Raw genomic sequence first — 144,179 nt, 5'->3', positions numbered from 1 at the left:
TTTCAAGGTAGCTGCCTACACGTGAGGCCCTCATCTCACATCTAGTTCCTTCTGAAACAAGGCAATTTGGGCTTCCCCCTGAATGTAAATAAATAGTGAGTGAAGCTGGTGTCATCTCTCTTGCTAGTATGAGGAGTAGGGATTCCACCAGCGTGTTGCCTGGGATCCTCTGGATCCCTCCTGAATGGACTCCTTGGTTAGCAACATTTTCCACCGATTGCATCGAGTCTACTTGTCAACTTTTTCTTGGCTATTCTTGATCATTTTTGTTCAAACAGCAACCCCTTAATTAGTTCTAGCATTTCTCCATCCCCCAAAACACTTCCCTCAGCACTCCGGGGCTTTCGTTCTTAGCCTATAATATCTACTTCCATTATCCATCTAAGGGACAGTATAGTACCCGACAAATGGACCGTCCATTAGTGATAGTTCTTTTCATTCCCACAAGAAGAGCTCTTATGTCTGAGGAGTAAATGCATATCTTCCCCACCAGCAAGGCTCCTTCTTTTCCTCCCACCTACTGACTATTGCTCTAATACTACCCACTGATCTCTGTGCCAATCCTCCATTCCCATCCAATGGAACAATGATCGGTGTAGGATTAATTCATGGCTGACATTGTTATCATAGTCTTTCCAAGATAGTATCTGTGTGTAATATAAAGGGCATATTAGAATCCAAAAAAGTCTAAAATCTTCATTGACTAGTTGGTCCACTGGCATCATACATGCTTGTTTGCAGTCTGCCCACAACCTGAAATCTTTACGCCTCTGCAATCAGTTGTACACAGACCCCAGTGTAACGTGGCAGAAACTGATAGTTGATCCCCAATATATACTCTTCACTTCTTTAAATAATAGAAACCTCAAGTTTTAGCTAGGTACATGGCTTCCCAGCTGAAAACTACATTTCCCAACTTCCCTTGCAGCTAAGTTGAGGTAATGTGACTGGAGTAAAAGCAGAGGTGATACTGTAAGCTTCTGAGAAATACCTTTAAGGGGAAGGAACATATGGATATGACGGTAAGAGCTGGAGAAGCCATCTTAGATTATGAGACAGAAGCTGGGTATTAGAACATTTTACCTCCATTTCCCACTCCTCTGACTTTGTTATTGTCATCATGTACTTAAATTATTTCTACATATTATTTTGAATTCTATAAGATATTATTTTTATTGTTTGATAAGTTGCTGTTTATTTAGATTTATCCTTTCCACTGCTATTCATTCCTTCCTGCATTCTTGTGGTTTCATTTGCGATCATTTTGCTTCTACCAAAGAATGGCTTTTATTTCTTTTAGTGTGGCTCTGCTTGCAACAAGTTCTCTCAGGTTTTGTTTGTTTGGAAAAGTCTTCATTTTGCCTTCATTTTCGAATATATTTTTACTATGTATAGAAGTCAAGATTGGCAGTTATTTTCTTTCAGTACTACAGCCAGCACTTTGTCTTCTGGCTTTCATTATTTCTGTTGAGAAGTCAGCTAATAACTTATTGCTCCTTTGAACATAATGTCTTTTTTTCCCCCCTCTGGCTAGTTTTAAGATTTTCTCTTTAGTTTAGTTTTCAGGAATTTGAATATGATGTATCTAAGTGTGGCCTTCTATGTATACTTGGTGTTTGTAGTGCTCTTGAGTCTGTGGTTTTATATCTTTAAACAGTTTTGGAAAATTCTCAATCATTATCTCTTCAAATATTGCTTTTGCATCAGTTCCTCTCCCCCCACCCCTTCCTGGGACTTCATCTACACATGTGTTACACTTGTTCACCATGTTCTATATTTTTCAATCCTTTTTTTCCTGCTTTCCAAATTTCAACCTGAGTATTTTAACTGATCTGATCCTCAAATTCATTCATCTCCTCTGTGTCCAATCTGCTATTAACCCATCAATTGATTCCTTGTTTTTATATATTGTATTTTTTAGTTCTAGAATAGCCATGTGATTCTTCTTTGTGGATCCTACTTCTCTGGTAATGCTCTCCACATTATCACCTGTCTTCTTAGACATAGTAATCACACCTATTTCAAAGTCCGTGTCAGACAACTCCCATGTCTGGGTCACTGAGTCTGTTTCTATTGTCTCTTTTCTCCTTTTGGTCCTGTTTCTCAGTATACCTGCTGATTTCTTATTCAAATCCTGGAAATTGTATATGAAAAGTTGTATACATAATTATGCTATCTTTCTCTAGAGAGGGTCACCCTCTCCTCTAATAGTCACTGTGGGAGGACAGAACTCATGTTAACTCAATCAGGGACTAAGCTGACTTGAGGCTGCGTCTCAGTGTTTGCAAGGCTCAGTCTTCCCCTGGTTCCCTCTCATTTGTATGGTGTAGCCCTTTAGTAACATAGAGCTTGAAGTGTCTACTATGGCTCTCCCTCCTTGGCAAGTACTGAACTTAAATGGTTTCCACTTCAGTATCATGGAACTTCTGAAAAGTCCAGTCTACATTTCAGTGGCTTTCTACTTAATTCCTTAGCTTCTTGGCCTCTGCAGCTCAGAAATTTGGCAAATATATTGAGTCAAAAAAGCACTGAGTGACAGGCTAAGATGTGCTTCACCTCAGTCTGGGATATTGGTCCCTTGGCAGCTCCAAATCAATCTTTATCTCCTCAGCTCCATGAGGTTTCTGAAATCTCCGCTGCTTTTTCTGCTTTTTGACAGAGAACAAGGTCCAGATTCTAAATTTCCTTCCCACACTGAGTCAACAAACTCCCTAAGAGTTAAAGCAGTGGCTTACCTCCCTGTGGTCTCCTCCTCTCCAAGATCTCAGATTCTCAAGTTCTGCCTTTCTGGCAGCTCTTTATGTCTTCAAATAGATGGCTTTTCCAAGTTCTACTCATGTGTTGTTCTGCAACAAAATGTCCCATTATAGCTAGAGGCTGAGATCCTTAATTAATACATACAGATATAAAGCATTAATAAAAAGTTATCTAATATGTTTCTGATGTATGATGGTCATCGTCCTAGAATGTTCCCTAAAATATCAAATGATCTGGGATGTTGTCCAGGGCTACTCTATTTTCACACATCACATATCTCACTTATGACAAACTAAATTTTCCTCTTTGTGCTTTGCTTCCCTTTCAACCTCTTTTCAGTCCTTAGCACAATAGAAGAATCTCCACATTTATAATTATCTCAACTTTGTTCCTGGGCTCCTTTCTCCACGTAGCCTTCGATGAGATTTGTCAAAGACTTTCCCCTGGTATGTCCTGCTTTCTATGTGATGGTTGCCTTAGCACCCTTGGCAGGAGTGAAGAGACTAGAAGATACTGCCCCTGGTCAGTTGCTAAACCATACCTAGTCCATACCTGAAAGAGATGAGAGTTGGTTCCAATGAACTCGTGTATTAAAATCAGACCTGCTGGGTCTGAACACATCAGTACCCACCACTTCACTGATGCCCCACCTCCCTGTGTCCCATACTCGCCATCTTTGCCTTCTCCCCTGATCTTCAGGAACTCCGGGCTCCACACAATTTATACTAGGTATGGGAAACTCTGCACTCAGACTACAAGACCTAACCCTGTCTGGTCTTCTAAGTGACCATGAGCCAGATACTATTCATAAAATAACCAAAATATAATAGCTATTTGAGACTCACTCTATAATAGTTCACCTTGGCATAAACTTTCCACCATTTCACTGCATCAGTAGTTCTCAACCCTGGCTGCACATTATTATCATCCATAGAGCTTTTAAAATATGTCGGTGCCAGGCCCCTTCTCGAAGATTCTGATTTAATTGGTCTGGAGGAAGCATCTTCACCTATAGTCCCACTAGCCTTATGGAGAAAGACTGAAGTTGCAAGGTGAGAAATCTGGTGAGAAGAAGTTGGACTGCACCTGAAGAATTGAGCCGATTATTTCTTGGAACCCAGCTAGCTCCAGCCTGAGAGCCCCAAGCCTACTTATTCCCAGACCACTCTAAACATTCATTAATATTTTTCCAGCTTTAGGGAAGCATTCCCTCTCCTGCTACATGCAATTTACTAGCATATATTTCTCCTTACTTCTTTGCCCGGGGGGGTGGGCAGTGCACAGGGGAGATGGCAAAATGATGTGCTTCCAGGCATTACCTCCTGGCTTTCCAAATCCCACGAAGATTTTTCTGAATCTAATTCTTTTTCTAATTTTTTATTTTATATTGGAGCATAGTTGATTCACACTGTTATGTTAGTTTCAGGTGTAGAGCGAAGTGATTTCGTTATATTCATATACTGTATCTATTCTTTTTCAGATTCTTTTCCCATATAGGTTATTACAGAGTGTTGAGTAGAGTTCCCTGTGCTATACTGTAGGTCCTTGTTAATTATCTATTTTACACATAGTAATGTGTATATGTTAATCCCAAACTCCTATTTATCCCTCCCCCACCCCACCTTTCCCCCTTGTCAACCACAAGCCCACCGTCTAAGTCTGTGAGTCTGCTTCTGTTCTGTAAACAAGTTCACCTGCATCATTTTTTTAGTGAATCTATTTCTTTGCCATGCAGCTGCTAACACCTTAAAGTGCCACTCTACCATTAGTCCTGCATGGCCTACTAGGAACGGGTGCAGCACTCAAAGTTCTTGCGATCCTACCTTTTTATTCTCTCAAAATTTTCGGCATTCCCCCTTTCCACACTCCACATCCCTCTCTACCTTCCCAATCTGATGACAAAAACAGAAAAATGGAGGGAAGCATGTACTCCAAGACCTCTTCATGAACCCCAGGTTGGCTGGCAGACCCTGACTGTACTCTGTTCCCTGGTACTTTTTTGATCCCCGCCTGCTCACATGATTCCATCCCACAGTCCCCCTCTCCATATCTCCACAGAAAAATGGTAACAGTTCTCTAACCTTTTCACATGTTTCTCCTCTCTCTGTAAGAGGGTCAAGAGCTTACCATGCCTTTCTCAGCATTTTCCACCCTGAGCAGCCAGAGGCTGTCTTTTACTCTCCATAATTCAATCCTCTTCCCCGGAAACTTTTTAAACCCCCATACAAATCCTGAGCTTTCCTTCTCTGGCATCATCTACCATAAACCCCATTGTTTGTCCCAACAAGTCAGCCCAAGGACCCAGCAGTGTGAGAAGAGCTAGATCCAGTGATAACGTCAGTTTGGCTCAGGAGAGCCAATTGTGCACATCTCCTCCCAACTCCGTGTTCAGTGACGTCAATTTGGTAACTTGAAATCAACCACGGCAGGAGTATTTACATCATAAAACCTGGAAAATGCAACAAACCAGTGCTTTTCTTCCCCTAAAGAGTCAGTTGTTAGACTTTTACTAACAACCAACAGAGCTTGGCCCTGATGCCCCCATCACTGCTTCTATTCAATACTGTACTGGAGGACTAAGTCTGTGAACTGAAACAAGAAAAACAAATTAACAGTGTATGGAATTAACAGTGTATGAAAATTAACAGTGTATATTCCTCCTTTCTAAAAAGGAAGAAACTAAGACATCATTATTTGTAGATTAATATAATCATCTTCTTACAAGTCTACAAGTGATTATAAATGATAAGAGACTTAGCAAAGTGACCTACTATAAGATCGATATTCAAAAATCATCAGCATCTCTATATTAGCAACAAAGGGTTAGACATTTTTCTAATAAAAAACACCATTTACAATAGCAATGAAAACTATAAGGCACTTGGAATTAAGTTTAACAAAGGATTGTAAGACCTAATCAAGAATATTATACAACTTTATAAAAAGACATGAAAGGTCTAAATAAAGATATGTACCATGTTCATAACTAGTCACACTCAATAATCATGAAGATAACAATTCCTCACAAATTTCATTGAATCTCTAGATTCAATGAAATTCCAAACAGAATTCCAACAGAATTTTTCACTGAATTTGGCAACTGATTCTCAAATTTGTATAACAAAGTACCAAAAATAGCCAAGAGAACTTCTAGAGAAGCAGAATAAGGTGGGGAGATTTGCTTGGACAAATATTGAGACTTACTGAAAAGCTATAGTAATTAAGACAATATGCTACTGTTCCAATTGACCAATGGAACTAAATGGGGGTTCAAAAATAGACCCACATGTAAATGGAACTGTGATATATGAGAGAGGTGGCGCTACAAATTATTGAGGAAGAAATGAATGAAATATTTACACTAAATAATACAGATGGATTTTAGTAGCATTATGTTCAGGACAAAAGAAATTCCAAGAAAAAGACTATATACAGGGGGATGTGATTTATATACCTAAAACAATTCTTTAGGCATGCATAAATATGTAATAAAACTATTCTCTAAAGCAAGAGTAAGGAAAACATAGAATTCAGGATACTGGTTATCTCTGAGTCTAGGGAAAGAGTGGGATGGTATATATAGATATTAATTATTAATAATGTTCAATTTTTAGTTGGGTGGTGAATTAATGGGTATTTATTATATTGTTATAAATTTTAATACACATATATGTATATTTTATTACACAAGTAGTATACTTAAAGAGATAGAGGGAAATTAAGTGTGAGGAATAATTTGTATTTCAGTATGTACATACTTGGTTATGATCTCACAAAGGAAATATTGAAGTACTCAGTTGTTTACACCTTTATGTTGAAGCAATGACCACGACACCAGACTGATAAAGATTTGTGGTATTGTCAACTCCAATATCATGACTGATCAGTGTGTGGTTTTCCAAAATGGTAAATAATTCTTCACAAAGTTCCAAAGAAAACAAAGCACAGTTTTCTCTCAATTTGTGTAGTAGTAACAGTCTTGGAAAATTCAATGAATATTGAAAGCTTTTAAAAGCTCCTTTGTGTTTGTATTTAACATAATGTTAGATTCTGGACTCGATCATTATGATCAGGTTTTGCACCCACTTGATTCTCCAGCAGAACGTTTGAAAGTCTTATGGGACAATGCCCCTGTTGTGTGGGAATGTGCTGAGCATTACTAAAGTTAAGTGACCTCAGCCCTCATCCATTTAATGATAATAATGTCCCACAACCATTGTGAGAACCAAAAACGCCCCTACAGATCTCTCAATTGCCCCCTAGGAGGAGCAGTATCACCAGAACCACTGCCCTCGTGGAAGGGGCTGAGGGTAGGAAACCACCAGCTTTTCCATGACTTGGGCTCTTACTTGAATAAGCCAATTAGCTCATCAGAGAAGCTTCCACACCTGGCTATCAAGAAGTGATGTGAATAACCTTTTTTTTTTTTTAGATTCTATATATATGTGTTAGCATATGGTATTTGTTTTTCTCTTTCTGACTTCCTTCACTCTGTATGACAGACTCTAGGTCCATCCCCCTAGGGGCAGGACAGGAATAAAGACACAGATGTAGAGAATGGACTTGAGGACACGGGGAGGGGCAAGGGTAAGATGGGACGAAGTGAGAGAGTGGCATGGACATATATACACTCCCAAATGTAAAGCAGAGAGCTAGAGGGAAGCAGCCGCATAGCACAGACAGGGAGATCAGCTCGGTACTTTGTGACCACCTGGAGGGGTGGGATAGGGAGGGTGGGAGGGAGACGCAAGAAGAAAGAGATATGGGGATATACGTGTATGTATAGCTGATTCACTTTGTTATAAAGCAGAAACTAACACACCATTGTAAAGTAATTGTACTCCAATAAAGATGTTAAATTAAATTAAATTAAATTAAAATGTGATGTGAAGTGAGAGAGAGTGTTTAGGTTGAAAGATAAAGTGGGCAGGGGCCGGAACAGAAGAAGGCAGAGAAAGAAGACTGAATGCCAATTCCCGAAACTGGGAAAGTTAGTAAAGAGAGTTGCCGCAAATCTTCAATCTAACACTGTAAAGTGCATGTCCTATCTACCAGGACCACTTTAAGACCTAAGGGGACCTTAGGGGCACCTAATGGGATGGAGCGGAAGAATCTGTACCTGTGTGGGAGTTGGGAGGTGCAGAATTTGATCCAGCTGCATCAGGGGAAAATGGACCTCACCGTTACAAAACTTTATTAAACGTGTGGGGATGTTGTGCCCTGAGCAAAGGAGGCAATGAATCCAACATGTGTCTTTCCTGGCAATGCCCACGGATGACACCAGGAAGGACTCCACCAGCTTTACTCCCCCTTCACTCATATTTGCACAGGAGCCCCAGCTGTCCACTGACCTCAGCTTCGGGAAAGGGGGCAGGGTGAAGAAGGAAACAGGCTTAACAGATATGCAATTGAGCTGAAGCATAAGGTGGCCCAGAATAACCTAGCAAGACAAATAAAGCACTTGATATACAGGTGCGGTGCCAGGAGTCAAGGACCGGAGATTGGGTCCAGCTGCGGAAACTGGGCATCCTGAGTCTGTCTAAGATAGCTGAGCATTGGAAGGGCACACAGTATGTGGTAGGGAAAAACAAGGATGACTGCCAACATATAAAGTCCAGCCTGGGGGCAGCCAGGAATGGGGGGAAGCAGCTGTCAAGGTGATATATTGTAATAATCATCTGACCATTAGGCAGCTGGAAGGGAGAGGTCAGGTGAATACACTATGAGGCCATGGTTACTGGATCACAAGAAATAAGTTATGTTACGTTAAAAGGAGAAATATGAATCTCTCTTGCAAACAAGATTAGGGGATGGGTTGTCAAGAAGGAAGTTCATCCTTGTAGAATCCACAGTCTAGAGTGGAAGGCTTCCTCCCCACACATTAGAGTTCATTCAACCCCATCACTCACACAATCAAAAGACAATGAGTTGACATATTGTTTGGAGGGGCAAGTTGCAGGGCAATGTATAGGGTAAAATCTCATTTAAATATTTCACCTACCATGGGGAAAACAAACACATGCACACATACACATTTGTAAGAATGTAGAGAAAGGTATGAAAGGACATACACCAAACTCTTAACACTGGCTACTTTAGGGGGTGTGATTGGTGATGGGAATGTATAAAGAGGTCTATATTTTTCTTTACACACCTCTATATCACTTGACTTGTTCAACTATCATGTGAAGAAAAAAATTTTTTTCATTAAATCTGGTAGATTTGAGCTTACCTCTCCCCTTTGCAAATTCAGCAGAAATTGGGCAAGGGAGGAAAGTTGTTGACATGCAACAAACACCGGAGGCAGCAGAGACATGGGACATGATCACTTCTGTAGGGAGGGGTGGGGCATGTTCCCGGAAAAGGGGAGGTAGGGACATGGGGGAAGAAAAGGGTAAAAGGGAGAGAACTTAAGGAGGGGATGAAGATAAGGGCAAATCAGTGAAGGAAGGCCATCCTCTGGAGGCCTGGGGAGCTTCTGCATGTGATGCCCCCAAGGACCAAGGCAGTGAGGCCTTGTACCTTTGTAAAGGAATGAGGTAGCTAGGCTAAGGGCATAATTTCTGCCCTCATCCTCAACTTGGTATGGCTTTGGATCAATCACCTGAGCTCTGAGAACTGCTTAAACCTCCTTCAGGGTTCAAGGTAGATGGTATACTTTAGAGAAAGGCAAATGTGGCAGCAGAAGAGGGAGCCAAAGAGGGAAATAGCTGCTTACTCCCCTCCATGGATATTGACAGCACCCTCACTGTGGACTGTGGGGTAGCAAGGAGTACCTACCTGCAAACGACTGTGGGCGACAGGGTTTCAAGGATTATCCACCCGTGGATGGCGATCCAGCTGGAGAGACAGTAAGGTCCATTTCCCCTACTTCCCCCACCGGTGGTAGCTAGAGACTCAGCTTGAGGGCCAGAAAACAGAAGGAACCACCACCCCCATGCAGCTGCATCCTGAAGCAGACCAGATTCTTAAGGGCCTTCTGCATCATCAATGAAAGAATGATCTCTTTGGGTATGGTTCCAATGTTGTTTTTTTTTTTTTTTTTTTGAAATTCTTAATGCCATGTATCAGCTCAATAATTCTCCCCAAGTGAAGGGTGTTCAGATTATCTGAGAGCATGGGGGAGTGCTTTTTAAAACCAGATACACTGGTTCCCAGCCCTAGGTGAGAATCCCTGCTTTTGTGAGCCATTGCTATGTCATAACACTCAGATGTGTCAGGACAGAAATGAACAAACGAAAAGGTGAGAATCGTTCTTCTAGCCCTATAGTTCTCAAAGTGTGATTCCCAGGCCCACAGCATTGCCATCACCTGGGAACTAGGTAGAAATGCACATTATTGGGCCCCACTGCAGACCATACTGAATCAGAAACCCTGGGATGGGACCCAGCAATCTGTTTAACGAAACCTCCAGGTGATTCTGCTGCATGCTCAAGTTTGAGAATCACTGCTCTAGCCAAATTCAAAGGACTTAAATATTATCACTCTCCTTGGCTGACCATTGATCTCCATACCCCCTGTAATAATTGAAACCATCAACCACCTCCTTTTGCTTAAATATCTCATCCTTCAGTTTTTCTGATTGCTCCTGTCTTTTATTTCTCCTTAAATGTCCCTTTTTCCACTTCTCTTTCACAAAATGTGAATCTATGTCCAATGCTCAGCCATCTGCTGTTACATCCCTTCCTTCTCCATTCTTCTCCCTTCATCCACAGTTATGATTTCAATGATCGTTTCTATGTTGATGCAGCTTGACATCTAAGCCCTCTATGACCAAATACCTGCAGTTTAATACTAAACAGTATTTTCCACCAAGTGAATTATCTAGTCACTGTTTCAAATTCAACATGCCTACCCTTCCCCACTCTCCATGGTAGCCTCTCCAAACTAAAAAATCTCATGTTTACCTTTGATGGCTCCTTCTTCTATCTTCTCACCCAAACCATCCAAACATCCTATTTAATGGTTCTTCACAATGTCTCCTGGATATGTCACTCTCTATTCCTTTTCCCTACCCAAGTCTAAATTCTCAGCATCTCTCATACTACCTCCGTGTTCAAAAATCTATTGATAGCTTCCTATTATTCACTGCTGCAAATCTAAATTTCTTTGTACGGTTTTAAGACCCAGCACAGGGACTTCCCTGGTGGTCCAGTGGTTAAGACTCCATGCTTCCAACACAAGGGGCACGGGTTAGATCCTTGGTCAGGGAACTAAGATCCCACATGCCGAGTGGTGTGGTGTGGCCAAAAAAAAAAAACAGCCGCACGGTAAGACCCAGCACAATCTGGCTTTTTTTCCCCACCCACCATTCCCTCATCTAGTGAGCATGTCCATGTTGTAGGTGCCATATTGTAGCAGGCACCTAAACGTTAGCCATGACTATGACAAGCAATCTCTCTGGACTATTCCTGTTTTTTCTTAATCAGCAGCCTCTTATCTCCCTGCATCTCCAGTCCCTGACCCTTTCTCAGTGTCTTCTTTCAGCTCCTTGGTTTTGATGAATTGATCCAAATCTCCTCTCTGCCTTACTAGACTCAGCTCCCTACTTGACCCTTGGTTCTGTATACTGCTGTAGCTTCAACATCACTCTACAACAACTTGGGGAAAGTTTGTCCCACCAGCATTGGTCCTAAGGAATCCTTCCATCCATATGACTCATCTTCCATATCCCACTCCTTTCCCATTAGAGGACCTTCTTGGACATTGCCTCTATATTAAACCTTCTATTCCAGTAAATCTGGCTACTCACTGAGCAGCCCCCCCCACACACACACACACACTTGCACACACCACTCTCATCCTAAGGTGAGCCCTTTGATCTTTCTGTTCTTCTCATATCCTATCCATCTTTAAAGACCCATCATGTCCAACCTGACTGAATTCCTCACACTCATAAGGTAGACTGGCTTGGGTACTAGCTGGCAGACCAGAGTCTGAGGTTGGGTTCTCAGGAGTCACAAAGGCAGGTATACTCTTCCAGGTTGCCCATATCAGGAGGAGAGAGAGAGAGAGAGAGAGAGTAGAAGGTCCAATCCAAGCCCAAGTCTTTGAAAGGGAGAAAAACATGTTAAGAACTAGTGAGACAAGACACAAACATCCAGTTCCAAGGACTAGAGCAGGGTCATAAATAAGACATTGATTTTCTTAACTGGATTGTTACATGTTGTAAATAAGCATCAGGTCAGAAAAAAATGAAAGAATATCTTGGAGCAAAGGGAGTGGCAGAATATTTGCCAGGAAAATTGTTTGACATTCATGGCTCATTCTATAGGATGGCAGAAGCATGAGAATGACATGTTGGCTTAAAGGTTCAAGGTTGAGACAGATACCAGTTCCACATCCTTCTTGCCTTCCAGTTTATGGCATAGAACTTTTTTCCTGCCCACTGGAAGTTCTTTTGTACTTGCAGTCTGCATTTAATAGTCAGCATCTTTATTTTTTCATTCTGTCCCTCTCTCTAAATATCACTTCATTATTTTCTTCATAGTCTTAATAACTTTATTGGATTTTATCATAAAGCTAATGATAAATACAATTTATATGTACTAGATTTAAATAGAGGACATTTTAAAAAGTAACTGAAGATTAAAATTAAATTATTGTCAACTTTAAACTTCAGTAGAGACATGATCTCTGCTGAAAACAAAATTAGTTTTCCAGAGGATGAACTGGAGAAATAACCCACAATATTAGAGCAAAAGCACAGGAAAATTGAAATTATGACTGAAAATATAAGAGATAGAGATAGAGACGTATCCAGAAAACCTGTTATATAAAAAATGAACAGTACAAAAATGATAATCAAGAAAATGATAGAAGAAAACATCCCCACACTTACAAATTCCACAGATAAAAAGAAAAATCTTACAAGCTTTCAGACAAAGAGGTTTCTTTTCATTTGATTTTGTATTTACCAAGGAAAGAAGCAGTCTAGAATCAGAGTTCTCAACTTCCTCAGTGAAAGCAAAAAAAAAAAAAAGATGGAATAATATCTATAGACAACTGAGAGAAGAGGACTATCATTCAGTAATTTTATACTCATTCAAAATATTATTCATCTGTGTGGGCAAAAGACATTCTCAGACACTCAAAGACAAAAAATTACTGAAGAAATTCCTCTAATAAAATTAGAGTGAAATCAAAACAAAGATTTCAAGATAAGTAAGGATTTAAGGATTTAATGTATAAGAAGCAGTGGTTATAATGTTTACAGCTAAGTATAAAAGATGATGATAATATGACAGTGTAGTATATGTTAAGTAAGAGTACTTGAAATGAAAAATACCACACACACACACACACACACACACACACACACTCCAAGGAAAAATTTCTTATCTGAATTATAGCAATTACTGCCTAATTGGTATCCTCACTTCCTGTTGAATTCTCTCTAATCAATTCACCTTGCAGTAGCCATTGATCTTTGTAAAATGTGTGGCAGAGTGAGGAGAACATGTTTATTATTAAATGTTGATATATCTAAAGGGAAAATAGCTTAAATATGATTGTTAAAATAGTAATGTAACCACTAGCAAAATAGAGCTATATTTAGAGAATTTCTGAATTCCTTGGGGAAAGGGAAAGGGTAAAGAAAGATTTTTTTTTTTTTTTGCGTTACGCAGGCCTCTCACTGTTGTGGCCTCTCTCATTGTGGAGCACAGGCTCCGGACATGTAGGCTCAGCAGCCATGGCTCACGGGCCCAGCCACTCCACGGTATGTGGGATCTTCCCAGACCAGGGCACGAACCCATGTCCCCTGCATCAGCAGGCGGACTCTCAACCACTGCACCACCAGGGAAGCCCCAGATTTTTTTTAAACTTGATAAATCTAGCAAAAGTAAGGAAAGAGGAAAAGGAGAAACAACAAGTAAAAAAACAAACCATGAGAGAAGAAATAGATCAAATATATTTGTTATCGCAATAAGTGAGGATGGCTTAAATTATTCTTTCCTCAAAAAAATAAAAAGGACTCTCAGTTTTTGTTTAAAAAAAAGCAATGATATGGTATTTATAATGAATACTCCTGAAAAAAAATAACAAAGAAATACTAAATATAAAGCAAGAGGAAGACTGTATGAGATGAGTGCAAGCAAAAATAAAGCAATATTAAAATCAGATAAAGTGAAATGCAAAGCCAAAAGAATTAAACAGAACAAGAATATGTTCATTTAATGATAAAAGACACACAGAGAATTTATAAGTCATAAACTTCATTCACTAAACAATGTAGCAGTGAATACATAAGGAGAAAAACTGGAAACACAGGACAACTTAATAGAAAGCCATAGTTATAGTGAGAAAATCTATATACTTCTTTAAATATTTAACAAATAAATGAGACAAAAAATAAGCAAGGATATATAGAATCTGAGTAAGACAATCAACAGTTCAATTTAATATAAAATCAAACCTTACAAAGAATACACATTTTTAACATATATCCATAGAACATTTCTAAAAATCAGTCATGTGCTTGGCTACAAAGAAAGTCTAATACATTTCAAAAGGGAGAAATGTATCTGCTGCATTCTCTGACTAAAATAAAATAAAACAAGAAATTCACAAAAAAGATAACTCCAAAATTTAATATTTGGAGATGAAGAGATCCTCTTCTGAACAGTCACTGGATCAAACTGGAAATCAAAACTGAAGTTACAAGTTATCTAGAAATTATTTAAAGAACACTTCATAAAAGGAAATCTGTAAGATGTGGCTAGAGTTAAACTTTGAGGAAAATTTATAGCCTCAAGTATTTTTATTATTAAAAAATAAGCATGAAAATAAATGAACTAAGAATTTAACTTACACATTAAAGAAAAAATAATAACATTAACTGAAAGAATGTAGAAAGAGAGAATTAATCGAAGCAGAAGCTAAAATTAAAGAAGTAGAAACTACTACCACTACACAGCCCCACCCATCCCCCACAGACACAAAGGAGAATGGATAAAGTCAAATCAACAGACCTATAAAACAAACCACTTCCTTTAGCCACCTAATTTAAAAAGAAAAAGAGCAAAGATTAAAATGTACTATTAGGAATGAAAAATGAGATATAACCACTTAAATAAAACATTGACATAATTGTAAGACAAAATTATAAGCAATTTTGTCAACAATGAAAATCTAAAGCAAATGAACAAATTTCTAGCAAGACATAGAATATCATAATTAACTCAAGAAGTGGTAGGAGATCTGAACAGACCAGTAATCACAGGGAAAAAAATAGGAAATTTCTGAGTTCTATCTAACCTTCAAAAAACACTTCTGTTACTCAAACTGACCCAGATTTATAAAGAGCACCCCAATGTATTCTACACATAACCTTTTTAAAATGTGATGAAAGGATTCAACAAAAACTATAGACCACTTTTACTTATGAACATAGATGCAAAATGTTTTAATAAAATATTAGCAAATAGATTCCAGAGTAGTAGTAAAAACCTAATTCACTCTGATGAAGCAGGGTTTATACGAGGAATGCAAATATGGTTAAATTAAGCAATCTATCAATATAATTCATTACATACACAAATTAAAGGAGATGAGTGTTATATAATTGTATCAAAAGGTAATGAAGAAGTATTTGATATAACTCAGCAGGCATGGATAATAATAAAACCTTTAAAAAACAAACTTAGAAAGAAACCACCTCAATCTGATAGACCGTTTAGCAAACTCCATTGAATACTATAAGAAATACTTAGAGTAGAAAAGGTAACATCAAGCCTAGGCTGTTCCAGGCCTGTGTGAGAATGACCTCAACCACAGAGTTGAAACAGAAGAGTTTAGATAAATGGGAAATGTTGTGTTTGTTGTGGTAGCTGTATGGAACTGCCCCCAGGTTTGGCCATTTGTGACTTGCCTTAGGCCTACATGGCTAGAACTGAATATAAGAGTAGCAGACACTGTTTTTCACTAAGAAAGAATGTCCTTTGGCTAGATAGCTGGGATGAAGTTGTTAGACTGTTACCTTGTGCCACTCATAAAATAAATTCCAAATGAATTAAATATTTAAATTTTCAAATGAAAACCTTAGAAGAAAATTTTAAAAAATATTTTTAGAACCGCAGGGTGGGAGAGGTCTTCTTGTGCAAGACAGGAAATTTAGAAGCCATAAAGATTGACAAGTTTGACAACATAATTTAAAACTTGTTCTGGGGCAAAAGACAGTAAAATGCCCACTGAGAGAAAATATCTGCAATTAAATAAAAGAAAACATACTCATAACCCTATAATATAAAAGGAACAGATTTATAACCCTACAATATAAACATAAACCCTATAATATAACCCTAAAATTTTCTATTGAAAAAGCCAACAACCTAAAAATTGTGGCAAAGGTTGTGAAGAGGCAAAATCACAGAAGTAGAAATACAGATACCAAGCATGAGAAGTTTCCAACCTTATAGGTTGTCACGAATATAAAATATTATAAATGATGGGATAGCACTTTTTTAACCCTTCTGACTGACACCATTTTAAAATATTGATGATATTCAGTACTGGCAAGAAGATGGGCAAATAGCAACTCTCTTACACCTGTCTTTAGTAGAAGAAGGTGTTGCTACAACCATTTTTGAAGGTAATCAGATAGCAACTATCAAAAATTGTAAATGTGCAAACCTTTGATCTGGTAATACCTCATACAGAAATGTAACTTAATATGTTATTTTTACAAGTGAGCAGAGACCTATGCCCAAGAATGTTCACTACAGTTGGCAGTGGCAAAATAAAGGAAAACAATCTGAAGGTCCAACAAAAGGGTAATGATTGAGTAAGTTATAGGAATATTGAAAAGCTGAAATCACACATGAGTGCTAGCTCTGTATCTGTCGGCCAGGAGAGCTGTTCATGATACATTGTTACTGGTTTTCTTCAAGCTGCAGAGTATGGAGCATAGTAAGATGCAATTTCTATTTTATAATAGGTGGGGGAAGGGGCCATATATCCCTGGACATTGAGCTGAATTCCTCTGAATTCGACTCAGTGCAGTTCAAGCTACAACTGAACATTTGTATGGGAAACATGCCCTCGTCTATCAAACCAAAATGCTTCATTTCTGCCACAAGATTGTGATATTGTGAGTATCCTGCTATATTTATTAAAGGAATATGTAATAAGCCAGAAGTTTTCAAATAACGGAGAATATCTGAAATTTTGGTAAAGCCTTCGAGTCTAAAGAAAGTCTGTGTCAAAACTTTAACTAAGGTGTGTGTGTGTGTGGAGAAAAGTGTTAAAGGACACACAACAAACTGTTAACACTGGTTGTACTCCAGAGATTGTATAGGAAGGGGAAGCTTTTTTCCCAATACATCTTCGAATTGTTTGAGAGCAAGCACGAAATCTATAAAACACTCGGCAAAAGGAAATTCTGGAAGGCGAGAAAAACAGAAAGCAAGACAGAGGCCAGCATGAAAGATGAAAGGAGAGAGAGAGAAAAAAGGAAAGAAAGAAAGAAAAATAAAGAAAGAAAGAAAGAGGGAGGGAGGGAGGAAGGAAGGAAGAGGAAGGTAGAAAGAAAGAAAGAAAGAAAGAAAGAAAGAAAGAAAGAAAGAAAGAAAGAAAGAAAGAAAGAAAGAAAGAAAGAAAGAAAGAAAGAAAGAAAGAAAGAAAGAAAGGGAGGGAGGAAAGAAGGAAGGAAGGAAGAGGAAGGTAGAAAGAAAGAAAGGAAGGAAGGAAGGAAGGAAGGAAGGAAGGAAGGAAGGAAGGAAGGAAGGAAGGAAGGAAGGAAAGAAGGAAAAGAAAGAAGTGGATGGAAGAAAGAAAAGAAAAGTGAAAGAAAGGAGGGAGGGAGGAAAGAAGGAAAGACGAGCGGGCAAGGGCCTGCGCAGAGGCAGGCGTCCGGAAGGACGGGTGAGCGGAGCTGAGCGGCGCTGGAGGTCAGCCGCAGCCTGGGAGCTGCTAATCCCCGCGCGTCTGGGGCAAGCTGCCTGCAGCGGCCTGGACTGGCAAGCGTTCCAGTAATGTGGGAAGAAGCGGGACCTCATATAGTCATTTTCTGAAGGGAAGGAGAGCAAGCCTCTGAATGTGGGCAGATGGGAGCGGCTGCTGCCGAAAGCAGAGCAAAAAAGACAGGCAGGTGGGGTCCGGCCGCCAGTGCGCAGGAGCCGGGTCGCCGGAGACGCCCCCGTGGAAGCTCGGAGTGCAGCACATCCTGCCACCCACCCCTTGAGCCATTAAGCAGAGATACGGGAAGCACCTCTTGTCACAGGAGGGTGAGAATCTGGAGGAGGAGTTGAGGAAGCGCAGAGGGTCACAGAGGACGGGAGCGGGACAGAGGCAGGCCAGCTATTCCCGCTCCGCTTCCCACTGAGCCCTGCGCTTTGGAAGGTAGTCGTGGAAGGCTCCTGTCCCTGCGCCCCGGCAGCGGACAGGCCCTGGGGCCTGAGTATGGGAGGACTACTACTGCGAGATGACGACAGGGAGGCCTGACTCTGAGAAGGAAGGCCGTGGAGGTGGAGACATCATTTAGGAACTGAGCCCCCGCATCCTGCCAGCCCTGACCATCCACGCTGAGGCCTTTCACACAAGGCAAGCGGTTGAGCGCGCAGGCGCTGGATTCAAAGCCCAGCTCTGCCACTTGCTAACTGTGACCTGGGGCAAGTTAGGGAACACCTCTGGGATTCAGTGTCTTATTTGTAAAACGAAGGCAATAATATTATTACCCATCTTCTAGGGTATTGAGGAAGGCGAGAAAGAGAGAGAGATTAAACATGATAACGCTTATGAAGTCTAGCTCCTGGGAAAATTTAAGTGCTCAGTAAATCTTAGTTATTCTTAGAACATTAATTAATGTGTCATTTGTGGGCAGAGCCCTAGACCAGGTGCTGAGCTTTAATAGCCGCAGAGGCTCCTAGATTCCATCTCCTTCCACCATTTCCAACCCCTCCCCATCTCTTCTTCCTGCCCGCACCAGTGCCGGATCTAAAATTCTCTCTTGCCTTGGAGCATCTCCAGCTGTTTACTCATTTTCCACCAGCTCGCTGTGGGCCCCCCGCACACATTCCCTTGGGGCACACCTTCACTTGGAGGGTGAAACACACACACACACACACACACACACACCCCAAGCCTCCTCTCTTCCAAATCCCTGTGGAACCGTGGGGGAGCTGGACGGATTGGGCGGGGCAGCCTTAAGCTGCCAACAGACACCCAGAGAAGATTGAGAAAGGATACCGAGCCCCTCTTGTGAAGCCTTCGGGGTGCTCAAGGCGGCCAGCAAAGAGCAAACGCATAAGGTTGGTTTTTTTCATCAAGCATCTGCAGTTGCTGGATGTAACCCTAGCCTCCTTCCTCTGTGAAATGTGTGAAGGCGCTCTCCTCAAGCATTCCGCGTATCGATTCTCTCACATTTCACTGACTTGACCCTCTTGCCCCCATTAACCCCGCGTCATCTCAACCCCGCTGATGACCAAGTGCTATCGTGGTTAACCAGCCATCCCACGCTCCCCATCTCAGCTCAGAATATGCCATCCTATAGACGAAAACGTGGGGTGTACGAAGGAAGCCAAGGATTATTCCTTTGGACCTTTGCCTATTTTGCCAAAGTATAAACATGATGCTGCAGAATATGTCCAAATGTTCCCAAAATAGACCCAGTGCTGAGGCTGTGTTCATGCCTGGACATTCTCAGAACTGGTCTCGCTCTCCAGCTTCAAGTCGCTATCTGCGCAGAAGGTGGTGCGGAATTCGCACTTGATGTGGTGCTGAATAGTCAATCCTTCGAGATTAGAAAAGCTTCTTGATTTAGGAGACATGTGTCATGGAAAGATCTCAGTCCCCTTTGGGGAATCTTCTTCCCTCAAGCCCCCATCCCCAGCCACTTCTCAGGCAGGTTATAGGCAAGGCAAGGATGTCCCCGCATTTGGTCAGCCTGGACCACTCTGGGCAACCGTAACTGTCCACATATTCCTTTCTTTTCTCCAAGTTGCACAAAGTAGACGTGCTTCTTTTTAGTTACTTACCGTCCACTGCCTCGCCCTCATCATCACCACCCGCCATCATGCCTTTAGAATATACATCTTTATTAAGTCGGATTATGAAAGTTAAACATGATTATTATAATCATGGAAAAATTACCACACCACAATCTAACCATAAGAAACACATCAGACGAGCCTAAATTGAGGGACATGCTATTAAATTGTTGAACCCTGCTCCTCAAAACTATCAAGGTCATCAAAAACCAGGAAAGCCTGTGAAACTGTCAGAGCCCAGAGGAGTCAAGAAAAGAGAGATAGCGGACTTTCCTTGTGGCTCAGTGGTTGGGAATCCGCCTGCTAATGCAGGGGACCCGGGTTCGATCCCTGGTCCGGGAAGATCCCACATGCCATGGAGCAACTAAGCCCGTGCGCTACAACTACCGAGCCCGTGTGCCACAACTACTGAAGCACGGGTGTGTAGAGCCCGTGCTCTGCAATAGGAGAGGCCACTGCAGTGAGAGGCCCGTGCACCGTGGTGAGGAGTGGCCCCCGCTCACCACAGCTGGAGAGGGCCCATGCACAGCAGCAAGGACCCAGCACAGCCAAAAATAAATATATAAATAAATTTATTTATTTTTTTAAAAAAGAGAGATAAGATAGCTAAATATAACATGGTATCCTGGATGGCATACTGGAACAGAAAAAGGGCATTAGGGGAAAACTAGTAAAATATGAATAAAGTGTGGGCTTTGGTTAATAATAATGTATCAGTATCAGTTCATTAGTTATCACAAATATACCATAGTGATGTAAGATGTCAACAATAGGGGAAACTGGGTGTGGAGGTATATGAAAATTCTGTCCTACCTTTGCAATTTTTCTGTACATTTGTGAATATTCTAAAGTTAATAGTTTATGTAAATATTTTCAATGCTACCAAAGGGGGTGGGTTGGAGATTGGGATGGGCATGAGGAAACTTCCTGGGGTGATGATAGCATTCTCTGTCTTGACAGACATTTGGGTTACACAGGCATATTCATTTGTCACACCTGTGGAATCATTTACTTAGATTTGTGCAATTCATTGCATATAAATTTTATCACAAAAGGAAAAACTGTAAATAAATATAAATCCAGTAAATAATATTCATGCTGAATTATTTGGGGGAAAATGTGCTGATGTCAGCAACTTACTTTAAATGTAAACTGAATTTAGAATATATGATGGATTGAAGGGATGGAGACAGGGATGGGTTGTTGGAGAGATGCATGTGACAAGGCAAGTAAAGTAAAATGTATGGCAGAAACTAGGCGTGAGAGAACAGGTGTTCACTGCACAAGTCTTTCTAATTTTCTGTACATTTAAAATTTTTTCATGGTGCAATGCTGGGAAAAATTGCAGACAGACATTAAGTACTCCCTCCCAGGAGTAACCACTGTTAAGTTTGTTGTGTATTCCTCCACATATTTTCCTACTATATACATATATTTTTAAAGGGGATACAGCTATACATATACTGTTCTGCACTATTTTCATTTAATCATTTATCTTGGGTTATTTCCAAGGCGTTGTTTTTAATATGGCTGCATAATACTCCATCATATGTTACATAATCAATTTTCTTTTGAAGGAAATTTTAGTTCTGTACAAGGGTTTTCGTCTGTTGGCTTGTTTTTTAATGTTACAAACTTCGAAGCAGTGGATATAATTGCACATATATCTTTGTGTATTTGTGTGAGTCTATCTGTAGAATAAATTGGTAGAAATGGAATTCCTGGCTGAGAGATATTGGGCCAGTCTGCACTCCCACCAACACTAACTATTAATGATTTGTTTTAATTTTTGTAAATCTGATAGGTAAAAGTACAAGAAATTGTTGTTTGTTTAAATCTTAATTTTTTATTAGTGAGGCTGAACATCGTTTCTATGTTTATCACACTTTGTAGTTCTTCTTCCATTAATTGCCTACTCATTCTTTTTGCCCATTTTTCTACTTTCTTTTTGATTTGTAAGAGCCCTTTGTGTAGTAAACCCATTGTAGTATGTGTCGCAAATGTTTTCTTTTTTAAAAATTTTCCCACAATTTATCTTTCAAGGTGTTATTATGGAGCTGTTTTTCATTTTCTTTGGTTTTACCAGTGTCCTTTCTTTCACATAACAACCCTTTGAGGTAGATAAGATAAAAGATAGAAAAAGGTCACGTTAGCTGTCGCACGGTCACACAGATGATGATGAAATGCTGCACTAGGACCCAGGTCTCTTTAGTCCTAGTCCAGGACCTTTTCCATGACCAAGAAAGAGCAGAAATAGTTACTTCCACATGAGAGAAGGGCAAACTTCCTTCTCCATGCTTGTTGCTAAGCGCTGCTGGAGAAATACACAACTGGGCAGCCTTTTACATACCATGCAGTCATGACTACCAGTCTCAGCTGGGTCCTTCCTGCTGCCACACAATCTTTTTGGTTCCCTAATTAACTTGTTCAAACCTCCTGCACAAGGTTGCCGTCTGCAAGACAGCACTTGCTCTCTGTATCTCTGTGAGGTGGGCACTGATGTTGGTTGACAGGCCCAGGAGATGAACTTCACAAGTGCCACTGTATGCCTTGAGCATTGGCAGAATTTTCCCTGGGGAAAGAGTGTCTCTGATAAACTCCTGTTGATCCTGAACTTGGAGATCTCAAATAACCATAAGTCTGTCTTTGGGTCATTATGCACTGAAGTTTGAGGAGAAGATAACAGGAGAGACTTTTTAAATAAAAGCAAATTTCAAAGAGTGACTTGAGGTTGATGCAGATTCTGGAAAATTTTCTGCAACTCATCGAACCTCTGAGCATCATCCCTCGCCTCCGCCTTCTCTCGTTTCATAGAGAGAATAGAAACTATCGGGTGGGAATGCTCAACTTCCTACCCCACCACTGCTAAATTGTCCAACTAGGTAGGTCTTCATTTAGTGCTCCCTCCCTCTTGTCACAAAGGGGAGAGGGGGTCCCACCCTTTGCCTTCCACTCCAGGTCCCGGCTCCAGCTATAACCCCCTTCATTCTTGTGTCTTCACCTTCTCCCTGTCTATTGACCCTCCTCAGAACATTGAAACATGCTCAGGCCTCTCCCTTCTTAATAGAAGCAAACCTGAAATCCATTTTCAACCCTAGGTCCTCCTCCAACTTGTTCCTTATAACCATACAGCTGTAAAAGCCAAGACAGACCCAGCCTCAGAGTGGAGGTGTCTGAGATGTGGTGTGTGTGTGTGTGTGTGTGTGTGTGTGTGTGTGTGTTGCTACAAACCTGCTTTGAAGGTGAAGGACAAAATAATTGCTTCTGGTAGCAGAGGCAAGGCTGCTTTGGTGAGTAAAAAATGGGTTTTTAGCTGGGCAGAGAGGAGGCTGACTTGGGAGAGTGGTCGGGATTCTGATCCCCTTCTGGTCCACTGAGCTGGCTTTAAGCCCCTCTGGTGAGAGGAGTGGCCAGAAACCAGCGGAGTCTTTGTAAGTGACTGTGTGAGGCCTGGAGCTCAGAGGCTGGGAGAACAATTCACTAGGGAATTGTTTATGAGACTCTAGGCATAAGCAGGCCTACCTTGGGGCACCACTAACCTAGGGTGGAAGAGAATTGGAGAAGGATGGTTTGTCCAACCCATAACTCTGCTCTCCAGTGGCTCACAGAGGAGCATGTAATACCAGGCAGTTCCCTAGGTATGGACACACATATGCCCCTGATGGCTACCCTCAGCCACAATAGCCAATGTGGACCATGGGTTCTGGAGCAGAAGAAAAAAAGCAGGGTAGTGATTACAGGTGACAGAAATGAGTATAGACACAACCTACTACCTGGAACAGCTGAGGGGTGGGGAAATATAAAAACTTGAGCATAACTCTAAATGTGACCCAGAGTCACAGGCTGGAGGTGCTGGGAAGCCTCTGAGTCATAGGACTACGCTCTGTCACCCAGAGAATCTCCAAATGCAGAATTGACATTACATCCAGGATCTAGGGCTTTACCTCTCCAAGACATCCTTTCTTCTTTCCCAAAAGGTGACCAGCACACGTTGAAGAGAGGGCCCAGCAGCCTGTAGATGGACGTTTCTGCTCCCCAAAGGAGAGGTAGACTGCACATCGTATTTGGATTGGGCCTGGGCTTGGAGGAGAAATGCTGCTTTTCTCTAGCTAGATGAGAGCAGCCTTGTTTCACCAAAGCCTGGGACTCCCTTCTGATCAGCTGACAGGGCTCAGTGGCGGGGTTCCCTGAATCTGCTATAGAAAACTCTTACCTCTACATCCCCCCCTTCCAGGCATCTTGCTTGAATTCCAGTTCTCTGCCAAAACAGAGTCCCACTTTAGGAAAGCTCTAGTCAGTGTCACCAGATATGCACAAGTAGCAACTTCAGCCATGGGAAAGAGGTGTTTCCAACTGGAAACATCTCTGAGACTGACCTAGGTGAGAGGGCAGGAAGGGTTGTAATTGTGGGTGGTCACTCCAAAGACTCAAGGGAAAGGAGCCAAAGAACAATGACAAGGGAGGTAAAGAAACTGGGGTGGGGTTGAGAGGGAAAATGCCCAGAAGAAGCCTAACATCCCTTTTCATGTTAGTTGCTTCTAGATGGAAGCTTCTAGATGCCAGGGCCTACATGTCGCTCAAAGATCACTGGGTCAGCACTTGCTCTCTGTATCTCTGTGAGGTGGGCACTGATGTTGGTTGACAGGCCCAGGAGATGAACTTCACAAGTGCCACTGTATGCCTTGAGCACTGGCAGAATTTTCCCTGGGGAAAGCATGTCTCTGATAAACTCCTGTTGATCCTGAACTTGGAGATCTCAAATAACCACAAGTCTGTCTTTGGGTCATTATGCACTCAAGTTTGAGGAGAAGATAGCAGGAAAGATTTTTTTTAATAAAAGCAAGTTTCAAAGAATGACTTTAGGTTGATGCAGATTCTGGACATTTTTCTACAGCATATAGAGATACAGACCTGAACAATAGATGCTTCTGACCTCTGAGATCTTGCAAGATCCTTAAATGCATTCGGAATCCTGAAAGAAAAACTCAATAATGTTTAGGAGAGTTTTGGCGTTACATGTATCCCATTGTATTGTCATGTTTTTTAAAACATTTGCATGGAGTTCATGGAGATTTTCAAAGGAAAAAAAGAGAGATGGTGGGGAGAATTTCCCATGTTGCAAGTGGGCAAATCTCCTTAAATACCTAATGCCAAGAAGCTTTAGGTTTTATTTGCTTTCTCAGATGCTTAGAGAAACCAGGCCAGGAAACGGTCTGTGGTAAGTCACTTCCCCTTCAAAGCTCTAGTTCTCTACCTAGTCACTGTACAGAGAGGTAACAAGTTGAAGGGCCATCTGTCTTTAGCTGCTGTGGTTTGAGTTTAGCCTCTGTGACTTGACTTCAGTCTGAGGTGACCCCAAGAAGATGTTCCTATCGACAGCAATTGCTGACTCTAGTCTGGTCATCACTAATCTCAAAAACCTCGAGGAAGCTGGAGTCAGAAGTTTCCTGAATTCTCAAGATCACTGAACTGGATTCATTGACATTTATTGAGCGACAAATAACAATAGTTAATCATGTACTCACTCTTTCTTTTTTTTTTTAACATCTTTATTTTGAGTATAACTGTTTTACAATCGTGTGTTAGTTTCTCCTTTACAACAAAGTGAATCAGTTATACATATACATATGTTCCCATATCTCACTCTTCAATATGCATTTTACATGCATTGTCTCACTTTCTAACCCTATTATAACAGATTGCTGTTATTATTATTATATTTATTTATATACATAATTATCATTACCGTTATTATTATGAGGAAACTGAGGTTCCAAGAAGTTAAATCACTTACCCAAGCTCACCCAGCAAGTAAGTGGCAGAACAAGAAGTTTGATCTGTCTGCATGATCCTAGATGCTGTGCTCATTTCTTCCAAAACTTTATCAATCAGTTATCATTCCCTTTCACTTCATTTCCAACATTCCCAAAAGAATAGTCCATACCAGCTGCCTTCTGTTCCTACCACCATCTCACTCCTTAACCCTGTCCCTCTGGCTTTCCCTGTCCCCTACTAACTAGCCTAGCCATCTGGAAGGTGACCAGTGACAATCACCAGCAGATCAAATAGCCTCTTCTCAGCCCTTCAGTTGCAACACATCTGCAGGATCAGACACTCCTCCCTCCTTGAAACTTTCCTCTCCTTTGGCCTCTACAATTTCCCCATTTTCCCGTTACCTTCCTATGTCTTCTCTGACTTCTTCAACGGATTCCTCTTATGCTTTTCTCTCCTCAGGTGTAGATATTCCTTAAGGCTCTGCCCTCAGTCTTGCCTCTACCATCCTGGATTCAAGTATTATCCCTCTGCAGACGAAATGACCCCTGCTAAAGTCAGCACAGTATAATGGCTGTGAGCTCTGACCCTAAAATCAGTCTGCTTGAGCTCCAATCCCTTCTACCCCTGTCACATGCTAGTAACTTTGGCAAATTACTCTGTACCTTGGTTTGCTCATCTGTAACATGAGGATTAACTGAGATCATGTATATAGAGTACTTGGACCAGTGTCTGACAAGTAGTGAGCCTCATGTGTTTGCTGTTGTAGAGTCTGGACCCCCAGGCCCTAACTTTCACCTGTACTCCAGATTCACTCCAACTGGCTGCTTCATATCTGCCCCTGCAGGTCTCTAAGAAATTCAGCATGTTCATAATTGCCTTCATGTTTTCTTCATTTCTACCTATGCAAGGTCTCATTATTTACTCACCTCTACTAGAGATCACCATTATCCTGATCAGCATGCCATCCAAACCTAATGAACTTGACCCATGCCTCTCACTCACCATCAATATTCCATCCATTACACAGCCCTGCCAGTTCTACCTTTCCAAATTCTCCGATCTGGGTGATGAAAATGTTTTGAAAGTGATAGTGTTGGCGGTTGCACACCACCAACACTAAATGTACTAAATACCACTGAACTGTACACATTAAAATGGTTCGAAGGGTGAATTTATGCTAAGTGTATTTTACCACAATTAAAAAAAAATCTGTCTACAGCTCTCCACTTCCATAGCCACCACCATAGTCCGGGCCGCTGCCATCTCCTCTGGAATACTGCCATAGCCTCCTAACTGGTCTTTCAGGCTTCCACTTTAGCCTACCCTCAGAGGTACTGATCTGGTAGGTCTGAGGGTAGAGCCTGGAATTCTGCCCTATTAACAAGCACCCCACAGACGGCTGACTAAAGTTTGGGAATCACTTCCTACAGGATGAAGTTCAAACTCCTTAGTCTGGCAAGATCCTTCATGACACTAATGTGTCTCTCTTCCCCTTTATTTTACTTTTTCCTATAGTTACTTTATATTTTGGCCAAAGATGATAATTGGCCATGAACTGAGGACTAGGTTTAGGAGGACCCTCTGAACGTCAAGAGAGGGAGAGCAAGAGGAAGAGAGAGAGGGAGAGGAAAGAGGGAAAGAGAAGGCTCTGGATTTAGATCTTAGCTTCAATCTTAGCTTCACCATTTACTAGCTCTATGACCCAAAGTAAGTCACTTAACCTTTCTGATACCCAGGCTTCTTATTTGTTTTTTTAAAAATGGTACTATGCTGCAAGCTGGCTGTGAAGATTAAGTTAGATAACACATGCCAAGTGCAATGCTTTTGGAAAATATAATGCGTTTTTAAGCTTACAGGAAACAAAAGAGAAACGAGACATGTTAAAAACACAGTTTTTCAACGAAAATCAGAGTTGCTTTATCAGTACTTATCTAGTGTATGGTCCATATCCAGAGCTAAATCGTTGTTTGTTTGTTTGTTTGTTTTTAAAGCTGGGGTTTGGATCAAGCACACCGGCAGAGAGCTTAACCTTGGCAAGGTGAGGGAGCACGTCTTCCCGAGAGCCGGAAGCGTCTGAGATGGCTATGTGGAGATGGCTCCAATGGAAGCCCAAGAAGCTCCTGTCAGTTGGCCTCAATCTTCTCAGTAATGAAGGAGGTGAAGTCATCTCCTGAGAATGAGGGGGAGGGCTGGGGCTGGGGGCTTGAGGAGAGGGCAGGAAGTTTGGAGCAGCTGCTGCAGGGAATGTGATAGGGAGCCAGCAAGCGAGGAATGAACGGATTGTTGAACAGCCAGAGGGGCCAGCTTAGGGTAGAGAGCATGCGCTGGCAGTGAACCCAATGAGCAGGGTTTCTCCAACAAGCCAAGAGTGGAAACACTCACCTTCCACTCAAGGGGTCACCCAGGGCTGCAGATTGGAAGGGCAAGAGGAGGATAAGAGTTATGGTGGTGAAGAATTCTACAGTGGGCACAGGAACAGTGGAAACATCCACAGACCTGAGTTAAAAAGGAAGGCTCACTCATTTGTTCAACAGATATTTAACCACCACATGCTGTATAAATATTATACAGGTGCCTGGGCATGGGAGATGTTGCAAAGAACCAGACACATAAAATCCCTGCCTTCAACATATATCTACATAAAGACTTGTAGACAAATGTTAATATAAGCTTTGTCCAGCATTGGGAAAAAAATGGAAAAAACCCAGATATCCTTCAACAGGTGAATGGATAAACAAACTGTGGTACGTTTCTATAATTACTCAGTAATAAAGAGAAACAAACTCTCGATACGTGCAACAACATGGGTGAATCTCAAAATCAGTATGCTGAGTAAAAGAAGTGCATACTGCAGGATTACATTTATATAGAATTCTAGAAAATACAAATTAATCAATAGCGACAAAAAGCAGATCATTGATGGTCTGGACCAGTTGGAAGAAGGCACAAAGAAAGGATCACATGGAAACTTTTGGTGGTAATGGGTATGTTCATTAATGTGATTTTGATGATGATTTCATAGGTGTATACATATGTCAAAATCAACCATGTTTTAATCAACCATGTTTTAGTGTTTTAAATGTGTGCGCTTTTTAATATTAATTATACCTCAAAAAGTTACAAAAATAAATTTTAAATGTTTTAATTGACCTAAAAAAGCCCTGCTTTCATGGAACTTACAGCCTACATGGGAAAGATGGACAATAAACTATGATATTTTTAGACAGTGCTTTGTGCTGTGAAGTTAAAATAAATAGGGTAATGGAATAGAGAATAGCGTGGGGTAGAGAAAAAGGAACAACTGCGTATAGGATGGTCAAGAAAGGCCTCTGGGGAAGTGATGTTTGAGCTGAGACTGAATGACAAGGAGGAAACAGCCTTGAGAAGGTGTGGAGGAAGAATATTCCAGGCAGAGGAAACAGAACATGCAAAGGCTCTGAGGCAGGAATGAGCTTGATGTATTCAAGGAACAACAAGAAGACTAGTGTAACTTGAGTTTACTGAGCAAGATGGAAGAGTATCAGAAGATGAGGTTTAGAGAGGTAAGCAAGGGTCAGATTGCATGAAGTCTTGTAGACCAGGGGTCTCCAACCCCCAGGCCATGGACCGGTAGCCCCCCATGTCCGTGGAAAAATTGTCTTCCACGAAACCGGTCCCTGGTGCCAAAAAGGTTGAAGATCATTCTTATAGACCATGATAAGGAGTTGAGATTGTATTCTAATTGGATGGGTCATCCAATGGAGGGCCTTAAGGAGAGATGGAACGTGATCTGCTTTATGCTTTAATATTGCTCTTGCTGTTGTGTAAAGAACTGACTGCAGGAGGACCAGTTAGAAAGTGTTATATTAGTCCAGGTAAGAAGTGATGGGGATGTAGACTAGGGTGGTAGAAGAGAAGATCACGAGAAGTGGTCATATTTAGAATCCTTTTTGGAAGTAGAGTTGAAAGGACTTGGCTCCTAAATTGAATGTGGAATAGTGAGGGAAAGAGAAGACTCAATATGACTCCTGTTTGGGCCTAACCATGTATAAAAATGGGGGGAGACATTAATGCATTAATGCCTTCCAGCTAACAACCACCAGGAACAAACCTGCAGTTGAACAAGTTAGCTTTATTACTCATGGCAGGAATGAAGAATTCACAGCATGGTGAACCATGGGTATCTAAGTAAGAAGTGTAAGAAATATCAGAAAAGACTTATCATTGGGTTGGAGGTTATGTTAAGTGTTTTTAGGGTGGGTCCAAGGAAGCAGGTGTTCACACTAGGTTGGATGCGATTAGGCAATGAGGCTAATTCTGTGATTGGATATCTTAATAAATCTTATCCAAAATGAAGGAAAGCTAGAACAAGACTAAAGCTGTGATGGGTAGAGAAGTAGTGGTCACTCAAATTGGCTGGGAGAAGAGGATGTTTGGTACTTTGTGAGTTTCACAGTAACCTTGTTTTTGTCTGTACTTAGATAACATTATTAAACATTCTTGTTTTGTCTCATTCCATCACAGTCACAGAAACATGTCTTGTCTTGTCTGATGTGGGTGTTCTGTAAGATGATTACTGTCTGACAGGAGAATAACATGGCTTACGTGCGAACAGCTTCTAACCAACAGTGAGGCCTAGTTGCAAATGTCAGACCAGTTCCCAGATGGCAGGAAACTTTCTTTCTCAGGTGGAGGAGTAAATTTTGAGGGAAGGGACTCAAAAGCTCTGATTTGGGCATGTAAACTTTGAGACAGGTATAGATATCTGGTAGAGATGTTAAGTAGGCGGTCAGATATGAAAGCCAGGAGCTCAGAGTAGTGGGTTTTAGGGATAAAAAATATATATATCATTGTAAAGATGGTATTCGTATATGAAGATGATATTTTGCATGTTGGGACTAGCCGACATCACCAAGGGAGAGAGAATAGATGAAAAAGAAAAGAAGTCCCAGAATAGAGCCCTGGGCAACTCAATATTGAGAGGTTGAGGAGATGAGGAGAAACCAGCAAAGGAAAGACTAAAAAGAAAAGGGGCTGGTGAAGAAGGAGGCAAACCAGGAGACTAAGGTGTTTTGGAAGTCAAGAGAAAAGTTTCAAGGAAGGAGTGATCGATTGCATTAAATGCTGCCACATGTCATAGAAAATGAGGGCTGAGAATTGAGCATTTGATTCAGCAGCATGCAGGTCATTGGTGACCGTGACAAAGCAGTTTCATTGGTGTGGTGTAGGTGACAACCCTGCCTGGGTTGGGGCAAGATTGGAAGCTGCCATTACTGAACTTTTACCCTGAACCAGGCACTATGTTAAGTATTCAATCTTCACAACTCTGGGAGGTAGGTATTATTTCTTCCATCCATTTTACAGATGGAGAAAGGAAGCTTAGAGAAAGTCAAGTAATGTTCCTGACATTACATAGCTGATGAAAGGCAGACGATAGATGTGTACCTAAGCAGTCTGGCTCTAGAGCCCATACCCTATGCACTACACTATCTTACTTTACCGGATGAAGGAGAAAGTCAAAAGATGGGGGCTTTTGAACTGACCAGCCCCCTGGACTTGCCAGAAGGAAAGTCCAATACTCTGAAGGTGAGTGTCAGTTACTTGGGGCTGGGATGGGGACTAACCCAGCTGTTTCCAAAGCAGCCTCCTCCAAGCAGGGCTTGTCATTTGGCTGCCGCCTTGGCTTGGTACAGATGTATAAGGAGATGGCAGAAAAATAATAGGAATTCCATCTTGACAGTTTTCAAGGGATCCATCCTAATATTTCTTTTCTCACTCACCTCAGCCATTCCTCTCTGGTGTCCTGTTTGTCAAGTTAGCCTCCCAGTGTAGAGAGACCTAACTGGGGAGCAGGCCAAGGGTTTCTCACCCTTATGCCTGTCCTAGTTACCCCTATCCTCACCCCATCCCACCCTCCACCCCAGGAGGCTCACCTGGAAATGCAGGTGCCCTCCTAGATGGCTAAAGTTTACATTCTTCTGAACACCCCCAGAAGGAGTGGGGATAAAGAAAGAGCCAATATTCTGATCTTGAGCTTACCACAATGATGTGACTGTCAGAGACGCCTTACCCAAATCAGATTTGAGAGTCCTAGGACAAGTCCCCATTGACATCTCTCTCTTTCATCCAGTGTCTGAAAGCCACTATTAAAGATACACTCCTTGGATCATTGCTGGGATGAATAGCAGATTAGATTAAATGAATGAGATCATTAGACCCTGGCAAGAAGGGAAGATACAGTTTTGGAGGACTGAGAATGTCAAGGGGAAGCTTGGAACAGGAAGGGGGAAAATGAGACAAATACCAATTCCATAGTTTTGCCAAGGGCTGGTCCTGACCACAGTGGCCCCCAGAGGAGTGGCCCCACAAGAAGAGGAGCAAAATTAATGTGCCCGCTTGTCTCCATTCTTTCTCTTCCAGGCTCGCGGGAGCTGCAACCCCTGCTAGATCATATCTAGATCCTAAAAAGAGCCAAGGGAAGGCGTCTTGTCCTTACAGAGACCTGAAGTTTTCATGAATGGACATCTTGTGAGTCAGGTATGTGGGAATTCAGCGAATTCGTACTGAAATCCAGTCATCCATGGCCACCCTGGTCCTCCCCCAGGGTTCTAAGAGCATCTGGCAGTAGGCGTAGGATGTGACTTGAGAAGTTGTGGGTAGTTCAGTACACCTCTCCCCCAAGGACCTTCTCCAGTGTGCATAGACATCTCCAGATATCTCTCCTTCCAGATTCCACTGAAATTCACAACTCAAGAGTCTTTCCTTGGGTTTCACCTTTACATCGCCCTGAGTGGTCTATTATAAAGTGTGAATACCCTAGAGGGGGAGTCATCTGAGCAATGATTAAGCCCTGCTGCTTCTATATAATTTAGCTGCTTGCATTTTTCTCTGACTTCAAGGGCACTGTGACAGAAACAATATGAATGTACTTAATGCTACTGAACTATATACTTTAAAAATGGCTAAGATGGTGAATTTTATGTGATATGTAGTTTATCACAATTTTTTAAATAAATAAATAAATTTATTTTTAAAAATGATTGGCTAGGTGGGACATCATTAACATTTTTTAAACAACTTTATTGGAGTATAATTGCTTTACAATGGTGTGTTAGTTTCTGCTTTATAGCAAAGTGAATCAGCTATACATATACATATATCCCCATATCCCTTCCCTCTTGCGTCTCCCTCCCACCCTCCCTATCCCACCCCTTTAGGTGGTCACAAAACACGGGCTGATCTCCCTGTGCTATGTGGCTGCTTCCCACTAGCTAGCTATTTTACATTTGGTAGTATATATAAGTACATGCCACTCTCTCACTTCGTCCAAGCTTACCCTTCCCCCTCCCCGTGTCCTCAAGTCCATTCTCTACATCTGTGTCTTTATGTCTTTATTCTTATCCTGCCCCTAGGTTCTTCATAACCATTTTTTTTAAGATTCCATATATATGTGTTAGCATACGGTATTTGTTTTTCTCTTTCCGACTTATTTCACTCTGTATGACAGACTCTAGGTCCATCCACCTCACTACAAATAACTCAATTTCGTTTCGTTTTATGGCTGAGTAACATTCCATTGCATATATGTGCCACATCTTCTTTATCCATTCATCTGTCGATGGACACTTAGGTTGCTTCCACGTCCTGGCTACTGTAAATAGAGCTGCACAGTGAACATTGTGGTACATGACTCTTTTTGAATTATGGTTTTCTCAGGGTATATGCCCAGAAGTGGGACTGCTGGGTCGTATGGTAGTGCTATTTTTAGTTTTGTAAGGAACCTCCATACTGTTCTCCATAGTGGCTGTATCAGTTTACATTCCCACCAACAGGGCAAGAGGGTTCCCTTTTCTTTACATCCTCACCAACTCTTGTTATTTCATGTCTTTTTGATAATAGCCATTCTACCAGGTGTGACGTGATATCTCATTGTTATTTTGATTTGCATTTCTCTGATGAGACTGGCAGATATAGAGAACAAACTAGTGATTACCAGTGGGGAGAGGGAAGGGGGAGGGGCAGTATAGGGGAGGGGGAAAAAAGGGGCTTATTGTGGGATTATATGAAATCATGTGTGTGAAACTTTTGAAAATTGTAAAGCGCTATAGAATTGAAAGAATCTTTCATTCAATTAAAAAAAACCACACATCTGATGAGGGACTGGTGGGGTCACCTGGTCCCATGCTCTGAGATCTAGCAGAGAAAAAGTATTGCCTTAGTCACATTGTTTGTCTTCCTGGATAGGCTGTAGCGTAGGTTGAATAACAAAAGGGGCTGCGAAGTGACTTTCCAACCAACTTCTTCTCTCAAAGCCATTCTGATGGGTGGTTCAAGTTCACCTAGGCTTGGCTATTGATCGATCGAATCTATTCACCCTTGGGGTTCCTCGTTCATGCTCCTTCACAGAACATTCTAGACCGCCCTTCCTCCTACCTCTCTCATGAAGCCCACAGCCTGTGATTCTTTCCCTTCATTCTCTTCTCTCATGCCCTGTCTCAATCCCTGACCCGTGTCTTCAGTGTCTAGACATCAGCTCTGGTGGAGCCCTGAAAGTGCAGTATGTATTGTCTTTTTTTATAAAAGGGCACTTGTAAGCCTACAGGTAAAGGGGAGTAGAGTAAGATGGTGAGACAGTTATGCACAGATTCCTAGTCATGCAAGATTCCAAGAATGGGGGGGGCAAGGCTCAGAAATCTGGGAGCTAGTGGCCAAGTCACTGCAATCCTCTTCTTTATAAAATAAGAGTAGACCATGCAGTAGAGAATTTTCTCTTCCCCACTTTCTCCGCACTGCCCAAGGGCACTCCCCCAAGGAAGGAAAAGGAAAATATAAACGTAACGCCTTATACTTCTATAGCTGTTGTACTTCTCCTTTCCCATATGTTATCTCACTTGATCCTCAGATTTCCACAGCTGTGGAGACAGGCCCAGAGAGGTTAAGCAGCTCACCCTGAGAAACAAAGCTTGTTAAGTGGCAAAGCCAAGGCTGGACCCCAGTTCTCCTGATTCTCGTCCTATGCTCTCTCCACGACACCACAGTGCACTTGCTTTAGCCATCAGGCAAGACTGTTTGGAAAGCAGCCTGTTCCCTTTTCTCTTTGTTAATACAAATCATGTGCAGATATTTGGTTTCTAAAGGATATGGCAAATTAAAAAGGAGATGGTAGCTGCAAACAAAGGAAAGACCCCATTTATATCCCTCTAGAAAAGTGACTCAACAGCACAGAAGTATGTCTGTAGTGGGAGAAAAGCTTCTGTTTATTTTTGCACCGTTGATGAGCACTTCCAGACATTGGAACTCAAAACATCTCCTAGCCCCACTTGGTTGAAAGCCTCAAGTTACAAGTAAGGAAGTGTGGGTCTTCTTCTTCGTTATTATTATGGAGCAAAGATCTGAACCTGAACTGAAACGGGACCTGCTTACACAGAAGAAGTAGACTGCTGGGGGAGGGAGTTGAAAAAAAAATCACTCTGATTAGAATCACATTAAGGAGAAGGCTAAAAATTTCCCAGTTTGTACTGTCAGTTCACGCTACTCAGGAACACATTATTAAAACTGCAGGCTGGGCTTCCCTGGTGGCGCAGTGGTTGAGAGTCTGCCTTCCGATGCACGGGACGCGGGTTCGTGCCCCGGTCCGGGAAGATCCCACGTGCCGCGGAGTGGCTGGGCCCGTGAGCCATGGCCGCTGGGCCTGCGCGTCCAGAGCCTGTGCTCCGCCATGGGAGAGGCCTCAGCAGTGAGAGGCCCGCGTACCGCAAAAAACAAAAACAAACCTGCAGGCTGGCCAGGCCTCTAGTTTTCCTTTCTTCTATCTCTTGCTGACCACAGTGTGATCACTTCAATGCTGTTGACACCCTCACTGGTTCATGGAGAGTTGCGTGTCCAAACTTCTGGGAAACTTCATTATCTGGGACACAGTTGCAACTCTGAAAGTGTTTGGGGAAAGTGGGCAGTCAAGCAAATCGCTCTCCCCAGACCAGCTCACTTTTCTCACCAGGAAAACTCTGTGGCTACTCTCACTACATGTGCTTAATGAGGAACGTCATCATCATAAAAAGGTTAAAATGTGTTTAAAAGCAGGAATATTTTGGCAGTGGGGTTTGTTTCCCACAGCTGGCACATTCATGCTTATTATGGGCATTATCCCAACTGCTCCCAGCTGCCTTTTTTTGGCAATATACATTTTTTCATGTCTATGAAAAACAGTACAGATGTTTACAAAATTTCAACACCTAAAGCAGTGAGGATGCTTCATTATCAAACAACCTCATGTCCCCAATTATGCGCGATCAATGAGGGACGTTGTACCTGAAATACAAGGCTGAGGCCTGCCCTCCCCCATATGCCCCTGGCATGGCTGGGTATCTGTGCCCTCCCTCCGTATCCCACTCAGGCCTCCCTGCCTGGCCCTGAGATGGCTCTCACAGCATCACCTCTCTTCGTCTCGTTATCTTGGACCACTGCCCAATCCCTGGCCCCCACCTACAAGGAAAGGGATTGACCTTAGGGCTGGAACTAGGACTGGAGAGGAGTCAATGGAGTAAGGCCGGTATATCTTCAAGGGGTCGATCCTGGGAATGAAAGTAAGTTCATTTAACTTATTAATAGCTCCAGTAAAATACCGTATGGGCTACAAGGTCAAAACCAATGCCTTGAATGAGGCTTGTGTATTATCAGTGCATTTAAGTAACCCATAATATCTTTGTCCTGCTATTACTGAGAAACCAGTTGTCTTGCAGCAAGTTGGCTTGACGCTAAGAGGTGATTTTATGTGTGTTTGCTTGAGGCCCAAACAGCCACCACCAGGTATAAGCATTTAAGCCCTAAGCAGGCAAGTTTCTGATGACCTTCAAAGAAGGAGAATAAATCAATAAGCATACACCTCTAAATTCACCCATCATTGGTTAAGACAGCTTAGTTCAAGCATCTCCTCTCTGACTTAAGATTTACACTCTTTGGTGGCTTTTTCTCTTTTAATAAGCTGCTTCTTTGAGAGACTTATGAAGGTGGCTTCTAAAAATGAACTTTGATAATAGCTAATAGTGATGGGTATGAGAGGTTGTTTTAATTTAAAGTATATCCTGAAAAACTGCAAGAGGTAAGTGGGAAATCCTTATTTAGCATCGTGATATTTGAAAGTGCTTCAGAATTAAGGGAAAAGGAGCAGAGAAGTAAGAAAGTAGTTATAACTTGGAAACACTTGAAAAAACAACCCATTTAGCCATACATCAACCTTCTCTTCACGCACAGTGATATGTTACATTGGAACTGGTTATATAGATATAGGTATCAAAACAACCCAACTCCCCAATCTAAACATTATTTCCAAAAGCAAAAAGGGTTCCTTCTCTATATAGTAGTGGGTCTCAAGGCTGGGATCTTTGAGAAAAGAGTCTCGGGTTATTGTTTAAACGACCTTTATTACCTGCCTCTGACATTCCCCAGGTTACAGAGCAGGAGACGACTGAGCCTCATGTTCCATGGATGAAGCAGACAGCTGCCATGACAACTGAATCAATATAGGAGAAGCATTGGGAAGTATTAGGGTGATATGCCCAGCAATGGTTACCCATGGCAAAAGATGGCAGAGCTACTCAAAATTAGGCAAGTTACCTTCAGGACGACAACTGGATGCAAGAAAACCATACAGTGGGGGTAATAGGTCTTCCCCACCCTCTGAGCCCCCCTCCACCTCCAGTCCCATTAAGTCCATTCTATGCCACAGACTGGTCCTAGTGTCCTGCTAGCTCCCTGCTGAAGGAGGAGGGAGGGAAAAGATGTCTGAGTTCTCTTCATTTTCTTTGTCTCTGTCCCTAAGGCAACAGGAAGCTGGAGCTGCCCCAGCCGGCCTGGCAGTGATGGCAAGCCCGTTGGCTCTGCAGAGTGAGCAGTCCCTGGCAGCCCCCGGAACAGCTGCCAGTTAGACGGCCCAGAGTTCGGATAGACTTCATTGCTTCAATTCAATGCCAAGTGTTGGACGTGTTGGATTCAGTTCCCAGAGGGCTGGAGCGTGCTGTCAGGGCCGTCTGAAGACAAGAGAGCAGAGGCAGTTTAGTGCACTGGGTTGTGCGGGGTTGGGGGAGGGGGGAGTGGAGAGGAGGGGGAGGCTGGCCCGGAGGGGGTAAGGTGGTGCTTCTTCCAGGGCCTTCCAGACAAGGTCTCCTGGCCTCTCAACGTTGTATGGGCCTCAGGTGAGGAGAGCCCTGGAAGGGGAGGAGAGGAAAAGGCGGCAAGGCAGGCGGGGCCGCGCCCAGGGCTGAGCGAGCTGAGGAGGGCGCGGGCGAGCCAGCGAGCTGGGGCGGCGGCTCTAGACCCCCTCGGCGGCCCGGGCGAGGGCCGGGGCGGGCAGCCCGGCGGGGCCGAGCTGGCGGCGGTCCTCGGCGGGCGATCCGGCGGCTGTCTCAGCGTCGGCAGCGGCCGGGGCACCTCCCGGGAGCCACTCGTGCTGGGCGCAAGCCTGGGACGGCTCGTCCTTGGCCTCGACGAGCTTGCGGGAGCGGGTGTAGGCCAGGATGAGGCCTCCGGCCAGGCAGGCGTAGAAGATCATGATGAGCAGGATGTAGAGATAGGCGTCGTTGCCTTTGGCGCTGGTCACCTCGCGGCCCACGAAGGGGTCGGGCACGACCCCCATGCCCATGCTCGGGCCGGGGCCGGCGCCCAGGCCGCTGGCGTTGCCCCGGTGGTGCAGCTCGAGCAGCAGGCGGCTCAGCAGGGTCCGCAGCCGCTGGCTCTCGCTGCAGTTCATAGCTGTCGGGGAGTGACACGGCGGCTCCAGATCGCTGCTGACCTTGCCCCCGGGCCGGGCCGAGGGGCTGCGGGCGAGCGGCGGCGGCTGCACCCGGCTCCTGGGCGGGCGACGCAGTGGCTGGGGGACCCCGCAGCCCGGGCCTCCTTATCCCCTCACCCCGGCGCCTCCTCCCCTTCCCCACCACGCCCCCTCGGCCCGAGGCCGCCTCTTCCCAGGCTCCGGCTGTCTCGCCGCCCCGGGGAAAGGGGACAGCTGGTGGGGGGAGGAGAAGGGGACGAGGGAGGGGGCGAGGCCGGGAGAGGGGCGGAGGGGGCGGGGGCGCGCGGAATGCGCGGGGCCCCGGGCGGCAGAGGCTGGCAGGGCGGCTCGCTGGGGCCAAGCATGGACCCCGGGCTGCGGAAAAGAATTCCTTCCACGTTCTGGCCACCTGCCCTGCAGGCCCAGCTTTGGCCCAGATACAGCATCTGGCCCCCACGAGGCGGGCCCTGCACCGGTGTTCCATCAGCACTCACGAAACGTGGCAGCCGAGACCGCGGGTCCACATCTCAGGGCGGGTGATTACACCCATAGACAAGAACCCTGGCCTATCTTTCCAGCCCTCACTGCTTCCCCTGGACCGAGGTGAGCCTCTTATTCAGAAGATGCTCAGGACAAATTTGGTGACTGAAGTGGAGTAGGACGCCCGGGCCTTCCAGAAAAGGTTTCTGATATTATACCAGCCTCCTGGGAGGTACCCCGGCTCTGATTTCCTATCACATTTTTAGAGGGGCCTCCACATCTTAGCGTGTGAGTGTACCATCCATGATATGGCCCTGTTTCCCGTGGGCGGCAAGCCATCTTCCCAGAAATGCAACCAAGTTCTTCCATTAAAAGGAGCAGGGACATTTAAAAGGCCCTTTGGCTACACTCCCTAGACGTCTCGGGATCTGAAAAGTGCCAGTTCTAGAGAATATGCTTACCTCCACATGCAGTTAGCCAGATACTCAGCTCTGTGCCTCTCTGGGGCTTGGGAACAGGTCTAGGCCCTGCTGGCTCATGAGGCAGTCATTTTTTTCTCAGAGGGTATCTTCCTTTAGGGGAAAACAAGTCGCTAAGACAGAAATAAATCCATAGTATGTCAAACTGGAAACAGACTGGGATTCACAAAGGGAAAATGCTCAAAGGATTGATTTCTAGACAGCGAGTAGGAAAAAAAAAATGAAGTAGTGCTGGTCGGGTCGGGTTGTATATAATTGCCAAGTAATAATAGAAGGAATGAAATAAAGCTATATGCCTTTATGTATCCCTTGCAAACCAAGGTGCCTGTTCAAGACCATTCGGTCCAGGGACCATTCAATCTTCAGGGGCCATAGGTTAGAAAAAGAAGGTTTTCTGATGCCTCTGCTTCAGTCATCCTTCAGCCCACTGTCCATTCCGGGCTGTAGCCTTCTGTGTGTTGGAGTGAGGTTGGCACCAAACTATATCCAGGGTCTCAAACGGAGCCTTGCTTAACAGCCTCTACATACATCTTAGAGACATTCCACGTGCCCCTGACCACTGGCTCCCTCCTAATCACCTTGCCTCAATGTCCTCTCCTCAGAGGGCCTCAGGGAAGAATTGTTCAAGTGAGTTGGCGTGACTAACGACAGAGGACACAGCTAGGAAATTCTCAAAGCAGTACCAACCTAGCGACAGGACTGTTAAGCTAAAAGACTCCTCTGATCTGTTAAAATATGCCCAGAATCTCTAGGTGTTTTTTTTTGCTTTGGGGCAGTGAGAGGAAGAAGCCCCTTCACTGTAGCATAAAAGCAATCATTTAAACATGTACTGTACTTTCAACAGCCTTATGAGCCAGTCGATTCAAATGGTTGAGCAGCAGGTCTAGAATAATAAAGTTTGACCTTGTTCTATGTCATAACACATGACTCTTGTCACATGGGCTGCCTCCATTTCCCCACCACTCCCTTCCCTGGAACCTTCTAGAGTCCAGCGCTTTCTGCCAAACCACTCTCTGTAAGTAAGTTCACCAGCGGCCTCCTGGCCAAATTTAAGGGTCTCTGCTCAGTTTGCATCTTTGACTTCAAGGATGAATTTGATACCATCAACCACCCACTCCTTCCTGTCCTACCCTTGACTCTCATGGCATTGCGTTCTCAAGTTTCTCTTCTTATCTCTCTGACGCATCACTCTCTGTCTCCTTTGCTGGCTCCTCTTCTTTCCTCCTCCCATTAACTGTTGGAATTCCCAAAGACTCAATCCTCAGCTATTCTCTCTTAACATCCATTTCCTTGGAAAGTGTCTCCTTACATGCTTTCACCTACCACCTGGCATATATTTAGCCAAATTTGAATCTCTAGCTCTGATTCTTTCTTGGTAACATCTCTCATATCCATCCGCTCCTTCCTTTCTGGTTTTATTGCCACAAGCTTAATCCAAGCTCTCGTTACCTCAGGTCAAATATGCAAACTGAGAGTCTCCTGGCAGAGCACCCTGCCTACAACCCAGTCCACCCTGCTATGGCTGGAATAATCCTCTGCCAACACCACTACCATCCACTCACCCCTGTGTTCAGAGACCCAGAGTTGCTCCCCACTGCTTCTTTAATGGAGCCCAGTCTTCTCTGATGGACCTGAAGTCCTCACCACCAGTAGACACCACCTTCTTCCTTTGCACTTGAAAAACAGCATATTCCTCGAGTTCCTCTCCAATACTCTGTGCCTTTCACCTTCCTCAAAATACACTCACAAAAGGAAGTCTTGCTTGATTCCCCTTATTTGTGCTCTCAGAGTCCCTACAATGCACCCCTCCTGATAGTGCCCCAATTCAGACTGCAGCATTCAGTGCAGAAAATTTGGAAAACACAGAAAAACACCAATAAGAAAAGTCAACAATAGCGCACATGTGTTGCACATGGACACACACATACACACACACACACACACACACACAGGCACTATACATTGTTTTGTAGCCTATTTTTTCACTTAACAAGATACTGGAAATTTTTCCCCATGTCAATTACTAGTTTTTACAACATAATTTTTTTACCTATACAGTGATTCCAGACTATGGATCTGCTATTATGTATTTAAATTAGCTCTTATTGTAAGATTTCTGATTAATGTCCAGGTTTTCACTATTAAAGATAATGTTTTAATGAACACATACAAGGCCAGTTCTAATTCCATTAAAATAAATAACTACCAGAGAGAAAGCAAATTAGAAATTTACAGAAGACCAGCATAGGGGGCAAGAGATGCATAGAAGGGGGTGGAAACAGGAATGGAGACTAGTCATAAAATTTTAAAAGGCCCAACCCTCAGAAAAAACAACAGGTGTGTGTGGGGGAGACTCTGGCTTTCTTTTCACTCAAGGAGCTGCTGGACATCCCTTCAATCCCAGCCCTGAATGGCTGAGATGCCAACCCCCTTTTCCTCCCCACACTTAATGAAAGTCCAAATCCATCAGACAAGGACTGAGTCTCATTCCTCCCCAGACTTCCAGCCCCTCTACACCTGTCCCATACCTGCCCCATAATCATCTGTGGATCTATTGTCTAGAACTCACTTATTTCCTGAGCGGTAATCAAGTGTGTTGACAAAGGGAAGTAATTTATAATCATGTATTTAGACTTTCAAAACAGTCTTGGAAAAGGTTCTGTTCCATGCCAAGGTTGTTTTAAAAGTACAATTGAGGCGCCATGGGCTAGGAAATGCTTTCACCATTCCTTGAGACTGTGAATGCTTTCCGCCAATAGTGCAGCTCCATGGAAGTTGGTTGAATTGAACCGAGTTGAGCTTGGCTAGTTGCCAAAGGACGGGCACAGATGGTAAGCACTGTTGGAGTCCAGGAGGTTGGCAAAGCCACAATGGGCTCTGAGGGAGGGGAGGAAAAAAGTCTTCGTGAAGCACCAACTACAGACCCAGAAAGAATCACTCATTCATTCATTCATTTATTCAACAAATACTTATTGCATGTTACACTGTGCAAGGCACTGTGCTGGGTCCTAGAGACACATCAGTGAACAAGTCACACTGGTGAACTGTCTGTGGCTTTGATGGCTTACAGCCACTTCTTTGTGAACTGGGGAAAAGCAGGGAGTGCCAAGATCTGGAATGGAATGAGCAGCGGGCATGAAATCCAGCGAGAATTCTGATTTGGAGAGAATTTTGACTCTGGACCCAAGTACTAGGGTCCAAAGCCTTGTTCGAAAAAGGAAGATCCCTCTTTATTCAAAAGAGGGAGGAGAATAAATGGGACAGTTCCTGGGTCCAACTGGGGCTTCTCAGTTGCTTCATGGGAATATATGCTATATTTGGGGTGGGGGGACTGGGGTGTGATAAAGATCGATATTTCTGGGTTCGAATGGACCCCAGGGGCTTCGAGTGCCTACCTTAAAGATTTCTTGGGGGTCTTGGTGGGCTTGTGCTGGGGTCACCCTATATCAGGCCACATGCTGGAGCATTAAATATAGTCCCTGATCTCATGTATCAAATGCCTAGCATGTGCTATTAATTAACCTTATATCAACCTTATGAGGTAGGTAGGGTTGATATTAAAACTATTTAATAGGGACTTCCCTGGTGGCGCAGTGGTTAAGAATCTGCCTGCCAGGTCAGGGGACATGGGTTCGAGCCCTGGTCCAGGAAGATCTCACATGCTGCGGAGCAACTAAGCCCGTGCGCCACAACTACTGAGCCCGCGTGCTGCAGCTACTGAAGCCCACGTGCCTAGAGACCGTGCTCCGCAACAAGAGAAGCCACTGCAGTGAGAAGCCCGTGCACCGCATCGAAGAGTAGCCCCCGCTCGTCGCAACTAAAGAAAGCCCGCGTGCTGCAATGAAGACCCAACGCAGCCAACAATAAATAAATTAATTAATTTAAAAAAAATCTATCTAACAGCCCTGTCTTGGACACTGACCAATCAGAATGGACTAGCAAACAATCAGAATAGATGATGGCTGTAAACAACCAGTATAGCCTTACAGAGGCACAACATCATGAGGCAAAGAGGTAGGAGAGGGGCACAGACCAAATAGCTTCCCGTTTCCCAGAAGATGAAACCAAGATCTCATCTACTAGGACTTCAAAGCTGTCCCAGGTCTTTCTGAACCCCCTTCCTCCCTGTGGATGCCTCCACTGCTCCCTGTGTTCATAGCAGGTACGTGAAAAGATCCCTCGCCTGCTGACTCCTCTAAACCAATGATATCTACTGCAGCTGCCCCTTTCTCCCAGCAATTTTCTAAGGATGCCGCTTGTTGGCTCAAAATTCTTGAATGTGCCCCATCAGATTGACAAATTATCACCTTAGTGTGGACTTCAAGACCCTCTGTGCTCTGGCTTGAAGACGCCTTCCAATCATACTTGCAGCAATAACTACCCACATGTCTCCAATACCAGAAACCTTTACTCTTTTTTTTAACAAATTATTTTTTATTCAGATATAATTGACATGTAACACTGTAAATTTGAGGTGTCAAATGTGTTGCTTTGGTACATGTGTATTGCAATATGATTACCACCATAGCGTTAGCTAATGCCTATATCACTTCACATAATGATCATTTCTTTTTTGTAGGGAGAACTTTTAAGACACTCTTTCAACTAGATGAAATCGCATTGTCCTTAGCAACTTGACAGCACAGGATAACAGTGATATGTGTGCTTGTCAGATGGCCCCGACAATCCTTTTGAGGGAAAGGGCTGTATTCTTCCTCTTCGTATTCCTCACCTAGCCTGGAACAGTGCCTGGCATTATAGTAGGTGATCAGGAAATATTTACCTGGGTTTGAGGTCTGCCTTCCTCCAATGAAGGCTTTTAAGTTTGAAAAAAAAATTCGGCTCCATTCAGGATATGGAACTTTGTGGATATATTTTTTTTCCAAAAATTTATGCAAATTTCAAACATTATTAACAATAAGCAGAGTTGAAAGAATTTTCCAGTGGTGCCTTGTTACTAGCCAGATTCTACCGCTAATGTTTTCGGATACTGGCTTTTTCCATGCCTCACCTATCCATCTGTCTGTCTATCCAGCGTCTTTTCTTTTTGAAGTTGCAGACATCAGTACACTTCACCCCTAAGCACCTTCCACATACCCATCCTTAACTAGAGTTCAATATTTGTTTATTATTCTTTTGTTTTCCTTTTGCAGTAACATATATGTTCGATGAAATACACAAACATTAATTGTATATTTGCTGAGTTTTGACAAATGTAACTGCATAACTTAGCCCCCTACTAAGATGTAGAACATTACCACCACTGAAGAAAGTTTCCTCTTGCCCCTTCCCAGGCAATCCCCTCCCTTCACCCCTAGAGGCAACCACTGCTTTGATTTTTTTTTTCCATCATTGATTAGTTTTGCCTGTTACAGAACTTCATATATAGGAAAACATATAGTATGAAGTCTTTTGTATAAGACTTCTTTTACTCAGCCTGATGTTTTTGAGAATCATCTGCGTTGTCGCATGTACCTGTAGTTTGTTCCTTTTTACTGCTGAGTAGTACTCCATTGTATGACAATACCACACTTTGTTTATTGATTATCCATTTATCCATTATCCATTCTCCTACTGATGGACACTTGGGTTGTTTCCAGTTTCTGTCTATTAAAAGTAAAGTTGCTATGAATGTTCCCAAACAAATCTTTTTGTAAACATATGTTTTCCTTTTTCTTGGGTAAATATCTAGGAGGAGAAATGCTGGGTCACAGGGAAGGTGTAGTTTAGTTTTATAAGAAACTGCCAGACCTTTTCCCAAAGTGGTTGTATTTTTCTATACTCCCACCAGTAATGTATGAGGATTCCAATTGTTTGTGGTTACTTTTGCAGCTCTTTGCTTCAATCACACACTTAACTTTGTCTTGTACACATGACATGCGTTTACTCTTATGATAGGGCCAACCCTGATTGTTTGTGGTTTATTACTTAAAGCTCCCCCCCCCATTTTCCTGACTACTAAATATATAGCCAAACTCTAGATGGAGTTGCTAAAATGTGAATCAACTCTATGAGATAAGAGCTCTTCCTGAAAGCTTATGTGTGCCGAGCATTGTGTTAAGCACTTTATATGCATTATCTCACTTAATCCTTACAGGAACCCCATTATACAGATGAGGAAACTGAGGCCCAGAGAGGTTAACTTGCTCAAAGTCACATAGCTTGTAGGTGGCCGAGACTTGAACCAGAGTCCGTAATCTATTACCATCATGCTATAATGCTGCTGCCTAAGGTCCTTTGTCCAGAGGCTAGCAGAAAAAAAATAAAGAGCTTCTGTGTTCCCTCATCTAACCCCCTTACTCATTTTTCAGCTGAGGATACGAAGGTCCAGAGAGGAGAAAGGACTTGCCTGAAGTCCCCTATTAGTTAATGGCAGAGCCATCAGAATCCAAGTCTCCTGCCTCCCAGTCAGGAAATCTTTCCGCTCCAGTGCACAGCCTCCTTCAGTGCTTTGGGCAATTTGGATTTTATTTCTAGCTTTTTAGTGTATGACGAGAGTCTGAAAACCACTTTGAGATCTTTGAAAGAAGCGCGTGAATCTAAGAGGGTGGAGTAAGGTCAACCTTCCCTTTGGGGCCAAAACATAAGGTCATAAATTAAATTGTCAAATTTGTGTCAGTTCATACCTAAACGTTATCATGAAAAATGTTTCTCCCGCCCACTCAGTCTTCTCTGGAAAACAATGTGAAGACTTGGGATATTCTGTGGGAAAGGAATGGGAACGGAAGAAGCCAGAGGGCACTTTTCTCTTGGACTCCCACATCGCCATCTGGTGGAAGCCTTGCGTTTTTGTTTTTCTTCGTTTTTCTGCGCACAGGTTTGTTGCTCTTTTCTGTGCCACGCCCTGCGTTAGGAGCCGGGGATCCAGATGAGACTTGCTTCCTGACGTATTGGAGCGAAAACTCTAGGGGGCGGGGGGGCTACCCAGACCCTTACAACGCCATGTGGTCAAGGCCCTATTAGAGGCAAATAAGACAAACCTGCATTTTCATTCTGGCTTGGTTACCTAGCAGCTGTGTTACCTTGAGCAACATCACTTAACTTCTCTGTGCTCCGGTTTCCTCTTCTGTAAAATGGAAATAATAATAGAAAGCGCTCACTGTAGGGTTTTGTGGCAAGGACTGAATAAGATAATGCTGCGAAAGCACTTAGCATAGTGCCTTGAACATATTAAATGTTCAAAAATGTCAGCCGTGGTTACTTCATTAATAACAATAAGCGTACGGTGCTGTGCGGCCCAGAAGAGATGCATTTAACTCAACCTTGGAGAGCTCAGAGAAGACGTCCCCGCGATGTGACATCTGAGATGTTTTGAATAGGAAGTAGCCATTTGGACCCTTTCTCCACGTGGAAAGCAATATCCGCAACGTATGAATGAGGAAGACAACAGCGTTCACCTCCCCTCACCCCTGCATCACGAGGGATGGCACAGCATCCTTGCCTCGGGGGTGCCAGGGGTTTCAGTGAGGGCCTCTGAGCTGCAAGATGATGTGGGAACATTTAGGAATTATTGGAATCGGGACCCAGACCGAGTGAGAAATTGGTTCCCACAGTGGGTAGGCAAAGCTTGACTTGAAATTAGATGCTACGAGAAAAATCAAGACCAGTTGTGTCAACTACCAAGTGTTTGTTTTAATTTTGAGTTTGTTTGGGGGGCAATCATGCTTCAGTGGCTCTTTATTCATCCAACATTATGTTCAATAGGCATGATGGAGCCTGCTCATTTCCCACTGCCTCAAAACATGAATAATTCTGGGCCCCCCAGCTGCTCTCGAAATTTTGCCTGGCACACACCATGACCACATCTGGTTCTGTTCATACTGTTTTTCCCTGCCAACGCTTAACCCTTCCACATTGTCCAAGTTTTACTCATCCTTCAAGGTCTAGACTTTCTCATTTGTTCATTCATTCATGAAATATTTTCCTTTTAAATTAAGGTATAATTGACCTATAACATTAATTAGTTATAAGTGTACAGCATAATGCTTCGATATTTGTATATATTGTGAAATGATCACCTCAATAAGGCTAGTTAACACCCGTCACCATACAGAGTTACAAATTTTTTTCTTGTGATGAACTTTTAAGATCTACTCCCTTAGCAACTTACAAATATGCAGTACAGTGTTATTAACTATAGTCACCATGCTGTACATTACATGCCCAGGACTTATTTATTTTATAACTGGAAGTTTGTACTTTTGACCCCCTTCACCCTTTTCTCCCACACACCTCCCAGCAACTACCAATGTTTTCTGTATCTACGAGCTTGCTTTTTTTTTAATGTAAGATTCCACATATAAGTGAGATCATGCGGTATTTGTCTTTCTCTGACTTATTTCACCTATTCCATTGTATATATACACCACATTTTCTTTATTCATTCATCCATTAATGGACATTTAGGTTGTTTCCATATCTTGGTTATTGTAAATAATACTGCAGTGAACATGGGAATGCATATATCTTTTCAAGTCAATGTTTTCATTTTCTGCAGATAAACACCCAGAAGTGGAATTGCTTGATCACATGGTAGTTCTATTTTTAATTTTTTGAGGAACCCCCATACTGTTTTTCATAGCGGCTGCACCAATTAACATTCCCACCCAACAGTGCACAAGGGTTCCCTTTTCTCCACACCCTCTCCAGCACTTGTTATTTCTTGTCTTCTTGATAAATAGCTATCCTAACAGGCGTGAGGTAGTAGCTCATTGTTTGAAATATTTTCTGAGAATGTACTATGTGCCAGGCACAGTGGCAGGCGCTAGAGATATAGCAGTGAACAAGACAGACACAATCTGTCTACCTTCTCAGAGCTGACAGTCTGTCTGAAACTACAGTCATGAAAACAAAGCACTGTGACCATGTGCTACCAGGGCTTTCTCAGACGAGGGATATATCTAGAATCGTGCTTTCCAATTGTTTTCACCACATAGCACACATAGATAACATATATGACCCCCTAGGATAAATGGAGAAGAAAGCAGCCTGCCAGGGTGCTCTGGCCACTCCAAGGGCAGAGGGCATCAATACCTCAGGCACACCGAGCATCTCTGGGAGATCTCTGGTTGGGAATCTCAAGCTATGGCCCATGGCATTGCTGTTGCTCTCACCCCACTTTGTCCTTGCAGGCTGATGGGCACAGAAGTTGGTAAGAGTCACTCTTGCCTCTTCAGCATTAGGCTCGGACTGGAGGCTCCAAGGAAGCCTTCCCAGACAACTGAAGCCTAAAAGGATCTCTGTCTTTTCCAAATTCCTACATATTTAGAGTCTTAAGCTCACGGTTCAGCTTCTAATTCACCCCCATAGTCTGACATTGTACGCTGAGAGCATAAGACCATCTTTTGTCTCCTCTATAGCAATACTACACATGAGAGGGCTCAGAAGTACTTCTTAAGTGTCATGTTTCAAGACAAAAGAAATCTTATTGGAACTTAAGAGGGCCTTCACATGGAAATGGCTTTGCTTTCTAAGAAAAGTTCAGTGCCCGAGCCATCTTTTAAAACTTCAGAGAGAAAAATCCCAAAGCTGTAAGAGAACGAGGTCATCCAGCTCCAGGCCAGTTTGGAGTTTTTCTTCTCTGAGCACAACCAAAGGCCAATCAAGATATCCCACAACCCCAGGAGATGGGGTCGAGAGAGCTTTTGTTTATATCATGAGCAAAAGGGAAGAATTCACAAGCAAAGAGAGCCAAAGGGGCGTCTTGCAGAGAAAACAAAGACTCCTGCTGAAATGAAACAGAAGAGTCCACATCCTTTCCTTCACTGGGACTCCCTGAGAAAGGTTAATTCTCTCAGCATCAAGAATCCTGATGGCTAATGAAATGCAGATTCAGTTTAGAAATGACACAACCTCTGAGAAGGCTGGGGGGCAAATCTGACAAATTTTAACTCATCTCTGTGCATTGCTTGCTCAAATAGTTCCTGATTCAGTCACTAGGCAGGAAACCTTCCTGATTTCCCTCTCTGGCCCCATCTCTCTCCCACTCTTGGGGAGCTACATTGCTACTTTCCCATACTGCTGCATACAATTCACCATCCCAAACTGAATGTGGGCATTGGAATGCCTTATCCTAAGGAATGTCAAAGATACAGCTAAGGTAGAGCTGTTGACCAGAAAGAAGAAAATATGTGTGGACATGTCTGTAATATATACATATGTGTGTGTATATATATATATATATATATATATATATATATATATATATATATATATATATATATATATATACACCTTGTTCTGAGCTTCTTATAACTCCACGAGCTAGAAAAAGCTGGGCACAAGAAGAAATACCTGACTTCAAAATAATCATTTTCATAATTCTGCTTCAAAGGTCACTCTGAAGAGACACATGGATGGGTCAACATATTCTCTCTTCTTTTCCCTTGTCCCTAGGAGTCTCTTAACTTTTTTTATTATTGATTTCTCACAGCCCCAAGGCAAAAATATGAATTAGGTAAAGTTGATGTTTAGCACTTCCAAGCCGTCCCACCACTAGAACCCATTTCTGATTCTTGATACCCTTAGGAGTGTCTTCTAAGAAATAAACTGGTTCTAGATCTCATTCTCTCAGAATCTCTCAGGTTTTCAAGTGTCAAAGGAAATAGCTAATCTACTAACACAAAAGAAAAATCAATCCCATATCAAGAGGAGAGGGTTAGGGGAGCCAACAGTTAACCAGGAGCCTCCTTCCTTGGTAACCTGTGAGGACTGCCCTCTCTTCTGTGAATTATTTTGTAGTTTAATCCTAAGGACAGGTGTTAATAAAGGAATTTACACATCTAGCAAACAGGTCACTGTTGGCCAGTGAGAGAGGACGAGGCACAGGTACTGTTTTTTGTTTGTTTGGGTTTTGGTCATTGTTATTGCTGTTAACCTTCCCATGTGATTCCTAAGTGCAGCTAGGGTGAAGAACAACTTGGAGGGATAAGCTTGGCAGATTGGATAACACAGAAGTGAAAGAGAATGGAGTTAAGGTAAGACAGGTAAAGAGAGATCTTCTGATTCAGGAACTTGAATACCAAGCTAACATTTTGATTTGAATAAGAACAGCATCAACAAGGTGGTATTTTAAGAAGGTAAGTTTGGCAGATCTCTATACAAGATGGAGTATACTGAGTATACTGGCAGTGATGGAAAGAAAAGACTTGCCAAGAAACTAGTTAGGAGGTCGGTATAGCCCGTCTAGGTGAAAAGGGGTGAAGGTCTGATCTAGGGTGGTAATAGCGGGAAGAGAGTAAGAAATGAACTTTAGGCACATGATGTCATGTCTCTCAAAAACTAAGCCCAACTGAGACTGAAAGTGGGTGCAAACACTGAAATATACTGACATACTTCAGGTATTTTAAGTTCACCCAAGTTTTCCATGTCCCTTACTTCACAGCTGCCTAGGTCTACTTCCTCCCAATCAAGCCCACAAAGATGCTTCTCATCAGATGAACCTTTCAGATTCTCCCACACCCTTAATTAAACACACTTGTTCCAAAGACTGATCAGTTTTTTTTTGGTTTTTTGTTTGTTTTGTTTTGTGTTTTTTGTTTGTTTGTTTGTTTGTTTGCGGTACACGGGCCTCTCACTGTTGTGGCCTCTCCCGTTGCGGAGCACAGGCTCCAGACGCACAGGCTCAGCTGCCATGGCTCACGGGTCCAGCCGCTCCGCGGCATGTGGGATCTTCCCGGACCAGGGCATGAACCCGTGTCCCCTGCATCAGCAGGCGGATTCTCAAACACTGTGCCACCAGGGAAGCCCAAGACTGATCAGTTTGATGATTAGTATATGCTGGACAGAATATGATGAACCCGATTGGTTCATCCTCTTCTCCTCCAACACACCCAAATTCACCCAACTTTCAACTTCTCCTCTATATTATCAATCTTACCTGCTCATGCCAGACATGTCTGACCCTACCTACCCAGGATGCTCATGTAAACGAGATATGGGACATTTTCACCATGCCAGAAGATTCCCTCATGCCCCTTTCCAGGCAATAACACTCTCTTCAGAGAAAACCATTATCCTGGATTCTATCACCATAGGTCTGTTGTGCCTATTCTCGAACTTCATATAAATACAATCATAATGTACTGTGAATAGCTTCTTTCATACATCATAATTATCTGTGAACATAATTTATCCATGTCTTTGCATGTAGCAGTAGTTCACTCTTTTTACTTGCTATGTAGCATTTCCTTGTATGGATATACCACAATTTCTTTGTCCATTCTCCTGTTGATGGACATTAGAGTTGTTTCCAATTTGTGGGTCATTATGAATACTGCTGACATGGGATCAACTTATAGCAAAGCTTTTTGAACAAGCCCCACCCACACTGTTCTGGGAAATTTTCTTGAATTCTTGTAATCCCTTTTTTTGTTGTTCTCTCTCTCTAAAACTTCTGTTATTCAAATGAGGAATCACTTGGGCTAATCCCTTAATATTCTTATCTTTTTGTTCCTATTTTTCATCTTTAAAAAATACTGTTTGGAATTAGATAATGGTCATACAAAATCGTGAACTGTCACCTAACTGTACACTCAAAAGTGGCTAAAATGGCAAACTTTATTATATATATTTTACCACAATAAAAAACATTTGGCCCCTCCAAAAGTTCTACTTCCTGAGATTTCTTCTACTATTTCAACCTTTCTCTTGAAATTTTCATTTCAGCCATCATGTTTATAATTTCTAAGAGATGATTTTTTGTTGTTTTCTATATATTCCTTTTCTGCAGCCTTCTGTTCTTGTTTAATGGTAGTTTTAAAAGGTTTTTTTAAGCTTTCTTTATTTACCCTGCAGAACCAATTTACTTCAATTTGCTTTTTTCTCCTTGCTTTTATCTCTAGTCTTCCAAGGTTTGGTAATCCTTGCCTTCTCATTTATGAAGAGAGTACTAGTACTGACTGGGAGGTCTAAGAGTGTGGTTGCCACTGAGGTAGAGGAGGTGGGAGTATGATGGCAGGGGATAGCTTTCTTTCATGGACATCGCAGGATAGCTTTCAACCTGTGCTTTCCAAACTGTGGCTTGTAGACTCTCTAAAGCCGTGCTGTCCAACATGGAAAGGAAATGTAAAATTCAGTTCCTCATTCACACTAACTACATCTCAAATGCTCAGTGGCCACACGTGACTAGTGGTACTATAATGGATAGCACAGATATGGAACATTTTCAAACTCACAGGAGTTCCATCGGACAGCACTATCTTGCGGGGTCATGAAATCAGTTTAGAGGGTGGCAACCAACATATAAATAAGTGAAATAGAAAGCCTCATTAGTATTGTTTTTTCACATAAACACTGTCATAAAATATTGTTTTATATACACATAAGCGTGTGTGCACAGCATCGTGGATCACAGTAAAAAAAAATGAAAGCACTGATTTAAATTATATGTGCACAACTGATTTTTAAAGAGAGAGAACATGAGGGGCTTCCCTGGTGGCGCAGTTGTTGAGAGTCTGCCTGCCGATGCAGGGGACACGGGTTCGTGCCCTGGTCCAGGAAGATCCCACATGCCGCGGAGTGGCTGGGCCTGTGAGCCATGGCCGCTGAGCCTGCGCGTCGGGAGCCTGTGCTCCACAACGGGAGAGGCCACAACAGTGAGAGGCCCACGTACTGAAAAAAAAAAAAAAAAAAAAAAAAGAGAGAGAGAGAGAACATGAGAGTAACAGAAACTCCTTGTACCTAGTAGAATCCTCACTTCTTGTGATGGCATCAGCCACAGCCTCATATCCCTATAGGAAACTTGGGACCTAGGGCATCATTAAAAAACAAACCAAAAATCACGTTGGGACAGCAAAATCAAAATATGAAAGCTAGATGTGATGGGCCTTAGGGACAATTACACTCCTTATTTCTTCTGTCATTCATCTTTCCCTTTTTACGAAGAGCATCTCTCTCTCTCTCTCTCTCTCTGATACAGGAAGAAGAAACTAAAGCTAAGGGGGTATTTTGAGATTTGTCCATGGCTACAAAACTAGTGATAGAATGAGCCCAGGTCTCCTCACCTCTAAATCCAGAAGTTTTTCTTCAAAATCTTCAGGGGCAAGCACTTTAAGGCCCTGAGGTGCGAACCAACATGTTAAATAATTTGACTCATGAATGTTACCTGGATACAATGATAATGATAACAGCTAACATATGTTTACTATGTTTTAAACATTTTATATGGACTAACTCATTTTTATCCTCACAACCATCCTCTGAAGTAGATCCTATTTTATCAATCAACCCCATTTTTCAGGAAGGAGAAACGCAGTGGAGGGATGTTAATGAACTTGCCCAAAGTCACACAGTGAGTGAGTGGCAAAGCCAGGAAATAGATTGAGGCAATGGTTCCAGAGCTCTAATACCATTTTACATACACCCTTGTATAACTCAGATAAATTAATTTCTCCCTAAATTTTAATTAGCCTAAAGGTAACAGTTACCATTTATTAGCACATACTAATAATCCACACAACATGACTATGTTTTGTCCCACAGTATCAGTGCTGCAAAGGGATTCTACTCTATTAACTGTACGAAAGTTAACAGCTTTGGGTTCAAATCCTCCAAACTAATGGATATGATTTATACAACCCAGGTTATCTGCTTAATGCAATTCTCTAAACCTAGAGAGGAGTACTTCTGAAATATGTGTCTAAAAGTTTGGCTAATATTCTTCAAACTTGCAGATTTTATCTTGATGCACAATTAAGCACAAATTGGCTTGATAACGTGGGTGGATTTATTTCTTAAGATTCGAGTGCAAACTTAAAAACCAGAACAAACGAAGCTTTTCATCAAGAAAAACATGAAAACCTAAGTAACAATCCTGCAATCGTGCATTTTAACAGAAAGTAGAAATATGAATACATTCTAATTTGTAACTACATTTGAAAATTAAAATATTTCTCTCCAAATCCCAAATACCACACAATCTTTAATCTGTTCTCATCTTGTTACTCCAGAAACATCCGTCACATGCTATCAGGAAAATATAGGCAAGGATTATTAATCAGTCTTTATGACCAAAGAAACATTATTCTCCTTAACTTCTGACTTTCTGAATCATTCATGTGTATCTCAGTTCCAAAAAGTGACACAATTATACCTCCACTCCAGAAAAAAAAAATCAATACGAATATCAAATATCAAGGAAGCAAGGTAATTTCATGTAATTAAAGCAAAAGTCACAAGTGTTTGACTTAGAAATGTACATAATTGTAGGAAAATTTTTAAGTACAACTTTATTTGATGGCTGACATGTAATAATAACAGTGAACAATTTAAACAGGTATAAAAATGTAGGATCAAAATCTTTACGCTCAAATACTTGAAAAGTCACTATGAATATGGAAAGATCTGTTTACATAAACACGTACATTTGTTGAGGAAAAATCAGGGGGTAGTGGCATCTCCCTGGTCCCTTAACAATATTTGGATTTTCGCAAAGAATTAGCAGCACCCAACCTTAAGTGTTAATTATGCATTTCTAAAGGACCCATACAACAGATTAGTTGGCAGTGTTCTAGCTTTGGGGAGATGGGAGCAGTTGAGGGTTCAAATATCTGAGTACGCATGCACTCACACATTTAAAATCACCATTCCAAAAGGAGGGGACTCACATACTGAAAAAGTCTAAGAACATCATCCTTAGAGGATCAACAGTGGGCCAGGAACAGTGGAAGCTGAATAGTAGTCTACTTGGTAAGAATGATTTTTCACTCTTAGAAGGCAAGTTGGGAAGAATGAGAATACTCACATACACATAATTCAGGGAGACCTTGCTTCAAATTTTACATTGCAGAACACTGAACATTCTTTACAAAAACCTCCATTCTTGCTTATAATAACACCAGATGATTTTTCCTTTTACCACCATATACATAACATTTAAATATTTTCTTTATAAATATTCTAGAGCAAACAGAATGTGTTTTGTTGCAGTGGTGGCCCACATCTGTACAAAGCAATGTAAGCAACATATATATATATAGGTGTGTATATATATATATATATATATATATATATATATATATATATAATGATTAAGAAAAAAGTGCAAAGAATAACAGTATTAAGAATTTTTGTTTTTTGTTTTTTTTACAGTAACTATGGTTCAAGTGTGAATACCTACCAGGGATATATAATCCCAGATTTTAATTAAAGATTCAAAAAGAAGCTCACATACCAAGTTACTGCCCAAGTATCAGTCCCTTAGTGAGTAACTTCCCTTCTCCCAAATCCAGCATTTCCAGTTTCTGAACCCTTCTCAAACAGAAAAAAAGTGGTAACAGTGTGTTCTTCCCTTTAAGTTCCCAAAACTCATCCAAGTTAATTAATCATTCATAGATTAAAACAAGATAGTAGGGAAGTCATTCATCATAACCCGCTTTTGCTAAAATTAAAGCAAAATGAAAGGCTTTTGGTAATACAAATAATTGATCAAGAATCAAATCAGCAACAGCAAACAGACTTTACATTACAAGTGTGATTTAATACACTTTAAAATCAATGCCTGTTATCAAAGATAAGTTCAAAGTCTAAATCCTCTCCCAGGTTCAGTGCTGTGCAAGGGTTGGAATTCTAAATACTTATGATTTCATCACCTTTTCTAACAGAGAAAACACTTCCTGTTAAAATTTGATTAACTTTCTATTATTTTAACTCTTGGCTTGTCTTATTTTGAACAAACAGAAACGCAATGTTCAGCATTTTTTAAGATGTACTTTTAAGTCATTCAAATAATTACAGTTACTGATTTTACATCTCCAAGTTTCAAAAAAGCAGTTGAATTTCCCTTTAAATATATTACTAGATATTTTTTGGTACGTTTATATTGTTTCATTCTTACTTCAGGCACTGTAATTATTCACAATATTATAATGATTCTATGAGTAACCTATACAATTATGAATGCTAAAATGGTTTCCAAGGTATTATTTGATTCTGTATATTATATTATGATTCAAGACAAATGGTTGGAAGAGAATTTTAAAGCCCTGCAGCACTTCTGCTTTGAGTAGTGTTAATATATTTTTTGGTCATGCTTAATATTTGAGCATCTTCTGAACTAGGAAGACAATAGACATTGGAAGTTGCAAATTTCCTCAAACTACATTCTACTCCAGCTCCAACTTATTTTGTTCAACATTAAATAATTTTTCTTTAATGAAACCAGTATATCTTAGGCTAATTTTTAAAAACAGAAATTTTGCTCTAAAATTAATAACACAGCTACAGGGAAATAACTTTTCAGTTTCAGCTTCACTAGAACTATGCAAAACTAAGTCAAAGTAGACTCGACAACTATTTTAATCACTTTGGATTTTGTTTTTTTATTACCATGTTTTTAGAATGATACACTTTACATTCTAACAGGCAGCTCAACAAGGCTGAAAATGCCAGAATTGAAAAACCACCAGGCCACCTCCTGCACAACTGTAATAAGAGAGCAGCATTTTATTTGCCCCCATACATTCGCTCAATGTCTTTGAGGTAATGGTTCTTCAGTTCTTTCCTTTTCAGTTTGAAAGCATCAGTGACCAAACCAGTTTCAGGGGTCCAGGGCTCTGGGCTTAAGCGAACCTTGATTGGAGTTTCAAATCGCTCCAATTTCACTGAAATGAGAAAGGAGGGGGGTAGGAAAGAGGGAGAAAGAGGGAAAGAGAGGGAGAGAGAGGGGAAACGAGGGGGAAGAGTGACGAGGGTTGGGAAAATGGGGGCGAGTGGGAGAGAGAGAAACAATAAAACATGAATTTTGCAGGATTCACCTAGATGATGCAGGTGATGAAGACAAATTTAATGGTATGTTATAGTTAATTAACGATACCACCACCTTATAATTTCATTTTATATTTCTCAAAGTACACATAATTGTTTCAGTTGGATGGTTTTGGACTATGCAGGTTTTTTTTCCAAATATATATGTAGACACCCTCCTCTTCAGAATCTATCTGTTGCGCCCTCTGCCTGGGATGGCCTTCCCCGCTGTAGTTGCGTGGCCCGCCTCCCTACCTCATCCAGGTGTCTGTTCAAATGCCACCGCCTCAGAGAGGACTCTCTTGACCACTCCTAACAAAACAGAAGTCCCTTTGTCTCTCTGTATCCTCTTATGCTATGTCTTCTTCAAAATACTTATCGCCACCCCATATATTATATATTTATGTCACCTACTAGAATGTAAGCTCCACGAAAGCAGGGACTTTGTTCTGTTCACTGCCATCCATAGGCTACACTGAGCCCTCAAGAAACATACATATTTATTCATTCATTCTACAGAAAATTAGCCTCTAGACAACTGTTCTTCATAAGCTTTATTGTAATTCAAATAAGAATCAAAAGGGGGATTGTGAGTTTCATACTCTTAAATGATATAAGAATTGATGCAGCCCATATTGGATTTGAGTTAGACAACACATGTTGAAAGACATGTAAGAAAATGGTGAAAATAAAGACATGGAAGCAATCCATAGAGTACTCAATAATTTTAAATTCAATAAATTATATTCAGTGAAGTTACTGATTATTAATACAAGGTCATCCTTAAAATTCTGAAGGCCTACTAACAGTAATGTTAATCTACAGATGAGCTTTATTTAAATGCAATTATTTAAAATAGCAATTTTGAAGAAGCAAACATCTGCATGTTTTAAAACTACTGCTAAACAGCCTAGGTAACTTGAGAAACAACTTGGTTTCGGTGACAAGCACAAAGGACTCAAATTCGATGAAGTTTTTGTTCTAATGCTAGTCTGAGTTTTAAGAAAGCTTGGGTGAATTAGCGAGTTTCTCATTAAAATAAGAGAAAAATATAAAGCTGAGTGTGAAAAGTAATCTTTCAAATTACTTAGAACCAACTTCCTAAAAGTAATGCCTAAAAAGGAAATAAAGGAATATAAAACTTGTTCAAATTAACCATATCTACTCTGATGATAGATTATAGCTCAGTTATACAGAGGTGCCTGAAATAAGGTCACATTTGGATCTCAAGGGAATAGCTAAATTCTCAAATATTGATCTGGCTCCAAAACCTTTTATTTCATATTACTTTACCTACTTACATAGGTCATATTCCAGAAACACTGACAACAATGGGACAAAGCAGGCACATTATTTCAATTGCACACAAACAAATGAAGCAATTTTGTTTTTAATGCTGCATTACAGGTTTCATAGTTTGGGAAACTCCTAAACATTATCTAGCACCACAAGCTATAGAGAGCAATGGGCAATCACACAGTTTCCTATAAATTAAATAAATTTATAAATTGTAAACAAGTGAAAAAGATTAGGGGAAGAAAAAAACAAAAACAATTTTACACGTGGCATTTTATCAGAATTACCTAGGACATTATGAAATGTGACCTGTAGGTGGCAGCAAATGTCAATATTTCTAGCCACTGATAGTTGTCAAATCACCCCGAAACCACTATTTTGCATTCTTATGATACTACCTATACCTTGCACTTATATTTAAAACATGAAGAGGCCTGCTATGAACGATGTATGATTTCAGGCAGATTTAACTGAATACAATCAAAACTATTTTATACTTGTTGGCCTAAGTCTCTGAAATTATAATTTGAAGCAAAAGGTTAGCAAAATAAATCTTCTGTGGCACAGACAAGCTTATGAGTTATTTAGATTTAGCTCATGATTAGTGTTCATTATCCAAATCCTGAATTGTTCGATTTCACACCTCAATCCAAGCACAGGAGTTATGTAGGCCTAGCCGGTCCTAGAATTTTATTCCATTTTCCAGCCTGAAAAACTTCCCCCACTGTTGCTTTTACACAGGTGAATATTCAATGACAAATTATTCAAGTCACATTCTGCTCCATTAGTACGTTCAGAGAGCGACTAAGAATAACAGCCTATTGGCTGAAATACTTTTTAAAATACTACATTTAAAGAAAAAAATGAGGATTTATATCAAAGAAAATTCTGGAAGCCTGGTGATATTAACATTAACAAGTGTGATATGTCAATAATACTATAATTAACAAAACCAACTTTAAGAAAAAAATTAAGCTACTGTCTTTATGCTTAGACAGTAACCTACTTTGCAGATTATGTTAATAGGTAACCGCTATTTAAAACTTTACAGTGACCAGAGTTAACTAGAAGAATGTTCTTCTTGGGGAACATAGTTTTTCAACTTCAACTTGCTAACAAATGTTACAAACTATATTTTTTAACCAAAATGGAACCCGAGTAGTTAATTTAAAAAATAAATAATAGTAGCCTAGTTAGGGGAATAGGTGTGCTCATGTATCTCTGACAGGAGTATAAATTAGTCCAGTTTTTCTGGGGAAAGAGGGAGTTATTTGTCAACATAAGGGAATAAAGCTTTTAAAATATACATTTTTCTTGACTCAGAAATTCCATTTCTAAGAATCCATATTAAGAAAATAATTACATAAGAAAATAAATTAGAATAAAAGATATATATTCTATTTGTTTACAGTGGAAGGGAAAAGTCTAACAATAAGGACGTAAGTGGACACTCCTATACTGGAATACTATTTAGCTTAAAAACAAATGATAATTCAATTCTATATCTACTGACTTAGAAGAAAGTTGATGACATAGGTAAGTTAAGTATATATAACAGAATGTAATGTCACCACCCAAAGGTAACGACTATCAAGTGATTTTTACTGCCTCCTTTAAACTTTCTGTATTGTCCAGTACTTTATAATGAATACAAGTACCTGTAATCAGAAAGATGATATTTTCATTTTTTAGGAGGGAAAGCGATAGGTTAAAACTAGGTTAACTGCTTCCAATTAAACAATGAAGACCACACAGTTTATCTTTGCTCCCCTGGAAAATAAACAGTTTCAAAATAATTTTTTAAATTAAAAAGGTGTTAACCCACAAAGAAAACATAGAAATGAGAGAACGAGGACACTGGGTGAGAAGGCCCAACAAAATCTTAGAAGACCACAAGCGAACAGGCCAGCAGTAACTGACTGAGAGCCAAGAGGGCTAAAAGCTAACTGCCCACATCGAAGAACACCAACAAGAGGCAAACCAATCTCCCGAGCCCACAGACAGAAGCTGAGGGACACAAGACAGAGATGAGGGGCATGCTGAAAACAGCAGGGCTGGCCCTCATCTGTTCCCAGGACAGTTCTCCCTCATCCTGCTCTTCCCCAACCAGGCTGGAGATAGATTTACCTTTTGGAAAAACTGAACTAGGGAGACTCTGGACTCAGGACACTTACAATAGAGGGAGGGAATAAGGCTGAAAACCTAAGGGTTCAGTGATGGGAAGACCTACCCACCCCAGCCCCAGCCCCCTTCCAATGCCCTTTTTATTTCTGGCTACCAGAATATTGGCAGTCATGCTAATATCCCCCAGGTAAGAGGCTGCAGAAGTCTCCTCTGGAGAAGTGGAATGACTCAAGACACTTAACATTTGAATAACTTTTCAGTGAAGCTCAGCAAGCTTTCCAAACAGCTTTATAGAACCTCATTCTCAAATATGAATGGACAGACAAGGATCAGCAGATATATGAGAGGCTGACCAAAGCAAGCAGAAAGTGGAACTTGAAGGAAACAGAAACAATAACAGGAGAAGGACACTTCAGAAAAGGAATCCCTTCAACATCCTCAGAGGATGACTGCACCCATGAAAGAGCAACAGAATGCTTTTAAAAGGACACTAAGAAAGCAGGAAAGAACTCTTCAAAATTGAAATTCTGATATTGGAAGTTGGAAGTTCAATAGACTGAGGCAATGATAAAGTTGAGGAATCTGCCAGAATATAAAATAAAAAGGACAAGATATAAAGATGTGGCACATATATACAATGGAATATTACTCAGCCATAAAAAGAAATTAAACAGTTATTTGTAATGAGGTGGATGGACCTACAGTCTGTCATACAGAGTGAAGTAAGTCGGAAAGAGAAAAACAAATACCGTATGCTAAAACACATATATATGGAATCTTCAAAAAAATGGTCATGAAGAACCTAGGGGCAGGACGGGAATAAAGACACAGACCTACTAGAGAATGGACTTGATATGGGGAGGGGGAAGGGTAAGCTGGGACGAAGTGAGAGAGTGGCAAGGACATATATACACTACCAAACGTAAAATAGATAGCTAGTGGGAAGCAGCCGCATAGCACAGGGAGATCAGCTCAGTGCTCTGTGACCACCTAGAGGGGTGTGATAGGGAGGGTGGGAGGGAGACGCAAGAGGGAGGAGATATGGGGATATATGTATATGTATAACTGATTCACTTTGTTATAAAGCAGAAACTAACACACCATTGTAAAGCAATTATACTCCAATAAAGATGTAAAATAAATAAATAAATTGCAATCCTCCCACCCCCAGCAAAAAAAAAAAAAAAAAAAAAAAAGAAAAGATAGATTACAAAAGAAAAAAAAGATAATAAAATTAGAGGATGAAAGTAGAAGGTCAACAACCATATAAAAGTAGTCCCAGATAAAAAGATGAACACAAAACTTAGAGGGGAAAAGCAATGAAAGAAAAGCAAACAAACAACAAAAGGTAAATGGAGATTTCCCAGAACTAAAGGGCAGAAATCTCTAGATTGAAAGGGCCCACACCAAGTAAGTATACGCAATGGTAAATGATAAAAGATTCACACCAGGGCACATTAGTATGAACTATCAGAACAAAGATGGACCATTCCAAACACAGAATAGATGACCACCTAGCAGGGATGCTATGACATGCAATAAAGAACTAATTAGGTTATTCTACCATATAACATTTAAAGATCCTTCCAACATGGAAATTCATTATGTATATTTAAGAGGCAGGTTTTTTAAAACACAACATAGTAAATCAACTATACTCCAATAAAAATTTAAAACAAACAAATCAAATAGACATCTTGAAGAGTCTAATGCATAGGACCTCATTAAATAACTTTTAGGGACATCAACAGATAAGCCATTTCTTACTTACTGGTATTTGCAGCTTCTCTAATCTCTTTCAGTATTTCAGCTTCCATGGCAGGGTCATTGCAGATATCAACCCAAGTGCCTTCCACCCCTTTCTGCTGTGCCAAAAGCGTCAACCTTTGCTGATTAGGAACCACAAAACTTATCACATAGGACTGGTCACTAAAAATTAGAAAATAAACTAGAAATTAAAACATTAAGAACAATTATTCATAAATTATGCAAAGAAATAGTACACATAATTCTGAATATATATTTCTCTTATTTGTTACAGCTTCATTAAGAAGTAATAAAGCCCATAGTACTGCCATAACGACAGACACATAGACCACCCAATGATATAGAGAGTCCAGAATAAACCCTTGCATATACGGTTAAATGATCTTCAGCAAGGGTTCCACGACCACTCAATGGGGAAAGGACAATCTCTTCAACAAGTGGTATTAAAAGAACTGGATATCCATATACTAAGGAATTAAGTTGGACCCTTACCTTATAGCACATACAAAAATTAACTCAGAATAGATCAAAGACCTAAATCTGTAAGAGCTAAAATTATAAAATGCCTAGAAGAAAACATAGGGGAAAAGATTCATGACATTGGATTTGGCAATGCTTTCTTAGATATGACACCAAAAGCACAGGAAACAAAAGAAAAAATAGCTGAAGAGTACAACAAAAATAAAAAATGTTCTGTGTATCAAAGGTCACAACAGAGTGTAAAAAGGCAATCTATGGAACTGGATAAAATATTTGCAAATCATATGTCTGATAAGGGGTTTATATCTAGAATGTATAAAGAATTCCTACAACTCAACAACAAAAACAACAACAAAATAACCCCATTAAAAATGGGCAAAGACCTGAAACCATAAAACTCCTAGAAGGAAACACAGGGGGGAGCTCTTTTGACATAGGTCGTGGCAATGACTTATTGAATTTGACACCAAAAGTAAAGGCAACAAAATCAAAAATAAACAAGTGGGAGTATATAAAACTAAAAAGCTTCTGCACAGCAAAGGAGACCATCAACAAAATGAAACGGCAACCTACAAAATAGGAGAAAGTATTTGAAAATCATATATGATAAGGGGTTAATATCCAAAACACATAAAGACCTCATACTACTCAATAGCAAAAAAAAAAAAAAAATCAATTAAAATATGGACAGGGGAACTGAATAGACATGTGTCCAAAGAAGACATACAGATGGCCAACGGGTACATGAAAAGGTGCTCAATATTACCAGTTACCAGGGAAATGCAAATCAAAACCACAAGATATCACCTCATACCTGTTAAAATGGCTATATCAAAAAGCCAAGAAATAACAAGTTTTGGTGAGGATGTGAAGAAAAGGTAAGGGAACCCTTGTGCACTGTTGGTGGGAATGCAAAGTGGTACAGGCACTATGGAAAACAGTATGGAGACTCCTCAAAAAATTAAAAATGGAACTACTATATGATCCAGAAATCCAACTTCTTGGTATAAATCCAAAGGAAATGAAAACAGGATATCAAGGAGATATCTGGTCCATGTTCATTGCTGCATTAGTCCATAATAGCCAAGATATAGAAACAACCAAGTGTCCATTAACAAATGAATGGATAAGGAAGATGTGGTGTATATGTTCAATGGAATATTACTGAGCCATGAGAAAGAGATTCTGCTATTTGCGATAAAATTGATGAAACTGGAGGGCATCATGCTAAGTGTAACAAACCAGACAGAGAAAGACAAAAACTGCATGGTATTGCTTAAATGTGGAATCTTTTAAAAAAAAAAGTCAAACTCATAGAAACAGAGAGTAGAAAAGTGGTTGCCAGGGGCTGGGGGTGGAGTCTGATAAAAGGGTACAAACTTTTAGCTATAAGATGAATAGGGTCTGATGATCTAATGTGTAACATGGTGATTACAGCTGATAACACTGTAGTGTCTAATCAAAAATAAGAGGGAAAAAAATTTTAATGAGCAAAGGACTTGATTAGACATTTCTCCAGAGGTGATATACAAACGGCCAAACAAGCAGATGAAAAGATGCTCAAACATCACTAATCCTTAGGGGCAAGATATCCCCTCAAACTCATTACCGTGACTACTATAAAAAATTTTTTTAAGTAGAAACAAATGTTACTGAGGATGTGGAGAAATTAAAACCCTTGTACACTGTTGATGGGAAGGAAAAAAAAAATAGTGCTGCCATAATGGAAAGAGTATGGCAGGTCCTCAAAAAATAAAAATAGAACTACCATATGATCCAGCAATCCCACATCTGGGTATATACCTAAAAGAATTGAAAGCAGGATCTTCAAGAGATATTTGAATATCCATGTTCATAGCAGTATCATTCACAATAGTCAAGAGGTAGAAGCAACCCAAGTTGTCCACTGATGGATGAATGACTAAACAAAATGTGGTCTATACATACAACGGAATATTATTCAGCCTTAAAAAGGAAGGAAATTCTGACACATACTACAATGTAGATGAATCCTGAGAAGCAATCGGCTAAGTGAAATAAGCCAGTCACAAAAAGACAAACACTGTATGATTCTATTTACTCAAGGTATCTAGAGGAGTCAAATTCACAGAAACAGAAAGTAGAATGGTGGTGGCCAGGGGCTGGGTGGGGGAGGGGAAATGGAGAGTGGTTTAATGGATATTGAGTTTCATTTTTGTAAGATGAAAAGTTCTGGAGATTGGTTGTACAACAGTGTGAATATACTTAACCCCAGTGAACTGTACACTTAGGATGGTTAAGATGGTAAATTTAGGTTTTGTGTTTTTTATAATTAAATTTTTTAAAGGGAGTAATAAAGCCCAGAAAAATAAACCATATTAACACATAAAGAAAGAAAATGGTTCAATCTCTCAGGTTTTTTTATTTAGAAAACTTGTACTAGCTGTGTTACCCTCTTGGGAAAATTACCTATGCTAAGTTTCAGTTGTTATGGATATTAAATGAAATAACTGTTGTGGCATAGCTAAGTATTTAGCAAGACACAGTAGGTGGTCCAGTAAATAGTTAAAATGTCTGGATTATCTCAAATGACCTTTAAGCTGTTGAATTCAAGAACTTTCATAAATTTATAACATTCCCCAACTCTGAAAGTTTGATGTTTCCCTTATGATTATATCAATTTTTTTCCCAATTATCCTTTTACTGTAAGTATATGAAACACAAATGCAACTTTAAAATTACCTTTTGGCAAAAGCACAGATGTTGTCAATAAGTGGACAGTTCTTCAGTGCAGCTTCTACTTTCCCAAGAGATACATATTCCCCTGCTTGTAACTTCACCAGATCTTTCTTACGATCTGTAAGTCATGAAACATGTTATGTTATCTATAGTACATTTATTAAGGTATGTCCAATTCTGATTTTCTTTCAGTCTCATCACCTTAATCTTTATTTATAAAGATACTTCTTTTAATATCTTGTTATATCTAATGTTTGCCCATACATATCAGTTAAAAAGAAAATGCCTAGTTAAAGAAGTACTGGCTAAAATGTTATATCCTACACCAAAAGCTTTAATATCTTACTATAATGTTTAATATTATAATGAATGTAATAGAAGGAACAAAGACTTTGGGGCATTAGATTTGAATGGTAGCTCTGCCCGTTACTAGCTATGTGATCCTAGACATGTTATTTGACTGCTCCAACCCTCAAATTTTATTAGGGATAATGATGCCAACCTCATACTGGCATGTAGCACGATGTCTGACATAAAGAACACAGTCAATAAATGTTAATTCCCCATTTTCCAGATTTGTCATTATCTTGTTAAAACGACAGTGCACTAATTACACGATGGCATAGGATGGCACATCATCAGGTTGCCTTACATCCTTTGTGTGAGTGCTGACCTGCCTACCCATAGGCTGGGAACCCAGTTCACATGCCACCTGAGCCAGCCTTTGATTCCAGCACAATTAAGGATCAAGGGGGAAAAGGCGGTGGTGGTGTAGGTGGGGGAGTTACTGGTTCTAGACTGAGCCATGTTTCCTGGGAATTTCCCTGGCAGATCAAACTTCTAGGCAAAGAACCAATTTTCCCAGGAAATCTCTAACTATATTCAGGTCACATATGGGTCCAGAGACAGACTTAAATGGACCACTAGAGATAAATGACTGAGGAAATTTTATGGCTTGAAAGGATCTGAATGGGACCCAACAGAGTGGTCCTTATCAGCTAGTCAAATTTTTAACTTTGGCCTGATTAAAATGAGTAGTGTAAGGGCTATTTTGGAGTAGCTTTGAACTAGTCTATTTCAGTAGGCTCAATAAGGGCAGTGCCAAGCCAACTGACATTCTCAGAAGAACAGATTAATGTTGAGGACTGATAATATAATTTTCTAAGAGTCCAGGCTAGTTAGAGTCATATAAATGGCCACTATGGAAAATAACATGTCCACAATGCTTCTTGGGTGGGGAGGTAAATGGTGAGGAAGGCCTAGAATAGGGTATGTTACAGTAGGTGGTTATACGGAATGAAATGTATCAATAGTTGACCAAAAGAAAACAAAACAAAGAAAACCTCTTCTGAGCAATTTTTGTTTTCTCACTGCCAACTGCTATTTTCCTGCCCACCCTCCCTACCCCAATGCTGCTTCTGCTACCACTTAGTAAGTAAGGTGCAGGCACAGCCCTGCTCTCAACATTTTACATGTATCAACTCATTTAATCCTAACAAAACCCCTACCAGGTCAGTATTGTTGTCCCTATTTCACAGATGGAGAAGCACAGACCAAAGTTAAATAACTTTTCTAAAGTTTAAACCAATGCAATCATCAACCCTATTAATGACTTGACCAATATTACCTTTCATATATGTGGAAGTTGCAAAAACTAAAGAAAAGCACAAAAAGAGAATACACTGACCGATAATCTGTAAACACCCATCGGGATGGAATTCTCCAATATCACCAGTGCAAAACCACCTTTGGCCATTTTCGTCCACAGAATAATCCTCAGCTGTTTTCTCTTCATTTTTAAAATATCCCATGGAGATATTCTGTCCACCGATTACGATTTCACCTCTGGGGTTTGGCTTGTCGTGAACTGTATAACCACCTGGACGTCATAAAAGCAAATTAGTTATTGTTCTAAAACAAATTTACTTATTAATTCTTAAAGATCCTTTGCTACTATTTTTCTGCTGATCAAATTTTACTTCACTTTACGGGAGCATATTAGTTAATATTTCCCAGGATCATAAAATTTCACACTTAGAACATCATTAAAGCTTAGGGTTCATAGAGTTCTGTTAAGATAAAATCACCCCCCAGAAAGGTAACACTTGAAGTTGTTAGAAGTAAATTATTAACATGTTGACATCAAATATGTTTCAGATATATTCTAAGGAGGTTTTAATTAAAGAGAATGGGTAGTTATAAATTTAAAACTATTCAATATTTCAGTATGACAAAACCCACTGTACATAAAACATTAAACTCATTATTATATAAAGCAAAGGTTCTTCATAGCAAGGAAAACTCCAAATATGGACCCACTCTCCAAAACTGACATTAAAGCCCAGTACCAGAAAAATTAGAAAAATTAAGGCAAACTTCTCCTTACCAAGTTTTACAATATACCTTGTTTCTCTGATTCCACTGCTTAATAAATAACCCATTTAGTAAAGCAATTTTGATGCTGATGCCCAATATACATAGACACATACTCCCTACATTTTTTAAGATTTTCATTCTAAAATTGGAAAGGCATTACCATGGGAGAAAGGAGGACTTATTCCCGAGATGTAAAACGCTTGGGAAAAAAATTGGCCTTTCAGTGTGGTATTTAAAAAGGAACAGTTGTTTGCTCATAGAGCACCACAGTAATGCACATAATAAAAAGTCACATAGGAGAAACACTTTTCGAAACTTCAAATTTATGTCAGACAAAGCTCATTCATTTCCTTGGGTTCAAACAACCTAAGGGATGTGTCCTACAAGGTAACTGGTCTTTTAAAGGTTCAGTCTATGGCTCTTTACACACAACAATATTGTACTATATTCATCAGACTTGTTTAGAGACTAAAACTTAACTATCCCACCCACTAAAAAGGCAATTATGTAATGTAATAGAGATGCTAAATATCGCTATGGCAGCAATCATATTACAACATGTAAATGTATCAAATTAACATGTTGTACACCTTAAATTTACACAATGTTGCATGTCAAATATACCAAATTGAAAAATTAAAGAGGGACTTCCCTGGTGGCTCAGTGGTTAAGAATCCACCTGCCAATGCAGGGGACACAGGTTTGATCCCTGGTCTGGGAAGATCCCACATGCTGCAGAGCAACTAAACCCATGCACCACAGCTACAGAGCCTGCACTCTGGAGCCTGTGAGCCACAACTACTGAGCCCGCATGCCACAACTACTGAAGCCCTCGCGCCTAGAGCTTGTGCTTCTCAACAAGAGAAGCCACCGCAATGAGGTGCCCGCGCACAGCAACAAAGACCCAAAACAGCCAAAAATGAATAAATAAATTAATTTTTTAAAAATAAAAATCTTAAGCTTTTAAATTACTCTTCCTTTATCTGGCATGGCTAGGCTATTAATTATTTTGCAGTTAATGAATATGTTTAATATTTTTCACAATTTCATCATAGGAAGACTGCTTTACTTTTGCAGATTATCACCAGTGTCTGTAAAGCACAGGTTTCCTCTAAGTGGCTCACCTTCTGCAGTTACTTATAAAAATTAAACTATACAAATAGCTGGACAATTGATTCTCAACTATAAAAATGTTTGCTGGGGGCGATTGGGATTGACATGTATACACTGATGTGTATAAAATTGATGACTAATAAGAACCTGCAGTATAAACGAACAGAAACAACAACTAATACTAAACTTTCTTTGGGTTATTTGTATGGAAATATGTTAAATGTTTCAGACATTACATGAAATTTCTAAAAATCTTATATGTTCTGGTATAATGTTATAAGTCATAATTCTAGTTATTACTTGAAAATGTATATCTCAGAAATAACTAAATTTCCTTGTCAATTACATTATTATGAACTTTCATCAAATCTTTAACCATGGTCGTTTTTAAGTCTTTTGTCATTTACAGACAGTTCTGGGTGTACTCTGATGCTTTTGCAAAAATGTTCCTATAAAAGGGTTTCATCTTCAGAATTCATGGAAAAGACTCTGACAAGTACAGGTTTCTGGTAACTGACTCTACTGCTGAACTGAATGAATAAGCATTTTCAGAACTCTAATGGAAAACTGATGAATTCATAAAAGTGCTAACAAAAGATCAAGATGAAAAACAATTAATTACATGGGACTGAGTGAACTGATGAGGATGATTATAATTTGTGACTTTCTGTTTGAATAAAAAAAAAATCCCACAAGGGCTCAGAGGCAAAAAATATACAAATCAATTTTCACTGCAAGGTAAAGGAGCTGTTACAGTGGAGGATTACTGGACTGCATGTCAATATTATGACATAGTATGAGTGTGTTCTGTGTTTGGTAATTGCAATCGTTGTTGCTTTTGTTGTGGTCATCCATTTACAATGCTTGGTGTCAGTTTATTTATCTCTTGTAAAAATAAAATACAGTGTGTGTGTGTGAAAAAAAAAGCTGGAAAATTCCAAAATACTTGAAGGTTAAATGGTTCTATTCTAAGCAATACATGGATCTTGCTGTCTGTATGTGAACTGAATAACATGCACAGTGACCAAGCAAAAAAAAAAAAAGAAATACAAATTATCAGGTCTCCTCAGATCTACTGAATGAGTCTTTCTGGAGGTAGGGTCCAGGAATTTGTGTTTTATCAGCTTTCTAGATGATTCTCATGCATGCTAAAGAGTAGGAACCACTCTTCTATATGCCAGGTTCTGTGAAAATCTGTACCCATTGCTACATTCTCTGTGAGGCTGTAAGGCCATATGGATAACACAGGGAGTAAAGAAGGTAGTTGTTGAAAAGCCAGTAAAAAATTACTTAATATTGTTTACATAATGCTGTTTGTTAACTTCCTCCTTTCACTTAGTTTTTGGAATAGCAAATTTTCTAAGTGAGTTTAAGGTGCACTGGTGAATTAAATGCAAAACCTGGATTAAGGTTGAGATTTTCTTACTCCTTGTTCAGACACAATCCATTCTTTTTACTTTCCTCCACAAGGTTCCCATTTGTCTCTTGAGGAATCCAGTGGAACTGTTTTTTCCTTACTAAACTTCAGGATGTACCTGGAGTCAGGTCCAGGAAAATGTCTTCAAAATAATTCTCTCCTTGGTATCTTTTCTGAGATAAGATCTTGCCAAGAGCTTGTTCTCCACTGCAAAATCATATGGTGATTCACTGTTTACCAAAAGTTTGATTGAGCCAAACCAGGGATGTGATTTAGGAGACAGCAAAGTATGGTAGAAAGTGCATCAGTTTTAGTGTCAAACAGTTCTAGGTGTGATTCATGGTCTGCCACTTACTAGCTGTGCAATTAATGTCTCTGAATTTCAATTTCCTTGGCCATTGAATGTGCTGTGTGTTAAGTAATTCTTAATTCACTTGTCTGTCAGTCTATGGGTTTATTTGTATATGCCTATCTCACTACAAACAGCTGATGAAGTTAATGAAATAATTCACATCAAGTGTCTAGTCCTTTGCCTGGAACCTATAAGATATTTAATAAAAGTTAACTCTCTTTTAAAAAAAAGTTTGCTGGGATCAAGTGCTAAGAAGTTGGGGGCTATGTATGTGTGTGATTAGTCACTCTATCCCCTGAAAATATGGGGTTTCATTTCCCAGCCCAAACCTACTCACCAGCAAAATCTAGCTTCAAAAGATAGGATATACATCCTTCTCCAAATCCAGGGAATGCCCCACTAAGAATTTTTTCCTCTTTACCATCGAGTATTCCGAAGTTAAGAATCATCATGCCTAGATTCTAGAGATTTCCCTTTCCTCTTGGGAACCTAACAATGTTACTGAAGGAAAAGAAAGCACAGGGAACAAGCAACAGCAAAGACTCGCTTGCTACCGCAGACAACCTAATGCTTTTTAAAAATGGAAGTCTAGAGGCTCGCGGTAGTTTTTAGCATATCTAGAAACACTAGAGCTTGTCATAAAATGCTTACCTTCCTGCCAGTCTTTTAGCTTAATTTCACAGCAAATAAGAGGGGCTCCAACTCTGCCAGTAGTATAGTCAGTAACTATAAGGGAAAGAGCAACAAAGATATTAATCAGTGTAACACATTTCAGACTCCCACTAATGTGATTACAGGAATATTAAAGTTGGAGCCAGATTCTGAAAGATGACAAAAGAAGAGGCCATAGTGAGGGGAATGCAAAGGGTGACCATTTTTCAATAATTCAGCTTCATTATTTATTTATTTATTTTTGGCCACACCGCACAATGTGTGGGATCTTAGTTCCTTGACCAGGGATCGAACCCATGCCCCCTGCAGTGGAAGCATGGAGTCTTAACCACTGGACTGCCAGGGAAATCCCTTTGGCTTCATTTTAACAATGTAATTGATTTCAGTGTTGGTACATCATTTTGGCTTCTCATGGTTATATTTCAGATAATTAAGTATAAAAATCTGTTAAGGGAGGAGAGCTGGCTCCACCATTATCTACATAGGATTCTGGTAAGACAGATTTTGATTGGAAGTCCTCCTCTACAACTCACTGATTGGATGTATAAATTGGACAAGTTACTTAACTTCTCTAAACCTCCATTTCCTCATCTATATAAAAGGGCATAATAACAGAACCCATTTCATATAGGGATATGCTGTGAGGGTTAAATGAGATGATTCGTGGACAGTGCTTAAAACTTCTTGGCAAGAAACAAAGTGTTCAATAAATATAGGCAGATATTATCCAACATGATGATGATGGTGATATTATCCTTTTGTAGTTTGTGATTATTGCTGGCAGTAATCAAGTATTTATGGACAACCTATTATGTACCTAGCATTATATTAAACATTGTGAGGAAAACACATTAAAGGTAAGGAGCCCCTGCCCTCAATGAGCTTACAAACTACCTGGAGAGAAAAGCACGTGAAATAATTTAGAGCACTTTTAAATACTAAACTGCATGGTACTGATGGTGAGAACAATAGCACCTTGGAGACTAGAAAGATCAATGTAAGATGAAATGTCTGGGAAACACTTAATTGAAGAGTTGCACATGAGAAGATGGCTGTGACCAGATAGCAAAAAGGGCATTGCAAGAGAAGGGAACAGAAAATACAAGAGAGAGTAAGAAGATTGGTTTATTTGGAAACAAGAATCCTGGTGTGTACACAGGTGGCAAATAATGATGAAGAGGTACAATGGTGCCAGGTTAGACATCTCGAAAGCTACGTTCACCAGGTATGAAGCAGTGTTTGAGGTGGATGTGTCTAACAGAAGAATACAGGATGAATCAGAAGTAATATAATAGAGGCAGACACAGCAGTTGAAAGGCTGTTACCACAGGGCAGTGTGAAGTAATAAAAGGTTAGATGCCAAAGGTGGCAGGCAGTGGAGGGAGCAATCCAATGAAAAAGTGGGAAGATCTGGTGAAAGTTAAAGATATTAAAAATAAACAATCAGACGACTTCAAAGCTAATGCCCTGAATGATTTTAAGGATGGTAATAACACTGTCAGACAATCTGGCAATGGAAAGATGGTTTTGGATAATGGCATTGACTTTGGACATAAGTTTAAATTGAAAGTGAGATAGTAAAAAAAATTACTATACCCCATTGTTTCACAACCTAGGGTGATTTGCCCCTTAAGGGATATTTGGTAACATCTAAAGATGTTATACTGTCATATCATCTGGCAGCTATCTAGTGGCTAAACATCCTACAATGTGCAGGACAGCTTCCAACAATAAAGAATTATCTGGTTCAAAATTTCAGCAGTGCTGAAGTTGAGAAACCCTGCTATAGGCTGTTGAAAACAACAGAAAGTCAGGGAAGGAATACAGATTCAAGAGGGAGCACAAAAGTGATACCTTATTCCAAGAGTGCAGTTCTCCGAGGAAGTGATCATTTAGAGAAAGAAGATTACAAGACCAGGGTGACAGAACTTTCAGGACTGACAGTGTATCATAAGTATTTACGAGCCTTAAAAATAAAGGGTACACATGACTCAACTACAAGTTTCTAAAACTAAAATATGTAGATTTTCATTGAACCTGATATTACTTAACAGGTATAAAGTTACCATGGTTCCCAAAGGCAATGCAAATTGGCCTTACCAGTATCAATTAACATAATTATTTGCCACATTAAAAATGCTTACCTTCAGTAACTGTGCCAGCACCACACGATTCTGTCAGTCCATAACCCTGACCAACCGGGCAGCAGAAGCAGACATTCATGAATCGTTGTGTCTGCGGAGACAGGGGTGCTCCACCAGACAGCATCATACGGACATTCCCTCCTAGCAGAGCCTTCACCTTTTTAAACAGTATCCTTGATAAAAGGGGTGATAAATGATTTTTAATATATGCACAGAGTATTCTTGGTGACACACTAATTTGTAGGCTCTAGAAAAGATTTCTCAACTTTGGTTGAACACCTATATTTCAGGACCATTGTGATAATGAGAGGTGAACAAAGCAACAACTAGTAACACATTGAAAAAAATGCCAGAAAAACTCTTAAAAAGGCAAAAAGAAAAATGTAGTGTCAGGAAACTACTTTGACACACAGTAAATGAAAGATAAGGATGATGTCAAAGGAAAAAATGTAGAGTTACCTTTGGAACATTTAGTCATATATCTTACTTCCCTTCCAATGAAAAATGCTTCCCCATCTCAACTCCCCAGCACCACATTTAAAATAACCATTATATTCATACACTTAATATGCTATTTTATGAATACAATAAATCAGAAATCTTCACGCCAAATAAATCTTGAAAATCACTTTTTTGAGTTACAAATGGCATTTTTTTAAACTCAATTGTCTTGACCCAAAAGTCTACTCTAGTTTTTCTTCATGAGACCAAATATTATAATTAAATCTTAAATATGTACTCAATTATTAAAATTTGTTAATTTGCCAAGATCAGAGTTCAAGGTCCTCTGCTTGCTATACAAGCAATGAGGCTTAGAAGTGAATAAAAGAGAAATTCAACGTTATGATCATGGTGGTGATGCTCAAACTAAATTAACTTGTCATTTACTTACTCATCTTCCAGATATAAAAACACAAAAAGATTTAAAGGCTCAAACTACAGAGTCTATGAGATATACTTACAGATTGCAAAGCGGTGCATCATATCCCTTTTTGATCTGTTCCAATTTGTAATCATACCCTATTTTGAACAGAGTTTTCTGGATATAATTCATCTCTTGGACTTTGCTCATAACATTCTTATAAATTCTATCCATGATTTCCTAAAAGGCAAGCAACATATTAAATAATCTGAAAAGAACTACACCAACACTGAGACAGTCTTAGTCGAAAATATCTTATTTACAATATCTTAGGTAAAAGTCTTTAGTAGAATGGAAATATTTATTATATTGTAGGATTAATTTCACCAACTTGTTCACTATTTCAAAAACACTAAGGACAAGTATAGGGGTTTCTTCAGTTCTACACACTAAGTTTATCTAAAATTTTTTAAACATTGACTGGAGAATAAATAGTTCATTCACCTATCACATAAAGATAATTTTTTAAAATTCTTTTCTTCAAATATATTCACTTACGCTCAAATAGCACTAAAACATCCAACTATGTTGAATCTAATCCTGATGTTTTTCCTACTACTACCTTGTGACTCTTACAGCCTGGCAGAGAGTTTTACAGTTTCTTAAAATTGTTATGTCTCTATAATTTAGGCATTTCTATTCCATTTTAACAGAAGCTAAGATAACAAAAAAATATAGGATTCTTCTTCACAGCTCTTTGGAAAATTAGAAGTAGGACTAGGTTTGGGATATACTGACTCCCAAGCTAATACATGCAAAACAGAAAACAAAAAAAAAAGGCAAACAAACCAATAAAAGCCCCAACTATCACTAAATGTTGTTTTCTTGGCATTACTTAGCACAAATTAACAAGAGCTATTGAATAAAGCACACCTATTTATAAATACCTAGTTTTAAATATTTAAAACAGCAATTAATGTAAATTCAGTTGTGCTACAATGAATAACTCTATGGATGGCTCTATCAATATTAGAACAGAGTCATTCACAAATGAGGACAGCAGAACCAGCCCTTGCATTATGCTAAGTGAAATAAGTCAGACAGAAAAAGACAAATACTACATGTTCTCACTTACATGCGAAACCTAAAAAAGCTGAATTCATAGCAACAGAGAGTAAATTAGTGGTTGTCCGGGTCTAGGGGATGGGGAAAATTGGGAGATGTTGGTCAAAGGGTACAAACTTCCAGGTGAATAAGGCTAGAGGTCTAACGGTACAGCATGGTGACTACAGTTAACAAGACTGTATTGTATACTTGAAAGTTGGTAAAACAATAGATCTTAAATGTTCTCATCATAAACACACAAATAGTAACTATGTGAGGTGATAAATGTGTTAACATTACTGTGGTAATCACTCCACAATACATATGTATATCAAATCATCACACTGTACACCTTAAACTGACACAATACTACGTGTCAATTATATGTCAATAAAGCTGGGGGGCGTGCATGGTACAATGTTGTTTTCTACATTTCCACAAAAGGTATCACTGTTGGATAACTGAAATCTTTGTTTTTATCTGTGACTGAGAAATCCCAGAAGCTCCCTAAAAAGACTTGAACATTCTATAACTATCTTGCTTTAAAAAGTGTATGGATACCAGACAAAGATGTCCAAAGAAAGAAACCTACAGGCCAATATCAATGATGAACATAGATGCAAAAATCCTCAACAAAATACTACCAAACAGAATCCAACAGCACATTAAAAGGATCATACACCATGATCAAGTAGGGTTTAACCCAGGAATGCAAGGATTCTTCAATATAAACAAATCAATCAATGTGATGCACCACATTAACAAATTGAAGATGAAAATCATATGATCAACTCAATAGATGCAGAGAAAGCTTTCAACAAAATTCAACACCCATTTATGATAAAAACCCTCCAGAAAGTAGGCACAGAGGGAACTTACCTCAACATAATAAAGGCCATATATCACAAACCCACAGCCAACATCCTTTTCAATGGTGAAAAACTGAAAGCATTTCCTCTAAGACCAGGAACAAGACAAGGTTGTCCACTCTCACCACTATTATTCAACATAGTTTTGGAAGTTTTAGCCACAGCAATCAGAGAAGAAATAGAAATAAAAGGAATCCAAATCAGAAAAGAAGAAGTAAAGCTGTCACTGTTTGCAGATGACATGATACTATACACAGAGAATCCTAAACATGCTACCAGAAAACTACTAGAGCTAATCAACGAATTTGGTAAAGTAGCAGGATACAAAATTAATGCATAGAAATCTCTTGCATTCTTATACACAAAGCATGAAAAATCTGAAAGAGAAATTAAGGAAACACTCCCACTTACCACTGCAACAAAAAGAATAAAATACCTAAGAATAAACCTACCTAAGGAGACAAAAGATCTGTATGCAGAAAACTATAAGACACTGATGAAAGAAATTAAAGATGATACAAACAGATGGAGAGATATACCATGTTCTTGGATTGGAAGAATCAACATTGTAAAAATGACTCTACTACCCAAAGCAATCTGCAGATTCAGTGCAATCCCTATCAAACTACCAATGGCATTTTTCACAGAACTAAAACAAAAAATTTCACTATTTGTATGGAAACACAAAAGACCCGGAATAGCCAAAGCAATCTTGAGAAAGAAAAATGGAGCTGGAGGAATCAGGCTACCAGACTTCAGACTATACTACAAGGCTACAGTCATCAGCACAGTATGGTACTGGCACAAAAACAGAAATATAGATCAATGGAACAGGATAGAAAGCCCAGAGATAAACCCACGCACGTATGGTCACCTTATTTTTGATAAAGGAAGCAAGACTACACAATGGAGAAAAGACAGCCTCTTCAAAAAGTGGTGCTGGCAAAACTGGACAGCTACAAGTAAAATAATGAAATTAGAACACTCCCTAACACCATACACAAAAATAAACTCAAAATGGATTAAAGACCTAAATGTAAGGCCAGACGCTATAAAACTCTTAGAGGAAAACATAGGCAGAACACTCTATGACATACATCACAGCAAGATCCTTTTTGACCCACCTCCTAGAGAAATGGAAATAAAAACAAAAATAAACAAATGGGACCTCATGAAACCTAAAAGCTTTTGCACAGCAAAGGAAACCATAAACAAGACAAAAAGACGACCCTCAGAATGGGAGAAAATATTTGCAGATGAAGCAACTGACAAAGGATTAATCTCCAAAATTTACAAGCAGCTCATGCAGCTCAATATCAAAGAAACAAACAACCCAATCCAAAAATGGTCAGAAGACCTAAATAGACATTTCTCCAAAGAAGATATACAGATTGCCAACAAACACAGGAAAGGATGCTCAACATCACTAATCATTAGAGAAATGCAAATCAAAACTACAATGAAGTATCACCTCACATCGGTCATAATGACCATCATCAAAAAATCTACAGGGCTTCCCTGGTGGCACAGTGGTTGAGAGTCTGCCTGCCGATGCAGAGGATACAGGTTCGTGCCCCGGTCTGGGAAGATCCCACATGCCATGGGGCAGCTAGGCCTGTGAGCCATGGCCGCTGAGCCTGTGCGTCTGGAGCCTGTGCTCCGCAACAGGAGAGGCCACAATAGTGAGAGACCCCTGTACCACAAAAAAAAAAAAAAAATATATATATATATATATATACAAACAATCAATGCTAGAGATAGTCTGGAGAAAGGGAAGCCTCTTGCACTGTTGGTGGGAATGTACATTGATACAGCCACTATGGAGAGCAGTATGGAGGTTCCTTAAAAAACTAAAAATAGAATTACCATATGACCCAGCAATCCCACTACTGGGCCTATACCCTGAAAAAAACCATAATTCAAAGAGTCATGTACCACAGCGTTCACTGCAGCTCTATTTACAGTAGCCAGGACGTGGAAGCAACCTAAGTGTCCATCAACAGATGAATGGATAAAGAAGATGTGGCACATATATACAATGGAATATTACTCAGCCATAAAAGGAAACGAAATTGAGTTATTTGTAGTGAGATGGATGGACCTAGAGTCTGTCATACAGAGTGAAGCAAGTCAGAAAGAGAAAAACAAATACCGTATGCTAACACATATATATGGAATCTAAAAAAAAAAAAAGGTTATGAAGAACCTAGGAGCAGGACAGGAATAAAGACGCAGATGTAGAGAATGGACTTGAGGACATGGGGAGGGGGAAGCATAAGCTTGGACGAAGTGAGTGAGTGGCATGGACATATATACACTAACAAATGTAAAATAGATAGCTAGTGGGAAGCAGCCGCATAGCACAAGGAGATCAGCTCGGTGCTTTGTGACCACCTGGAGGGCTGGGCTAGGGAGGGTGGGAGGGAGATGCAAGAAGGAGGGGATATGGATATATGTATACACATAGCTGATTCACTTTGTTATAGAGCAGAAACTAACACAACATTGTGAAGCAATTATACTCCAATAAAGATGTTAAGAAAAAGAAGTGTATGGTGTGCAAATGTCAAATCATGTAGTACACCTGAAACTAATATATTATACATCAACTATATTTCAACTTAAAAAATCACCCCCAAAGGAGATAAATAAATTGTACCATGTGTACCCTACCAATAAATCATGTGTACGTCATTTTTTAAAAAAATAGTATGTTGGGTGGAAGAGAGCATATGGGAGTGAGACAGATGTGTGAGAACCACTTCCAGCGCTCCTTGCAACACTATATACCAGTCACAGGCACAGAAAGGGCTTAATGAGTAAGGAACACAACACAGTTGGAACAAGTTGGCAGGGTTTATTGTTAGCACCTTCAGTCACCCTTTACCTCAACCTAATATTACATGACAGTTCAGTGGAGTCACTGCTTATCAGCAGCGATTTACTCTGAATTCTCACATTGTGAATATGTGACCATTACAATACTAAATGGATCTTTTATTCTGACTCAGGAAAGAAACAAACTCAGAAGACAGAATCTATAAAGAACAATTGTCAATAATAAGATTTTTTAAAGGCCTATTTACAGACGAGTGGGAGGAGCTAAGGGAGCCATAAGGTTTGGTGAAGCATCAACGGACTAGCAATGTGGGAGGCCATTTACTATCCCTAGGCCTGAAGAAGTAAGAGGAGAGAAGTATTACTGGAACCTGGTAGAGGATGGTAACCATGGGAAAGACCTGGTTAGAGCCAACAGGAAAGAGACTGTCCAATGAGCACCTGGCAACAAGTGCCAAAAATCGCAGCCCAGCAGGGAGAGGCAAAGGCAGTAAGTACGCAGGCCTCTCTCCCTGCCCTCTGAACTTTCATGAGCGCCAAGAAGTGGCTAAGCCCCACCAGAAATCAGAAGGCAAGCAAGTCCTCCTGGTAATTCATCCACAGAAATTAGCCTCCCAGGACACAAAGTAAAGAAGAATGAACAATGGGTAATTAAAGGATACATAGCATATCAGCTAACTCCTGTTTATCTTTCAGGCCTAAATTCAGACATTACTTCGTAGACTCCTCGGCCCTTCCCCCTCCCTAATTATCTTCTCTGATACTGTTTCCTAGGAACTCCTGGGTAATAAACCCAACATATTGTTTCCCAAAACAAAACAAAACAAAAAAACCAATCCTAAATAGACAGCCATAGTGGGTAAGAAGTCTCTGTGATCAGACTGCTAAAAGAGTTCAAGCTTTAATGACCACCTATGGGCTCTGTGACCTTTGGCAAGTTTTTTTTTTCTTTATAAAATGGGGATAACAGGACCCACCTAGCAGAGTCTTAGTGGGGATTAAATGAGATGATCCATCTAAAGCACTTTAGCACAGTGTCTAGAACATACTTAAGTACTATGGTACCTATTATTAGCATTTTATTATGCTTTTAATCAGAAGCCTCTCCTTTTAGTTTGTAAACTTGCTGAATTCTACAGCACCTCTAAATAAAAAAGCAAAGTCTACTCTGATCTGTTCTAATTCTTTGGTTATTTGGTAATTTTGTAATTAGAAGCTTAAAAAATTATCTTCCATCTGTAATTCTTAGAAAAAACAGAACACTTCATTGTGTAATCGCAGGCTTTCCGTGTGCAAAAACAATTCTTTGAAAGATACTGGGATAAGATGTAAAGTCTGATCATGATACAAGCAGTGGTGATACTCCCACTGGAGTTTCGGAAGCCTAAAGCGCTAGAATATATTTGATTATACAAGTTAGAAACACTGTGTTAAATATCTCATAATTTATCATTATAAGGCTATAAAATGTAACATCTTATTTTTATAAAAGGCAATATTTCACATGAGGATTTTGAATATCTAGAATTCAACTTTTTTCTCTGGGAGTTCTCTCAAATGACAGTTTCCTTAGGCTTTCTTAGCCACCATAAGGGTCAGGAGGCTTGGATTCTAGAATCAGCTCTGCCATGAATCAGCTCTGCAACCTTGGGTACACTGCCCCAGTTCTCTAGAATGGCCTAGGTTGCCTCACTGTTGAATGAAGTCATTAAACAAAATGATCTTTAGAGTGTATTCTACCTTTAAAATATTATGACCAATTCTCAGACTAGGTAATTTGAGCTAGGTCAGTTTCATCACTTAATTTTCAAGAACTGGCAAACCCTAACAGGCATATACTTCAGAAGTTTGCCATTTCTTTTCCCAGTGCTTAGCTAAGATTTTAAGGGACATGTTTGGCCATAATTTCCCCAAAGTAAAATTATTTTAAAATGTAGAAAAATACCTAAGAGTGTTACTTTTTTACAAGTCCAAGTGCAGGCAGTGAATGACATAGACATTCTGTACTCACCGGGACAGCTGCCATGAGCGAAGGCTTCAGTACAGTACAGTCTCCTTTGCTTCCCTTTTTAATTTTGCTGGACTAGAGTAAAGAAAAAGTAAATAGGATCAAGGAAAGAAACTTTCAGCAGAAAAGGTTATAATTCAAGTATTAACAAGAGCAAAGACAGACATTTTTTAACATCTTTATTGGAATATAATTGCTTTACAATGGTGTGTTAGTTTCTGCTTTATAACAAAGTAAATCAGTTATACATATACATATGTTCCCATATCTCTTCCCTCTCGCATCTCCCTCCCTCCCGCCCTCCCTATCCCACCCCTCTAGGTGGTCACAAAGCACCAAGCTGATCTCCCTGTGCTATGCGGCTGCTTCCCACTAGCTATCTATTTTACATTTGGTAGTGTATATATGTCCATGCCACTCTCTCACTTGGTCACAGCTTACCCTTCCCCCTCCCCGTATCCTCAAGTCCAGTCTCTAGTAGGTCTGCATCTTTATTCCCATCTTGCCCCTAGGTTCTTCATGACAATTTTTTTTTAGATTCCACGTGTATGTGTTAGCATACGGTATTTGTTTTTCTCCTTCTGACTTCACTCTGTATGACAGTCTCTAGGTCCATCCACCTCACTACAAATAACTCAATTTCGTTTCCTTTTATGGCTGAGTAATATTCCACTGTATATATGTGCCACATCTTCTTTACCCATTCATTTGTTGATGGCCACTTAGGTTGCTTCTATGTCCTGGCTATTGTAAATAGAGCTGCAATGAATGTTGTGGTACATGACTCTTTTTTTTAACATCTTTATTGGAGTATAATTGCTTTACAAAGGTGTGTTAGTTTCTGCTTTACAACAAAGTGAATCAGTTATACATATACATATGTTCCCATATCTCTTCCCTCTTGCATCTCCCTCCCTCCCACTGTCCCTATCCCACCCCTCTAGGTGGTCAGAAACCACCTAGCTGATCCCCGTGTGCCATGTGGCTGCTTCCCACTAGCTAGCTATTTTACGTTTGGTAGTGTATATATGTCCATGCCACTCGCTCACTTCGTCACAGCTTACACTTCCCCCTCCCCATATCCTCAAGTCCATGCTCTAGTAGGTCTGTGATTTATTCCCATCCTACCCCTAGTCTCTTCATGACATTTTTTTTCTTAGATTCCATATATATGTGTTAGCATACAGTATTTGTTTTTCTCCTTCTGACTTACTTCACTCTGTATGACAGACTCCAGGTCCATCCACCTCACTACAAATAACTCAGTTTCATTTCTTTTTATGAGTGAGTAATATTCCATTGTATATATGTGCCACATCTTCTTTATCCATTCATCTGTTGATGGACACTTAGGTTGCTTCCATGTCCTGGCTATTGTAAATAGAGCTGCAATGAACATTTTGGAACATGACTCTTTTTGAACTATGGTTTTCTCAGGGTATAGGCCCAGTAGTGGGATTGCTGGGTCATATAGTAGTTCTATTTTTAGTTTTTAAAGGAACCTCCATACTGTTCTCCATAGTGGCTGTATCAATTTACATTCCCACCAACAGAGCAAGAGGGTTCCCTTTTCTCCACACCCTCTCCAGCATTTGTTTGTATATTTTTTGATGATGGCCATTCTGACCGGTGTGGGATGATATCTCATTGTAGTTTTGATTTGCATTTCTCTAATGATTAATGATGTTGAGCATTCTTTCACATGTTTGTTGGCAATCTGTATATCTTCTTTGGAGAAATGTCTATTTAGGTCTTCTGCCCATTTTTGGATTGGGTAGTTTGTTTTTTTGCTATTGAGCTGCATGAGCTGCTTGTAAATTTTGGAGATTAATCCTTTGTCAGTTGCTTCATTTGCAAATATTTTCTACCATTCTGAGGGTCGTCTTTTTGTCTTGTTTATGGTTTCCTTTGCTGTGCAAAAGCTTTTAGGTTTCATGAGGTCCCATTTGTTTATTTTTGTTTTTATTTCCATTTCTCTAGGAGGCGGGTCAAAAAGGATCTTGCTGTGATTTATGTCATAGAGTGCTCTGCCTATGTTTTCCTCTAAGAGTTTGATACTGTCTGGCCCTACATTTAGGGCAAAGACAGACATTTAGACATGGAATTTGATCTCTACTGCTCTGTGAGTTATCTGTTCCAACTCACATAACCTACAAGTCTGAGGTATTGAGTGCATTAGTGCTTTATGATGTAGATTATTTCTTCTAGCACATTTCAGCCTTTCTTAGAGGAGAAACTCTGATCCGGGATAAAAGAAAATGGGATATTTTGGTAAACTGAGCATTTTTATTAATAACATATCACACATAGCACAGACCATCCATATTCAAACAAAAACAAAAAGCAAAGAACTTCAACTAAGGTAGATAAAGCACTAAAACAAGCCTGAAGATAATTTTAACTTTCTTTGATTAGCCAAAAGGCAAAGCCACATCTCAAAGTCACCACTATGAACATCAACTAACATCATACAGAAATACTAATTTGATAACATTCTGGTTGATGGAATACTGAGGACAATGGAAGTAATTATTTGTCTCAAAATAATTTTAAAATATGTAAAATAAAGCAATGCTAACAAATCCTCAAGGTTACTTACTACGGCTGCATATTTCTGAAGCCAAGGAGAAAGTTTTAGCTGAATTAAAATATCTCATGTTTTAGTAATCTGTCCTCAGCCAAACGCTGTAACTTAATATGATCATGCCAATATACTGAAAAGCTTGTCACCTGGTCAGAGAGAGTAAGTGGAGAAGAATATCCAATCCTACAACCATAGGTAAAACAAGATATCTCTGCTGTCAATTCTAGTACATGAGCCAAAGGCAGGTAGCCAATATATGTGTCCTTTGGTCTAAAACAAAATAAGAGAAACATTTTAGCCATTCTTACAAAGACACTGTAAATTAGAAACATCAATGACCTTATTGTTTTAATACAGACCAGAGAATGCCAAACATGAGCTCTGATTTCAAGAAGAAAGCTGAATAATTCTCTCTTACCCCAGTCCAGGAATTCTCTCACACTGGCCTGTCATTCCAGCTATCAAATTGCTATGATGCATCATCACTCCCTTAGGTCGGCCAGTAGAACCACTGGTATACATGACGATAGCCAAGTCCGAAGGAGTTGGTCTATTTGGAGGAACGCTTGCTAAATAAATGACAAAGCACCAAATTTTCTCTAGTTTACAAGTCAAATTGCTAGGCAAAGATAAGACTTTTAGATTTTGGCACAATGATAAACTATTTAAAACAAATATTCTCTACTGTTAATCACCACGAAAATGGTTATCGAATTCTGGTTACCTTCCATGAGAATTTCAAACTCAATCTGGCCCATCTTCTGGATGTTTAGCCTAATCCCTGTCTGTTCATGCCTCTCCACAGTGCTGTTTACAGGGCCTTGTGGAAAGATAGCTAAGATTTGGAGAATCAGGAAGATAGAGTATTTTGTGTGAGCTCCGCAAGCCTCCTCTTTCTCATCTCTAAAATGAGACAGTTGGACTAGATTATGGTTCTTAACCACTGGTGGGGATGAGAATCACCTGTGGAACTCAAATAAAATACTATCTCTGGACCCTAGTTCTGAAAATTCTGATTCTGTATGTCCGAAATGGATCAAAGGCTCCACAGGTGACTCTCATACACACTCCTGATTGAAAACCACTGGACTTGCTTTTTTCAAGTTTTTAGAAAAATAATTTTATTTTAAAACAATTGAACCATGGATAGTGAATTAGAGAACCATTATACATTTAACATATTTTTATTAGATTCCAAGTAGCAAGTAAAATCCAAAGGATATCAAATCCAAACAATAATGTCTACTGTTTTGATTGTTGCTTCTTGAAATCTATACAGTAAATCATTGTTTAAAAGTATTGAAAGTGCAGTGAGATTAAAATTATAGCAGGAGATCCTTTCTCTCTGCTACACACACACACACACACACACACACACACACACACACACACACACACACACACACACACACACACACACACACACACACACATATATGCTCACTCACTCCTGTAGTTAGAATACTTGTTATGTGTCTGGATTGGGGATTCTTTTGCATCTTCCAGAATTAGTGCTTTTTCCCCTATCAGGGCATACCATACTTTGATTCTTTTTAATCAAAATCAGACAAGAATTGTTGGAAACTAAGAAAAAGAGACAGTTTAAAGGGGTTTACAAGCCCTTCATTTCCTACCAAAGGTAATATCTAAACTTCGTTTCTTCTTGCCCTCTGTCTGCAGGTAGGAACGTTTAATCATCTTAGGGGTCCTGAGCCCCAGCGCCATCTCTGCTTATTGAATGATTGGGGGAGGGAAATAAAGAGGTCTTCCCAACAGATTAAAGTCAGCCGTCTTGAGCAGGAATCTGCAGGCTATCTTTGCAAAGGACCAGACAATAAATATTTTAGGCTTGGAGGGTCATATGGTCTGTTCCCAAACTACCCAACTTTGTTGCTGTAGAGTGAAAGGAACCATAGGCAGTTGTTAAACAAATGGATGTGACTGTGTTCCAATCCAACTTTATTTAGAGAAACAGATGCAGGCTGGAGCTTGTTAACCTGTCTGCTAGAGTTGTGCTTCTCAAACTATCTGCTGTGAGGACCCTTTTTTCCCTTAATAATTTATGGATGGGTGCATTTGTAAAATACAATAAAAATGAATTACTGGGGCTTCCCTGGTGGCGCAGTGGTTGAGAGTCCACCTGCCGATGCAGGGGACGTGGGTTCGTGACCCGGTCCGGGAAGATCCCACATGCCGCGGAGCGGCTGGGCCCGTAAGCCATGGCCGCTGAGCCTGCGCTCCGCAATGGGAGAGGCCACGACAGTGAGAGGCCCACGTACCGCAAAAAAAAAAAAAAAAAGAATTACTGGAACAACGAAGTTAAAAAGACATAACATAGAAGCTTAAAATTTTTAGATGAAACAGGCAACAATTTCAATAAATATAATTAGAACAGTCATACACAGGGAAAAAGAATTAGAGAAACTGTAAATGTTCTTTGAAAGTATCTTTCAGCCTACTAATAAAGAGAACTGCTATTACAAGATATAACTTTTTTTGTCATTCCACGATACTAACTAAACAAAAAGTTGAGTGAAATTTCAAGTCCCCATTTATTAACTGCCTGCATGCACACTCTAAACAAACACTGTATATATATATATATATATATGTCAACATTTAAAATTTTAATGTGACACGAATTTGCTTCCAGCTCTTTATCTAACCTAGGTTGGATGGACAACAGTGCTGCTCACAAGAGATAATGTATATCTAAACTGTTCATATAGCTTTTTAATAGCTTTATTGAGGTATAATTGATAATATAAATAATTGAATACATTAATGTGTACAATTTGATGACTGAACGTATACAAACAACCACCACAACCACCACAACCACCACAATCAGGGCAACAGGCATGTCCATCACTTCCCTAAGTTTCCTTGTGTTCCTTTGTTGTTGTTGTTGTTGTTGTTGTTGTTTTTGATTTGACCTTTAAGGCGACATCAACTCTAAGATTCTAACATGCTAAGTTTTAAACAGCACACTGGGGCTTCCACTTTCAAGACAGTGTATTGTGCTAACCTTGTAATCTTTCCTTTCTAGAATACACCAAAATAACCAAGAATCCCCAGGTATACGATCACAATTAAATAAATAAAAGTTTAATAAGGTTGTTGGATTCTAAAAAATTGTATACTCTGTATGATACTATAATGATAATACATGTCAGTATACATTTGTCCAACCCCCTAGGATGTGTAACACCAAGAGGGATCCCTAATGTAAACTATGGATTTGTGGTGAGAATGATGTCAATTTAGGGTCATCAATTGTAACAAACATACCACTCTGGGATGCTGATAATGGGGGATGCTGTGCACGTGTGTACCTTCCCCTCACTTTTGCTGTGAACCTAAAACTGCTCTACAAAATAAATGTTTTTACAAATCAGTTTATAAAATGAATCACATTTTTATATACAAGTTAAGATAACCATTTTAAACAGTATGATTTAGTACTGAGATAACCAAAGATAAAGTTATACTTAAATGGGGTAATGTTAATGCTCCTTAAAGGTATCTACTGTCATAGTTTATAAATCAAGCAAATAGGGACTGCATCCTTCTTCTGATGACTGATGGAAGTGGCAGCAGTAGATATGTTAAGGTCTTCTCAGGTTAAGCACACAATGTGACACTTCACTTCTTGTCCTCATCGTAACAACTGTCTACTCAGGTAAAGCATCACCCCCAAACATATGTTTCTTATTAACTGTAGAGATGAGTGGACTAGGTGGGACCTGTGGTCTATCATGCTCTGGCTCACACAAAATTATGAGGACCAATACCCCCCATAGTTTTGTGCCAACGAAGCCCTACCAATCAGGACTTCCCAGTCAAGTTTACCGCCATCTTGCAAGGTCAACCTGGTGTTGAGAGATAATTCTCCATGGGTCTCTTGAGTTTCTGTATATCTTGCGAGCACAGGCACTGACTGTTCCAGACTGTCTTTGCAAGGATGACTGCACAGTGAACAGCCGTGGGAGACAGAGAAAGTGTCTCCCTCCAGAGCAAAGAGCAGGCATGTTCACTGTCTAGTACAATAAAGATAATGTCTTTCCCCAGAGCAAAGGGCAGGCATACTTATGCCTGTGATAAAAGACTCAGATTACTCATTTAGTAGAGTACTGTGATCTCCTCATTAAACATGAAGAGGAAGAAAAATATTTCAATGGAGTATTTCATTTGCTCAACCCTCTGTCCTGATGACCAACTGACATTTTGATATAAGACACACACTTAACTTGTTTCAAATGAAATACCAACTACCATATCAGTGGTAGAATAAGCCAAGTATGGTTTTGGCAAACAGCTCTGCATCGTCTGAGACATGATGAAAATCAGTAGCATTAAGCATTTTTTTTTAAAAAAGTTTACTGAATGGAAGGCTTGAGATCTTTGCCTTACGTGAGTCCAGATTGGAAGGTTATGGTAGGTTTCTTTGAAAAAAGAAAAAGTTTGGCAGCAACTGCCATAAGCTTCAACCATTTAGTAATATTTCAAATAGTGGTTAACTTTTTGAGGAGAAAGGGAGAGAAAAATCTTAATCATATATGGTCTTGATAGTTTTTAAACATTTTAAAAGTTTTTTTATTGAGTTATATACAAAACTTTTTTTAAATCAGAGAACTTTACAGCTTTCACTCGCATTACTGCTTTTCCTAACCTACTGGAATAACAAGCCTTGAAGAGATTAATATATTTGTTTTAACTGCTTTACTTACAGTTTTCTGCCTTGGATCCCAACTCTTCTACTGATTGCATGCTATGAATCTCAAATCCTTCAGGGTATTCTGCCTTACTGATCGTCTTATTATCCACATAAATGATATGTTTAACACAGTTAATATCTAACAATGCAGTCTGTTGAGCAGAAAGAAAATCCAGTTATTAAATATGGGTATGCAATAAACTCAATTCTTGAATATTCTCCTATGCTGTCAAACACTACCATGAATTAAAAGAAAATTTCATACTTACCTTAAGTTTACTCTCCAGAAGTTCAACACTAGTAATTAGATAGGCAGCCTCAGATTCATTTAACCCGTGAACTACAGCTTCTTTGCCAAGTGTGGCATATAAAGTCACAACTACATAATAAAAAACGAACACAAAAGTTAAATGATAAGCATTTCTTAGATATGTTATTTAAGTCAACTTTTAATGACAGACATACTCACAGATGCAAAGACATTTTATAATCTAATTCGATTTCACAGTCTCTGCTATTACCCTTCAACCTTGCCTCAAACTTCGCGGTAGTCATGAATCTTTCTTACAAATTTTCGGGATTCTAACTTTTTAAACCTAAAGAAACCCAGAAATACTGCAAGTGCCACAAACTGGGCAAAAAAAGCATCAGTCAATTCAGTTTCTCAAGGCCAATAGGTTCTGGCTGAACACTTGCTTGGAAAACAAGAGGATCTCAGGACAATTTCACATGTAAAGAAAGCCCACTCTCTCCCCCTCCAAAAAACACGAGGCACTTACGAGGAAAGTTGTACTTAAAGCAGGTCTGTGCTGCAATCATCCATTCAGCCCTGGTCTCACAGAAAATGGCAATAGTGCTCTTTGGTTTCAGTCCCAATGCAGCGAGTCCACTACCAAAGTTATTCACTCTGCGGTTCACTTCGAGATAGTTCATCCATTTATAATTCCCAAGAATTAACTGTTAAAGTGAGACATTCTGTAACATTAGCATATGTACTCAAACAAGCAATGAACATACTATTCAAAGTGTAGAACTCTAAAAACACCACCCTTAAGTGAATTGCACAGATGCTGTGAGCACCTTCTGAGAATTAGTTACGGCACTATAATGGAATGCCAGCATGTTTTAAATGTACTTTATTTATAATAAAGTAAAGTGTACCTTCCCCTTTAAAAACAATAGGAAGCACAAAAATGCTTTACCTTCTTAAAAACCTTTCCATTTGGCTGCATTTCATTTTCTTCACTTAGGATTTCCCTGGTCCCCAGGCTGTCCTTCTTCCCAAACTTGGATACGGCATGATCGAATAATTTATCCAGGGTGTCTGCTCCAGGGATGTCTATGACAGCTAGTGAGTCGAAGTGCGTGACAGAGCGATACGGACTTCCAGGTTTGTCTGAGGTGGGCTTAGCTTTTACTCTCTTTGCCATAGCGTTTTTCTTCTTGGCATTGGTAAGAAAATACCACGGAATAAATACAAGGGCACTGTATATTGTTATTAACAAGTGGATAGGCAGCAAAATAATGGTGAGCACATTTTGCTTAAGTTTCATAGTGGCAAGGCTTCTAAAATGGTGTTTATTTCTTGTTATTCTTTGGCTTCAGAAAGCCTGATTTTGCTGAAGAAGGCAATAATGGAAGCAGTAGTAAGAGTAGCAGAAGAGTCAAGGCAGTTCAATTTTAATGATACAGATAAGAGTTAGTAATCTTTGGAAGCCGACAATAAAGTACACCTGTAGGTGAAGACAATGAACCAGGCAGAGAGCAGGGAAAACAAAACAAAACAAAAACAAAACAAAAGAGTATTAACAAGTTGACAGACCATTGATTTAAATACTCAGGTCTTTATTAGTTTCTATAATTGATTTGATACAAGAAAGCGGAAATAACTGGTCTGAAAGACTGGCATTTTCCAGTTTTAATCATTATGGCCATAAATTTTAAATTTAATTTTTATAGGTTTTTAGGTATACTACACATCACTCTGTAAGTCAGTTGTGTAACACTTATAGTGCCTATATGAGTGCAGGCATGTGGTATTTAAGTTTGGCTAAACTTTGGGAGAGTAGTGAATGCCAATACTGAGGTTTCTCTTCAATATGTATATGTAAACTGGACAGCTTTAAATAGGATTCAGTTTTGTATCCAAAAATCCACCAATTTTGGTTTATTTCTCAAAGATCAACCCAGAAATATTATTCTGAGTTCTTCTTTAAGATAATTTATTGGTAATGCTATTCACTACCTCCTATCCCCCAAATTGGAGCAATACAATCATAACATCATTTCCTACCTGTCTACTTAGTGCTCAAAATTGCACCAGTTGCCTGGGAGTGGTACTATTAAGTCCAAAGTAGTGTTAAGTCCTGGCCCTTGCTCATTACGAGTTAACACTTGTGAGACCATCAGCACACAAGATAGATCCAGTGTTTTTCAAACTTTGTTTGCAGGAGAAGGTGGCAGCAAAACCATTTCTCCAAATAAACACTCATGCAGACTTCCCATATATAGACACTAAAGTGGAACTGCTCCAGCTGAAGCAGGGATTGGGGGTTCCCAGAGTCCCACCCTGGACTTCCTGGAACCCCACTCCCAAAGTGACCACTGGAGCCTTTCCGATGAAAAGCCTGTAGAAATACCTAAGTGCTATGGTGTGCAGTGCAAGCAATAAATGCGATAGCAGCTCAGAGAAAGTGCAAAATGGTCCACAGTTACTAGGGGAGGCTTTGTGGAGATTAGACTTAAGCTGGACCTTATGTCGGGGATCTGGAAACAAAGGAGAAAGGATGGGGGTCATTCTGGGCTGGGGAACATGATAAAAGATAAAGAGGTAGAAATGAAAGGACTTTGGGAGAGGAGAGATGGCCAAAAAAAAAGGACACTCACCTGAGTGGGGCACAGAGTACTCTCTAGCTAAACAGACCACAGTAGTACAGGGTCTGACAAATCAGGCAAAGTAGTTTTGATTTGATTTGACAGGAGACTGGAGGCCACTGCAGGTCAGAAAAAACAGTGCCAAATGGAAAGGAACTGCAGAAACAGCCTCAGGGAGAATGTCGTCTCTCCAGGAGCTTGCCTTCAGCTGAGAAAGCTATTTTGGAGAGTGGAGGTGTATTTCAGCTACAAAAATTAAAATACTAGTTCACTTTGAGGAGACAAATTGAAGTGCACCCTTCTGCAACTCTTGTGGAAATGGACTACTGACCCCAAGAGAGTTGTGCGTTTCTACACCAACTACTATAAAATGGCAGCTTAATCCTTAATCCTGCCTCTGCTTTTCTTCATGCCCTTCAACTGAGTGTGGTGAAACGAGCAAGGAACTACAGGTGAAAAAGACCTGGGTTTCAGACCCCATCTCTGTCACTGACTGACTGTGTAACCTTGGGCAAAACAATCTGGCTGAGCTTAGGATCTGACTAGATCAGTAGCCCTTAACTTCCTAGAGGTGATGGGCCCCTTTCAGAATCCAAGGAGAACTATGAACCCAGTTCCCCTCAGAAAGATATGCAAAATGGTATACACAAATTCAGGGGATTCCTGAGTTCCTGGAATCCATCCATGAACACCAAAGGGTGACACCATCCTTACACTAAAAATGTCTGGCCTAGATGATTTCCTGGGGCCCTTCCAACTTTAATTTTATGATTTCCTATACCTAGAGATGGCTTCCTCAGTCTCTTTGACAAGTCTGGTCATTCATTTTTTTCAAGATAAGGTACATCAAGTGTCTATCATAGTGGCTGATCCTCAATATGCAAGATTCCCTCTAACAATCCTCTCCTCAATCAGACATTCCACGACTACCCAAATCCTTGATAATCTTTCCCATTTCTAATTTCCCACATCACTTGAAATATCTGCCACTCATTCTGATCCTTGATTATACCATCATTTTTAAACATCTAAGCACCTAAGTATAGAGCATAGACCAGGAGTTCTCAACCCTATCAAACCCAACACTTCTTTGTTATAACAAATACTTTATAATACTCCTTTATAAACCTTAAAGGATAGTCACAGATGATAGTCTCAGATGATAGTCTACTTAGTCTACTTAGTCTACTTAGACTACTACTTAGTCTAGTGTAAGTAGACTAGGTGCCTAAGGGAGAATTAAAATAATTCTTTACTGGTAATATAAAGAATTACTGAAAGGAAATCAATTCAAAATAAATACTTATTTCAATACGTAAATTATGAGGGACAATACCAGAAGTACCACCTCAGGCTCACCCCTGGGGCTGAACAAGTAGAAGACAGCTTTTGAAGGGCTTACAATCTAGCTAGATTTAAACTGTATTCTATGTGTTCAGTCATGTATGTTGTTATATACACTTAATCTTTTAAACAGATTTGCCTTAAGTCTTGGAGGTAGGGAAACATCTACTTAATCCTCATAGTACAGAGACACATACACATAAACACACACACACACACACACAAACACACACAGAGAGTACACAAGGCTCAAAGAGCATTCAGGTAAAGAGAGATCAGAGAGGTCATTTAGTCCAGAAGTTTTCTAATTCTTTCTGGTGGTACTGGGGGCAGGGGGCGAGGCATGGCTCATTCATTTGAATAAAATCTTATGTGGACATGAAAACACAAGTACAGATGAAAGCAAAAGGCAGAGTTGCTTTGGTGGGGGCACACTGGAACCTCCATTTCAGCTGAATACTTGAGCCACTGATATTGTCTGATCTTTCATCTCAAAGAGAAGCAAATGTGTGACAGTACAAACTGTACCCAAGGCCTGTCCCCAAGTCTGGTGCTCTTTCAAGCTCCCCAGCCAGGCTCTGCCCAGTTCTACCTATCATCTAAAAAGTCCTTCCTTATCAAAGGTTTTCCAGTGTTACATCCAGCCTATTGATAAATTCATTTAAAAAAAAAGATTTGAACACCTACTATGTGTAAGTTTTGAGCACTGAACACAAAGATGAGTAAAACATGTTCTCAATCCTTTATATGCACGTGTGCATGTACATATGTGTCCATATGTATGGTAGGGTGCAGGGAGATGAGTTCACAAATATATACAGTAGAATATGATAGATCCCATCAGAGAAATGAGAACAAAACGCTGAAGGTATTCAAAAGAGGGATGAGATTACATCCAGTTTTGGGGGGACAAAAAGAGGGAGGAAGGAGAACCATCCAGAAAGGTTTCACAAAATAGCACAGTATTTGGAGTCAGTATGAAGGATGGATATGTTTTCAAAAGGAGAGGACAAAGATTGGACAATGAGGACAGTCCTCATGGACTGGGGAATGGATGGGGGCAGAACTGCAGGATGTATCAGAAAACAGCAAGTAGAGTAGCAGATGCTTTCCAGCTTTCTGTGTAAAGTGCTGTTCCCCTTTTATGATCTAAGTCAATGGGAAAATTGAATTATTTCAGAGTCAACGTTACTAGAACGCCACTATACTATAAGAGACACGTGTATGATGATTTGGCAACTCAAGACTTAAGCACCCTGCTATTATATAAGGGGAAAGTGAATTGTTCTCTAAAGAACAGAAAGTCTGATATCCTGGGTGGTAAATGGACTAAACAAAGTTAGGAGGTCTGGCTTCTAACCTCAGCGTCTGCTCTTATGTGTGACTTCGGATGAGATATATGACCTCTCACCTAAAAGCTCTGTACCAGTGGCATTGTGTGTAAAACAGGAATACCGCTCGTGTTATCTACTTCATGGCACTGTTGGGGGAATCCTTCGTCTGATTCAGCTTCAATTTCATGAGCGTTAATAATCAGTTCCTGGAATACTTTCGACCCGCTTGCATCTCTCCGCTTGCATCTCTCCCTCTTCGTTGTACTCACTCGGCTAAACCACAACCTGGTTAAATCCTGTCCGCCACCGAATCTGCACTTGTCCCCATGCAGCTGAATTTGGCTGGAGAAAAACCCAGCTGGGCTGAACGTCCCCCTTTAGATCCGTGATTGCTCCCTCAAATGGACCCTTGAAGCTACACAGAAACCATGCTGCCCTGCACTAGGCCATCCACAGCCTTGCTCTCCTGGGATTACACTTTGTTCTCTCTCTTCAGACCACTGAGGCTCCTCTGCCATCCTCATCCTCAGCTGCTGACCTGGCTTACCATTTGGCTGAGAAAACTAAAACCATCGGAAGAGAACTTCCACAGATTCCCACCAGTGTGGCTCCCCATTTACTCGGATCTGTGGCCACGTGCTCTCTTCTCTCCCATGACTAGAGATGGACTAGTCATTCTCCTAGCTAAGGCCGACCCCTTCACTTGTGTGTGACACCCGTCTAGACCAGAAAGACCTGGCGGTGCCATTCTACCGATTCTTCCCTCTCTCTCCTGTCTCACTAATTTTTCCGGCTCTATTGAATCGGTCCCATCAGCATCCTAACAGGCTATAATTTCTTTCATCTTAAAAACCTCTCCCTCTCTTGTACCTTCTTCTCTGGCTATGGCCCCATTTCTTCTCCTTCTCTGTAGGAGAAGAAGAGTTGTCTCTGTGCTCTGTCACCCAGTTCCCTCCTCCTATTTTCTCTTGAACCCACTACGCTCAGGCCTTCCCCTCTACCACTCCACAAAATTGCTCTGATCAAGGTCACTGATGACTTCCATGTTGTCAGATCCCAAGGTCAGTTAAAGCTCAGTCCTCATCCCCTTTGACCCACCACCAGCCTTTAGCCCCATTGACCCCTCTTTTCCTGCTGGAAACTTCTTCACTTGGCTTCCAGGAGACCCCATTCTTCAGGTTTTCTTCCGACTTCCCTGGCCATTCCTTCTCCATCTTCTTTGCTGCTTCTTCCTCATCTCCCTGACCTCTAAATGCTATAGTGCTCAGTCCTTGAACCTTTTCTTTATCTATGCTCACCCCCATGGTGATCTCATTTAGTCTCACAGCTTTAAATAGCATATATATGGTAATGACTCCCAAAATGTCCTCCCTTAGCCTGGAGGTCTCCCTTAGGCACCTAGGTTAGTATATCCAACTGTTTCCTCAACAGATCCATTTAGATATCAGTTACATATTCAAATTTAATACATATGTTGAAAATTGAGCCACTGATCATCCTCCCACAAACCTAGCACACCCAGTCTTGCCCGTTTCTGTAGTTCCAGTTGCTTTGACCAAAAGCCTTCGATGACCAGGTTCACTTTCACTTCCCTCTCTTTCTCACACATTCCACACCCAATTCAACAGCAAATCCTACCAGCTCTACTTACAAAACAGATATCAAATTCAACTACTTCTCACCACCTCAACTGCTACCATCCTGGCTCAAGCCACTATCCTCTCTCACCTGGATAAATGCAATAGCCAATCTGATCTCCCTGCTCTATAATAAATTCTAAACTCAGAAGCCAGAGTGCTCTAGTTCAAGTGCAAATTAGATCATACCATTCCTCTGCCCAAAACCTTTCAAAGAAACCCCGTATGACTCATTCAGAAATACAGTCCTTACTCTGACCTAGGGGATGGGATCTGTCCTCCACCTCAAGTTTCCATCTTCATCTCCGACACTTTTCCCTGCCTCATTCTGCTACCGTCCCACTTGGTCCTTGCTGTTTCTGGGACACACCAAGCATGACCCTGCCTCAGGGCCCTTGTACATGCTATTCTCTTTGCCTGGAATGTTCTTCTAAGATACCTGCACAGCTTATTCTCTCACCTTCTTTTTGTCTTTACTCAAATATCACCTTCTCAGTGAGGCCTTCTCTAGCCACTCCAAAATCGAACCCCAAGACCTCCTATCCCTTTCTCGCTTTATTATTCTCCTTAGTACTTGTAACTACTATGTCATATGCTTAATTTTTCATGTTTATTATGAATGCCCCCATTAGAACATAAAAGCTCCATGAGGCAGAGAGTTTACTGTTTGCTGCTGAATCCTCCTACAACAGTACCTCTGTGTGTTAACTGTTCAATAAACTTGTTGACTGAAATAAGAATGGACATAGAGGGACTTCCCTGGTGGTCCAGAGGGTAAGAATCCGCCTGCCAATGCAGGGGACATGGGTTAGATCCCTGGTCTGGGAAGATCCCATATGCCACGGGGCAACTAAGCCCCTGCACCACAACTACTGAGGCTACGCTCTAGAGCCCATGAGCCTACTGAGCCCACGTGCCACAACTACTAAAGCCCGAGAGCCTAGAGCCCGTGCTCTGCAACAAGAGAAGCCAACGCAATGAGAAGCGTGTGCACTGCAATGAAGAGTGGCCCCCGCTCGCCACAACTAGAGAAAGCCCGTGTGCAGCAATGAAGACCCAGCGCAGCCAAAAAAAAAAAGAAGAAGGAATGGACATGGATTGCTCTGAAACCGTAAAGTAAAAATGGACATAAGTGCAGGGCTTCCCTGGTGGCGCAGTGGTTGAGAATCCGCCTGCCGATGCAGGAGACACGGGTTCGTGCCCTGGTCCGGGAAGATCCCACATGCCGCGGAGCAACTAAGTCCGTGAGCCATGGCCGCTAGGCCTGCGCATCCGGAGCCTGTGCTCCGCAACGGGAGAGGCCACAACAGTGAGAGGCCCGCATACCGCAAAAAAAAAAAAAAAAAAAAAAAAAAGGACATAAGTGCAATAGCCGGAAGACAACCAACCTTAGTCATCTTTTTAAAAAAATCACTTGTCCATGCCAACACTCTAGGAAACGGTATACTCTTAAAGTCCCTGCTAATTAATTTGAACATGTGTTTAGTTGCTTGAGAGAAAATATGAAACTGGAAAAACTGCCTGTTACATGGAGGGAAAAGACAGTTGTTATAAAAGGAAGAGGGTTATTGAATTTTTACTATGTGCTTTTTTACGGATGCCTTTCAGAGAGGAATGCCGTCCTACCATGTATGAAGAGAAATATTGCTGTCCCACCAGGAGGACATAAACTCTGAGTTGCGCTTCCTTGAAATCAAGTGATGCATTTGTATTTCAGCTATAAAAGGGCAGGGCATCAGCTTCAGTCAGGGGATAGCTAATCATTCCTGCTGGTGTTCGGCATTCTGTATGAGAATCAGATTAATAACCACTTATTGAGCCTGTACTAGGAGCTAGGCACTATGCTCAGTCCTTTAGATACATTATTTCATTTAGTCTATCAGAAAACCCTTTTGAAGTAATACCCTGATGACATAGCTGATGATATAACAGTCTCAGACAGATCATTTGCCCAAGTTAACACAGCTAAGTAGGGATTTGGACCCAGGTCTATCTGATTTTAAAGTCCATACTTTTAGCTGTACTGTCTGTGACCTTGGTCATACTGGTATAAATCTAAATGGGTGAGAGTGACAAACTCTGTATATGAAAAAAAATCCTGATGACAACTTTGAGCACTGATCTGTCCTACAGCCTAAGGCATTTTTATAGGGAAAAAAAGCCCTTTAGGTGTCTAGTAAGTCCTAGAAGTGTAAGTGAAAATCAGATGCAATTTTTTTTTTAAATTTTGAGGTCAAGTTTAATGTTAAGTATTTCATTCCAGTTACTTCAAACGCTCTGAGATAGTTAGGTTAAACACAAAAAGCATTAGTAATACATTAAGCTCCAGTACACAAAGTAAACAAACACTACATACTGATTAAGGTCTGAATTTAAAAGAAATCATCTCTCCCAGCAGCATGTGACACAACACCCATTTAAGAATTAAAGAGAAAAACTAATAAACTGAAGTCAATGCCAAGACACTTTTTTTTCAAGTTTTATAAAATAGACTAAACCAAGCAAGGACGCACACATCTACCAAGCTGAAACACGTGGTAGGGCAAATTAACTTCATCTGTCTTTGATATAATTAATACCTTATGAAAACATAAAAATATAAACTTAATAATCAATGATTAACTATGTCAGTGCTACTTTAAGAAATCACATTTTCAAATCACACATCACTTAAGGGTAATTTAAACACCAAATAAAGAGATAATTAGCCTTCTGAAAAGGATAAGCTGTATTCACTAAACTTTAAATCAGAAAATTATTAAAAATCCAAGAGATTAAACAGGTAAGCATACCAGTTGCACTTTAAAAGATCATACTTCTACATAGATATTATATCACCAAGACTTCTATAAAGGGCTGGGGTGCTTTTTAAAAAAATCCTATTTTCTTTCACACACTATTAAAAAGCTTCAAATGATTTTAAAACATATAGGAGAAAGCTCATATACATGTTAAAGAAATTGGTTGCCTTTGGTTCATGAAATCAAACTTTACAGGAGCTACATTACAATATTATTAACTTTATATTTTAATATTAAAACATTTGTAGACAAATGACTCATTTCGCCATTTTCTTACAAAATGGCTAAATAAGTCACTACAACTCAGCTACCTGGCCACCATGATGTGAAACTGTATCATGGGAGAAAACAAAACAAAACAAAAAAGCTTCACTCTGCTCTTCAGTAGTAAATATACCTTATAAATGAGGTTAATAAAAGAACTCAAAGAGTGATAAATCTGTTGAAGACTGAAATCTTATAGCCATTCAGTCAACTCTTAAATATTAGTGTTGGTAAGAAAAGGGCACAGGTATTCCGAAGACAATGAAAAATTCAATACATATTTTTATTATCATTATTATTAATTCAATATGTATTTAAATTATTAACATTATTAATTCAATATGTATTTAAAATATTGACATTGCATTAGTGTGTGCCTGACATTTGAGAAATTAAAGAATTCTTAACTAAAGAAGGAAGCCACATGAAATCAAATACAAGAAGCCATGGAAAAGTACTCCTAGAGGTAATGTCTCCATGTTAGGGATGGGTAATACTTTCCATTCTGTTCTCTCTTCATGTTCATTTGTTTACCTGGCCCATGGAGTGAGGCAAGGGAGATGAGGGAATTAGGTATTTCTGTTTTGAAGTGTATTTGGGGATAGCCAAGGCAGAGCTATGCCAATTGAAGAGGAGTCTCCAAAGTGTCTGTTGACTCCTGAACACAACTGGCCAGATGCTCTCACTAAGGCTCCTGGCAACTCCAGCTCTTCACCTTGGTAGTTTTTTAAGTTACACATCTAGATGGGCTGCAGGCCAACTACTATAAGTATTTATCTATGTGTGTAGGATGTGTGTGTGTGTGTGTGTGTGTGTGTGTGTGTGTGTGTGTGTGTGTGTGTGTAGGAGTGGGGAGAGAGAGAGAGAGAGAGAGAGAGAGAGAAAACAGACTCTCTGGATAAATAACTATAGAAGCCTGAATACTACAGCCCTCACAATTGCACTATGGTCTATTTCCCAAAGGAAACACTAAACTTATTGGTATCTTCTTTGTCAATCATGGGATAGCATGCTGCCTATGTAGCTGAATTCAGGGACAACTAATTCTGGCCTGTTGATGAAAATCTTTGGTCATGTTCAAGATTTTTCTAATGCAGGCTGATCAGTAGACTTTAAGCCTTAGCTTTACAAGAACACTGAGTGTTTTGAATTAGCACACAAGAACTACTAGATCTTCTGTTTCAATTTCATAATCTATTATAATGAAAGCAATTCTCAGAAGAGCAGAAATACAAGAGAGGCAGCATTGTGTACAGGGCTTTGGTCGTAGCTCAGCAGCTTGCTGAGCTACACTACCTGGAACAAATTAAATAACCTCCTGTCTGTTTCCTCATCTGTACAATGAGAAAGTTGGATTCAGATTTTAAGATATCATGGACCAATGAAAGTTTTAAAAACAAATAATGCAGCAATGACACAGCTGCCATTTTTTTTTTTTTTGGCCAGGTATGGACATAAAAACAAAAAACATAAACCAATCATTTACTATCACCATCATTTCATAAAATACAGAATGGGTCTAACTCCTCAAAGTTAGGAGGATATATCTTATAATAAGAAGCAATCCTTTAAATGGAAAAAGTTTAGCTTTAAAAATCTCATGGTCTTTATTTTCCTCACCTCACCATGGACCAGTAAAAACTCTTCACTGGCGAGGGCACGGTCTAAAGGTCAATGTTTGGGAACCCCTGGACTAGGTAATTTTCAAGGTCCAAGGCTCAAACACTAAAATTCTAACTTTAGGTGCTCTGTTGTATTTCTTTCATTCTATATTATAGTCTAGAGTAGGTGCCTCAGTGAAGGACAGTACAGATGCAGAGATTCTTGAAGATCAGAAATATATGTAAATCAGTTTGAGAAACAGTAACTAGAATAAGCTTCAATTTATTGGAGAAAATATACACTACTACAGATTCAACTTCATCAATATTAATGAACCATTCACTGGACACTTACACTTATAAAGTTCATTTTACAGATGAGGAAATTGAGGCAAGGGGAAGCTAAATAGCTTGTCAAAGACACACCGCCTCAGTAGCCAGAACTGGAACTCCAATCTGTGACTCCATTTTTTGGTAATACTCAAAAGAAAAAGATTGTATTTAGATTTTAAGTATCACTTCCCCTTTCATAAGTGAGTGACAGTTTAAATTTTAGAAGTTGCCCAGAGTAAAAATCTTTCCTATTTTACTTTCCCAAATATTGCCTTTTTAACACAAATACTGGCAGGGCTTTTCTAATATAAGAGAGGAAAAATGCCTGTTAGTTTGGTCACTTAGTTTTCTCCAAAAGCTGACAAGATTGCACATTTAGAATTTTTAAAGGACAAATACTTACAGATTTCCTCTTTTTCTCTTAAGAAGAACCCGTATATCTTTCGTGATTCCAATCTGCAATAAGAGACAACATTTATGTGTATAGTGACATGAGAAACGATCCCCTTTAAAAAGAAACCTCGGACTTCCCTGGTGGCGCAATGGTTACAAATCTGCCTGCCAGTGCAGGGGACACAAGTTCAAGCCCTGGTCGGGAAGATCCCACATGCTGCAGAGCAACTAAGCCCGTGCACCACAACTACTGAGCCTGCACTCTAGAGCCCGCAAGCCACAACTACTAAGCCTGCATGCCACAACTACGGTAGCCCGTGTGTGCAGAGCCCATGTTCCGCAGGAAGAAAAGCCACCGCAATGAGAAGCCCGTGCACCGCAACAAGGAGTAGACCCCACTCGCCACAACTAGAGAAACCCTGCACACAGCAACAAAGACCCAATGCAGCCAAAAATAAAATAAAAATAAATAAATTTTTAAAAATAAATAACTAAATAAAAAGAAACCTCATGTGCTGTTTCACATTACCTGTGCATGATAAGCCAGGTAGTTCATGATAAGCCAGGTACCAAAGGAAAAACAAGAAAAGACTAAAAGTCGTGCTGTTGGGATCTCACAAAAAGTAACTGAGCCTGGCTATAGGAAACAGTAATCAAAACTCTACAAGTGGGGTTTACCCCAGGAATGCAGGAATTATTCAATATATGCAAATCAATCAATGTGATACACCATATTAACAAACTGAAGGAGAAAAACCACATGATCATCTCAATAGATGCAGAAAAAGCTTCTGACAAAATTCAACACCCATTTATGATAAAAACCCTCCAGAAAGTAGGCATAGAGGGAACTTACCTCAACATAATAAAGGCCATATATGACAAACCCACAGCCAACAGCGTTCTCAGTGGTGAAAAACTGAAACCATTGCCTCTAAGATCAGGAACAAGACAAGGTTGTCCACTCTCACCACTATTATTCAACATAGTTCTGCAAGTTTTAGCCACAGCAATCAGAGAAGAAAAATAAATAAAAGGAATCCAAATCGGAAAAGAAGAAGTAAAGCAGTCACTGTCTGCAGATGACATGATCCTATACATAGAAAATCCTAAAGATGCTACCAGAAAACTACTAGAGCTAATCAATGAATTTGGAAAAGTAGCTTGATACAAAATTAATGCACAGAAATCTCTTGCATTCCTATACACTAATGATGAAAAATCTGAAAGAGAAACTACAGAAATACTCCCATTTACCACTGCAACAAAAAGAATAAAATACCAAAGTGAGAGAGTGGCACGGACACATATACACTACCAAACGTAAAATAGCTAGCTACTGGGAAGCAGCCGCATAGCACAGGGAGATCAGCTAGGTGGCTTGTGACCACCTAGAGGGGTGGGGTAGGGAGGGTGGAAGGGAGGGAGTCGCAGAGGGAAGAGATATGGGAACATATGTATATGTATAACTGATTCACTTTGTTATAAAGCAGAAACTAACACACCATTGTAAACCAATTATACTCCAATAAAGATGTTAAAAAAAAGAAAAAACCTAGGAATAAACCTACCTAAGGAGACAAAAGACCTGTATGCAGAAAACTATAAGACACTGATGAAAGAAATTAAAGATGATACAAACAGATGGAGAGACATACCATGTTCTTGGATTGGAAGAATCAACATTGTGAAAATGACTCTACTACCCAAAGCAATCAACAGATTCAGTACAATCCCTATCAAACTACCAATGGCATTTTTCACAGAACTAGAACAAAAAATTTCACAATTTGTATGGAAACACAAAAGACCCGGAATAGCCAAAGCAATCTTGAGAAAGAAAAACGGAGCTGGAGGAATCGGGCTCCCAGACTTCAGACTATACTACAAAGCTACAATAATCAAGTCAGTATGGTACTGGCACAAAAACAGAAATACAGATCAATGGAACAGGATAGAAAGCCCAGAGATAAACCCATGCACGTATGGTCACTTTATTTTTGATATAGGAGGCAAGAATATACAATGGAGAAAAGACAGCCTCTTCAGTAAGTGGTACTGGGAAAACTGGACAGCTACAAGTACCATTATATTTTAGAATGATGATAATCAATTTTAGCCAAACTGCAAATCCTTCATTTTACTCCTAAGTCAAAAATTATTCTTTTCAATGCTAGAATATATAAATTGTATATCCACGACAACAATGAATATTTCTTTATGTAGTTAAATCTGCAGTATTCAGGGGTAAGTTCTTTGTTTCACTTTCTAAGTTTTGAAGCAATGTTTATTTATACTATACCCACTGTCTTTATCCTAGCTCGAAGACAGAGTCTAGTTTGAATGCAAAGAGAAATACTTCAACACTAGCTAAGAATTCTATTATCACCCATTGTTACTTAACTGCTCCCCTTATAATTAGTATGGTAAATTATGTATATAAATTATATATATACACACACATATATAATTTTATCATTAGTATGGTTTTATATGTATATGCACACATATACATACACACAATTTGCATAGCAGACATATATAAATTGTATGTGTATAAAAATGACAAGTACCTAACCTACAATATAAGTACCAGACTTCACCTGGGACGGGAAGATAAACTACATGCATAGAAATTCCACTCCTTACTTCCAAAGTTGCACACTTTTAGAACTGAAATAGGCTTTAAAATGAGAGTAATTAACTAGTCCCTAAAAACAAACTCTCCTTCCTCTCCCCTCCAAATGGACTAAAATAGGGTCTACTTTCTAGAACATTAGGAAAGCATCATATATGCTTCCCTACACAGCAAAATTAAGAATTTCTTTCCAATCAGTATTGATTAGTTTTACTCTTAAGATGAATGTGAGAATATTAGAAAACAAAAAAAGTGCACTATCCCTATCCGTTTGATTACCTTGGATGAAACGAACAACAGTATCAAGAGGGAAAGGCACATTCTTTTTAAAAGCTCTCAATAGAACAACTGCATTTAAATAAGAATTTTTTAAAGCAACAAATATCAAAAATCTACTTGTAAGCTCCACCTAAGATATAGCTTGACTATTAGGAAACAACCACTGGGGAAGAAAAGTTTTAATAGATGAAAATTGCTGTCACACTGATAATTCTTACTCAGGACCAGCAATCTTTTGTTTTTGTTTTTGTTTTTTTGCTTTTTTGGTTTTTTTTTTTAATTTTAAAATTTTATTTTATTTATTTTTTATACAGCAGGTACTTATTAGTCATCAATTTTATACACATCAGTGTATGCATGTCAATCCCAATCGTCCAATTCAGCACACCACCATCCCCAACCCCCCACGGCTTTCCCCCCTTGGTGTCCATATGTTTGTTCTCTACATCTGTGTCTCAACTTCTTCCCTGCAGACCAGTTCATCTGTACCATTTTTCTAGGTTCCACATACATGTGTTACTATACGATATTTGTTTTTCTCTTTCTGACTTACTTCACTCTGTATGACAGTCTTTAGATCCATCCACGTCTCAACAAATGACTCAATTTCATTTCTTTTTATGGCTGAGTAATACTCCATTGTATATATGTACCACATCTTCTTTATCCATTCGTCTGTCGATGGGCATTTAGGTTGCTTCCATGACCTGGCTATTGCAAATAGTGCTGCAATGAACACTGGGGTTCATGTGTCTTTTTGAATTACGGTTTTATCTGGGTATATGCCCAGTAGTGGGATTACTGGATGATATGGTAATTCTATTTTTAGTTTTTTAAGGAAATTCCATACTGTTCTCCATAGTGGCTGTATCAATTTACATTCCCACCAACAGTGCAAGAGGGTTCCCTTTTCTCTACACCCTCTCCAGCATTTGTTGTTAGTAGATTTTCTGATGATGCCCATTCTAACTGGTGTGAGGTGATACCTCACTGTAGTTTTGATTTGCATTTCTCTAATAATTAGTGATGTTGAGCAGCTTTTCATGTGCTTCTTGGTCATCTGTATGTCTTCTTTGGAGAAATGTCTATTTAGGTCTTCTGCCCATTTTTGGATTGCGTTGTTTGTTTCTTTAATATTGAGCTGCATGAGCTGTTTATATATTTTGGAGATTAATCCTTTGTCCATTGATTCATTTGCAAATATTTTCTCCCATTCTGAGGGTTGTCTTTTCGTCTTGTCTATGGTTTCCTTTGCTGTCCAAAAGCTTTTAAGTTTGATTAGGTCCCATTTGTTTATTTTTGCTTTTTTTACCATTACTTGAGGAGATGGATCAAAAAAGATCTTGCTGTGATTTATGTCAAAGAGTGTTCTTCCTATGTTTTCCTCTAAGAGTTTTAGTGTCCAGTCTTACATTTAGGTCTCTAATCCATTTTGAGTTTATTTTTGTGTATGGGGTTAGGGAGTGTTCTAATTTCATTCTTTTACATGTAGCTGTCTAGTTTTACCAGCACCACTTACTGAAGAGACTGTCTTTTCTCCATTGTATATCCTTGCCTCCTCTGTAACAGATTAGTTGACCACAGGTGCGTGGGTTTATCTCTGGGCTTTCTATCTTCTTCCATTGATCTATGTTTCTGTTTTTGTGCCAGTACCATATTGTCTTGATTACTGTAGCTTTGTAGTGTAGTCTGAAGTCAGGGAGTCTGATTCCGCCAGCTAGGTTTTTTTTCCCTCAAGACTGCTGTGGCTATTCGGTGTCTTTGTGTCTCCATACAAATTTTAAGATTTTTTTTGTTCTAGTTCCATTAAAAATGCCATTGGTAATTTGATAGGGATTGCATTGAATCTGTAGATTGCCTTGGGTAGTATAGTCATTTTCACAATATCGATTGTTCCAATCCAAGAACATGTTATACCTCCCCATCTGTTTGTATCATCTTTAATTTCTTTCATCAGTGTCTTATAGTTTTCTGCATACACATCTTTTGTCTCCCTGGGTAGATCTATTCCTAGGTATTTTATTCTTTTTGTTGCAATGGTAAATGGGAGTGTTTCCTTAATTTCCCTTTCAGATTTTTCATCATTAGTGTATAGGAATGCAAGAGATTTCTGTGCATTAAGTTTATATCCTGCTACTTTACCAAGTTCATTGATTAGTTCTAGCAGTTTTCTGGTGGCATCTTTAGGATTCTCTATGTATAGTATCATGTCATCTGCAGACAGTGACAATTTTACTTCTTTTCAAATTTGGATTCCTTTTATTTCTTTTTCTTCTCTTATTGCCCTAGCTAGGACTTCCAAATCTATGCTGAATAAAAGTGGTGCGAGTGGACATCCTTGTCTTGTTCCTGATCCTAGAGGAAATGCTTTCAGTTTTTCACCATTGAGAATGATGTTTGCTGTTGGTTTGTCTTACATGGCCTTTATTATGTTGAGGGAGGTTCCCTCTATACCCACTTTCTGGAGAGTTTTTATCATAAATGGGTGTTGAATTTTGTCAAAAGCTTTTTCTACATCTATTGAGATGATCATATGGTTTTTATTCTTCCATTTGTTAATATGGTGTATCACATTGATTAATTTGCATATGTTGAAGAATCCTTGCATCCCTGGGTAAATGCCACTTAATCATGGTGTAATGATCCTTTCAATGTGTTGTTGCATGCTGTTTGCTAGTAGTTTTTTGAGGATTTTTGCACCTATAGTCATCTGTGATATTTGTCTGCAATTTTCTTTTTCTGTAGTATCTTTGTCTGCTTTTGGTATCAGGGTGATGGTGGCCTCATAGAATGAGTTTGGGAGTGTTCCTTCCTCTGCAATTTTTTGAAAGAATTTGAGAAGGATGGGTGTTAGCTCTTCTCTAAATGTTTGATAGAATTCACCTGTGAAGCCATCTGCCCTGGACTTTTGTTTGTTGGAAGATTTTTAATCACAGTTTCAATTTCATTACTTGTGATTGGTCTGTTCATATTTTCTATTTCTTCCTGGTTCAGTCTTGGAAGGTTTTACCTTTCTAAGAATGTGTCCATTTCTTCCAGGTTGCCCATTTTATTGGCATAGAGTTGCTTGTAGTAGTCTCTTAGGATGCTTTGTATTTCTGCGGTGTCTGTCGTAACTTCTCCTTTTTCATTTCTAATTTTATTGCTTTTAGTCCTCTCCTTGTTTATCTTCTTAAGAACCAGCTTTTAGTTTTATTGTTCTTTGCTATTGTTTTCTTTGTTTCTATTTCATTTATTTCTGCTCTGACCTTTATGATTTCTTTCCTTCTGATAACTTTGGGTTTTGTTTGTTATTCTTTCTCTGGTTCCTTTAGGTGTAAGGTTAGATCGTTTATTTGAGATTTTTCTTGTTTCTTGAGGTAGGCTTGTATAACTATAAATTTCCCTTAGAACTGCTTTTGCTGCATCCAATAGGTTTTGGATCGTCGTGTTTTCATTGTCATTTGTCTCTAGGTATTTTTTGATTTCCTGTTTGATTTCTTCAGTGATCTCTTGGTTATTTAGTAACGTATTGTTTAGCCTCCATGTGTTTGGTTTTTTTTACATTTTTTCCCTGTAATTCATTTCTAATCTCACAGCGTTGTGGTCAGAAAAGATGCTTGATATGATTTCAACTTTCTTAAATTTACTGAGGCTTGATTTGTGACCCAAGATGTGAGCTATCTTGGAGAATGTTCCGTGTGCACTTGATAAGAAAGTGTAATCTGCTGTTTGGGGGTGGAATGTCCTATAAATATCAATTAAATCTATCTGGTCTATTGTGTAATATAAAGCCTCTGCTTCCTTATTTATTTTCATTTTGGATGATCTGTCCATTGGTGTGAGGTGTAAAAGTCCCCCACTATTATTGTGTTACTGTTGATTTCCTCTTTTGCACCTCTTAGCAGTTGCCTTATGTATTGAGGTGCTCCTATGTTGGGTGCATGTATATTTATAATTGTTATATCTTCTTCTTGGATTGATCCCTTGATCATTATGTAGTGTCCTTCCTTGTCTAATTCTTTATTTTAAAGTCTATTTTATCTGATATGGGTATTGTTACTCCAGCTTTCTTTTGAATTCCATTTGCATGGAATATCTTTTTCCATCCCCTCACTTTCAGTCTGTATGTTTCCCTAAGTCTGAAGTGGGTCTCTTGTAGACAGCATATAGATGGGTCTTGTTTTTGTATCCATTCAGCAAGCGTGTGTCTTTTGGTTGGAGCATTTAATCCATTCACATTTAAGGTAATTATCGATATATATGTTCCTATGACCATTTTCTTAATTGTTTTGGGTTTGTTTTTGTAGGTCCTTTTCTTCTCTTGTGTTTACCACTTTGAGAAGTTCCTTTAGCATTTGTTGTAGAGCTGGTTTGGTGGTGTTGAGCTCTCTTAGTTTTTGCTTGTCTGTAAAGCTTTTGATTTCTCCATCAAATCTGAATGAGATCCTTGCTGGGTACAGTAATCTTGGTTGTAGTTTCTTCCTTTTCATCACTTTAAGTATATCATGCCACTCCCTTCTGGGTTGTAAGAGGTTCTGCTGAGAAATCAGCTGTTAACCTTCTGGGATTTCCCATGTATGTTATTTGTCGTTTTTCCCTTGCTGCTTTCAATAATTTTTCTTTGTCTTTAATTTTTGCCAATTTGATTACTATGTCTCTCGGCGTGTTTCTCCTTGCGTTTATCCTGTATGGGACTCGCTGCGTTTCCTGGACCTGGGTGACTATTTCCTTTCCTATGTTAGGGAAATTTTCGACTATAATCTCTTCAAATATTTTCTCTGTTCCTTTCTCTCTCTCTTCTCCTTCTGGGATGCCTATAATGCGAATGTAGTTGCATTTAATGTTGTCCCAGAGGTCTCTTAGGATGTCTTCATTTCTTTTCATTCTTTTTTTCTTTATTCTGTTCCGCAGCAGTGAATTCCTCCATTCTGTCTTCCAGGTCACTTATCCGTTCTTCTGCCTCAGTTATTTTGCTATTGATTCCTTCTAGTGTACTTTTCATTTTAGTTATTGTATTGTTCATCTCTGTTTGTTTGTTCTTTAATTCTTCTAGGTCTTTGTTAAACGTTTCTTGCATCTTCTCAATCTTTGCCTCCGTTCTTTTTCCGAGATCCTGAATCATCTTCACTATCATTATTCTGAATTATTTTTCTGGAAGGTTGCCTATCTCCACTTCATTCACATGTTGTTCTGAGGTTTTATCTTGTTCTTTCATCTGGTACATAGCCCTCTGCCTTTTCATCTTCTCTATCTTTCTGTGAATGTGTTTTTTGTTCCACAGGCTGTAGGATTGTAGTTCTTCTTGCTTCTGCTGTCTGCCCTCTAGGACCAGCAATCTTATGATACTGATTTTAGAAAATGTTTTGGACAAATCGATTGCATAATATCAAATGTTGGAGTTACCAAATCTCTTCCTTCCAAGTTTACTCAAGCAAGTGTGGTGATACATAGGTGATTCCGAATTGACAAGGCCTTCACTAAAATACTAAAGAACTGAATAATAGTTGTTACTTTAAGAGATCTTGACCAGAAATTACTGCTGTGTCACAAACCAAATGTTCCAAAAAGTTGGACCATTTTTGCCAGAAGTTACGTTTTGTTTTCAAAGGCATGACTCAATAAATATACGTACAGAAAGCACTAATGTAATGAACAATAAGCACTATGAAGCAATAATTTTTTATTAATTTTTATTGGAGTATAGTTGCTTTACAATGTTGTGTTCGTTTCTGCTGTACAGCAAAGTACAGTTCGTGAAGCAATAATTTTAGAAGGAAAGTATTAGCATTCTCCTCTACATTAAAGATGAGACTGATAAACTACTTAAAAAGGAAAAATATATTTTTAGAAACACAGACTCTTAGAGCTAAAATATGGCCTGTTTCAACAATTCTCAAAGTATCTGGGGCCGCCAGTTCGTTGTAGTACTACTGTTTATAACATTACATCCCCCACTTTCATTTCTGCCAGGAATAATTTTTATTTGCTGAAAGAGACAGCAATGCACTGGGGATCCATCAAAAGTAGTGCCAATTAAGAATAATGAAATTATTCATTGTTGACAAATGTATACAGAAAGGCACTTTTTATCCTGTTGACAGAAGTGTAAATTGGTACAAGCTTTATGGAAAGCAATTTGGCAACAGGCATCCGGACGCTTGAAGTCATACATAACTCACAACCGAATAATTTCACTCTTCACTTCTACGAATATCCTAAGGAAATAGTCCAAGATGCACACATAGAAAAAAAAATGTAAACAATAGTCACCATTGTGATATAAATAACAGAAAAACTAGAAACAACATCAAATGCCCAAGAGGAGATTGGTAAAATAATGATGTATCCTTATGACTGAATACTACACAGTCATCAAGTGCAGTGTTGTCAAAGATATTTAAGGATATGAGAAAATAATCAAGATATATGAAGTGAAATTGGTTTAAGATGCAACTTAACCAAATATATGCAGGCTACAAGCTGAAATGTTAATCTCTGGGTTGTAGAATTATAGGTGATTTTTAGTTTTGTCCTTCTATTTTTCCCTACATTTTCTAAAACTTCTACAGTGAACATATTACTTTCACCATTCAATACGTAAGTAGAAAATAAAGCACCAGTCTCAACTAATTCTAGCATGTGTCTGTGTATATATGTGTGTGTTGATAAGTGACAATGAGTATGGCCCTTAAGGCATTTGGCCCTACTCACGTGGTGAAGATGATACAAAAGGAGCCAAAAGTTGACTTCAACCCCACTATGGAAAGAAGATTTGACACTTCTGTTTTTAAACCAGACTCAAAGTAAAATAAACTTCTTTCACTCATGTAATATGATCTATGAAGTGAGATAAAATGAGTGGGTTTTTTTCTTGCTATAACTACAATGTTAAATGTTTCCTAAAGCTAAGCATCCCTGTGGTACACTCTGTCAAAATGTAACTAACACAAATTGACTACTACTGGCAAGTGAATAGACAATATCAAAAAGCCAGATAATCATGAGGGGTTCCATACAGATGGAAATACCATATCAATAATTTCCTTAAAGCCCAGAGTTCCACTCACTTATCCTATTAAAACAAACAGGAACTCAAATGCCAGATGATACCAGCATAAGATTTAATAGGTATGAGAAGAGTCATACTGGCACTCCTCTGCCCCATAAAGGAAACCATTTTTCAGCTAACTAGACCCAGCCCCCTAACGGGAATTGAGGCCTCCCAGATGAAGGTGTCAAGGGCAAAAGGTACCAACTGGGTATCCCTTCTTTGTTTACCACACAGGTGATGAGAGGGACGGTGAAGGGAGGGGATTTCAGAAGTCAGCTCCTCATCAGTACCCACTTGTTTACAACCTGAACTCTGGGACCAACTACTCAGAACTTTAGAAGATATCATCTTACCTAAGAATGTCTTGCTTCAGACGTTCCAATCAACTGTGGTGTCAGCTTACTAATGTGTACTAGCTGACTTCAAAAAGCAGTAGGAGGCAGAAAAGGCTGAATCATTTCTTTCCCTCAAAGTTTTCATTTCAAAATGTTTCAGGCAACAGTAAAGTATCATTAAGTAATCCCACTTCCTGTAAGGCCCACACAGCTCTGTGTCCTGCAATAACCTCGACAGGGCCTAGCAGCACCGAGTTCACAATGCTCAAAATTATAAAAGGAACACAGCTGCTACACATACAATTCCACTGCAATATATGATAATACATTTACTGGAAAATTAATGGTTTTACTCCAAAGTAAAGGGAAAGCTACCTGTGGCTGCTGGTTACCTCAATCGGGTTGAGCCAGTGCTCCTGAAGCTAAGCTCACAAATTTGAGCTCTATGTGAATTGGTTAAAATAAAATAAGGGTAATCACATTTCCCAGCTTGCCTAGGTCTGTCCCCTGGTTTACACATGTTGTCCCAGAGTAATTCTTGTCAGAGTGTCCCCCCGCCTTTTCGCAAAAACATCCCTAATGATGACCCTAGTAATAACCCGAACTCTGGTCGCATGGAGAACAAGGCAAGAATGTGTGGCTACATCAGCAAAAGCCTACCTTCACTACTGGAAAGACACTTCCAAGTATAAGTCCTGACTGAATCCACAGTCATATACAAATGGGAAAATAAATGAAACAACCAGCTTTGTGCCATTTAACACACACACACACACACACACACACACAAACACACACACACAACCTTTTATTCCAAGTGTTTCAACGATATCAAATTACAACAATCTTAAATAGTTTATATACAACTGAGTATTTATAACCCAACTTCTAAAATCTAGAATTAAACTTTAATTAATAATTTCAAACTGAAGTCAATTTCTCATTTTACAAAGCACACACTTTTATATTTAAGTACATAAAGGACAAATCAGATCTGTTGTAGGAAAATATCTCCATGAATAGGTTTTTAATTCATATGACTTTTAAAGACCATAGTCCTCTTTAAGAAGTTGTGTTTACCCTTTCACTAACTTAACCTAAGTCAGAGAAAAGGATATTGCCAAATCAACTTCAGCAAGCAAACAAAAATTCTAGCCTTGCGGGGAATACATACCTTACACTCATTTTTTAAAAATATGACCAATTACAACTTCCCATCTATGATTTTCTGGAAAATATGGGTTAGCAACCATAGAGTTGCATATCAAATGAGGTATTTGATTCCCAATCAGTGATAAAAGACTAAAGCAAACCCGAGACTTTCCGGGCTAACCCAGATGCTGTAAGCTTAAGGAATTTTTCACATTATTTATAAGTTCCAGTTCCTGGAAGAGGCTGTACCCAGTACAGCCTAACGTTCAGTTTACTAAGAAAGATTTTATTTAACTTGGCCCTTAAAAAGACCACAGATGATCAGGATAAGGCGCTATGCTTCATCAAACGGTAAACGGGGGGTGGGGGGGGGGAGGCGGGGGAGGACAATGAAGCTCCAGTATCTATAACGCAGCGTCCTGCTGAGGTAGTTGTGAGCCAGTGTGCTGGAGCCAGACGGCCTGGGTCCAGTTCCTGGCGCTACCGCTTTACTAGAGTGGGGTGACCTCAGCTAAGTTCTGTGCCCTCTGGGACTCATTTGCTACAACTCTAAAATGGAGGGAATATTACTCCTACCTCCCGGGACTGGTGTGAAACTTATGAGTTGATCTCACAGCTCGAGCCATCACAAACTTCTTTTAGGTTCTCAAAAGCACGAAGCTTAATCTCTCACCTCTGCGTCTAGCACATCCTTTTCTCTCTGCCAAGAATATTCTCTTCTCCCTTTTCCTGGCTTCCTTTAGGTCTCAGTTTGAATGACGCTTCTAAAAAGCCTTCCTTGACCTCCCCGCTTTACGTCAGGTGCCTCTGCTGTTTCCTCTCCCAGCACAGCACCTAAACGCGTTCAAGTTTCTGTTCCCCGGCTGGGCTGTAAGCTCTTTAAAGACAGAAGTCATCTCTGTCCCCATCGTTGCTATAATCTCCAGAACCTAGCACAGTACAGGTACACAGTAGGTGCTTACTAAATAGTTCTTGACTGAAATAACAAGTCATACTAAAGAGGAAGGAAACCAAAGAATGATTTCCCAGTTAAATCTTTCACTCTGTGTATGTATGCCTCCTCACATCTGAGATACATAGGCGTGCTTCCTCTCATACACTGACAAAGTTGAAATTAAACACAAGACGGGCCACGTTCTGGCAGAGTACAAATTTTACTCCCATTCTGGATAGGAATCATGACTTCATAAGCAGAGCGAATAACAGTCTGCTCAGTATGTTTACACATATGATTTCATGTCTCATATTCCAAAGCCTTTACTTAAATAAGGATTCACAGCAAAATTATATGGCTAGTGTAGCGCTCTGATTCTTATCAGCTGGGCTAAATGAAACCCGTTACCGCAATTGGCACAGATGGAGAAAAGGAAAGGAAGGTGAGACCATAAACAGAGAAGAGGAAAGAAAGAAAAAAGTGAAAGTAGAGGTAAGAGCAACATCAGCTGCTCGTCTACAAGGTACCACTGGGTGGCGCCAGTGCCCCTGGCTAGCCAATACAGATACAGAATCAGGAGGCAGAGCCATCAGTCAGCCTGTATTTTCCAGAGCTTAGGTTGGATGCTCAGAAGTCTATTTTCAACATGCTGATGGACAGATGCAATTCACCGAAGTTCCAAGTTCTCTAAATATGTGAGCAACATAGACATAAGTCTTAAGGATGCTGTGTTTATCAGAGAAACCTGGAAGGTGAGTTGTCAACATTTTTGCCTGGTGAAATGTTTCAGAGTCAGCTCACCGTTCTAAATGCAGAGATTCTCAGTAGAGTGAGAGGCCAGGGGTTCTCAGTGGAGTGAGAACGAAGGAAAGGGATCAGAATGACCTAGAAAGCTTTTTTAAACTATTAGGTTGAACCATATAAAATTGCCAATAGTCGAAAACCTGTTACATACAAAAATATAGCAATTTCAATGGTTGAACCTAATACACACATATTTAGAATCACTGGGTTAATGAGCCATTGTTACTGATAAGTGTCCTATTTCTCAGGTTTGTTGGGGGGAAAACTTTGAGAACACACGCATAGTTTAGCCTTAAATCATGAAGAATTAACTGAACAAAGAAATGGAAACAAAATAACTAAGGACAGGGGATTCCCCGGCAGTCCAGTCCAGTGGGTAGGACTTGGCACTTTCACTGCCGGGGGCCTGGGTTCAACCTCTGGTCAGAGAACTAAGATCCTTCACTGCCGGGGGCCTGGGTTCAATCCCTGGTCAGGGAACTAAGATCCCTCAAGCCACTGGCATAGCCAAATAAATAAATAAATAAATAAGGATAGGGAATAGATTAAACTATATTAAAAATAGCAGACATGGGAAGATGTTCACAAAAAAATTAAATGCTATATTAAGTGTAAAAAAGCAAATTACAAAACGATATATAAAACACATTTTGTTTTTTAAGGGAATCCAAAAAGGTTTGGGGGGTATGGAAGGATATATACTAAAAAATCTCAATAGTTGTCTCTGCATAGGGGGACTACCCGTACTTTGGTTTGTTTTGTTTTGTTTTTGCGGTAAGCTGGCCTCTCACTGCTGTGGCCTCTCCCGTTGTGGAGCACAGGCTCCGGACACGCAGGCTCAGCGGCCATGGCTCATGGGCCCAGCCGCTCCGCGGCATGTGGGATCTTCCCGGACCAGGGCACGAACCAGCGTCCCCTGCATCGGCAGGCAGACTCTCAACCACTGCACCACCAGGGAAGCCCTGTTTTGTTTTTTAATCCATACATGTTTTCTAAAATAAACATCTATAACAATTTTGGATCCTGGAATAGGAAAAAAAATTAAAGACTTTGGTAGGAAAACTAGGGAAATCCATATAAATTCTATAGTTTAGAGTATTGCACCAGTGTCTGTTATGTAAAATGTTAACAGGGGGAGCTGGGGAAAAATATCCAGGACCTCTGAACTATCTTTAAAAATTCATTGTAAATCTAAAATTATTCCAAAATGAAACATTTATTTTAAAACATAAGCCATGTATTAAGATCACGTTTTTCAAATCCAGAAGAAAAAATCCATTTGGTTAAGAGATTCCTACATTTAAACAAGAATATGGGGGAATAAAACATCTTTGGTAGAAAGAAGCCTTGGAAGAAGCTGTGCCTTCTAGCATGACAACCGAAAGTTGTAAAGACTTAATGACATATGCAGTGATTTTCATAATATGAAAGTGATGTTATCCTATTGGGCATAGGCTCACTGAAGCAAGAAACAAACGGTTGAGTCTCTATTTTCTTTGGTTTTGTAATCATCACTGCTGAAGACTAACCACCATAAGGACATTTGAGGGAAATAATTAAAAATAAGTATAGCCAGTAACCACCCTTTTCATCTGTAATATTTTTTTAAAATTTAGTTTCTCAAATCCTGGGCAGCTACGGGTACAGTAGCACATGTATTCGTTCAAGAAAAATTCAATGAGCATTTACCAAGCCCACTCCTTCGGGAGCTTACTGTTCAATAGACAGTATTCTAAGAGGACATGAGATTAACATAGAGAGCAGACATATATGTAGAATAGGAAAGGAGGGATACCCATGAGCCAACCCTCAACCCTATAATAATAGCCCAACCAGACTTTTAGAAGTCTTTTTCCCATCTCAGTGAAACACTGTTTAAGGAAGGGGAGTTATGTGTCCCCATAAAAAGGTCAGCCAAGAAACTTGCTATAACTTCAACAGTGTTGATATTTCCGACCAGCAGCTATCACCCATTTATCCCTAAAGCATCTAACTTCTGCTGTAACTACAATGTGTAATTTACCTTTAAGACATCCCTTTGCAGTTATTTCTGTGAATTGTTAAGCGAAAATACATCATCTTTAAATTAGGTTATAATTCAATTCTCCTGGAAGCATCTGCAAACAATGTGAGCAGCAGTAAAAGGTAAAGGCGGTTCGCTTTCTCATGTACTATAGGGGGCAACCTGCTGCTTACTCTTCTTCAAATGCAAAACTAAGGTCAACACAGAGGAGGTTCTGAAAACAAACGTTCTCTGTTAAGCATACATCTTGAGGCCTGATGGTTGTGTGACAGCAACAGGCCAGATTTTTAAAGAATAAGAAAAGGGATTATCAGAATGCTTCCAGCACCTCGACCTTGTGGTTTCCAGGGCTGCTATGTCTGAAAGTAGAAGAGAAAGGCATTGAGGTTTGGCGCCTAGTGCCAAGTCCAGGCAACATACTGACCTTTCATCAGCAATGGGGGTATTGCCGGTAAAAGCAAGAAAAAAATTTTTTTTTAAAAAAAGGTCTAGCAATCGCAGGACATGGCCCCAGATCTGGCCAAGTACCAAACTCAAATTATAAAAGTTTAGCTCATTCCACAGAACAATTTTATGCAACCCAAATATGTAACTGTATGACTTTGAAACATCATTGATTTTCTTTCACACAGGAGGCAGAGGTCAGCAGCAGAGGCAACAAATGTAAGAATTGATTTTCCATCCTAAACAGACCCCTAATCACTCCTCTCAAAGCAGAAGAAACATTTACTCATGATCTCATGACAAAATGTTATGACATCTAGAAGAGACCAGACAAATAAAATGACCGTAGTGTCACATTAACTAGGAATGATGCAAAATTAAAGAAATCAACTCTAGGTTGAAAAGCAATTCTTTCAGCCAAAATTAGCTGCTTCAAAATGAGTTGCTTGCATCTCATCAGTCATTAAAGTAACATATATGTGTTTCATAACGGCAATCCTGTCTTTGGAAAAACACAGAGTTTTGACTCACTTTTGCAGATTTCCACCGGAGACTGTGATGTCAGATTAAACACTGCAAGGCTTCTCAACACACTCTTAGCTTAGGGACCCAATAGGCTACAGCTTGTTTTTAAAATGTCTCTAAAGAACAAACTGGAGTTGAGAATCCTAGTTTTCAAAACTCAAGGTATGCTGGCTAGAGACCATATGTTCATGGCCTACTCTCACCCCTTTGGTCATGCCCTAGTATATAGCACTGACCTCCTCTTTCCTGTGGGCAGTGCCCTAAGTAACATGACCCTTCAATCAAGGGCAGGGAGGGAGGTGGTCAACAGTCTTCCTCAGTTGAGGACAATTAGAAGCTAGATTGTAAGGAAGCACTTTCTCCCTAAGAGGTTAAAAAAAAAAAAAAACCCTACAATCTTTAGGGTTAGGGGCTTTTTGAGAAAAAGATCAGCTATCTGAAAGTTAAGTTAGGAACGACTCTCCCATTGCACCACATGTACTATATCACTGCAATCATAGGCCAATCACTCCACACAAACATTTCATATAACCAAATAACAACGGCTCAAATGCAGGGTACCACTGAGACAAGACAGAGATTGGGAAGCTATCTGAGCACTGGAATATTCTTCCTCCAAGAGCCAGGTAGAATATTCTTCTACCTTTGCAGAGCCCTTATGCTTACAGTGACTCCAGAATGACCCTACTGAGTGAGCTAGGATTCAAGTCAGCCGGCAGGGCAAGTACAAGTATCTTTTTAACCCCAATGAACACTTTGTATTTCTGGGGTTGAGGATCACCCCTCATTCACTTCTACTCAGTCCTAAAAGAAAGGCGTAAAAGTGAGGTTGGGGAACTCCATTTCAAAACATGGATTAAAAAAGGAGGTGGGAGATTCACCAGGGAAGTTTCCATTTTGCAGCTGTCTTTTCTAAAATTACTTGTAAAGAAGTAAATTCTTTGCGGGATACTTCCTAAAGAAAGCTACTCCCTTACTAACAGTTTAATATTCAACAATCGCTTGGTGATCAAGAAAACATTAAAATTAATGTAAATATGTGCATAAATTAAAAACCTGCTTCCACATAAAAACCCTGGCCTTTATACTTGACACCAAAAACAAAATCTAAGCAAAGGAATCCAAACACTTCTGGTGGAAAATCTGTGTTATATAATGTCCTTACGAGTTCAGTCATTCTGCTTAAAAATGTATAATGTGTAACTATATTTGAAGGAATATGCTAATACTGACATTTCTTTCTATTGGGGGAAATAAACACTACACAGCTTCCCATCTGCAGGTTGCTATAATTCACCAAACAGTGAGCCTGAACCATGACTTTTCTAGTTTCTAGAATATGGAAACGACCTGCTTCCCAGAAATTCTAACTTACTCCTGTAAGGAAGTGCCTGGGCACAAACGGAATCCCAAATATTTCACCAAAGGCTTTAAACCATCCTAAACTAACCTTGTACCAAATCCTGAAGGTCTCTGTGGTTCCAAGTACAAGAGTACCATTATCCTAGCCTGCTTTTCTATTTTCTGCTCTATTTGTCTGATACACATTCATCTGACAGTTGTTTATGGCTAGTTCTGCCCAGTTCTACCCCTCAGTCAAGTGATGATTTTTCAATTACTCTTTTAAGCTATGTCTCAACTCAGTATCTTCAGTGGTCATGGGGAACATAGCATCTTTTACTTGGATGCATCCCATGAGATACTAGTGCTAGTTCTGTCTTCTCTTCTGTTTCCAAAGCCATAACTGAACTTTAAGCTCATTCAACCAAGTTTCTGTTTCCTGTCTGCAGGAAATGTTCAGCTTTCAGTTCATTTCAGAAGCAGCAATGACTAACTTAGTCTGATAATAACGAATGATCACCATCTCAGCGGGAACAGCTCTGCCCATTTCTGCAGGCTTTATCTGATGACTCATCACTCGGGTACCCCCAGGGGAGTGGTCCTTCAAAACCCTATCATTACTTTTTTATGTAGTATTAAAATGCTTCAGGCACATATTGAAGGTAATAAACAGGATACCTAAGAGAAAACAGGTATTTCACCATGCCTTTCACTGCCTTAACTTCTTAACAACCACTAGAAGCCACCATAAATATTTTCAATACCTCTGTTAATAGCCTCATCTCACATGTCCCTGTCATTAATCAAGTGAGAAGTGGGAAACCTCTATTCTGACTCCCACATAAAATCTGCTAACTTCACAGCGCCTATGAAAGAAAATTCCTCTTGCTGTGAAATCAATTCCAGAAAGGCCAAAATGCACAAGATGCACAGCCTTGGAGAGCGGCAATGCTGTTTCAATCGCCATAACAAAAATATGAGCAGCTACGCTAGGCCATCATATTAACACCATTGTCTACAAGGTAGAATATTCTTTTGTTAAATACTCTATTGAATTCATCATAAACTAAGGTCTTTTCACCTCTAAGTCCCACAGCATAAACCCAGAAAAGGTTATAATGAGCTTACGGCGGATGTGCTTAATAAATGCTTCTAGAGGACATGCGAGCAGAATACGTACATACTTGCCCAAATCAAACACAGTTCTCCTAATGTACAATTTTATATACTATAGACTGAGTTACCATAGACAAAGATTAATGTTGTCACAGAGACCTAGATTTTCTTTACTTTTGTAAGTTGTGAAAGAACACAACTAAGCCCACACATTTACCAAAAATTAGAGCCGTTGGTTTTTCTTTGAACCAAAATAACTGTTCGAGCTCAGTTTTAAAATCTTCATTAAAACCAAACTCCACCCAAAAGATTCTGAATGACATTTTAATACATTGCACTTATACATCATTACTAGTAACTACAATTTAAACAACATGTGCATAAATTCCAAACAGAACTGAACTGGTTTAACATTGAGGATTTTTTAATTCCTTGGTTATTTACTTTTGGTGGCCATGACTTTAAGATGACAGTTTGTCCTAAAAACCAGTTATTTTAAGTAGAACACTACATTTACATGGCACAGTGTTGTTCTTCTTCCCACTAAGATGTCTTTTTTACTTATTTAGAGTTATCAAATGTGAAAGATGCTCACAGTATAGAGTCAAAGTTAAAGGAAGCAAATTACAAATCGGTATGCACAGGAAGAACCCATTTTTGTAGAAAGAAGATTCATATGTTTGCACACGTGCATGTATGTGTGCACACGTGTGCATGCAAGCATCCAAACGTGTGTACACAAATGTGTACCCAAAAGTTGACAACAGATATCCCTGGGTATGAGATTATGGTGCTCTTGTTCTTCTTTATACTCATATTTTCAGTGCAGAAAATTTAGACAATACAAACAGTACTTTAACAAAGGGAGAAAATTATTTTTTAGAACTACCTGAGTGCTTTCTAAATACAAGACATTCACTCCATTTCAGAATTGCATTGTAATTGTCCTCCAATGTGTAATGTTGCATATGATGAATCTGTATAATTACTATCAAAATAGTAATCATAAATTAAAATGCATTGTAGAATTGTATAGGGTAAAATGTATAAGTATCTCTATACTGACTTCCTCTAACACCACTCCCTTTTGCCCTAGAGATAACCATTTGTGGTGCGTATCAATCACACTTTTTTGCATTATCCATACGCATGGTAAGGTTTTGTTCTTTTACATAAGTGGAATCATGGTATACGGACTGTTCTATAACTCCCTCCTCTGCCCCCCACCTTTAACAACATATTTTGGAACTCCTATGTTAGTTTATATAGGTCTGAAGAGTTTCTTTCCTTTAATAGCCCCATGTTATTCCATAGAACAGCATGTCACTATTTAAATCATTCCCCTTCTGATGGACATTTAGGTTGCTGCCAAGTTTTCACTGTTATGACCAGTTTCACTGCATTGAAATCTTGTATGCATCTTTATACAAATGTGCAGATATTTCCTTAGAATAGCTTCCTACAGAATTGCTGGGTCAAAATATATGCATATTTTTAAAATGAGAGGATTTTGGTACTATCAAAAAGCTACAGTTTGCACTCTCATTAACAGTGTATGAGAGTGCCCATTTCTTTCAAAAAGTGGATATTATAGTTTTTGCCAATGTATTTGGTAAAAAAAAAAAAGTTTTCATTTCCCTAATTACTAGAACGAACTTGAGCATCTTTTCTTTTTTAATCATCATTTCAATCTCTTCTTATGTAAAAGGCCAATTCATAACCCTGTGCCACTTTTTCTAACAGGTGCCTTTCTCTTATTGATCTGTAGGAGCTCTTTACATATCATAGATATTACACAGTAGAAACCTTTTTATCTAATGTTATTTGGAACACTTGACTAGCTAATTGAAAAGGTCAACTAAGGTGAACAGTCATAAGAAAATATGCACATGACAAACATTTCATTTTATCTTCATTTTATCAGTGGTAAATGTACACTCGTTCGTCAAACTTTTGATAAAGGGCCAAGAAGCCAAGACCTTTCTTTAACTCCAGGCCCACGGATTGTAAAGAAATTTAATTTGAATTCTTAGATAATGTAGAACTTCAAAGAACTTCAAAGACACTTGCAAGGAACTATGAGTAGAGAACCCTTCAGATTTTTATATATATCTTATACAAATCTTTTATCGTTGTCTTACCCACACCTAATTATACAGTAATAACTTGCTTTCATCAACTCTTTCCAAAGCATACCATTTGTTTTGTTATAATAAACCTATCCCCCAGCTTCAACAATTATCTATACGTGCTGAATTTTCTTTCACATCTCTATGCACTCCGTACCTCAACCCCCATGTAGTCTGAAGCAAATACCAGACATCATATCATTTCATATGTAAATTTTCAGTAAGAACTTCAATTCCCCACTACTCAGACTGTATCACATTATAAAATATGAAAATTAATTACATATTTACAAAAACAAGAACAACGAGTATATATAGGTTCAGTAATAAAAGCATCTGTTGTACTGGTGGGTCCACAAGCCTGGCTTACCTGAGACCAACCTACTAATAGCAAGTGTTCAGTGTACAGTGTATTTTACAAAAGAAATGAGTATCATTTAATATGGTGAGTCAGTTAAGTAGAAGTCAATAAAAGCTTCCACTGCATATGTAGAAGTTATTTTCCCCCAGTCTGTCATATGCCTTTTTAACTTTGCTATGGTGTCTTGTGCTTTCCAGAAATTTTTAAAACATATACTTAGATTTTTAAAATACATCCTTAATGTATTTTTGCGTATGATGTGAGGCTGAGATCCATTTCTTTCCAAATATACAGCCCACGGTGCTAACTCAATTTCCATTTTCAGCATTACGTGTAGGTAGGACATTTAAAAGAACTAAAGTATGAACTTCTAACTTACAAAAGGAAGCTGTGCAAACAAAATAATAAACCAACAGTCTTAAGGTCAGCTTGATAGACTCAAACTACTATGTATTTAAAGATCACAGAAGTTTGGGGAACGGGAGCAACAGTACTGCCATACCTGGTTCTGTCATAACCACTCTGGCCCACAGCAGCTGGATAGGCCTGCTTCTGAATCTCACTATTTGCCATACTTGCAAATTGACATTCACACTGAAATACCCCACACTTGACGACAACAACAACAAAATCAACCTTCCCAACTCTCTATCCATTCCTTAATGCTGCTCCTAGACCACAGTGCCTTCAGACTTAGTTAAAGAAAATGAATACACTGTTCTGAACCACAATTTCTCATGGAAATATACTTAAAATATACTAAAAGTCAAGGTAACGTTTGTCCAATTTCCTTTATAACATAGAGACTCAATAATTTTTAAGGTTGCTTTATCTCTGGGCTAACTTTTTGTGTAAAATTTACCAGAGGGTAAACTGGCTTTTAGGGCCATAAGTTCTCTGTTTCAACTCTGACATTGTATTTTGAATGCAGCCAGACAATACATAGATGAATGGATGTGCCTGTATTCCAACAGAAATTTATTCATAAAAACAGGTAGTGGGCAGGATTTGGCCACCGGCAGTATTTTACCAGCCCTTGTCTTATACCAATGATTGATCTTTTTCAAATCCACTACCCTGGCTATACACTTATTTGAAGAAATATGGTGACACTGAAGGGACAAGTAATAACTTCAGTACCACCTTACAGAAATGAATACTCTAAAAATCTATCACTAAGCTCTTCCTGTAAGTTCTCATAATATGAGTACATATATTTTTCAAAATATAACACTGTAAGTCACCTTAAAACTAATGCTTATTTTAAAAGATAATTAAAATGAACATTAAGTAGCTACTATAAAAGAAAAACATGCAGTCTAGACAGACAAATTCAACAGTCTTCTATTCACTATTCTGAGTAGCAAAAGCCTACTAAATCTATCATCATATTCGCAACTTCACTACTTAAAATGCAGAAGCAAACTTTCAAAGTACATCTAAATGAGAACACGATTTTTTTTCTTTGGACTACCTACCACAAATGTTGATTAGAAACTATACAGTTTTGCCAAAATATTTTAAAATTAGAAAGTGAAACCAAAAATCTCCTTGGTATATGACGTGTCTACTTAATTTTAAAATATTAATTTTAATGTTTCATTTGACTGCCTGGTAAGGTAGAAATTATATTTTAAGGCACAAAAGGATGGCAGCCATTTTAATATAGTGAGAGCATGTATGAGTATGTACACACACTGTAAGCCATCAGGACCACTAGTTCGAAGAATACATCTGAGCTCCAGGATTGCTCAAAGAAAAAAAATATTCACACTGCTTACAGAAGTACTGGATGGTATACAGAACAGCAAGGAATAAAATTAAATAACAAAGGCACATAAGACCCCTTGACACCAAAGGCATGATCCATAAAAGGAAAAATTGATAAACTGGACCTCATCAAAATTAAAGATTTTTGTTCTGCAAAACTTCCCTGTGAAGACGACGAAAAGGCAAGCTGCAGGATGGGAGAAGTTATTTGCAAACCATGTAGCCAACAAAGCACTAGTATTAAGAATATATAAAGAACTCTCAGAACTCAACAGTAAAAAAAAAAAAAAAAAAAAAAAAAAAAATCCAACTAGAAAAGGACAAAAGACATGACCACACATTTCACTGATGAAAATACAGAGATGGCAGATAAGCACATGAAAAGATGTTCAACATCATTAGCCACCAGGGAAATGCAAATTAAAACTATGACAAGATATCACTATTTACATATCTATCAGAATGGCTAAAATAAAAAATAGTGACAACACCAAGTGTTAGCAAGGATAAGCACCATTCATGCATTGCTGGGGCACAGGCAGGGGTATGTAAAATGGCACAGTCACTCTGGAAAGCAGTTCGGCAGTTCCTTATAAAACTAAACATGCAACTACCATATGAACAGCGATTGCACTCTTGGGCAACTATCCCAGAGAAATGGAAATTTATGTTCATACAAAAACCAGTGCACAATTTTTCATAGGAGCTTTATTCACAATAGGTTACAAACTACGGGAAATAGCCAGATGTCCTTCAATGGGTGAAAGATTAAAACTATAATACATCCACAGCATGGAATACAACTCAGGAATGAAAAGGAACTAACTATTGATACAAGACACATTCCCTGCATGAATCTCCAGGTAATTACACTGAGTGAAAAAAAGTCAATCTCAAAAGATTACATATCGCATGATTTCATTTGTATACCACTCTTGAAATGACAAAATTATAGGCAAGGAAAACAGATCAGTCGTTGCCAGGGATCAGGGAGGGAGGGAGATGGCTGTGGCTATAAAAGGGCAACGTTAGAGACCTTTGGGGTGATGGAACTGTTCTGTATCTTGACTGTGGTGGTAGTCACACGAATTTACACATATGGTAACACTGCATAGAACTAAATACACACACGCAAGTGAGTGGATGTAAAACTGGAGATCTCTGAATCAGGTGGATGGACTGTATTGGTCTCAATTTCCTTGTGACATTATGCTACAGTTATGCCAGATGTTACCACTGGGGAAAATTAAAGTGGATTACTTTTATGATTGTATGAGAAGCTACAACTATCTTAAAATAAACAGTTAAAAGAGAAAGGAAGAAAAAGAATATGTAAGACCAGCCAATAGCAGGAGTAGAAAAAAATAAAGCTTTCATTTTTGCTAAAGTCTCAATAACTGAAAGTCAAGGAAAGAAAAAAAGAAAGGAATGCCAAGAAGAGAGTCTACAGGCTACAATTAAGACAATCATCTCCTCCTCCCCTGGGGAGCCTTAACTTCCCCAGGATTTTGCTTCTGTCCCCGATTTGACTGTTGTTAATAAAAATAAACTGACATACAAACTGTCTCTCCAAAACTCTCACCATCATCACCTCCATCCTGGACTATAAAACTAAACCTTGCAGGGTAAGGACTGTCTTCTTAACCATCATATCCTAGTGGCCTGGCACAAAATACGTGACAGATGGAGGAACAAGATAAGTTGAATGAACGCACAAATGAATGAATGACTGAGATGCCTGCGTATTCTTTTCAAGCGCCTAGCCAATTACAGTTACAAGGCAGTATGTATACATTCCCGTACAAATTTCTTAAAAGCCCTGAATGTTTTAAAAATAAATAAAGTGTGGTATGCACTCCCTTCACTTGCAAGCCTAAGTTAGCAATACCTGACTTTTGTAAAATGCTTCCCAATTTATAGACTTCCACATATAGTAATTCATTTGATAAGGATGAATTAAGAATTATGCATATATAGATTGGAACTAGTGTAAGCAGATCTTTCAGAAAAACGTTCCAAATAACTAAGGATTTACCTTAGCTTAGTTTAACTAAGGATTTACAGCACAGCCTTAATGCAAATTGTGAGATATATATATATTTTTTTTCAAATTGGGGGACTTATGTGGATTATTCTGCCAACATCAAGACCCTTTGACAAATGCAAAAATGAAGAGAGGTAAAGTGACTTATTCAAGGTTATACAATCAGCTAACACTGGAACTGGCACCTGAGCCTCTCCAGAGTCCCAATTCATTTCTCTTCTCACTGAATTGGGCAAGCCTCTCCTTTCTCCACCCATCCCACACCTACCCAAAACGCTCAAACAAAAAATCTTAATCTGAATCGCTTATTTTTAAAATAGGGGTTTTAGGGGGAAATTTGAATTTATTCAAGATGTTAATTGTTTCATTACACCTTCTGTGGATTTTTAGGTGTCAAATTACTTCTCCTATCAGAACAATAAGGTACTTTATTCTGTAGTGCGAGCAGACTAACAGTTTAATGTTTCATCCTCCACCTAAATGGCAGAGAGGGTGTTAATTATTACAGCAGTCATACAAGTCTCACACTTCTTTTCAATCGAAAAGATGAGCTATATTACAATCCAAGAAGAGGCCTCACACTATTAAAATTTTGATTGATATGCTCATTGACAGTACAGTCATTGGATCTCTGCTTACAGCCTTATGTATCAAGAGCAGTTAAAACTATTTGTTAGAGGCAATATAAAAGAAAAAGTAACGTGACTTTTTGTTAGAGGCAATATAAAAGAAAAATTAACGTAGTAACAAGCAACTACAGGGAAATGAGGATTTCATCAGGTTAAATCTCCGTTATGCTGCAACATGTTACTAAGCATGAGTTTAGAGGTCCTGGAATCAAAACACTAGAAGGAACCTTCGTTCAACATCCTCATTTTTGTAAATGAGGAAACTGAGGTGTTGATTAAACCATTAACCAATAAAGCAGACTGCTTACTTTTTCAAAGGGATTGATTTAAATGCCATTTCGCCCTTATTCTCCATCTCGCCATTTCTTAGAGGGATGATATTTTTAAGGTGAAAAGAACGATTAGAGCAAAGTCATTTCAAGAGGGTGAAAAAAAATGCCTTTGAAGGAGGAGATGGCTGGGGTGAAGAGAAGAAATGACGTCTTATTTAAAATATGTAACCCCTTAATGGGGGTTAGGCAGTGAATCATACTCTCCTCGATTCTTCTCTGTGCTATTGACATCGACCACAGTTCTTTCTCTAGGGCAATCGAATGAGAGGAAGAGGAAGTGAATAAAGCTGATGCTAAATATACAGCACCCATGGAGGACAGGGATGTAGATAGGTAGTACAGGAAAAAATAAGAGCATGTTTCTGCTAGAAACCAGCCGTTTTTCTAACTTACCTAAAGATACGGAAGCTAACAGGATATCGGAAGCTAGGGCATCCCTCAAATTCGAAGGGCGGATGCTTCTAGGGCCAGAGAGATCCCATAGCTCTCAGATATAGAGAGACTCGAAGGGGACAAAATGGAGTTGAGGTCCAGGAGCGCCCTAAAGGTCGTTTGGAGGTCTGGCGAGCCCTTGATATGCTCATTTGGAAAGGGTCATGGCAAAGCCTAGTACCCCGATTGGGAAGATGCTTTTGGCTCTTGGAGGGCGGTGAGCGGCAGGAAGAGGCAGGCCAGGGTCTCGAGGACCCCAGACCTCAGCAAAGGAGATGATACCGGGACCTCGGGAATCTTCCCGGTCCCGGAGGAGGCGGGAGGGTAGAACGCCCGGGCTCCAGAAGAAAGCGAGCGGATTCCGGTAATGGAAACGTCCCCTCAACCTCCTCCGGGCTCAGGTATGGGACGATAGCTTGGCCGGAGCGGGGGCCCCGGCACAGCGACAGAGCAGGGGTTGCCGGGGCAGGAGCCTCGCCGGCTGGGGTTACTCACCGGAGGCGCTGCCTGCGGCGTCTCCGCAGCCGGCCAACGCTCGACACTCTAGAGGCTGCTGCAAAGGAGCCGCGTGCCCGCTAGCGCTGGGGCGAGGAGGGGCGCGCCACGGAGGCCGGAGAAAAAGCCGCAGCGGCGCGCGCACACACGGAGGGCCGGCGGAGGAGGAGGCGGGGCGAGGCGCAGCGCAGCGCGGGCCCGGAAAAGACGCGCCCGGAGGGGCGGGCGGAGCGGGGGCGCGCGGTGGTGTGGCGCAGCCGGCCGAATCGCCGGCGAAGGCGCGCTCGGCCCACCCACGCTCCCGCCTCCGCCCACCCCGACGTCAGCCGAAAAGGAGGGCCCGAGCGGGCCGCTAGCGGCGGGGGGCGGGGGGGGTTTCGGTGTGCTCCGGGGAAGCTGAGCCGGCTAAAGGCTCCCTGCGGGCTCCCCGCAGGGTCCAGCTCCAGTCCCCGGGGCCGGGTGATTGAGCGTGTTTTCGGGAGGTCCGGGCGCCCTATTTCAGCGAGGTGCAGAACGGACCCACTCCCGCACCTGCGCTCGCTTCCCAGGACTCCACCCCAGAATGAAAGTTCCCCTCGTGTCGTCTTCCAGCTGCCCTTTCAAGATATTCATCTTCGGACTTAACTGCTCTTCCTATAGAGAGAGAGATCTTAACGTTCTTTGCCTAAGACATCCTGCTTCTCCAAGCCCCAGCTAACGCCTCTCTTCCCTTTATCTCGCCTCTCACTGCGTTAAGATCCCATCCAGCCATCCCCACTTATGAAATATTACAAGAATGCAGGGTTTTCACTTAATGCCTTGCATTTCCACGATGGTGTAATGGCAAAAGAGCTCATAACTGATAAGGAAATGTCACCGCAGCACTATGACATCTTACTGGCCCCGATTGTTGCTTCTGAGCCAGTCCTACAAATACTATTCCTAAGAGATTCAAGAAATTGTTGTTAAAAATAAAATGCTGGCGAACTGTCTCGGGGTTTCAAAAGAGACAGACCATAATTGCAAATGAGCCACGACAAACTGCCAAGAATATATCACCAAAAGAAAGAAAATGCCAGTATGCTTCCAGTTGTCTGATGCATAATGGAGGACTAGCTTCCTCTTCTTGCTAGGAATGGACATGTCATTTCACTCGCTGTTTTGTATTTTCCCATAGAATTACTGGAAGTAACAACGTGTGTGTTTGTGTGCGTGTTTGTGTGTGTGTGTTGACCACCTCAGATTACAGGCGAGAGTTGTTCTTAGACTTTAGTATGCATCTGAATCATCTGGGGTGATTGTTAAAATATGGATACCTGGATCTGAGCAGGGCTGAGAAATATGAATCTTTAATAAGCATCTCAGGTGACACTGTACGTGGTTGGAGGCCCACAGTTGGAGAGCATAGAGCTACAGCCTTTGTACGTTACTTCTTTGAAGTGGGATTACTCATCCAATTTCCAACAGGCCCACCCACTTATATATAATATGCCTATGAATTTTGCTATGGCAGTCATATAACTTCCTTTTTCAAGATTGACCTAGAAAGTTCAGGACTTCAAGCAACAAGTTTCATTGTCATGTTTATTTACAAGATCTTGTTGTAATACCAGAAATAACTAATCATTTCTCAGCTATATAATTCACTGGGTACCTATAGTGACAGAACACTGTCACGTACAGTAGGGTTAACACAAACGAAATCAAAGAAATGATAATCCCTGCCCTCGACAAACTTAGTGTCTAGTGGTGGAATTAAAACACAGACACAGAACAGACCCAGTGTAGCACGTAAATCAGACCAAAATGAAAAAGAACACGTAATGAAGGAGTACTCTTGTCAATTTCCTTTACTAGCAGTCACTGAGCCCAGACCTTTTCAATTAGGTAACTTCCTCTGAACACTGAGTCAGTCCTAGGTTACTGAAGTTCCTCCAACTTTACGAGGTATAAAGGGAAGAGCCTGAAGCTATAAGTTTTTGTTTGTATGTATGAATATGTCTACATATATACCTATGTATAAGGATGTCTGTAAATATAGATATAGAGGTACTTATCAGACAAGAAACTAGCTGAATTTTTCAAGATCGTTATCACTTACACTATTCATTAATGCTGACGGTTCTGGCTACCTTTATCACCTACTGCACCCCACCTTTTCCTCTCCAGTTAACCACACCCCGGGTGAAGAGGATAAAAGAGCTACATCTCCAAAAAAGAAACCAAGTGTATCCACACTATTTCTAGCTGCTCTTTTTTCACCTTTTCAGGGTCAAAATAAACCTTGCTTAATTTCTTGTTATCAGAAACCCTCCAGAACAACTACCCAGGAACAAAACATTCCCCCAGCCAACTGTCTGACATTTTAGAGAGAACATTTGCACCATTGTTTACTAGTTTGGAAGACAGGGGGTTATTATCCCTAGTTTACAAATAGAGAAACAGATGCAGGTTAAATGACTTGTCTAGTCATACAACTAACTAGTAGCAGAGCCCGGATTTCCTACCACAGTTCCCAAGGCTCCTAGACTGGGGTGCCTGTCACTACATCAGGCTTCCTAGGTAATAAGTTTTGCCCAGAACTACTAGCCCAAATTAGAAACAGAAGATATAAACATATGAAAATGGAGAAGAGTTAGGAAAATGTACAGTGCAATTGACAGATTCAAAATACAACATAAAAGTCACCGAAAGCATGGAAATTAAACTGAAGGCAAACAGAATTTACCAAGACAGCTCTGTTAGCAGGTACTGATATATAGGCCTTGCCCATTTTACTGTCCTGTAACAAGAAGCTGAAACAGATAGCCAGGCCACTCTTGGCATTAGTTATTTATGGAATGGCAGAAAACAACTGTTCTTCATTGACTGTGTAACAAGCCTTCGCATGTTAAACATACTTCACATGTTTGTAAAATAATAATTTCCTTTTTGGTCCCACTACAAGCAGCAGGACTTTATAATAATATTTGCATAGACAAATGATGTTATGCTTTGTCATTCATGAGACTTTTTTTTTCTCAAACCCAATAACCAAGCCAAATATTGTCTTCAATGGCATGTCTGAAACAACTGGTGAAATCAGAAACCTAGCCAGAACATGCTCTCACTGTGAACATAAATAATAATCTAGGCCACTCCTTTCAAAAATGGCCAAAGCCACTGCAGCTAGATTTAATGTCACTTTTTGAGAAATTACTTTTTTTATCTTTTCAAACAACCATTTCTTGTCACTCCAGTACATTTCACTGGATTTTAAATTAATTGAAAAGCCAAAACAAATGGAAAGACATTGAACGCATCTGGATGGGAAAACACGGTATAGTAAAAACTCGGTTCTTCCCAAATTCATCTGTAAAGTCCAAATCAAAATCTCAGCAGTGTTTTAATGAAACTTGAATTTACTGTCTCTCATTAACTCATTCTTTCTCTTTTGCAAAATGAATTCCTATCCCCTCTAAATAAAATCCTCCACAGTATCCTTGCAAATTGCTTTAGCAACCTTCCCAAAATGAAAAAAAAAAAGAACAAAATACTCATATTATCCATAAGACCAGAGGCAAATTAATGGGCGGTGGTAGTCATCAAATCTACAAAAAGTTACCTTTTGTATATTTTGCCCATTTTCTGTAGCGATTCTAGCCCAGTAATGTTAGGGGAAAAGGTCACCAATATCATAACTTACCTTAAATCTCTATTTTCCTTTCCTTTTCACATACAAGAAAATTTGATTTCATCACTCATTCTTAAAAGAGAAGGCAAATTTTTAAATTTTTAAATGTCCCTTACTCAGAATCATTGACTACTAGAGTCAGGAGGCCACACAGAGTCAGAGTAGCAGGAGGAAAACTATTTGAGCTTTGGACTTGGACCACCCTAGACCAAGTTATATAACCTCTTCTGAGGCTCAGCCTCCTCATCTGTAAGTTGAGGATAATAATGGTACCTCATTCATAAGGCTTTTCTGAGGGAGGGTTCAATGAAATCATGCTCCTAAGATGCCTGGCTTATGGCAAGCATGTAGAAAATGGTGGCTATTAATTACTAACTTTGACCTCCTCGTTTTACAGATGAGAAAAAAGGAAACTAGAACCAAAACTCGTATCCTTCCATTACACCACACCAATCTTTCTCCAGATTCTCCTATTTATTGAGTGACTTCTTTAAAGCCAAGGGCTAAATTCCTTTCGAAGTGGTCTACAACCACCACCTTCACTTTCATTCACTAAATCACTCACTGACCTCCAAGCCAACCCCCATTCTTTTCAATCCTCTAAATGTACCCTTTCTAATGCCTTCTGTGAAATCCACAAGCCCCATCATTATACCTAGGTATTCACTCTGCTTAAACCTTCAAACATTCATTCAAAGCAATCCTTTTTCAAATGAAGATACTGTAAGAAATATGTCTCCTTCACTTGGACCATATATGGCACCTAGTACAGGCCAAGTTATTGTTATTCAAATGGAAAATCTTTAGCAAGTGATTGTATAATGATGGCCACCAGTTATTGAATACTTAGTATGTGCCGGGCACTGCCCCAAACACATTACATGTATTATTTCATTTTACTCTCGCAATGAGCCTATGAGGTGGATACTATTATTATTCCAGAGGAAATGTACATATGACTGAATAAGTAATGTTTCACATGTCCATCTCATTATCACATAAACCCATCTAAGAGAGAAGCAAAGTCTCATTTTGGAATATCCTACTTCTATATTAGACACAGGGAAAACCCTTCCTATAAAAAGACATTTAAAGCAAATACCTTGAAGGCGAATTCATAGATTTTGAGTCACTTTTAGCTATGATATGTATCTAATCCATCCATACAGGCAACTTTCAGAATCGGTGGCAAACCTCAACTTTCTGCAAGCTCATTTTAATGGTATTTATGAAAGAGTTCAACAAATCTGATTTTATTGCCCCTGGGAAAAATTTAAGTATGGCAGTCTAGATCAGTTTATGAATCAGTTCCTACCTAAGACTATGCTCTCTCTTTATTGAGCCATGGCGCAGATTAAGTCCTATATGAAGGTGGACAAACTCTTAGTAGCTGTACACCACTGTACATGGAATAATACATTTCTGAAAGGCTATTTACAAAGCAAATTTTCACACAGCAAGCCCCACTTTCCACTGATTGTCTCTTTATTATATATATATATATTTTTTATTACAAATGAAGTGCGTGTTTACTTCTTTTGTTCAAATAGAAGTATATGAAGTAAAAGAATCTCTGATCCCTCTCCACAGACATAACTGTGAACAATCTGGTATATATCATTCTAAATGTTAGCTGTGCACACACACAGTCACATATACTTATTTTTTCAAAATGAGATTATGCATATTGCTCTACAAATTGCTCTTATGCACTTAATAATATATCACAAACATTATTCCATGTCATTATGTTTGTATGTAGATAGATATCTAAAGAATTATACCTCATCCTTTTTTCACTGTTACACAGTATTCCATAGTATGGATATACCATAATGTATTAGTCATATCCCTATTCGTGTACATTCAGGATTTTTCCCGGCATTTTGCAGAAGCTGCTGCTTTTTGGGAAATAAACAAGCTGACCTAGGGCTGAGAGAAAGACTAAATACAGAAACACAAGGAAAGCACTGATGCAAAATACACCTGTGAATTAACAAAAAAGCAATAGCCAAGAAGTAATAAATATATGAAAAACAGGTCTTAAGATAGTGCAGAAGAGACCACTTTTCTGATAAAGTTCTGTGATCATAAATTTTTATAGAGCCTTTATCTTAATTAATACAGTTTTTTGTAACAACTTTATTGTAGTGTAATTGCTTTACAAATGTTGTGCTACTTTCTGCTGTATAACAAAGTGAATCAGCTATATGTATACAAATATCACGATATCCACTCCCTCTTGCATCTCCCTCCCACCCTCCCTATCCCACCCCTCTAGGTGGTCACAAAGCACCGAGCTGATCTCCCTGTGCTATGTGGCTGCTTCCTACTAGCTATCTATTTTACATTTGGTAGTGTATATATGTCAATGCCACTCTTTCACTTTGTCCCAGCTGACCCTTCCCCCTCCCCATGTCATCAAGTCCATTTCCTATATCTGCATCTTTATTCCTGTTCTGCCCCTAGGTTCATCAGAACCTTTTTTTTTTTTTTAGATTCCATATATACATGTGTTAGCATATGGTATTTTTCTCTTTCTGACTTACTTCACGATGTATGACAGATTCTAGGTCCATCCACCTCACTACAAATACCTCAGTTTTGTTCCTTTTTATGGCTGAGTAATATTCCATTGTATATATGTGCCACATCTCCTTTATCCAGTCATCTGTTGATGAACACTTAGGTTGCTTCCACGTCCTGGCTATTGTAAATAGTGCTGCAATGAACACTGTAGTACATGTCTCCTTTTGAATTATGGTTTTCTAAGGGTATATGCCCAGTAGTGGGATTGCTGGGTCATATGGTAGTTCTATTTTTAGTTTTTTAAGGAAGCCCCATACTGTTCTCCATAGTGGCTGTATCAATTTACATTCCCACCAGCAGTGCAAGAGTGTTCCCTTTTCTCCACACCCTCTCCAGCATTTATTGTTTCTAGATTTTTTGATGATGGCCATTCTAACTGGTGTGAGGTGATACCTCATTGTAGTTTTGATTTGCGTTTCTGTAATGATTAGTGATGTTGAGCATCTTTTCATGTGTTTGTTGGCAATCTGTATATCTTCTTTGGAGAAATGTCTATATAGGTCTTCTGCTCATTTTTGGATTGGGTTGTTTGTTTTTTTGATATTGAGCTGCATGAGCTGCTTGTATATTTTGGAGATTAATCCTTTGTCAGTTGCTTCATTTGCAAATATTTTCTCCCATTCTGAGGGTCGTCTTTTTGTCTTGTTTATGGTTTCCTTTGCTTTGCAAAAGCTTTTAAGTTTCATTAGATCCCATTTGTTTATTTTTGGTTTTATTTCCATTTCTTGAGGAGGTGGGTCAAAAAGGATCTTGCTGTGATTTATGCCATTGAGCGGTCTGGCTATATTTTCCTCTAAGAGTTTTATAGTGTCTGGCCTTACATTTAAGTCTTTAAGCCATTTTGAGTTTGTTTTTGTGTATGGTGTTGGGAAGTGTTCTAATTTCATTCTTTTACATGTAGCTGTCCAGTTTTCCCAGCACCACTTATTGAAGAGGCTGTCTTTTCTCCATTGTATATCCTTGCCTCCTTTGTCAAAGATAAGGTGACCATATGTGCGTGGGTTTATCTCTGGGCTTTCTATCCTGTTCCACTGATCTATATTTCTGTTTTTGTGCTGGTACCATACTGTCTTGATTACTGTAGCTTTGTAGTATAGTCTGAAGTCAGGAAGCCTGATACCTCCAACCCCGTGTTTCTTTCTCAAGATTGCTTTGGCTATTCAGGGTCTTTTGTCTTTCCATACAAATTGTAAAATGGTTTGTTCTAGTTCTGTGAAAAATGCCCTTGGCAGCTTGACAGGGATTGCATTGAATCTGTACCTGGCTTTCGGTAGTATAGTCATTTTCACAATGTTGATTTTTCCAATCCAAGAACATGGTATATATCTCCAACTATTTCTGTCATCTTTGATTTCTTTCATCAGCGTCTTATAGTTTTCTGCATACAAGTCTTTTGTCTCCTTAGGGAGGTTTATTCCTAGGTATTTTATTCATTTTGTTGCAATGGTGAATAGGATAGTGTCCTTAATTTCTCATTAAGATTTTTCATCATTAGTGTATAGGAGTGCCAGAGACTTCTGTGCATTAATTTTGAATCCTGCTACTCTACCAAATTCATTGATTAGCTCTAGTAGTTTTCTGGTAGCATCTTAATGTGAGGAAACCTCTAAAATTGGAAATAAATACTAATACAAAGACCACGTCAGCTTCTCTCCTCTGAGATGACCAGCTTCACCCTTTCCATTGGCTTTGTATATTAATCCCAAGATTATGAACATGCTGTACCTACATGTAACATAACCCTTCCCAGATAGATCATAAGCTCTTGACTCTTCATCAGGGACTAAAGTTGTCAGTTTTACTCCCCTGGCAATGGCAATGAAAAAACCCAGAGCTCCCCAGGTCTGGTTGCACAAGGCCTGGAAGGAGGCTGTATGGGTGGCAGGGCAGAATCACCTTATCATTTAGTATAACGTTTTCCACAAGTGAAGAGGGGGGATAGTTTCAAAACCCAGTATCTTCCTGCAAAAAATAAAATGCATCGTCAGATTAAGTGAAAGTCAAGGTATCATCATTTGAGGTCACAGAATTTATGGAATTTAAGACTGGTAAAGTTCAGGAGGTGAGAAATGTTTTAGCCACTGGCTAAGAAATAGAGTTATGTCCTGTCTGAGCCGGTTGCATTATGTTTGATAAACAAATATCTATGACACACATTGCAAAACGTAGATTAAGAAACCTCAGGGCAGAGGACAGATCACACATAGAAAATACCGAGGCACTTAACCAGTACACAAAGAGGAGCGAGGCTTCAGAACTTGAAAGCCTTTGTCCCTAGGCCTTATATTTTTTCTCCTTTTTAACTTATTCTGTTGATACATGTTTGAACTGAGGCAACAGTTTAAATTTTTATATAGCAAACATAGATAGAGTATGCTTTGCCTCTGAAATTTAACATAACACATGAACTTCTCAAATAGAATTGTAGAGCTGTAATGGACTTTAAGGATAATCTAGAGTCCAATCATCCATTTATTTACAAATGAGGAAACTGGGGCTTCAAGAGGTTAAGTAATTTATCCAAGTTTACAGAACTAGTTATTTCAGAACTGGGGAACGGAACACAGATCTCCTGACTGGGCTCAAAGCTCAACTTATTTTGCTACATTGCCTACCTCATGTCAATTTGCCAGACGTTTGATAATCTAACCATAAGCAAAATTACCATAACCACATTTATTAAAGTGCCCTGTATTGCTCAGATTAAAAGAATAATCAGGAATATCATTTTTTTAAAAAACAGGAAAATATGGTTTGTTCTATTTATGTGGAATGTGTCTGAGAAAGCAAGTGGAAATTTTGAGGGGAAAGATGATTTCTTCTCCATTACCCAATTTATTAAAGAAGAAAAGTAAACTCTTCCAATTCATTTGTCGATTATCTGCATGTGGTCAATCTACTCTACAAAGGTCCACTCCTTTGTAGAGGACGTTGCAACCTCCTCTTTACCCAATGGATACATGGAGTTGGTGGTCAACTTGCCCCATCTATATGCCTTCCATATTTCCTGTCTGCCACTTTTATGACATTCCTGCTATGATACAGTTAAATGTAACTGTATCAGCAAATATTCAAGGCCAGTAAGACCTGATATCAGAAAGGAACTTTCCAGTGTTATGGAAAATGTGATATGCTCAGGAGTTGAGGCCAGGAAGACATTTGGAGTATCTGCCAAATATAATTTTATAACACTAGCTCTCTCATTCCTGTTTGCTTCTGATCTTTGTGTCTTCTGCACAGTATAAAAGAAACTGTAAAAGTTCAGAAATATTCTAAAGTCAGAAATAATCTGATGGTGGAGTAGAAGGACGTGCACTCACTCCCTCTTGTGAGAGCACCAGAATCACAAATAACTGCTGAACAATCATCAACAGAAAGACACTGGAACCCACCAAAAAAGATACCCCACATCCAAAGACAAAGGAGAAGCCACAATGAGATGGTAGGACGGGTGCAATCACAATAAAATCAAATCCCATAACCGCTGGATGGGTGACTCACGAACTGGAGAACAATTATACCACAGAAGTCCACCTACTGGAGTGAAGGTTCTGAGCCCCACATCAGGCTTCCCCCCTGGGGGTCCAGCAATGGGAAGAGGAATTCCCAAAAAATCAGACTTAGAAGGCCAGTGAGATTTGATTGCAAGACTTCGACAGGTCTTGGGGAAACAGAGACTCTACTCTTGGAAAGCACACACAAAATAATGTGTGCATTAGGACGCAGGGGGAAGGAGCAGTGACCCCATAGGAGACTGACCCAGACCTACCTGCTAGTGTTGGAGGGTCTCCTGCAGAGGCAGGGGGTGGCTGTGGCCCACCACGGGGACAAGGATATTGGCAGCAGAAGTTCTTGGAAGTATTCATTGGTGTTAGCCCTCCCGGAGTCCGCCATTAGCCCTACCAAAGAGCCTGTAAGTTCCAGTGCTGGGTTGCCTCAGGCCAAACAACCAAGAGGGAGGGAACTCTGCCCAACCCGTCAGCAGACAAGTGGATCAAAGTTTTACTGAGCTCTGCCCACCAGAGCAACACCCAGCTCTACCCACCACCAATCCCTCCCATGAGGAAGCTTTCACAAGCCTCTCAGATAGCCTCACCCACCAGAGGGCCAACAGCAGAAGCAAGGACTACAGTCCTGCAGCCTGAGGAACAAAGACCACATTCACAGAAAGATAGGCAAAATGAAAAGGCAGAGGACTGTATACCAGATGAAAGAACAAGATAAGACCCCAGAAAAACAACTAAGTGAAGTGGAGATAGGCAACCTTCCAGAAAAAGAATTCAGAATAATGATAGGGAAGATGATCCAGGACCTCGGAAAAAGAATGGAGGCAAAGATTGAGAAGATGCAAGAAATGTTTAACAAAGACCTAGAAGAATTAAAGAACAAACAAACAGAGATGAACAATACAATAACTGAAATGAAAAATACACAAGAAGGAATCAATAGCAGAATAACTGAGGGAGAAGAACCGATAAGTGACCTGGAAGAGAGAAAGGTGGAATTCACTGCTGCAGAACAGAGTAAAGAAGAAAGAAAGAAAGAAAAAAAAGAAGACAGCCTAGGGGACCTTTACAACAACATTAAACACACCAACATTCACATTATAGAGGTCCCAGAAGGAGAAGAGAGAGAGAAAAGACCTGAGAAAATATTTGAAGAGATTATAGTCGAAAATTTCCCTAACATGGGAAAGGAAATAGCCACCGAAGTCCAGGAAGCAAAGGGAGTCCCAGGCAGGAGAAACCCAAGGAGAAACACACTGAGATACATAGTAATCAAATTGACAAAAGTTAAAGACAAAGAAAAATTATTAAAAGCAACAAGGGAAAAATGACAAATAACATACAATGGAACTCCCATAAGGTCAATAGCTGATTTCTCAGCAGAAACTCTACAAGCCAGAAGGGAGTGGCACAATATACTTAAAGTGATGAAAGGGAAGAACCTATAATCAAGATTACTCTACCCAGCAAGGATCTCATTTAGATTCGACAGAGAAATCAAAAGCTTTACAGACAAGCAAAAGCTAAGAGAATTCAGCAACACCAAACCAGCTCTACAACAAATGTTAAAGGAGCTTCTCAAAGTGGTAAACACAAGATGAGAAAAGGACCTACAAAACAAACCCCAAACAATTAAGAAAATAATAATAGGAACATACATATTGATAAATACCTTAAATGTGAATGGATTAAATGTCCAACCAAAAGACGTAGGCTCCCTGAATGGCTACAAAAACAGTACCCATATATATGCTGTCTACAAGAGACCCACTTCAGACCTTGGGACACATACAGACTGAAAGTGAAGGGATGGAAAAAGATTCTATGCAAATGGAAATCAAAAGAAAGCTGGAGTAGCAATACCCATATCAGATAAAATAGACTTTAAAATAAAGAATGTTACAAGAGACAAGGAAGGACACTACATAATGATCAAGGGATCAATCCAAGAAGAAGATATAACAATTATAAATATATATGCACCCAAGATAGCAGCACCTCAATACATAAGGCAACTAGCTATAAAAGAGGAAATTGACAGTAACACAATAATAGTGGAGAACTTTAACACCTTATTTACACCAATGGACAGATCATCCAGACAGAAAATTAATAAGGAAACACAAGCTTTAAATGACACAATAGACCAGATAGATTTAATTGATATTCATAGGACATTCCATCCAAAAACAGATTACACTTTCTTCACAAGTGCGCATGGAACATCCTCCAGGATAGATCACATCTTGGGTCACAAATCAAGCCTCAGTAAATTTAAGAAAATTGAAATCATATCAAGCATCTTTTCTGACCACAATGCTATGAGACTAGAAATAAATTACAGGGAAAAAACATTAAAAACACAAACGCATGGAGGCTAAACAATACGTTACTAAATAACCAAGAGATCACTGAAGAAATCAAAGAGGAAACCAAAAAATACTAGGAGACAGATGACAATGAAAACACAATGATCCAAAACCTATGGGATGCAGCAAAAGCAGTTTTAAGAGGGAAGTCTATAGCAATACAATCCTACCTCAAGAAACAAGAAAATTCTCAAATAAACAATTTAACCTTACACCTAAAGAAACTAGAGAAAGAGGAACAAACAAAACCCAAAGTTAGTAGAAGGGAATAAATCATAAAGATCAGAGCAGAAATAAATGAAATAGAAACAAAGCAAACAATAGCAAAGATAAATAAAACTAAAAGCTGGTTCTTTGAGAAGACAAACAAAACTGATAAACCTTTAGCCAGACACATCAAGAAAAAGAGGGAGAGAATTCAAATCAATAAAATTAGAAATGTAAAAGGAGAAGTTACAATGGATACCACAGAAATACAAAGCATCATAAGAGACGGCTACAAGCAACTCTGTGCCAATAAAGTGGACAACCTGGAAGAAATGGACAAGATCTCAGAAAGGTATAACCTTCCAAGACTGAACCAGGAAGAAATAGAAAATATGAACAGACCAATCACAAGTAATGAGATTGAAACTGTGATTAAAAATCTTCCAACAAACAAAAGTCCAGGACAAGATGGCTTCACAGGTGAAATACATCAAACATTTAGAGAAGAGCTAACACCCATCCTTCTCAAACTCTTCCAAAAAACTGCAGAGGGGGCTTCCCTGGTGGTGCAGTGGTTGAGAGTCCGCCTGCCAATGCAGGGGACACGGGTTCGTGCCCTGGTCCGGGAAGATCCCACATGCTGCAGAGCGGCTGGGCCCATGAGCCATGGCCGCTGAGCCTGCGCGTCTGGAGACTGTGTTCTACAGTGGGAGAGGCCACAACAGTGAGAGGCCCGTGTACCGAAAAAAAGAAAAAACAAACAAACAAACAAACAAAAAACTGCAGAGGGAGGAACACTGCCAAACTCATTCTATGAGGCCACCATCACCCTGATACCAAAACCAAACATACTACAAAAAAAGAAAATTACAGACCAATATCACTGATGAATATAGATGCAAAAATCCTCAACAAAATACTAGCAAACAGAATCCAACAACACATTAAAAGGATCATACACCATGATCAAGTGGGATTTAACCCAAGGATGCAAGGATTCTTCAATATATGCAAATCAATCAATGTGATACACTATATCAACAAACTGAAGAAAAAAAACCATATGATCATCTCAATAGATGTAGAAAAAGCTTTCGACAAAATTGAACACCCATTTTGACAAAAACTCTCCAGAAAGTGTGCATAGAGGGAACCTACCTCAACATAACAAAGGCCATATACGACAAACCCACACAAATATCATTCTTAATGGTGAAAACTGAAAGCATTTCTCTAAGATCAGGAAGAAGACAAGGATGTCCACTCTCACCACTATTATTCAACATAGTTTTGGAAGTCCTAGCCACAGCAATCAGAGAAGAAAAAGAAATAAAAGGAATCCAAATTGCAAAAGAAGAAGTGAAACTGTCACTGTTTGCAGAGGATATGATAGTATACATAGATAACCCTAAAGATGCCACCAGAAAACAACTAGAGCTAATTAATGAATTTGGTAAAGTAGCAGGATACAAAATTAACGCTCAGAAATCTCTTGTATTCAAGAGATGAAAGATCAGAAAGAGAGATTAAGGAGGCAATCCCATTCACCATTGCAACAAAAAGAATAAAATACCTAGGAATAAACCTACCTAAGGAGGTAAAAGACCTCTACTCAGAAATCTATAAGATACTGATGAGAGAGATCGAAGATGACACAAACAGATGGAGAGATATACCATGTTCTTGGATTGGAAGAATCAATATTGTGAAAACGACTATTCTACCCAAAGCAATCTACAGATTCAATGCAATCCCTATCAAATTACCAATGGCATTTTTTACAGAACTAGGACAAAAAACTCTCAAAATTTGTATGGGGACACAAAAGACCCTGAGTAGCCAAAGCAACCCTGAGGAAAAAAAGAAAACAGAGCTGAAGGAATCAGACTCCCTGACTTCAGACTATACTACAAAGCTACAGTAATCAAGACTATATGGTACTGGCACAGAAACAGAAATATAGATCAATGGAAGAGGATAGAAAGCCCAGAGATAAACCCATGCACCTATGGTCAACTAATCTATGACAAAGGAGGCAAGGATAGACAATGGAGAAAAGACAGTCTCTTCAATAAGTGGTGCTGTGGGGCTTCCCTGGTGGCACAGTGGTTGAGAGTCTGCCTGCTGATGCAGGGGACACGGGTTCATGCCCCGGTCCGGGAGGATCCCACATGCCGCGGAGCGGCTGGGCCTGTGAGCCATGGCTGCTGAGCCTGCGCGTCCGGAGCCTGTGCTCGGCAATGGGAGAGGCCACAGCAGTGAGAGGCCCACGTACCATAACAAGAAAAAAATAAATAAGTGGTGCTGTGAAAACTGGACAGCTACATGTAAAAAAATGAAATTAGAACACTCCCTAACACCATACACAAAAATAAACTCAAAATGGATTAATTACCTAAATGTAAGACCGGACACTCTAAAACTCTTAGAGGAAAACATTGGAAGAACACTCTTTGACATAAATCACAGCAAGATCTTTTTGGATCCATCTCCTAGAGTAATGGAAATAAAAGCAAACATAAACAAACGGGACCTAATGAAACTTAAAAGTCTTTGCACAGCACAGGACACTATAAATAAGACAAAAAGACAAACCTCAGTGCTATGTATCACTCAGAGCTGGTCCCTTACTGCCCTAGCTCATCAATGATACTCTCTTGAGTCTGGGGCAGGAAGACCCAGTGGAATAAGGTTTTAGAAACTAAAGCAGGAACTCAGGAACCAGCTTTAATAGCACTCCTTCCAGGAACTCTGATAAAGCTAAGAGAGGACCTATTACTGTAGGTGCCAGGTGCTGGTACAATAATGGTATAAGTTAATGCATCAAGCAAGGCCACAGCCTAATGAGATCTTCTTTCACTCACCCATTGACAGATTGAGGCAGAGATCTTCTAGTTTATTCATTCATTCATTTACCTGTTATATGTATCACACCCTAATAAGTGCTAAGAAAGACACAACAGAAATTAACCCATATTCAGTATACAGATGGTGCCTAATAAACATTCTTTCACTTCCAGAAGCTTAAAATATTTTACAGAGATAAGATACTGGAAAGAGCTAAGTAAACGTAAAAAGTACGATATCAAGGCAGTGTTGCACGATAGAAAGAACATAGGTTTCTACCAATATCAAAATGTATTATTTAAAGTTATTTCTTTATTATTTAAAGTTATAGGAATTAAAATAGTGTGTTATTCATGTAAGACTAGACAGATCAACGGTATAGAGCAGAGAACAGTACCATAAATAACCATGTAAATGTAGATGAAAACAACAAAAGGATACCACTTTCAGCAGCCAGATTAAATGTTTGACAACACCACCTACTGGTGAGAGTGGTAGGAAAAGGGAAATCTTATATAGAAAGTAGGACAAATTAGAATAGCTACTCTAGCAAAACAATTTGGCAATATTTAGATAAACCCCAAAATACTCAAACCCTCTAAACCAACAGTTCAACTTCTAAGTATTTCTTCTACAGCAACTTTCACACAGTTTCTTACACAGAAACTCCACCCAAAGAGACACATAAAAATATGCACAATGCATCACTGGGGAAAATGTAATGTCAATTAATCAAAGAATGGTGCTAGGAAAAGAGAACCATAGATGTAGAATTTTAAGCAAAACTTGGTCATTTACTAAGAATGGCATTGCAGGAAGGAAGGAGGGAAATGTTTAATATACAGAGGCTAGGCAAATACCATACCTCAGTTCCTTAACACGTCAAAAATTGCAAACTTTCTTTAGTATATGGCACTTCCTAAAAAAGCCCTTCAAGAATTTTGGGGGGTTTTCAGAAGCCTTCTGACATACAGGTAGATCTCATGACACTCAGCAGGGAGGGGAGAGCAGACCTCATTATCACATGTCAGCAATCTTCAAAAGGTTATTAAAAAGATATGCTTGTAATATATGTTTGAAAGGAGATTAGAGTGTCTTTCCAATAAAACACAAGTACTTATCATTCTGTTAATGGGTAAGACTTATTCAATGAAGATGAATTTTTCATCAGTGGATGAATAAAATATGGTATATTTATTCAATATATT

General features: G+C 39.7%; 2 protein-coding genes across 4 annotated transcripts; both read right to left on the bottom strand.

The window, feature by feature from the left end:
* Positions 1-36,896: 36,896 nt before the first annotated feature.
* Positions 36,897-38,323, bottom strand: KCNE5 (potassium voltage-gated channel subfamily E regulatory subunit 5). The gene has a single exon (XM_067023224.1). The coding sequence runs from the start codon at positions 38,239-38,241 to the stop codon at positions 37,804-37,806; it is 438 nt and encodes a 145-aa protein (XP_066879325.1). The 5' UTR covers positions 38,242-38,323; the 3' UTR covers positions 36,897-37,803.
* A 17,354-nt stretch (positions 38,324-55,677) lies between these two features.
* Positions 55,678-128,086, bottom strand: ACSL4 (acyl-CoA synthetase long chain family member 4). 3 transcript variants are annotated; one of them, XM_059049813.2, is made up of 16 exons: positions 127,802-128,086; positions 100,996-101,048; positions 89,607-90,137; positions 89,184-89,361; positions 88,674-88,783; positions 88,418-88,556; positions 84,106-84,256; positions 83,834-83,957; positions 81,107-81,178; positions 74,385-74,524; positions 73,423-73,595; positions 71,258-71,332; positions 67,036-67,227; positions 65,352-65,466; positions 62,155-62,312; positions 55,678-56,821 (listed from the first exon to the last, which is right to left on the bottom strand). In XM_059049813.2, exons 3-16 carry the CDS (start codon positions 89,955-89,957, stop codon positions 56,664-56,666), a joined length of 2,136 nt encoding a protein of 711 aa, XP_058905796.1. In that variant the 5' UTR covers positions 89,958-90,137; positions 100,996-101,048; positions 127,802-128,086; the 3' UTR covers positions 55,678-56,663. The 3 variants fall into 3 exon arrangements, with proteins under 3 accessions (XP_058905796.1, XP_058905806.1, XP_058905803.1); XM_059049823.2 differs by having other exon boundaries at positions 89,607-89,843; positions 127,802-128,068; XM_059049820.2 differs by having other exon boundaries at positions 89,607-89,846; positions 127,802-127,978.
* Positions 128,087-144,179: the final 16,093 nt, after the last annotated feature.

The sequence above is a fragment of the Kogia breviceps genome, chromosome X, assembly GCF_026419965.1.
Source record: "Kogia breviceps isolate mKogBre1 chromosome X, mKogBre1 haplotype 1, whole genome shotgun sequence".
Classification (NCBI taxonomy): domain Eukaryota; kingdom Metazoa; phylum Chordata; class Mammalia; order Artiodactyla; family Physeteridae; genus Kogia; species Kogia breviceps.
The sequence above is the reverse complement of the archived record's forward strand: the minus strand, read 5'-3'. Positions and strand labels throughout refer to the sequence as shown.

Coding starts and splice junctions, on each gene's coding strand:
- KCNE5 (XM_067023224.1), bottom strand. CDS start 38,241: ATGAACTGCAGCGAGAGCCAGCGGCTGCGGACCCTGCTGAGCCGCCTG.
- ACSL4 (XM_059049813.2), bottom strand. CDS start 89,957: ATGAAACTTAAGCAAAATGTGCTCACCATTATTTTGCTGCCTATCCAC. Junction 88,784..89,183: donor CTTTAAGTACAACTTTCCTC/GTAAGTGCCTCG, acceptor TTTATTATGTAG/TTGTGACTTTATATGCCACA. Junction 71,333..73,422: donor TGCTGGCACAGTTACTGAAG/GTAAGCATTTTT, acceptor TTTCCCTTATAG/TTACTGACTATACTACTGGC.